This window comes from Manis pentadactyla, chromosome 3 (genome assembly GCF_030020395.1).
Source record: "Manis pentadactyla isolate mManPen7 chromosome 3, mManPen7.hap1, whole genome shotgun sequence".
In the NCBI taxonomy this organism is placed as follows: Eukaryota; Metazoa; Chordata; class Mammalia; order Pholidota; family Manidae; genus Manis; species Manis pentadactyla.
In genome coordinates, this window is record NC_080021.1 from 209,054,936 (window position 1) to 209,196,841 (window position 141,906).

At 46.5% G+C, this 141,906-nt stretch overlaps 5 protein-coding genes and 1 long non-coding RNA gene across 18 annotated transcripts in view; 3 read left to right on the plus strand and 3 right to left on the minus strand.

Annotated features, from left to right (window-relative positions):
• Positions 1 to 8,090: 8,090 nt before the first annotated feature.
• On the plus strand, positions 8,091 to 22,092 carry LOC130683035 (uncharacterized). Its single transcript, XR_008996626.1, has 3 exons — positions 8,091 to 8,275; positions 8,815 to 8,916; positions 21,980 to 22,092. It is a non-coding gene; the product is annotated as an uncharacterized LOC130683035 (long non-coding RNA).
• Positions 19,058 to 31,951, minus strand: NDUFA8 (NADH:ubiquinone oxidoreductase subunit A8). Its single transcript, XM_036915440.2, has 4 exons — positions 31,784 to 31,951; positions 26,029 to 26,192; positions 22,655 to 22,820; positions 19,058 to 19,372 (listed from the first exon to the last, which is right to left on the minus strand). Exons 1-4 carry the CDS (start codon positions 31,832 to 31,834, stop codon positions 19,235 to 19,237), a joined length of 519 nt encoding a protein of 172 aa, XP_036771335.2. The 5' UTR covers positions 31,835 to 31,951; the 3' UTR covers positions 19,058 to 19,234.
• A 121-nt stretch (positions 31,952 to 32,072) lies between these two features.
• Positions 32,073 to 59,870, plus strand: MORN5 (MORN repeat containing 5). Of its 2 annotated transcripts, XM_036915394.2 has the most exons (6): positions 32,080 to 32,175; positions 33,560 to 33,670; positions 35,320 to 35,467; positions 37,182 to 37,293; positions 40,992 to 41,123; positions 59,743 to 59,870. In XM_036915394.2, exons 1-6 carry the CDS (start codon positions 32,129 to 32,131, stop codon positions 59,820 to 59,822), a joined length of 630 nt encoding a protein of 209 aa, XP_036771289.1. In that variant the 5' UTR covers positions 32,080 to 32,128; the 3' UTR covers positions 59,823 to 59,870. The 2 variants fall into 2 exon arrangements, with proteins under 2 accessions (XP_036771291.1, XP_036771289.1); XM_036915396.2 differs by lacking the exon at positions 33,560 to 33,670 and having other exon boundaries at positions 32,073 to 32,175.
• On the minus strand, positions 59,805 to 86,883 carry LHX6 (LIM homeobox 6). Of its 8 annotated transcripts, none has more exons than XM_036915430.2 (11): positions 86,593 to 86,883; positions 85,379 to 85,450; positions 84,806 to 84,988; positions 84,338 to 84,459; positions 75,423 to 75,643; positions 72,714 to 72,814; positions 72,404 to 72,499; positions 72,016 to 72,190; positions 68,971 to 69,074; positions 64,719 to 64,771; positions 62,403 to 64,582 (listed from the first exon to the last, which is right to left on the minus strand). In XM_036915430.2, the coding sequence occupies exons 1-11, from the start codon at positions 86,674 to 86,676 to the stop codon at positions 64,327 to 64,329; spliced, it is 1,467 nt and encodes a 488-aa protein (XP_036771325.1). In that variant the 5' UTR covers positions 86,677 to 86,883; the 3' UTR covers positions 62,403 to 64,326. The 8 variants fall into 8 exon arrangements, with proteins under 8 accessions (XP_057354978.1, XP_036771325.1, XP_036771324.1 ...); XM_036915429.2 differs by having other exon boundaries at positions 85,379 to 85,531; XM_057498995.1 differs by lacking the exons at positions 62,403 to 64,582; positions 64,719 to 64,771 and adding an exon at positions 59,805 to 59,901 and having other exon boundaries at positions 85,379 to 85,531.
• A 9,038-nt stretch (positions 86,884 to 95,921) lies between these two features.
• On the minus strand, positions 95,922 to 114,339 carry RBM18 (RNA binding motif protein 18). The gene is made up of 6 exons (XM_036915428.2): positions 114,207 to 114,339; positions 112,061 to 112,189; positions 104,824 to 104,950; positions 101,581 to 101,667; positions 99,794 to 99,879; positions 95,922 to 97,942 (listed from the first exon to the last, which is right to left on the minus strand). The coding sequence occupies exons 2-6, from the start codon at positions 112,171 to 112,173 to the stop codon at positions 97,783 to 97,785; spliced, it is 573 nt and encodes a 190-aa protein (XP_036771323.1). The 5' UTR covers positions 112,174 to 112,189; positions 114,207 to 114,339; the 3' UTR covers positions 95,922 to 97,782.
• The window catches only part of MRRF (mitochondrial ribosome recycling factor), a 51,768-nt gene continuing 24,088 nt past the window's right edge, over positions 114,227 to 141,906 (plus strand). For 2 of the 5 annotated variants that reach the window (XM_036915425.2, XM_036915423.2), the window contains exons 1-5: positions 114,237 to 114,430; positions 119,011 to 119,222; positions 125,671 to 125,826; positions 129,800 to 129,918; positions 135,982 to 136,073. In XM_036915425.2, coding sequence (XP_036771320.1) covers positions 114,237 to 114,430; positions 119,011 to 119,222; positions 125,671 to 125,826; positions 129,800 to 129,918; positions 135,982 to 136,073 — 773 coding nt within the window. Of the gene's footprint in view, positions 114,431 to 115,545; positions 115,569 to 119,010; positions 119,223 to 125,670; positions 125,827 to 129,799; positions 129,919 to 135,981; positions 136,074 to 141,906 lie in introns of those variants that run through there. The other 3 variants (XM_036915422.2, XM_036915427.2, XM_036915424.2) reach the window with 3 other exon arrangements.

The following is a 141,906-nucleotide window of genomic DNA, read 5'->3' on the forward strand; positions in this document are numbered from 1 at the left end:
CTGAGAGCAGACACCTCCCTAGCACACCCCACAGGAGGGAAGCGGTCACCTTCAGAGACTGTCATTACAGACGGGCTTAACCCCCATTTGTGGGTCTTTGCTCTGCCGGCCTTGCACACGCCGGCGGGCTTGGTCAGGCTAGCATTCTGTGTTCCCACTCACATCCCCTATCTGCCGTTGACTTGACACATGTGTTTCATCAGCTGGGGGGGTGCTGTCAAGCATGTCCCCTGCCATGGGGTCAGTCTCAGCAAGGCTGGAGGTCTAGGTGGGTGATGGGAGGATACTATAGGAAGGGGATCCCTAGTGGGTTCCAAGAGATTATGATGTCCGATTGTCCCATTTTGCAGGGAAAGAAACAGACCCCGCGAGCCCAGGATCTGGAAATGCAGTCCTTAGAAGCGGAAGTGGGGCCAAGGCATGACTTGTTCTTATGCTGCCCCCTTGTGGAAGGAAGAGGGACTGCTGCCAGCAGCGAAGCTCCTCCCAAGGGCAGCGGATCCACAGATGTATTGATCTACTTTCCTCCTTCCCAGGCCAGCTCCCATCCACCCCTGCCCTGCGACACCATCCTCTCCCCATTTCCCAATCTGGAAAAGCCTCAAGGAAATGGGTACCCACATTTCCCTGCCCAAGGCTGGCCCCCTTGGGCAGGGACACCTGAAGGGTTGACGGGCTGCATGGTGCTCAGTAAGCATTTGCACCAGGGCCCACCTGGCAGCCCTGGGGCACATCTTCAGTCCTCACCCCCTTGCCCTCTCTGGCTTCCACATGACTGACCACACCCTCTTTCTGGAAATTCTCTTTCCTTGGCTCCAACGTGGACGATCTCTTGGCTCCCCCTCTACCTTCCTAACTGTCCCCTCTCAGGCTCCATGGGCTTCATTCTCCTATGGCCCCTGCCTGTTGTTTCCTGAGCCTCTGACCTTCCTACGCTCGCCTGGGTTTGCAGCTGGGTCACCTCGCAGCAGGCAGATAGGCAGAGAGCCTCAGGGCACCATAGGAACAGGAGCCCCAAGGAAAGAAGATGGGGAAAACGTCAGTTTCTATGAACCTCTCCGTTTGGTGGTAATGACATTTTATAATACACATAAGTGTTATGTTTCACTATTAAGCATCGTTCCTGCTGGCTGATGGAAATAGGGTAAGTACCACCTGTTCTGTGCTCAGGGCTTCTAAAGGCACTGCCTGGGTGGCCTCACCTATTTGTTGCTTTAACTACCTGTCAGTAACTTGCCAATTCCCACATGGATGTCACCAGACCTGATTTCAATGCCTCCTGAGTATCTCCCCCAGTTGGCTGTTCCCAGGCTCTCAGGCTCAACAGACCTAAATCGTTCTCATCATCTCTGCCCAGCCCCCCATCCAGCACTGGTGTCCCCCTAGGCAGCTTCCCCATCAGCCCACCTCCTCCAACTCACTCGCACCACAGCCAATCCCTCACCAAACCTGCCAAGTCAAGGCCCTTAACAGCTCAGGACTCCGTATCCTTCTCACAGCCCCAACTCCTGCCCCGGCACCGGTCCAGGCACCTCCCCAGATAAAGTCCAGGCACCTGAGGCTGGCCTTCAAAGCTCCAGGATATGGCCTTGCCACTCTCTGTGACCCCATCTTCCCCCAGCCAGGAGCTCACACCCATCCCCAGGTGCTGAGGAGGTCTCAAAGCTTGACAGGTAATGAATAAACTGAATGCGAGGGTGCTCAGGCTGGGTGGGAGTAGGGTAAGGCGGGACATGCCACACCAAGCTGGTGATAACTCCCAAGGTTGTCTAAACTGCCGCTAAAGGCCACCAATTTGCTGGTGTATCCAGCTCAGCTTGTATACTTCCCATGATGGGGAGCTCCCTCCCTCTTACCATGCCTGGACATGTCCCACTATTAGCAAGTTCGGCTCCTGGAATGAGGGAATAGGGGCAGGGAATTGGAACTTGAGAGACCCTCATCCCCAGGGACACTTCAATGCCTTGTCCTGTCTGGGAGTCCCAGGTTCCTGAGGCTGGGCCCCCATTATGGCTCGGGGGAGCTGTTCTAGGCCTGACAGAGAGATGACCAGAACAGCCACCAGAGGGCACTGCCGCCCCATGCAGAGCCCCTGGGACCGGCCTTTGTGTCTCCCACCCTGTGCGTACTTTTTGGGGAGAAAGTGTTTGTGGCGTGTATGGCTGTGTGAGTGTATTACTTTGGGAGTCTCTGAATGCAGGTGTTTGTCTAGGCCAGTTGGTGTATGTCATTGTCCATTTCTGTTCATATCTGGGTCCCCCACTTCCCACCCAGGAAGGAGTGTCCTGGCACTCTGGGAAGGTCAGGAGGAGCACAGCCTCTCCGAGCGCATGTGCCCCACCCACTGACAAGGTCCCATCACCATCACCATCACCAGGAGTCTCACGGCCACACCTGGCCTCCAAACCTGTCAAGTGTGGCAATGACCCCAGTGAGCAGGGGCCAACATGCTTGCTGCTGGCGGGGGCCCAGGATTCCTCTTAGAGGCACAGCCCATCCTGGCCTGTGAGGCCCGTGTGGGCTGGGAGACCCCCAGGTCTTCTCTCCCAGCCTCACATCCCCTCCTGCCTGCCGGCACCCACAGCAGGATGGTGTGAGTGTACACCCCTATCATGGCGGAGGTGTGTTAGTCTGGTCAGCCCTCAGCAGGGCACCAGGGTGACTCGGCCCCAGTCCCCGGGGCTTTCCAGGTCAGGGCCCGGGAGAAGGATGTGCATGCACCCTTGCCCACTACTATAACAGAAGGATATGCCTGGAAATGAGGGTGCTCAGAGAGGTGGGGGTTACTTCTCAGGACACCTGGGACAGTGCACGTGTGCCAGCAAGAAAACCACATGTGCAAAGGCACTGAGGTGTGAGCATAGCTTGGCTCAGCCAGGTACCAGGGCTGCAGGGTGGGTGTTGGGGATGCATGGGGGAGCCAGGAGATGCAGCAACAGGGTGGAACCTTCCCTCAGGCAGCCTGGTTTGGGAGACTGGCCGAGCCACCCCATCCTCAAAGGCAAGGCCAGGGTGAGCTCCACTTCACATCTCCAAGGCCTCCACCAAACACACAGGTCCGCATCACTGTCCCTATTGTGGCAGGAACCCAGGGGTTTTCTGCAGCTGGAGGTGGCGGGGTAGGATGCTCTGGAGAAGGGGCTGCAGAGTCCTTGCGTTTCTGTAGACCTGCGCCGCAACCGCGGAGTTAGAGACCTGGAGAGAGTCTGAGAAAGTGAGTCAGACACTTGGGGAAAGGAGGGAGAAGAGGGACAGAGACACCGAAGAGCAACAGAGACGGGAGAGAGGCTAGGAGAGCGTCAGAGACGGGGAGACAGGGCGGCGGGGAGAGGACGGAGAGAAGGGGCGCGAGGGGAGGGAGGCGAACTCCGGCCTCCCTCCTGCGCCCTCCGGGCGGGCGCGCGCGGCCAGCAATCAGGGCCGGCGGGAGGCAGGTGGTCCGGGGCAGACAATGGCGCGGAGGAGTGCGGAACCTGGGACTAAATTTGGCGTTGCCTTTGGAGGGCGCGGGGCCGCCCGTTCATCTCGATGCAAAGGAAAGACGAAATGAATATGCAGCGCGGGCTGTAATTGGGCCGCCGCGGCCGCCGCCGCCGCCGCCGCACTATAATTTTCCAAACAGGATCTTGCAATCAGGGCCTTATTCATTAGCGCATAAACAATTTTGTTTCTCGGCACTCGAGCCTGTCAATCAAGCCGAGAGGGAACATCTTGGCCGGAGGCGCGGGCCCCCGCGCGCGCTCCCACGCGCACCCCCTCGAGCGCCGCCAAGTGGCTTTGTGCCCAGAGGCTCCTGGATGCTGGGGGTGGAGGGGTACGGGAGCACGCCGCGCAGTCCCCAGCCCGTCGAGTGGGAGTGGGCGGTTTGGGGGGCCCGGCCCCCGGGTTCGAATCCCGCCTCTGGCAGCTCCCGGCTGTGTCCTCGGGCCATCCCCTCGGCTCCACCTCAGCCTCTGAAATGCGCTGACTGCGCTTAACCCCGCAGGACTATGGGGGCATCTCTGAGAGGAAGGACGGACGCCTAGTACTTCGGCTGCTGAGGCTGGGGGCTTGCAAGGGGAGGGGTCCATCTAGCTCCTTTTATAAACGTGGGGATCAGAAGGCTCCTCATTGCCCCAGGCCCCACCTGGAGCAGGCTCCTGTGACACTCTGTGTGTCTATGAGGATGCAAGGTGGTTCTCTAGAGTTGGGCACAGCTCTGGGCTCACCCGCAAAGGGGTGTGCACGTGTGAGCTTGCATGCTTGCTGGCTGCAACTTGGTGCGTCCCAGGGCAACTAGGATTCTGCAAGTCAGCCTGTGCCTGTTTCGAACGTGCCTGTGTGGTTGTGTCTGTGTGTCTCCCCTGACTCTGTGTGTGTATGTCCAAGTCCGTCGTGGGGTGGGCCATGAGCGTGTGTGTGGTTGCTCGGCTCCCTGGGAGACCATGGAGCTGAGTGTGGCTGCCCAGCTGTACAGCTAGGTGACAGGGACTGAGTGTGAGGGAAGGCCATGTGTGTAGGGCTATGTGATTCTGTGTGTGTATGATTCTGTGTCTGTCTGTGGAGAAGGGGCCTTTGCAGCCCGGTGACCTGGAAGCACTGTTATGTGGGTGGCCCGAGCACTGGGGGGCTGTTTCAGGATGAGAGCTTCTGTTCTCCCTGCTTCCTGCGTGGCCACCCCTCTATCAGCCCCGCTTCCCATGCACAGTCAGCCAGGGTGCCCAGGCTGGGAAGAGGAGCAGCTGTATCGTACTGGCAGGCCCTGCAGGATTGGGGGGTTCACCTCCGCAGCCCCCTCAGTGCTACCTCAGACAGGTCTGAGACTCTGCCTCTGCTGTTTTCTCCATCAGGGGAGCACAAGGCCTCTAGAATTTCAGGCCCAAATGCTCTAATCAATTCAACTTTACACAGCTGACAGCATGTGAGCTGGACAGACCCATTGCATTGATGAGGAAACAGAGGCCCAGGACAGGACGGGAGAAAGAACCTACCTGAGGTCCCCCAGCAAGTGGGGAACAGAGCCAGGATTTGAATTCCTGTCTGTCTGGATTCAAAGCAGGGACAGGGGCCTGATTTCCCCAGACACAGAAACACAAATGCACACACACGTGCCGGCAAATACAGGCACACGCGCAGAGCCCAGACCAAGCCTAAGAGCTAGCCAAGAGCAGGGGCAGCAGGGCTCACTCCACCCTGCTCACCATCCCCACAGCTCCCTCTGCAGCGCCTCTCCCCCACCCCCCTACACAGTCCCTGCTCTGCAGAGACAAAGAATTTGAGGATGTGCCGGCAGCCAGCTGACAGGCCATCAGTCTCTGCCCAGACACCCTCTTCACAGCTCTAGACCCAGCCCGGATGCCACCCCACCCACTGGTCACCCCCAGCACCGGGCCAGGAAGGGAGGCGGCCGGGGAAGGGGCTGCGGGGGAAGGCACGGAGTCCGGAAGCCCTGAGGAACAGTCTTCAACCTGTGAATCCGGCCGCGCCCAGCCCCACAGCCCCCCTGCTCCCGCATGTCTCGCTACATGGCTGACTCCAGCCCTCAGGGGACCCAGGCTATCTGTGAGGCAGCAGCTGTGAGTGAGTCCTGGGGGACAGCCTGCTGGCACCTCAGCGTGCTGGGCTCAGGCCAGAGGCAATGGCTTTGGACAAGGAGACCAAAGTTTGAAGCCCAGATCTGCCACTTCCTGGCTGGGCTACCGCAGGCAACTCACCAAATTTTCTGTGTGCCTCAGTTTCCTCATCTGTACAGAAGAGCTATTTAACTTACTTGGCATCCCCTTGACACTTGGTGTTTAGGAAAGGACAGGAAGGAGATCTCAAAGGAGGAGACTCCTTGGACCAGATTTATCCCCAGAGCCCAGACCCTAGACATGGTTCAGAGCTTTCTCTCATGAGGGACCCCTGCCAGGCCCCCAGCCGCTGGAGGCAATCAGGTCAGGGTTTCTAAGCAAAACTCACCTGAGTCTGTCTTTCTTGAAAAACCTTCCCAGCCCCGGGTGACCCTTCTTATGGGGAGCGTGCCTTCAGGGCCATCACATGGCCCCACCCTGGAGAGTTAGGCTACTCTACTCTTCTATGAAGGTAGATCCCAAAGACTTGAGGGTCAAAATCCCTTCCCCAAGGTCACCAACTGGTAAAACGGGAGTCAGGACTTGAATCCATGCCTTGGAGCTCTAAGATTGGTTCTTCCCCCACCCTGTCACCACTCCTCTGCTGCCTTGGTGAGAGAGGGGCCCTCAGGTTGGGGAGATCCAGGCTGGAGCTGCCAGGCGACCGGTAGTTACCAATCACTGTCCCTTCTGCAGGGTTGCTGGGCTGCGTGTGAGCCAGGAAGCAGGCCTACACGCAGGTTCATCAGGACGTACAGGTCCCAAGGCCCTGGGCATCAAAGCTCAGCTGGCTGGGGGAGGGGGAAAGCATGTCACCAGGGAGCTGTGCGGCTTCAAAACATGGGCTTCCTGGGGGAAGTCCTTCTGTAGATCCCACATGTACCCCATCCTGCTCCTTCCCAGGGCCTTTGCATCTCGGAGACCCATGCATCATGGGATGGGGGACAGACTTACCAGCTAGTTGTGTGGCCTCCAGAAAGGCACTCAAGTTCTCTGAGCATCAAGGAGATGGGAATAATGATATAATAAGAATGACTGCTCCTTCCCAACTCACTCTAGCCCAATGCCTAGCACAGTGTCTTACCATAGTAACTGCTCAATAAACGACCGTCAAGTGAGGGAGGCAGTGAGAATGGCTGAACCAAAGGAGGCAGCAGAGAATGCTGGGCACTAACCCTGTGGTTCCCTTCCCTCTTCCCAGACCCCATCAGCTGGTGTCCCCAAGGCACCACTGCAGACTCAGCCCCACCCGGGGCCTCATCACCGGTGGGTGGGCTCCAGGGCCTAGAGCAGTGCCGTCCTCTGCAGTAGCCACTGGCCCCACATGGCTGTTGACCACCTGACGTGTGGCTAGTCCAAACTGAGGTGTGCTATAAGTGTGGAATACACACCAGTTTTCAAAGACTTTGTATCCAAAAAGAATGTCTCATTAATTGTGTTTTATACTGATAACCTGTTGAAATGATAATATTGTGGAAATATTGGAATAAGTAAAATATGCTGTTTAACTTCACTGCCTCCCTTTAATGTCACATTACTAGAACATTTAAGATGGCATGCGTGGCTCACATTTGTGGCCTGTGTTATGTTTCTGTTGCAAAGTAGTGATCTAGAAGATGCTGCGGATCCCAGCCCCAAAGGATCAGAGGAAGGCCCTGCACATTCAGTCGCAGGGACCCTAAGGCTCCCTCCCCACCCACTCAGGCTCAGGACATCTAGCCCTCCAGTCCTTTGTGGTCCCAGCACCCTGCATCTCACCCACATCACCCACAGCCCTATTCCTGAGCTATAATAGCATCTGTGCAGGCCCCACGCTCCAGTGCAGAACCTTGGGTACACGTCCACCAGCTGAGCCACTCAACCTTAATCTAGCCAAGCATTTTACCTTTTCCATCTCTCTCAGTCCTTCCACTTCTGTCCTGCCCTTCTGCTGCTCCTCTTGTCCAGGATTCATTCATTCATTCATTCATTTGGCAAGCATTTATTGAGCACCTATGTACCAGGCACTTTTCTTGGTGCTGGACATGTATCAGTGAAGGAAACAGACAAACTCTTCTGCTCCTGTGAGCTGACATCCCAGTGGGGAAGGCAACACACAACAAATGTTATAAGTGAGTAAACGGCATGTGTTAGAAAGTATAAATGCTAATTTTGAAAAATAGAGCCAGGTAAGGAGGGTCAGCTTCCACACTGGTCTCCCTGCCTTCATTCTTGCCCCTGCAATTTGTCCTCCTTGGGCTGCTGGAAGGATCTCTGGACCAACCATGCTACCTCCCTGCTTCAAAGCCCTCTCTGGCTCCCCAGTGCCTCCAGGTGAAGGTCCAAGCTCCTCAGCGCAGCAGGCAAAACGCCACCCAATCTGGCCTTGCCAGCTGCATGGTCCTGCCCAGCCATTCCCTGTTGTGCCCTCTAGCGCCTCCCCATTGTTCCTTCTGCCAAGAAAACCTTCCCAGATTCCTCTGCTCATGCTTGTTCCCTTCCGTAGAGGATCCGCTCACTGTCAGGAAGGTTTGCACCCAGCCCTGCCTGGCTCTCGGTACTCCAGGCCCCTGTGTGTGCTCCAGCTACACGCCTGCGGCTGCCATAGCTCACGCACCTGTGTGCAGATTCTGTGTGAGCAGGCATGCATGGTCCCACGCATGCTCCCCCTCAGAAAGGCCCAGCCGGGCACGGGGGCTGCTCAGGTATGTCTTGACTTCCCAAAGCCTCTGCAGGAACAGGCGCTGTGATTCAGGAAGTCGTCATGGCAACCGCCGGCCCTCTGTGCCATCTCCTGCAATCAACGCTGGGACCCGGCCACCCGCTGGGCTTCCTGGAGATTTGTTCCCTATGATAGGAGGCTGGGGGTGGGAAGGGGGCTCTAACTCTCCCCCTCCTCTCTTCGGCTGCCCTCCCCTCCCCCGCCCTCAGCATGGCAAGACTGCCAGGCTGGGACAGCCTAGTGTTTGAGAGAGGGTTCCCCTGGATAGGAAGCAGAGAATGGAGTTCTGGTTTGGAGTAAGTCTCAGGCACCTTATGTGGCCTTGGATAGATTCTTTCTTTCTCTGCACCTCTGTTTCCTTATCCGTGAAATGGCTCCCTTGCAGGGTCACTGTGGGGTCTGGGGCAATGATGTGGCAAGTATTAGATGCTCAACTAAGACTATTACCAAAATTAAAGGTCTAAAACCACCCCTCACTGTTATACGGTTTCATTGTGTTTTCTGTCTTCTGGTTCACACCAGGCTCTGAGGAGGATTTTTACCATCAGTTTGACAGAAGAGGAGCCTGAGGTCAGAGAGGTGGACAGAAGAGCCAAAGCCACAAGCTCTGGCTGGATGGGACAGGTCAGAACCACTGGAGGCCCCTGGAAAAGCTCCCTGGGACGGATGGGCTTGGGACCACAGGTGCCCCTGCCTGCTGAGAGTCTGGATCTCATTTCCCGGGCTGGAGCTGGTGAGTGGAGGGGCGCCGCTCAGATTCCAGGGCCCTCCTCCATGGAAAGAGCCTTGGACTGGGAGGCACGAGGCCTGGTTCCAGTCCCAGCTGGCCCTGTGACCTCAGGAGAGGGAGTCATTTGCCATCTCTGGGCTGCACTTAACTGGTGATCTAGATTAGAGGATGGGCCAGACGGCTCCCAAGGGCATGTCCACCTTGTACAGGCTGTGATTTCTATTCTACATCAAGACAAGCTCCCAGGACACTGCAACCCTAGGCAACAGTGACCTGTGAGGTCGCCAAGTGCCAGGCACAGATCTCTCCCAGCAACTAATGGGTCCTGCTTCACACACACTCCTGGAGAGTCAGGAACAGAGCAGCATCTTCCTTCTCCCAGCCCTACCAGAGCGCTGAGTTTCTTTATTAGGATGCTGCAGTGTCTGTTTCTCTATCTCACAGTGCCTGCCAGAAAAGTCACCAAAGGGAGGGAAAAGGCACCACATGCTTCATGACCCTTTTATGCCCACAGTCCTGCTTAATTCCCACTCTGCAAAGTAACTCTTAATGCATGCATTTCATAAGTGAGGAAACAAAGGCTCAGAGAGGTGGAGTGACTTGCTCAAGGTCACACAGCCAGTAAGTGGCAGAACTGATATTTGAACCCAGGCTTATCTGATTCCAGAGCTCAGTAGAAAGACCATCCTTGATTTCTGGTTTACCCAGTTGCCTTGTCCCACCCTCACTGACAGCTCTGCTTCCCAGAACTCCTCTGCCTTCTCTTTCTGGGGCCCCAGGTGCTGCCAATGGCACCCCTTCCTCCACACCCAGGCTGGAAAGACAGAGGATTCCAGAGCATCAGAGGTGAAAGAGCCCTTTGAGTTGACCCAGACCAGCCCTACCTGCCCAGTTCTGCCTCCGTACAGATGGGGAAACTGAGGCCCAGTGTGGCAGAACCAGGTCTGGACCCAGAATTAAAGGTGCAGCCTCCTGTCCCATCCAACAGGATGAGGGGCCACAGGCCCTCAGCCAGGGAGGCATCGGAGGACATCTGGGTCTCCTCCTAGGACAGGCTGGTCTGCTGCCCAGGGCTTGCACGGCTTGGGTTTGGACTGGCAAGAGGAGAGGGAGACGGTCGGGCATGATGGTGGGGGCTGGGCAGCCTGGCTGAGAGGAGGGGTCAGGCAGCCTTGGCCTGGCTCCCATCTCTAAGACCCAGGGCAAGCGCGTGAGGTGGGGCTGAAACATTCAAGCAGCTTCCTCTCCTTTGTTGGGAGTGATGTCGCCCATTTCCTGGATGTCCAAGAACCGGCTTCAAACAATAGTGCTGTCAGGAAGCCAGGAAGGGGCAGCTGCCTGGTGCCTGGTCCTGCCCCATCCCTCCCCACCTCCTGAGACCTGGCCAGGCTGTCCTTTAGGTTTATCTCTTTGAGTCTGATGCCTCACTCTGTCACCAGCCGGTTGTGTTTTCTGTAGACAGGCCACCTAATTTCTCTCAATCTCAGCTCCCCATCTCAAATTTGGAGAACAAATCCTTACCTAGTAGAAGTGGCAGGTCGATCAAAGGAGGTAATAACAATAGCAGTAGTAGCAGTTCTAGCTCATAGGCCAAACGTAGATAATATGCAAGGACATCTTTGGCACTTGGTAGGCATTTGGAAAATGTGGCTTTGACTGAATCATGGACATTGTCAACTCATATTTTTCAAGCTTACTAAGGCCAAGTGTTTCCATGTGCATTATCCATGGATGGTGTGGAAGGACTGGGTAAGACTTCCAGCTTTGGAATCAGACCAGATTGTGTTTAAACCCAGTTCTGCCATTTACAAGCTGTGTCATTTACAATGAAGGGCCCTCTCTGAGCTTCTCTAAAATTAAACAAAATAGGAATAACAGGAATACCTATTTTGTGGCATCATTAAAAGGAATAAATAGGTCAGTCAATGTAAAACATTTGGTGTAGTGTCTGGCAAAGAGAAGGCAGCCAATAAATGTTAGCTGTGGTAATTGCAGTTTCCACAATGGGCCTCCACAGTCCGGCTTTCCTATCTCCGTTGTCACTGTTCCCTGTCTACGAGCCCCTCCCGCCCCCACTCTACTGCCCAGGCGTCCAACTTTATACAACTTCTAAAATATCTAGTTGCAGCCCCACAAGTAGTCCAGGGTAGGGAAGTCAGAAGTCTAGGCTCAGTCCTGATTTTGCTGCTATCTGAGCCCTTCCCACCTGTGGGCCTCAGTTCCCCTATACATAAATTAAAGAGAAGGTATTGGTCTCTAAGTTTCTGCCCAGTTAGGCTGCTCCATGAACTAGTCCAGGCCCCAGTTAGGAGCCTGGCACTGGACATGCCAGTGAGTCGGCGCCGAGACCAGGCGCGAGAGGGCGTCTGCAGCCCCAGTTCCCCAGCAGGCTGGACTCCTCCCCCAAAGAGAGAGCCGCACAACTGGTTCAAGTTGTCTCCAGGCTCGGGAGCTGGGTGGCTGCTTTTGTCGAGGAACATGGCCTTTTCATTACTGCCATTGTCCACCAATTAACCCAGAGCTCACTCACAGGGAACACCGTGCTGGGGGCCGTTTCAGCAGGCGTTGTGTTCCACCAGCCCTCCTCCTACTTCTCTGGAAAACAGCAGCTCTGCTGCCTGTCCAGCTTGTCTCACGACCCCACTGCTGGTTGCACCTGTCACCCAGAGAGGGTCACACTCATCGCAACCTATGTGGGGCTGGGTGATGTACAGTCATCTTGTTACTGAATCAATAAAACCAAGCCAGAAGGGAAGCCCTGCTGTGACCCCCATTTCTCAGAGGGGGAAACTAAACCCTGGGGAAGTGAAGTGTGTTGCTCCAGTCCTGCAGGAGCGAACCATCTCCGCCACCGCACAGAGCAGCCATTGGCGTAAACCGTATGTAATCATAGAACCGTGTGGCCTTGAGTCACTCCACTGTCTGTCCCTCCTCATGCCTCCATTTCTAGTCATCCAATTCACCAACACTGAACCGACAACTCTGGGTGGAGCAGAGCAGTGATCCCTGGTTTTGCAGCCAGTCAGGCCTGGGTTTCAATTCTGCTTCTGCCAGAAATACAATACGCATACTTACTGTCTTTGAGAAGCTCAAGTCACAGAAGGGAGGTAGACCAGTAGACAAATAATCACCACGTAATGTGACAGGCAAGGGAGCCATATCTCGTAGGAATCTTCCCGTGTCAGTAAAAGCACATCGGTCTTTTTGCTGGCTGCCCAGGTGTGCATTGTATGGCTCTATTGCAACTCATTCAACTGCTCTGCTACTGCTGATGGATAGTTAGGTCCTTTATCTCTCTCTTTTTTTAACCAATTCCATAATGAATACATCCTTGTACACATCTTAAAAAACATCTGAATCGGCACTTCCACAGTATAAATTTTTACAGGTGTGGAACAGTACACACGCTTTGTATTTTGATAGCTGCAGCAAAGTGTCCCTTCAACATAATGTACTAGTGTATCCATTTATACTCCTACCAGCAGGGTGAGAGAATACCCATTTCCCCACATCTGGGTCGATACTTGATATTATCAACCTTTTATGGTTTTGCTGAACTAATCAAATGGCATCTCCCAGTGGCTGTAACTTGCATTGTTCTGACTATAGTGAGGTTAGACATCTCTTCATATGTTCCTTGGCCTTTCTGATTTCCTCTTCTGCAAACTGCCCTTTCCCAGCTTGTGACCACTCCCTGACTCGGTTCTGCCTCAGTTCATCCTGCTCTTGCTCTTTGGACTTCTGGTGCTCAGTCCCCATCATATTCACCTGCTTCCGCCCAGTCCCACCAATGAACCATCTTCCTGCTGCAGCTCTGCACGCAGCCCCACCTTGGGGGGCGGCCAGCCTGCGCCCACCAGGGGAGAGGGCTTCAGACTGGATGTGGCCTAACCAGGAGACAGTTCAAGTAGGGGATGATCTCCAAAGTGTTTCTCCTTTAACTATAAAGATCAATGCCTTCATAATAACCCTCTGAAAACACTCAGCCTCAAAAAACAAGAACATTACAGCAAACAATTTCCAAATGGATGACCAAATCCCTGAATCTCTTCCACATCATGTCCTTCAAATGTCAGTGGGTGTGGTTTATTTAAAACAAAGTCCCAAAATGCTCTTCTCACTTGAATGAAATTTCCAGAATGAACTTCCCAGGTGATTTGCACTACCTCAAGAAAATCATCAGAACTCCACCATCTCCCCCAACAAGTGGTCTGGCAGAAAAACTGTGGCCTGTAACTCTTGGCATGGAAAAGAGCCTAGATACCACCTTAGTCCTGTATGCCGTTTTACAGCTAAAGAAACTGGCTCAGGGAGGGAAAGTGTTTTGCCAACGTTGCACAGCAAGGTCCGAGATGGAGCAGGGAACAGGACCCCAGCCACCATCTCCAACTGCGCCTGCTGCCCATCACACTGATAAGGAAGAAGAGATGCCAAAGGACTTTCTTGAAAGTTCTTGGGTTTGATTCACCACTGCGGATCCTCAGATCCTTGGAACCCAGCCACGCAAAGGTGCTGCATGCTCAACAGATAATCAGAATAAATAAGTAAATAAAGTCTGCACATCCAGCTGCTGTCACACCATGTAATAACTTAGTTTCAGATGGCAAGTCAGAGACACATTATCATCATCCTTTTTAGCTCCAACTCTTCCACCAGAGCAGCAGAGTTGATTAAAACAAGGCTTGCAGAAAGGGCATGCCTGCATAATTTGCATTCATCCCTCAATTAAGGGAATACCGGCATGCAATTCTATTTCTTATTACCATAGCCTAATCTGACCCTTTATGCATCCTCCCTTCAGTTCACAGACAGCATTTCTACTAAGACTATGACAAGGATTTCTGGGCTCTTTGTGAAAAAAATAACCACAAAAAAAACCCCTGAAGGTTCCCTTCTTTCTCCAGGGTGCTAATCATCACAGTAGAAAGCTGAGCCTCTCTTTGAATAGAAAACACCCTGGTGTTTATTCTGCATAGAGGGGCACACATTAAATGATAAGCTGGTCTACTCCCTTTCGGAAAGACCAGTGGCTGTGTAACTTCCATTCAACAAATAGTTATCAAGCACTATCTACCAGCCACTGTCATGTGGAGTAGATGTAACGGGAAAGGAGATGTGGTTCTTGCTCCCAACAGGACAATGGCTGTAATGGACAAAATGCTCTTGAACAAGGAAAAGGTGTGATTCACTTTGGGTGGAACTGAAGGATGCTTCTCCATAAAGGAGACAATTCGAGCTACATCTTGAGGGCTCACCAAGAAGAGGTGGGAGGACTGCTGGGGCAGAGGACACAGCAGGCGGAAAGATGCCCTTGTCTGAAATGGCTCAGAGAAGAGCTCAGTGTGGACCAAGTGGTGGGGGACAGTGGTGGCAGATGGACCCAGAGGGTGTCAGACTCTGGAAGAGGGTCTCTCTGGGGAGGTTGGCCTTTATCCAGCAGACTGTGGAGACACCTATACCAGGAGACGTCCCCAGCCAGTGAAGGCAGAGGGGGAAACTGCGACTGCATTGGGCTCCCACCCACAAAACCACACTCCAGCCAGACTGTTCCTGAAGCACAGCCAGCCCTGTCCGGCCACAGGGGGTTGCTTCTGCAGTTCCCTCAGCCCGGGACCCTCTTTCCTCAGCTAACTGGCTGGCTCCTCCTCATCCTTGAGGAGGAAGCTCAAACACCACTTCCTCTGAGAGACCTCCACAGCCTCTCTCCTTAACATATTCTCACTACCTATTCGCTTCCACAGCCACCCCGTTTGACTCCTTCACAGAGCTTATCACAACTTGAAATCATCTTGTTTCCGTACGTACCTGTTTCCATACCGTTTTCATACTGCCTCCCCTGCTGGAATGCAAGTACCATGAGGGCAGAGCTCCTAGCTGGCTGGCTCATCCCCACGCCTAGAACGGCAACGAGCACATAGCAGGCTGTGAAATATTTGCTGAATTAATTAATGGATTAATTAAGGTATTTCCAGGGTTCTAGCTGCAACTCTACCCCTTTCTCTCCCGCCGAAGAAAGTATATTTGAGTATAAATGAGCAAGCGTAATATTATTTATCACAAAGCCTGTAAGTGCGGGCCACACTGAAGACCAATTAAACCAGAATATCTGGGGGTGAGACCCAAACCTCAGTATTTCAAGTTTCTGAGTGATTTCAGTGTATATCCAAGAATGAGATTCAGTGACTTGGAAGAACAAACTGTGGCCATTGAAACCAGACAGTGTCCCTTTGTTTCCTAGATCTGCCACTCAGATATGAAGCTTGGGGCTTCTTACTTAACCTCTCCTCAATCTCTTGAACTGGTTCTGATTTATTTTTTTTAATTAAATACATTTGTGAATTCCAGTATCTTATTAAAACAAATTACTAGTGGCACATGTTAAAAATGATCAAGACACACAAAGATGTCACAACCCCAAACTAAGACTTCCTACATGGCAGAAGCAACAGGTACATCTTAAAGCCCATCACGATCCATTCCACGGCGTAAGACGACATCTCTTATTATACACAAAGCATTTCAGCTAGGATTTGATACCTGCAAAGATGGCAATTTAACCTCAAAGATTCACTCCTACTCTACATAATTAAAAGGTGTTTGCTGTTTGGCCCAGGAGGGGGTTTGAATGTTCTTGGGAAAGATAAACGTGGTATACAGTTCATCATTTCCTGGATGTCTGTCATGTGTTGGGCACTAGAATATAACAGAAATATAAATAAGATCAAGTCCAAATCTTATATACCAAATTGAGGGTAGATAAACAAGGAGTTACTCAAATGGAGTGCTACAGAAATTTCAATCATATCAACACGGTACTAAGCATTTTGTCTGTATAACTCATTAAATCCTCAGAGCCATCCCCAGAAGTAGGTACTATTATTGTCCACCCCCATTTTACAGATGACGAAAATAAAGCACCAAAAGGTTAAGTAATTTGCTTAGGGTCACACAGCCACTAAATGACAGAGCCTGGATTCAGATCCAGACAACACGACTCCAGAGCCCTTGTGCTCAACCCTCATGTTATACTGTGTCAAGGGAACAAAGGGGCAGGAAAGACCTCTTGCGGCTGTAGGAAGGGGATGCTTCCTGGGGAAGATAGCATTAGTGTTTGCCTTGAAAACTGGGTAGATGTCCAAGAGGCAGAGATGGGGGAAGGATTGCTTCCCAGCAAGTGGACAGCAGCGTTTGTGCAGATCTGGAAAGCAGAAAACACTCTGGAGGAATGGCAGTGGGGAGCCTGCAGGGCCCGTGATAAGTAGTGGTGGGGAAAACGCCACCAAGCTAAGGCCAGATTACGGACTGTCAGAGTGCCAGGAAGGATTTGGGCTTTAGTTAATAGCCACTGGGGTGCCACTGAAGGTTTCTGAGCAGCAGAGGCATATCCAGTGTGTTAGAGGATGAACTGGAGGGCAAGATGGCAGTAGGAGCCCAGTTCGGAAATGTTAATAATCCAGGCGAGGCGAACAAAAACAGGCCAGGACAGTGACAGTGAGATAAAAGAGGAAGTAACCAATGTTAAGAGATTACAGAAGCAACTCGGCAGGACTTGGTGTCACGCTGGAGTAGGGGGAGGAGTGGCAGTCAAAGGTGCGCCTCGGGTTTTGACACTGGCAGGATGGAGACACCACTAACTCAGATAGGGAAGACAGGGACAGGCTTGGCAGAGGAACAGGGACAGATACATTTCCTTTGGGAATGTAAGGAATTAGTCTCATTATTCTCAAGCTAAACCAGCAGGATGATTTTCTGTTATCTGCAGGCCTGTTCAGAGATCCTTGGTACTAACTGCTCTCAAATTGTTCTATGACCTTTCACCTGCAGAAATTAAGAGATGCATTTGTTGTGAGAGATTTTAGGAATTCTTAGATACTTCAGTCTTAGAAGGCTATGATGTGGTGTGATTCCATCAAGAATACAGGAAAGCCAAAATTTAATTTCTTTGTTCAAGGAATTCTAAAGCAAGGTGGGGAGGGGGAAGACAAGAACTTTTGTCCAACTTAGGCCAAAGTTAAAACATCCTAGAATTGAATTTGAAGCCATTAACAGTTCAGGACTTGTTGCTCTGCTTCTAAAGAGGTGAATTAACATTCAGCGGGGGCCTGGAGCTAGACAGTGTGGCGGGACAGATTAATCAGACATAAATCCTGCACTCAGAAAGAATGTGTGGTCCAGCAACATTAGCACAAGAATTATACTAGAAATCTGAGGTCCTACTCCAGACCAATTGAATCCGTATCTTCATTTTGGTAAGATCTCTGGTGATCTAAATGCAGTGGTATGCATTAAGAGTACAGGCTTTGGAATCAGATGTATCTAGGTTTAAATCTCAACTTGGTCACTTACTATGTACTAGCACTGAACGTCCTAGACCTGCTTCATGTATACAATCAACTAGTGGCCCTATACCTTGGTCTCCTTAGAATAACCTGGGAAGCTTTCATACACTCCATGCCCTGGTCATACTACATACCAATTAAATCAGAATCTCTGAGGGTGGGGTCCAGAAATCGGTATTTAAAGATCTCCAGGTGATTCCAAGTTGCATTCAAGACTGAGAACCCCTGATGACTTTGAAGGACAAGAGTGTGGCCTTTGGGACCAGATAATCTGCATTTGTATCCCATAGGTACCACTTCTATGAGGACTGGGGCTTCTTAACCTCTCCCTAGGCTTTAGTGCCTTCATCTGTGAAATGGGCGTGACATAAACTAGAACCTTTCAAAGGGCTCTGAGCACTGGAGTTGGACACATGGTACAAGGCACAGTGCCCAGTGAGTATTTGTCATTATTTAGGCAAGTCCCAGCTCCCTTGGCAGAAGAGAACCCAAGAGGCAAAACATGGCTTCAGGCAGCATGTATGTGCCGATCTGTGACCACGCTCCTATTTTCCCTACCAAGAGGTTAATGGATGTTACCTTAGCTATCTAAAAATTTTAAGAACCTATTCTTTTTCTTCATTATATTGGAGAATGGGGCAAAGGGCAGCTAGCAAGAAACTTTTGCACAACAGGTAAGAGTAAGATTCATCCAAAGTGCTCCCAACTGTGGGGCTGGAATGGGGTGGGGATAGGGCCAGTCAGCTCACACAGTGCTATCTTGTACTAACCCTTTGGACAACCGACCCTGCACCCCTCTAATGCCTCTCCGTAATCTCCCCATTTACAGTATTTAGAATGGGAATTGGAAAGCCTTCAGACACACTTATATTATGACTTTGCTTTTTAGAGTTCTGCAAATGGGAAACCGAGGCCCAGGGAGTTAAGGTGACTTACAAGGGGTCATTGCAATTTAAGGCCACAACCAGAAGGTGTAGCGCAATCCAGTCAGATATAGAGGAAATAGCCTAGCAGTGAAAAAGGAATGAAAGGGAAAATAAAGACCTGAGAGTGCTTTGAACCAAAGAGCTTTAGAAATACTTGTGGCTTTAACCTGCCCAGGAGGTAGATAAGCACGTTCTCTTTAGTTTGTCCTCAAATTCAACCTCTCACAAGAGGTTAAGGAACACACCCAAGGTTGGAATTGACACTCAGACCTCCCGACTTCCTGGCTTTGGAACCGGGAGCCCAGCCTCCACCTCCCTTGTCTATCAGGAAAAACATCTGGGTTATAACGCTGGAGGATGGGATATCAAGGGGAAGTGGTGGAAGTTTGGTTCTTGAAGAAGCTTTAAGACCCAGCCAGGAGGCCCCTCCCATGGCCTGAGTCACAAGGCTCAAACATTTCTTCACTTCTATCCTGGACACTTCCCCTGTACAAGCTTAAGGGTATCTATTTCTCTGAAATGCTGGATGGGAGAACAGTTGAGACTTCAAAGTGTGTGAACACAGACACACCCCAAGAAGCTGTCTCAGGTAACAAAGCCCTTCCTTTACACAGTCCTTTCTCCGTGATCTCCTTGGCTCCCCTGCCCCACTGCTGAATGCCTACCTAAAGCAGAGAGAGAGGGACGGCCACGACCAAGGAGAAGAAAAAGTGAAGGGAAGTCATCTGCAAAGGCCAAAAGGTTATATAAAACATAATAAAATACAACTGTTTCCTTTAAAATTTTTAATGGCCAGGAAATGGTATAGAATAACTGCCAAGTGACATAAATTAACTTCTTGTTAATGTTTGTGATCCCGGAAAGAGCCCCCTATCAGCCGATGCAAACCGCATGAGTTTCCATCAGTTGTCTGGGCGCATGACTGAGTGTGGGCTGTGGACCTATCTTCACACGGTCCAGAAAAAAATGCGGCTGCCATGTCTGGCAGGCTTCAGATCTCCTTCTACCTCAGGATTGGGCTCTGGTCTTGCTCTTGAGTGATAGGGATTCTCTGGTGAAGGTCGATCTGTCCTCACTTTGGTGACCTGTGAGGAGTGAAAAGGAAGCAGCAAAGCTGAAAATTAGGTGGAGCAGCTGGTGACCATGAACACACCTCCCAGTGTCCCCTCTCTGCCCCTGCTGTCCCAGACACTCTTCTTTAAAGCCCTGGCAAATCACAGCCTCATTTAGACCTTGAATGAACATTCAAGAAAATCTACTATGTAACTCCACATAGTAGAAGAACAGAAGTTAGGGATACAGAAGGGAACAAGATACACACTGTCCTCAAGGGGTTCACAGTCTCGTGAGGGAGCCAGGCAAGAAAATCAAGACTTCCAACCAAATCACCGTAACTGAGACAGGAGCTGTGTGCTAGGGAAGCAAGGACTCTGGGCGCCCAACTCATCCTGAAGATGACGCTTGTTCGCAACGAGGTTGAGCACATAATTTTATTCTCACATTCCTACAAGGTCATTTTGAGGGGGTTCACCGGGGCCACCTAGCTATAATGGAAGAACTAGTACTCAAAGTCAGATCTGTCCACTCCAACTCCTGTGCTTCTAAATAACCCACTACACCGGCAGGCAGGAGCCAGACGATGAAGCGTACTGAATGATAAGCAAAGGGGTATGAATTTCAACCTGATGGTAACAGGTGCCACTGAAGTGGGTTAGTACCTCAATCACATGTACAGGCTGGAAGGTGGAGAAGCTCAATGAGAGAGGGGCAAGCCCAGAACTGGAGAGCCGAGCCAGTGGGCCAGACAAGATGGTGGGCAGTGGGCCATGGTAACAGGGGGAGACGGGGCGTGTTACACCCACATTGCCCCAATGGCCCCAAAGATCTCTACTGGAAACCCCGCAGAAACTGTTCTCATTTTGAAGATGAGGAAACAGGCCCAGAGAAGTGGAAAGACACAAGGCCATATCAAGAATCTTGTTATCTAGTAGTCTGAATGCTAAGCCACTCCACATAATGTAACCAAATTAGTCTTCCATAGGTACAAATTCAAAAACCTTTTATTGTGAACAGAGCTTTAATGTACACAATTGCATAATTATGACTATAATCACTCTTTGAGGCATAATTATCTCCAGTTCACAGATGCAGTCCAGGGAGGCTGACCTGCCTAAGATAAAGATACATGGCAAACAGCAGGGCTGGAGCTGGAACCCACTTCTGACTCCAAGTCCACTTTTGACTTCTGACTTTGGAACCCAAGTCCAGAATAGCTTCTTGTTTGTTTTTAAAAAGGTGTTATCAACTCTCTGCTACACATCAGTAATAGTTCTATTACTGCTTATAGAGTAATTCCAAATGCTTCCAGCTGGCATACAAAGCTCCTTTAAGGAACTCAAGAGATCTATGAAATCAATCTAGAAAAATGTGTCTTAAAGTAATAAAAGGAGCCTTTTAAAAAGGACAAAATTATTCTGGAAAGAACAATAAAACAACTTCCTCTTCTGAATCCCACCCAAAAGAGAAAAGGAGCAGAAGCATGTGGTCAGACTAATTGGTAAGTAACTATGACCTTGGGCAGCCTACTTAACCTTCAACTTCCCATCTCTAAAATGGGGTTATTAGCTCACAGGATTATTAGGATAATACAGATAAAGTACCTGATGTGTAACAGGTGCTCCATAAGTTACTCTCACTGTTAATATTATCAGGATGTTGGAATTCTGGTGAGAGAGAGCAATTCTGCCTCGGAAAGTCAGGAACTTCAAAGAAGGACATGGCATCTGAGCTAAACCAGAGGAGGGAGCAAGAACTCACCAGGGAAACCTGAGAGGGAAGGGCGATCCAGGGGAAGCAGAACGCGAAAGTAAATGGAGCTAAAATTCAGGCTTTCTCCCACCTATCTAGCAAGAGACCGGATGCTCATTTTAAGTATAACTAAAGCTGATAATCCTTCGAAAGAAATACACTTTTGACAAGTGTTAAGACAACACTTTTTTGATCTTATAGGTTTTAAAAAATGTTAATACAAAGATTCAGGAATACGTTCTTTCTTAACAGCATGCTGTTAATTCTCCTCTCATGAGAGAAATAAGGAAAGGAAATAAAGCGTTCTTTCCAACTCAGAATTATCAACTATTTAATTTATTCTGTAGCAAAAGAACATACCTGAAGATAATCAAGCCAGATGTATTTTTAAAAAAACTGCTAAGCCATTCATCTACTTACAACACCAAGCTTAAGACCCAACATCCATAGATACTACACATGAAGGAAAAGGAACCAATATTAATTGTGGACATGTGTGCCAGGCACTAGGCTGGAGATTCACACAAGTTCTCTAGCTTAATCCCTACAGGAAACTAGGGATTAACACTGGTCCCACTTTGTAGATGTGGTAAGATAGGAAATATTAAGCAATTTTCTCAGGATCCCATAGCAATTAAGTAGTGAAACCAAGACTCAAATCTACTACCTGTCTCCATTCAAAACCTGTTTTCAGTCCAGGCTTTGCTTGCTACCTATGCTGTCTGAGAGAGAATGAGGGTGATAAAGCTCAAGAAGCACGATGGGGCAGATCATGAAGGGCCTTGCATGCCAGGGCATGTAGAGGATGCATTATCTTGCAAGCAATAGGGACCCCTGAAAAGTTTCTAAAAGAAAAGTGATAATTTGATTTGTTTTCTGCACAGATCATGCCTACAGAGAAGATGTATTTATATCCTAAATTCTTCAATTTCAGAGGATGCCCTGCCTTCTAAAGTCCAAACTGATCTATCCCGCCTCCCAGAAATTTACATAGCCCAGGTTAAGAACTCCTGTCTAAGAAGTGGGGCAAAGGCAAGGATTCAGAAAACATTCCAGGAGAAGCTGATCTACAGGAATTGATGACGGCATAAAGGAAGTAATAGTGGAAGTGAAGAAAAAAAGACATTCCAGTTAATAGCTCTGATGTTTCAACAGATGGTGGTGTCACAGCTGAGAGAGGAAATGCAAGACAAAAAGTACAAAAATATACTTTTACAATGACAGGCATATACTTTTTGTATCTTAGGTATGTTCCTGAAAAATCTGGCATAACCCTGATAATAAATAAAAGATTTTGTTTATCTTTATTTGCTCCCTTCTGTTCTTTAATTAGCTAATTAACCAAAACAAATCTGCACATGCTGGAAGAGCTATTTAAAGGAATATTTCTATTAAATAAACTACCTTCTGGATTGTGCATAATCACTCCCTAATTAACTTGTTTGGTGAATTTGGATTTCTCACATCGTATCTGTACTCCCAGGGGACCCTTTCCTAACCACCTCCTGTCTTTACTCACCCTTAGTGAGAGAGTCAGTCACTGGAAGAAACCTTCTTACCTTTGACAGCTCTCCCAGGTCAGGTCGCACCCAGCCCAGTTTGTCCAGCACACACTCGTCAAATTTGGCCTGCTGTCTGCGACAGCGACGAAACAACTGCAGGCCGGAATAATCAATGCAGGTCCAATATTCTGTAAAAGGCTCTGCACAGTGAACCTTTATCTGCCTGGGAAAGAACGCTGGGTTAGGGTTAGCTCTTTGCAAAACGATGGAAAACAGAAAACGTAGGGAAAAAATAGGCAGAGAGCTCAAATATGTAGTCTTATTTTTTGAAAGATAAGAGTGAATATTCTTACCTCACAAGACAACTAAGACAATTTGGAGGTCCTCAGGTTAACAATCCATAAACAAAAAAATATTTCTGAGGCATAAGACCTAATTTCTTTATGTAGCAAAAATAAATGAAAACAAATACCAAAAAAAGATTGTAGTCTAAGGCATACAGATCTCACTCAGAGGCTAACTCCTCACTTGGGGCCTATCTATCCTTTTCGTTAGATCCCGTTCTAAAGATTATCAGCTTAACAACATTAGGAGAGAAGGAGGCATGCTGTTGGAAGTCAGAGGTGACAGAGAATGGCAGAGGAGGGGGTAGAATCATAAAAAGCAAATATGCAAACAAGCAGAATCCTGGGGTCATTTGGTATAAGGGACAAACTGCCCGACACTCCTCAAAGGCTCAAGATCCTCTTTCTATTAATGCATTAAACAAAAACAGAGATTAATCCTTGCCACTAAGAAAGTGAAATTATATTTGGTGTTCTCTGATAAGAAGCAAGGTAGCCTATAACTCACCTTGTGGCCACCAAAAATAGTTGAAGGAAACTTTGTGTATAACAGGGATAAGCCTCAATTATTTTGCAAAACCCCCCTTCTCTTACCATTCAATCTTGCTAGTAGTCAAATAAATGCAAATTCAAGAAAAAATAAAATCCCTTATTTTATATAAAAGCCATAGTTGAGGCAGCAGAAATACAGAGTACCTCCTTCCACCAAACTGAATAATAATTATGAAGTGCTTGCTTGTCATACTCCAAGAATCTAGCTACACCAAATTGGGAATCTTATTTAACATGGATCAGAAAGAACCTCAGAGATGGTGAAAGAAACCCAGTGAAGAATCGACTTCCCACTGCTGCTGGATTTCCTTCATGGGGGGCAACCCATGTTCCTGGTCCCTTATGTATCCTTCCAGATAATCTAATATCACTTTGGGGGTGCAAGCAGGCAACAGGAAGGATGGAGGAACAGCAAAGTCCTCTTTGGGGAGCATTTCTGAATACCTCAAGCCTCACTTACCTAGATTTCCACAGTACACGAAATTGGACCCACCTAGCCTCTACTTGAGAACGGTCCTGGTAGGGACCTCCTGTTTCCAATGGAAGCTTTGTATTCCTCCAAAATGTGTGGCAGAAGACAGCCTGCAAACCACTACTCTAGTACTCAGTCTCTGTTCTGGACCTTGTTGCCCCGGCACCCACACTCAACAGACAATTATCTACTAATGGCTACAACAGTGAGGAATTCCTCTCACAGAGGCAGTGAGATACCTCCATGGCTTTTGCAATCCAAACATACTCCACTTAAATGTACTACCTCTGAACCAACGGAGAAATGCTTTGCTGAAGTTCTCTTAGAAAATAAGACTTTTAGAAAGGAACATATATTCAATCTTGTTAGCAATCAAATCAATGCAAATTCAAGTAAGGATAAAATCATTTTGTACCTATCAAATATTTCAATAGTAGGCAAAGTTAGTGAGGTATACCAACATACAACACTGAAGACAGCATAAACTGACCCAGATTTAAAAATATGGTGACTATAGTGCAGGAACCATAAATAATGTCCAAAGCCTTGCGGAGAATAATCTCAACTAGGAAATTTACACCAAGAAATTAATTAAAAAATGAAAAAGATCTACACACAAAGGTAATCACTGTAGATTTATCCAAAACAATCAAAACCTGGAATCAACAAAGATGTTTAATAGCAGGAATCGGTCAGGTACATTATGGTTAATTCATCTATGAATGGAATATTATACAGTCATTAAAAATGATGGTCATGAAGACAATACAGCAACTTGAGAGTTCCCAGTAGTTTCAAGTGAAAAATGAATTTTAAAATTTACACACGTAATGACTTTAACCACAAAAATATCTTTGCCTGTGGACAAAGACAACAAAAGGAAGCAAAAAAATAAATAATTTGCACTGGAATTACACTAAGTTTAGTTATATATTAAATTTACAGGGAATGGGCACTCTTACAATACTGGTTCTCTGCTCAAACTTCATCTCCTGAGCTATTATGGGAAGAAATTTGATTTTTCCTCTAACACCACTGTAGTGGACATCTGTGGATCTGCCCAGCCAGCAGTATTCCCATTCTTCTGTAACATCCTTCTAATTTTCCTTTGGGGGAACAACCCCTCCCTACCTTATAGCAGTGTGGTTTAGATGAATCTAAGTCTACTGCCCACTTCAGGCCTGACCAATGATAGCACTTTATTCCTGAAACACAGCTGATTCAGGGGTGCCTATGAAGTTAACCAGCCTGGCCAATCACTCTCAGTCAGGGACCTCTGCTCGTACTAGCAGAGGATCGGCACTCTTTGTCCAGGTGTGCCAGGCAAATAGCACAGCAGTGTGAAGCAGCTGGTGGCATTTTTGCTACAGCAAGGAAAGCGTCTTTTTGAAAATGAGTTTGACAGAGAAAAGCAGAACTAAGAGACTGGGGGAAGATGAGAAGCAGCAAAAAGTATTTGTGAAATTATTTAAGCCCTCAAATCCAGCTCTGTCTGGTGCCAGTCCTACTTCTGGCCTTTACAGTTACATGAGCCAATTCCCTTTGAGTTGAGTTTCTATCCCTTTCGACAGAGTTCTGACTAACATCAGCTATTAAAACAGTTTTCTACAATTACAATTTGGATTTTTTTTACTTACAGTATTGAGCACAGTGGCCTACCTAAAAACCTGAGTCACAGCACATTTTTCTTCCCATGATAGTTGCCTGTTCTGTAGTAACAATAGTGATAACAATCTAGCCAATATCTGCTAACAAGTAGTGTGAGTTGATTTATGTGCCTCTTTAACTTTTCACAACAGTCTGGTGTAAGACAGGTATTCTCCAATTTGGGAATTGAGATTCATGGAGGTTATAAAGAATACTTGCCAAGCAATAAAAACAAGTAACAAAAATAGCTATCATTTATTGTGTGCTTACTTTGGCCTCTCTGATTTCAAAGCCATGTATATTCTGCTAATATGAGTCCCTAAAATTATCCTTTCACTTAATTAGCTGGATGTTCACTAAGATACAGATTCCTTGAGGTTTCACCCAAATAGGCACTAATGTGAAAGGATTTGTACCTAAAGAAGTCCAGGGCACACTTGTTGACAAGCCTGCCTTCCTCTAAACACCGCCTCGGGTCTTTCTCCTCCCAGCGGCACAGCATGAACTCCTTGTTGGGCTTATCGCACTGAGCTCCATAGTGATGGGCAGCCGCCTTGAGCACCGAAGAGCTGACTTTCACCTGGGAAAGGGAACACCGGGAGAGAGACCACAGTGAGTGACCAGGACATCGCTTCCTCAACCGCACCTCACAGCGGGCGAGAGAGAGGGGAACGAGGGGGTGCTGCTGACTCTGCGGCAACACTGAAAGACAGGACAGCCACAGTTACCCTCTACGGCTACAGGGCTTCAGCAGTCACAGAGCTCTTCCACACAAACGATTTTCTAGACCTTGATGATCATCATCTTATTAGGCTGGTATCACATCACTATCCCCATTTCAGACCTAAGGGAATGGCAGCCCTGACAGCCCTGACTAAGAACCCTTAGATCCTCAGGACAGAGAAAGGGGAGTTCCAGAGGAAGATGGTAGCTTCTGTGACGTAAGGGCAGGAACCAGCTCTGGGGAGCTTGGATGAGTCTCCTTTCCAGGAATAAAGTCACAGTGGTAGGATATATAAAATTCCTGGAAGACGACAGTCACAGATGAGAAACTGGAAGGGATCAGTAAGAGCATCTAGTCCAGTAAGTTACTACTAATAATGAAGTACTACAATCTGTGGATTTTTTTAAATCATGGGGTACATCCCAGGTAGTCATCCCTGGAGCGGCTGCCTCCCTCACCTGCTTTCCACTACATCTTCCCGATGAACAGTGCAGTTACAGCTAGCTCCCAGAGCCCAGAGCCTAAGAGCTGCTGCCACAGCCCCACGCCTCTTGCCCATGCCACCCTTTCGTGGGCCCACACCACTATGTTTTAATTACAGAACACTTCTGTAATGTAACAGAACACTTTGTTGTCCAGGAGAACCATCCTCTTCATTATTCCTTTTCAAAATCATTTTGGCCATTCATTCTTCCACATGACCACGAATAAATAATTTGCACTGGAATTACACTAAGTTCAGTTATATATTAAATTAGCAGGGAATGGGCACTCTTACAATACTGGTTCTCTGCTCAAACTTCATCTCCTGAGAGTGTCTCTCCACAGGCATCTTACACAAGCTGGCATCATGCGTGACCACTAGAGAGTGAGCTCCAAGAGGGTAGGGATTTTGTTTCCAACAGGGATCTGAGACTGCAAAGATGTCAATTCTCCCAAAACTAAGCCATAATTAAATGTAATGTTTACTAGGGTTCACCATGCACCCAAGACGGTGTCTAGCAGGAGCAGCTGTTGAGCAGGCACTCTGTGCCAGGTACTGGGGACACATAGTTACAAAAGAAAGAATACATGAATTATGCCTTCTCTTCCAGAATACAGTATGTCCCTCCGTTTAGTCAAGTCATTCTGATGTCCTTTGGTTACAATTAGTTTCCCTCATGCATATAGGAACCTTATACATCTCATTTATTCCTTGGTATTTTTAACATTTTTGATACTATCTATAGGATATTTTTTCCACTAATTTTCAAATCAGTTACTGTGTGCTTGTCCACCCTATCTTCTCTCTAGCCACCTTACTGAACTCTCGTCAATTCTGATACAAGAGGACTAACAGATATCCATTCACAAACACAAACTGCCTCCCTTCCTTTCTTTGTATATTCTTTTTCCTCTTCTTCTCTTCCCCCATCTTACCGCTCTGACCCAAACCCCTGGCATAGTACAGATGAGCAGCAATGGCAGTAGGAATCCTTGCCTTTTCTAAACTTCTGGTATGATACTAGCTGTTGGTGTCTGGGATACAGCAGCTTGGATATGTCTCATTAAGCCAAGTTTCTTTCTACTTCTAATTGGTTTTGTTTTACTGTGGTTTTCACCAGGAAAGACTGAAATTTTCAGGTTTCTTTTTCATTAATCTATAAATGTAATGTAGAGCATTAACAGATTTTCCAAAACTGACCTATTGTATCTAGAATAAAATCTAGGCTGCCATAATGTCTTAGGCTTTAAAATACCACCGGATGTGATTCGCACGTATTTTATTAGGAATTTTTCAGTGAGAATAATTTTGTAATCTTTTTATAATAATAAAAATGTTATGATTTTATTTTTTATGAATTTCACAAACTTTATGTTAAATTAATAAGATAAAGGGCAAGGAAAGATGAAGAGTAATTCATTTACACTAGAGGAAAGGAAAATAAAGTTTCAACTCTATATATTAACATTATAACTTATAATTATCAAAGCAAAGGTGAACTTGTAAGTGAAATTTGCCATGACAATTCTAATAAATTTGTTTTAAAAAAAAACCTGTAAAATTTTGTACTGTAGTTTTTGGTAATAAGAGTTTATTTAGGTTAATAGAATGGTATATACTTGCTATATTACCTATGAAGGGCTGGGAGGGTAAAAATCAAGACTCAAAACATTTTTTTAAAGCTTGATATATTTTAAAAATTAAGTTAGCCATATTTACTTCCTTGTCAAATGCCTTAAAATATCTTTAAATGGCTGATCTAATCACTCAAATGCCTTTACAGCTATCACGCCCAAAAAAGCCCACGTCATTCTTTGCTTTACTTTGCTACAAAGGTAGAGGTCTTATCAAAACCTAGGTGTACCCATGCTGTTGAGCGAGTAAAAGATGCTCTGTCACAATCTATTTCCTAAGGAAAAAGAGGGAGGTGCTCAAGATGATACAGCAGGTCAAGGGCAAACAGAACTGTAACCCAGAGACTGTGACCTCCACTCAGGCCTCTTCCTGTTACATCACCATCACTGAGGCAGCAAAGAACTTCAGTGGTCACCATCTCCCTCACCTGCTTCTTCACTAAGGACTGATGAATTCCGAAAGAAACAACACCCTTTTGCAGCTGCTTAACGTGAATACACTCTCCGGTTCACTCAGCTCCTCTGAAAGAACACAGAACCTCAATGTCCTTCCTCATTTACCCTCACAGCACCTTCGCTGCACAGCAGGTTTACACGGTCTGCAGGTGTGAAAATGGAGGCAGAAAACAGCTTACAATCCACATCCTGTCTTCCAGTCCCGTTTTCTCTCCCTTAAACTATGTCTGCACCTCTTTATAGTACTCAATTTATACTATGCCTTACAATTTACTTAATTTATGTGAAATGGGGAATAATGGCACTTATTTGATAGAACTGTTAGTCAGTATTAAATGAGTCAATACATATAAAAATATTAAGAACAGTGCCTCGTACATAGAAAACACATCATAAATATATCACATTGGCTATTATTTTAATTCAAATTTGTCAGTGTGTACAAGCTTCTAACCACTTTTTCCACAGGGATGTGTTACAACCCGAAGTCAATGAGATCAAAATGCATTTAACTTGCCTCTCAAACCTGCTCCTTCCGGCTTCCCCAATCCTGTTGTCAACCTGTGCTGTCTCTGGAATCTAAGTTGTGGCTACATCTGCTCAATTCTAGATAAATCTGTTCTTTCCTCTCTGTAAGCAGTCACCAATTACACTGGGGTCATTAATGGCTTCCTCAATTATTTCAACAGCCACCAAGACTAGTGCCTCTGCTTTTCTTTCCCTCTCTTCAATCCATTCTTCAGAGCTGCTGATCTTCCTAAAAAAACAACTCTTTTTTTACTCTGCTATTAAAACAAATCACCAACAAAACCCTGTAAGGATTCAGGCTTAACAGCAGAATAAAGCCTAGACTTCTTACAGGGTACTCAAAGCCTTGTGGATCCAAGTATCTTTCCAGCTTTCTCAACCACGACACTTCGAAAAGGACTGCTGTTCTCTCAGAACACTGAATTCACTGTGCCCAGAAATCACCACTGGCCCCTGCATTTTCCCATCTCCGTACCTTTGCTCAGATCCTACCCTTGCTTAGAAAGTTCTTCTCTCCAGCTCTGCCTATAATGGCCATTCTTCAAATGCCAATTAGCCAAGTCTTACATTACGCCCAAGAAGGGCTTTCTCTGTTTCCTTTAAAGCCTCAGAGAATTATACAGCTGGAATCACTTCATCTTACAAATAAAGTAACTGTGCCGGCAAATACTAAACGTGACTAATCAAGGTAACTGAGCAGTTAGGCCTAGAATCAAAATCCAACTTCAAATCCTACTGTCTTTTCTTAAACCAAGTCCACTCCTCTTCCAGAGCACTTTATCAAACTTTGGCTTGTATTTCAGTTATTTATGTAATTATCTGTTTCTCAGTTCAACTGTGTGAAAACTCTAAAGGCAAATTTATTCGAGATAAATAGAATTGCAGGAAATAATCCCTCAGATGTTTGTTGAACCAAATTAAAGTTCCAATGAAAAATACAGCAACTTAAGGCTAACCCAGCGTCTTAGGTTCATGGTGGGACAAGAAACAAAACAGACTGTTGGCAGCAACCTTCCCTTCAGTATAAAATCTCTGAACACAGCTAACAATTTCTTTATTTGAGGAAAATAATAGTTGTCATTCTTACAAGCATCTAAGATTAAGTGAAATAAAGCAGACAAAGCACTTAACACAGTGCCTGGGATAATTTCTGATGAATGATTTTTAGTTTTGTCCTCCCCCTACTATGCAGCCTTATTTTTCTACCATCCAGTCCTGCCATGACACTCCTCTAACTTAAAACCTTCACCTCTCCCCACCACCTTGCTTACAGGATAAAGTCTTCATTTACAGGTTTAGTCTGGCCAAATAGAAGTTGCTTCCCAGGCCTGCCTCAGCCCAAGGTTTTGGCTGAGCACCTGCTGCTTCCCGCAAACACGAGTCATCAAACAGCACTTGTTTCCCTAAAAACATAAGGTTCTGCTAAGCCTGCACCCTCTTGAGGTTTTGCCCATAATACTGTAGTTTAAAGACATGTGTTTTAATTCAAACCGGGGTTCACATTCCACCTCTACCATTTACTAGCTATGTGACCTTGGGCAAATTTCTACTCAGAGCCTGTTTCCTTATCTACACTATTATATCCTACTTCAATGTTGTTGCGAGGATTCTATGAATTCATGTATGCAGAGTAATTAGCATTTACTGCCTGACATCTAGAAAAGGCTTGATCATGTTTGCTGCAGTTAGTTATATTGTTTTCACTTCTCACAGCACGAAGTACACTGAACCGTAATTTTCTCTTTAGATGTCTGTCTCCCTATTAGATTATAAGCCCTATGAGGGCAGCGCTCTCTTATTTACCAGTGCATACGGCAATTATTCAAATGTTATTTTTTTAATTAAAAAATGCTTTAAATGTCCTATTACAAAACACCTTCCCAGGGCTTAGCAACTTCACTTTCCAGTATCACCTTTTCCCGTGGCTTTCCAGCTCCACTCAATGCACTCTGCACCGACGGTGCTGCTTTAAGGTGACTCTCTCTCTCCCTTGACTGTGAGCAGCCGGGGTTGTGTACTCATTTCGCAGGGAGGTTTGAATATTAAATGACAAAATAAAGTGGCCCTGGTTGGTGCTTAGTAAAAAGTACTACCAGGAAAAGCAGGACGCTGTGGGGGTGAGGGGAAGAGGGAGAACAGTTCTAGAGCCACTGCAGGACGGGGTCGGGGGTGGGGCGATTCTAGGAGCTACGAGGGGGCGTCCAGGGGTGGGCCTGTGTATGTGTTTGGGGACATGGGGGAGGGGATGCAGGGCCCAGGGTCCGCGAATTGGAAGCAGAGCTGGGGCTAGGCCCGGGAAGTTGCAGCCCTATGTCCCGCTTGCCTGTTCTCCGAACGAGCCTCACCTCCTGCACTTTCAGATCCTCCAGAGTGGGCAGCTCCACTATCCCAGGCATGGCGGCGGTAGCCCCGGCCCCGACCCGGCGCCCACAGCCGCGTCGCCCCCGTCTCCTTGAACTCCCCTTTGGACCGCCGAGTGCCACCTAGCACCTGCGCGTGCGCAGCGGGCAGCGCGCAAGCGCACTGCTCTGCTCAACCTCGAGCCACGGAGCGCGCGCAGCCGCATGAAGGTCTGTGGCTCTGGGGAGCAGGGCTTCGCGTAGGCCCCACCCATCCCCCCGGTTGTCATAGTGAGGCGGGATCCACAGAGACGCCGGGTTCCCAAAGACTAGAAGCTACCGGCTGGCGCCATGGAGTACACAGGGAGCCAATATATTGGGGAATATATAGATGGGAGGTAAGGGCCTCATTTGATTCACTGTCTTGAACGTCTGTGACTGGGAAAAGACGGCTGTCCTTTTGCCTTTGCGAAGGATCTTGTACCAGACACTTTCACAAATTTGATCCCTTTTAACATTCAGGACAACGCTTGCAGGTAGAATTATTTATTGCTATTTTAGAGTTCAGGAAATTGAGACTCTGAGAAGTAAAGTAACTTGCTCAAGGAAGGACACTTGTCCAATAAGTGGCAGAGCTGAGATGCATTCACTCCATATATACTTGTATGTTTGTGTGCTTGCTAGCTGCCAGGATTAGATATGGGGATGAGAATATAAAAGATGTCATGATCCTTGCTCTCATGGTGTTTACAGTCTAGTTGGTGCAGTGCCAGTAAACAAATGAGATAATTTCAGGTGGTGGCTTTACCTGAATACTCTCCTCCTCACAGAAACCCTCTGAGGTAGCTGTCATCATCCACATTTTACAGATGGGAAAAGTGAGGCTCAGAGTATTTCATAACTAATTACCTAACTTGCCCAAAGTCACCTAACTGGCTTTTGGCAGAGCAGGGATCAGAATCCAGGTCTGTTTTCAAAGCCCACGTGCACCCAGTTGGTCCTTGAAGGCTTTGTGAAGGAGAAAATATTTGAAATGGGCTCTGAAGGTTGGGTAAGATTTAGATGAGTGGATATACAAGATGAAGAATGTTGCCAGGCAGAGGGAACAGCATGAACGATAGCTCAGCGGGCCTGTAAGGGGAAGAGCAGGCACTTCAGTTTGGCTGGAGTGTAGGATGTGCCTAGAGGAGAGTGGGAACAGAAGCAGAAAGGAGGGTCTGTGCTCTGGCATAGAAAGATTTGAATACTGTGCACTATTCTGTGGGTGGGAAGATGATAGATCCACTGATAGATCCTTTTTAGGGCCAAACATTGGGAAATCTAAATTATTTCATCTCTGTAAGCCTCCTCATAATGCATATGTCTGGTAGGTACTCAGTAAATGTTGGCTGAATGAATTAATAAGAGAATGAATGAATGACATTTGAGATATGGTAATCGTATCCTTAATATGGATTGAAATCTTCATTATAAAGTAGCTCTCTTTGTTCTTTTTAACTTACTCTGCATTTAGAATGAAGGCTTTTTGCCTTAAATGAATGAAAGAAACTAGAAGGAAAAGAGAGAGAGTAGAAGGGAAAGAATGAAAGGGAGACAGAGTGTAAATGGGGAGATCACATCAGAGCCCACTGCACTTGTCCTAGTAAAAGGCAGTAGGTCCCTGAAACAAGGCAGAGGCAGCAGGGCTGCAGGAATTAGAAAAATGTAGGAGAAGTTTGGGGATTTTATTGCTAGGACTTGGCATCTTATTGGCTCCCAGCCCCACTCAGAAACTGCTTGCAGTCCCAGCACAGTGCCCAGCTCCAAGCTTTGGACCCAGAGGATTCTGATACCATTTGTGGAAATGGAGAACTCCAAAGAGGGACTGCTTTGGAGTAGGATAGTATACATTTGGTAAGCTGGAGATGTCTGCAGAAGGTCTGAACAATGATGTCTAGTTTGCAGTTTAAAAGGGGCAGGGTGGGGGCAGGGTCTAATCTCAGGGAAGGATTTGGATAGAGACTGAAATGATAGCTGTGATCTCAAACAAAGAGATAAAGGAAAGAAGAAAGGAGTTCTTTCCCCTCTCATGTCTTGTAGCAGAGTAAAAGCAAAATCGTTTTTGAGCTCTTATGTGCTGGGCATTCTGCCATTGTTTCACTGCCATTATTTCATTCAGTTATCTCAAGAACTTAGTGGGGGTGGGGAGGTTGTCATCATCCCATTTTACAGATGAGAAATTCAGGCTCGAGGAACTTGTCCAAGGTCACACAGGCACAGAGAGATGGAGCCAGGTGTGGCTCCAGGCCTGCATGGCTCAGAAGCTGTGCCTACTCTCCTGCTTGGTGCCCGTGCCCCCGTGGGGCACTGTCATCCATTCCATCAGGTCACTGGCCCTTCTGCTTCCTTCGTTCCTTACTCAGTAGATGTTTGCAGAGCACCTGTTTAAGAAGAAACATGATTCTAAAAGCTGAGGATACCAAGGTCTTCCTCTCAAGAAGCTTTGGTTAACTAGGGGAAATGAATGATACAATTACGATTCAAAGCAGAAAGTACTAAGCATCCGACAGAGGTACAAACAAAAGCCTAAAGAAGATCAGATTTGGGAGCGGTGACATCCAGCAAGTGGAGAAGAATGGAGAAGGAATGAAGGAAAGCATATTTCTTTAACAATCACTATATGTCAGGCCTTCTAGTAGGAAAACTGTTATACTGTTATATCTGTGTTAATCTTGGGCATTAAGCTTAGACATTTCACACATGAAGTAAGTGGTCAGGTGGTCACCTGGTCAAGCTGGGTATCCCTGCCCTGTGCTCCTTTGGGGGCGTGGCACTTCACACATACTATGTAATTGCTTTTGTGCCCCCCTAGGCTGCTAGCCCCCTCTAGGGCAGAGAGTACATCTGTCTTGACGACTGCTGTGTCTGTGTTGTGTCCAGCAGTCTAGATTCAGCACATATAATAGGTGCTAATAGATAGTAGTTGCTCTGTAAATATTAGTTGGAAAAAAGGAATGAAGGAAGGAAAACAGAAGTTTAAGAAATACTCCAAGATGATACTTCTAGGAAATGGTGAAGCAAGATTCAATCCCATGTCTCTTGTCTGAATTTCATACTTTTCCAAATTCCTCCTTGAGATATAAAGGGCAAGGGTGGGCTAGTTGTGGGGGACAGGGAAGACAGAGAACCAGCTGCCAGGTAACCTAGCCCTAGTCCCTGCTTCACAGGGCTTACTGTGTGGCTTTGGGCACATCATTCCCCTCTCTGGACCTACCAAAGGTGTTTCTGGGACAGTGTGGTTTCCAGAATAGCCAGCCTCCTAGGTAAGGGGGAAGACCAACAGACCAGCACCCCCTTGCACCCTCACACCTTCAACAACACAGACCTTTTGTTTTTGAGCTATTAAGGGAAACAAAACGAAAACTGTGGCTTTTAACAGAATATTGCTGGGACAATAATGTCTCAGGACTCTAAGGTGAGGTTCCTGCTCATGCTCTCATGCCTGCCAGCTCTGATCCTCTGGCTGCCACGCAAGGCTCAATGATTTCCCTTTGTCCTTACAGGATGGAGGGCAAAGCTGAATACATCCTCCCTAATAAAACAAAGTACATTGGGGAAATGAAGGACGGCACGTTTCATGGCCCAGGAACCCTGTACTTCCCCAGCGGGAGCCGATATGATGCCGTTTGGAAAAATGGTTTGGTTGTAAAGGTAATCAGCTGGAGGGGTGCGGGGATCTGCAGAGGGGAGTCTCAGACAGGAAGAGCCCCCATCCACAGCCAAGGTACCCTGCCCTCCTCTTTCCATTCCCCTTCTCCCCTCCTCTTGATCTCCCAGGGCTCTGAAATCCTCTCTCTCTCTCTGGATCCAGAAGGACCCCTGGAGAGGCCCTTGATGAGTTTGAATTCTATTATGCCGCTAACTAGTGTTGTCACCTTGGGCCCATGACTTCCCCTTCCTAGACTTCCATTTATTGTCTATAAGCTGGGGACAATAATTGTATCACTTTCATATTGCTGCTATAACAAATTACTGTAAACTAAGTGCCTTAAAACAACCTAGTATCTTACAGTTCTGGAATTCAGAAGTCTAAAATAGGTCAGCAGTCCTGCATTCCTTCTGGAGGCTCCATGGAAGAATCCATTTCCTTGGCTTTTCCAGCTTCTAGAAGCTTCCTGCATTCCTTGGCATGTGGGCATGCATCACCCTGACCTCCACTTCCATCATCACATCTTCCTTCTCTCTGCTCTTGTCATCATTTCATCTTCTAGCACTCCAGCCCTTCCTTCCCTCTTATAAGGACCCATGTGATTACATGGGCTCACCCAGATAATGCAGGATAATCTCCCCATTTCAAAATCCTAACTTAATCACATCTGCAAAGTTCCTTTCAGCACATAAGGTTACCATATTTACCGGTTGTCATGATTAGACGTGTCCCTCTTTGGGGGACCACTATGCAGCCAGCCACAACTGCACGAGGTGCCTCCTAAGATGGTTGTGAGAGTAAATGATGTAATAGGTGCAGGCACTGTGCTCAGTACCTGGCACACAGTAGGCACTAAGTGTTAGCTGTTACTATCGCTGCCACCACCACCATGACCATCATGGTAAGTCATCTGACCTGAGGATTCTTAACCTGGGATTTGTGGGTCACAAATAGATGTTAGGGAGTCCATGAAACCTCCTGATTTATATACAAGAGTTTCCATGTAGGTGACTATCTTTTCTTCTGGGGAAAGATCAGTAGTTCTCGTAAGTTTCACTAAAGGTGTGCATGGGGCTGGCTTATACACACCTGAAAAAGGTTAAGAAACAGTACTTCCTCTAACAGCTTTGGAGAATCTAAGCCCCAGGAAGGGGACATGACTTATGCAAGGTCACACAGTGAATTAAGAGTCTTGGAATTTCCACCCATGTTTCCTGATGCCCAGGCCAATTTGATGTCTACATCCTGGGGTTTCCTTTAGCTCTCAGGCAGTAGAAGCAGACCATCCATGTCTGTAACTGATGGCTCTGACCTTTTTAGTTATGGTAATAATACAAGCATAATAGTAATTTAACATCTGTGGAATGCTTATTGTATGCCAGGCACTGTGCTAAAGGCATTATGTGTACTATCTCACAGGATCCCCTTGCATCGACCCCATTAAATACTTGCCATTATCCAATTTTACAAATGAGGGAACCAAAGGCTAAAGAGGACAGGGCCATGCCCAAGGTCACACAGGGAGTTGCCATGTTTTGAGTACCAGTCACAGAACTCAGCACTTTATATCCATTTCTTCTACTTGGAACAGCCATCATTGTGGTAGTTACCGTTTCTTTCCTGCGCCAATGAGCAAGCCACCTCTTCCCTTGACATATGTCCTACTTGACTAAAGAAGGGATTCCTCAGACCTAAGTGGGCGCTCCTGTCTTCCAGGGCACCTACACCTTCTCAGATGGGCTGCAGTACAAGGAGAAGAACTGGCATTACTGCGACAGCTACGATCGGAGGTTTTACACAGAGATCTGCTACGGCTTGAAGCCTGCAGGTACCCAGGCCCCCTCCATTTCCCTCACCCCCACACTGAGAGGGAAATAAAAGACAGTGTAAATAAGTGGGCCGTTTGAAGTAACCCCAAAGAGGAGGAATTGAGCAAAGGCTACAGCACACAAAAGAGCTAGGTTTTGGCGTCAGAAAGGCCAGTCCTTAATAATCTCAGCTCACAGTGCTATCTGGGGGCCGGGGACAGGGCATTCTCCTCTCTGTGCCTCAGTTTCTTGCCTGCACAATGGGACAGTAGCATCATCTACCTCGTAAGTCTCTTGTAAATAAGATGATGTGTGTAAAGGGTTTACAACAGTGTCATGTACACACATTAGGTGCACGGCACATCTCAGCTGTGGTTATGTGTAATACCGCCTGTAACACTGAATCCAGCAGCAGTGAAGGAGCACGTGCTTTGCGTATAGGGTGCTAGATGGGGCTCTGTAATCCCCATCTCATAGAATCTCCAGAGGATCCTGCTGTGTCTGCCTCCTAGTCCCGTGCCATAGACGAGGAAGCTGCCGTCACGGAGTCCAGACGTGTCTCCCTGCAGCACAGCTCTCCTCGGAGCCTGAGTCTTCCTGTCTGTGATCCCCTGTATCATGTTACCTCCCTGCAAAACTCATGTTCTGTCACCCAGGGTTACTTTTGAGCCTAGAGTCTGGATTCAGAGAGCGGGAGCTTAAGGAGCTCATTCACTCGAATTCGGAGATTCATGTGAGCTCAACTGAATGCCCAGAGTATAGTTCTTGGCACAGATGAGACTATATATGTCAAATGATGGAGGGAAAATGACTTTGCAAAGTACCTTATGAGATAACATGGTGTAGCTGACAGAGCACGGAGCCGGGAGATCTGGGTTTGAGTCCTAGCATTCCCTCTCAGCAGCTGGATGAGCCTGGGCAAGACACTTCCATGAGGACAGAAACCTCTAGAAAGCACCCAGGATTGGAGTCAGGCAGCAGAGCTCAAACCCTGGCTTTGGGACCTTGGATCAATTAATTGACCAAGTGAGTCTTCTCCTCTCCCTTTGTCTCCTTTGCCATTTCCTCCTCCCCCCAGTTATTAATTCTGGGGTTCCCCAGGGCTCTCTGGCCATAGGCCCTCTGCTGTCACCTGTCTGTACCCTCTCCCTAAACAAGTTGATGCACTTCTAAGTCTTCTTTTGCCATCCAAACTGAAATCAGAGCTCCCACACCTCAGATGCCTGCACCCACCTTCCCCAAACCTGTATTTTCACATCCCTCAACTTGCTGCGCTGGATTCATTACCTTCCCCACCAGCCCACTCACCCCCAGTGATTGCTCCCTTAGAGACTGTCACCCCCGTCTACCTAGATGAGCCTAACCCGGCCTTCTCCTTTCCCCCACGTGCAAGCAATCACCCACGCCTATGGAGTCTGCCTCTTGAGTATATTCATTCATTTGTTTTTACTGAGCACCTCCATGCACCAGGCCAGGTTTCTTTCATCCTCTCTCGTCCTGCCTTATCCAGACCTCCGTCCTCCCCACCCCAACATATTGCCTGGTTGTCTGAGATCCACTTTTGACCCCCTCTGGCCATTCTCCTCTCTGCAGTCACTTTCATCTTTGAAAAATGTGAATCCGATTGCCACTCTCCCAACTCTCTCTCTGTCTCTGTCTCTCCTCTCTCTCCAGAACCTCCTTACTACCCTAAAGATAAGGTTCCAAATTCTTAAGTGACTTGCATTTTCTGGCTCCTGCTCATGTCCCCAGCCTTATCCTGTGCTACCTGCCCTTCTCAGATTTTCTTTTCTTCCCTTGCATCCTTGCTTTCTCTCTCTTACTCAAAGAGACCAGCCTCTTTCCTGCCATTTCCTCTGCCTGCAATGCCCTAACCCTCTCTTCACCCAGAGAGCTCCTTTCCATCCTTCAGGTCTCAGCTTATGTCCTTCTTTCTGGGACCCCCCCTTCCCTGAATTTCCAGAGGAGCAGGATTCCCCTCCAGAGCTCCATCACAAGCACTCCATCTCCCCGAGTCCACCGTGAGCCCGTGATGGCAGGAGCTCTGCCTTATTCACTGCTGTGTCCCCAGTGGCTAGCGCATGCCTGGCACTTTGTCGGCACTCAGTAAAGTGTTACCAAACAGGGAGGCTAATACTGACATCACAGCAGGGGTGAGAGGTTGCATGAGTGAAGGCAACATTAACAAGCCTGAGCACCTGCTCTGTGTCAGACATTGGCTGGACCCGAGGGAGGTGAGAGGACACTGTCTGTGCCTCCAATCAGCAGCCAGTCTAGATGCCACTTGAGAGCCTTGTAAATGGCTCCTCCTGAGTCAGGTATAATGGAGCCTGGATTTAGTCATGGGCTCCTCACTCCAACTGAGGCCAGTAGGCAGTAAGGCCACCAGCCTCAGGCCCTCGGCTCTCACAGAGTGGCTAGTTTTGTCCAAGCTGGTCCCTACCTGTCTTGAAGGCAGCACAGTGACCTTCCCTGCACCTTTCCTGTCTCCTCCAGTGACTCCTGGCAGAGCAGCTTTATCCTAAGGACTCCCATCCTTCCTAAGCCACTAGGCACTTTGCAGACCTCTGCACAGCCACTGCTCAGCCCTAGGGGCAGCAGTCGTAGGGCAGGGTGAGGGTTAAAGCCACCCCTTCTCCTCTCTGGGAATTTGTGAGATGGGCCCTGGTATGAGGCTTCAGGGAGAGAATGGCCATAACATGCCTGCCATGGCGTAAGTGCTCAGTAATTGTTAACTACCAGTGTACCCAGTTGTTAACCAATGCAAGAGCACCTCCTGTGTGCAGGACCCTGTGCTGTGAGCCTGGTGCTGTGTTCAGTGGGCATTCAGCCCTCAGTCCAGAGGACAGGGCATCAGAGGAACCACAAATTCAAAGGAACCCAAAAAGTTATTTATTTCAACCTTGTGCCCATTTCTTAAGTCTCATCATCCCAAGATGCACAATGCACAGGGCGGCATGACTGAAAGGTGAGCTCACTCCTCTTTCTCTCCCAGTGGTCCCAGTTTCCCCAGTCCTGGGTGTGGTACCCAGGCCCTCTCCTCCCTTGATGTCAGCACCTGATCAAATATGTTACACAGCTGAGTATCCTCGCTGGATAATCTTGGGCACATTACTTGACCTCTACAGGGTTACTTTGAGAATCAAGTAAGACACTAGGAGTCAAGCACCTAACAGTGCTTGGCACATAATAAACACTCTGTAAGTGGCAACTATTATGGTAATTTTGAAGAGAGCCAAGGTTCTCCATTACCTGATCCTTGGCCACCCGACCCATTTCTTCCTATTCTCCTTTTACATGCCCCCCTCCACAGTTTCCTGAGTGAGGCATGATGGCTCCTGCCTCTGGCCTTAGCCTGCACCCTGACTGCCATCGCGCTCCTAGACATGCCCTTCCATCCGCACGGCAGATCGACGCATCCTCAGGGTTTCTCTATCTCCAGAAATGCGCCCTTGTCATGGTGTTCCTAGAAATGGAGGGTGGGGTCCAGGGAAAAAGACATGATCTAGTCCCCAAAACCTTGCTCACAGAGCTATTTTCGGGAAGCTCCTCGGCGCACAGCTGCTGCTGCTTCGGCTCCATGCCCTGACCAGGGAGGGTTCAGGCCAGCAGCGGAGCCGGAGAGGCACATGAGCAACCAGCATAAGTGAGCTGCAGTGCAGACTGGGTTTAGGTTTGGCTTTGGTGGCAAGTTAATTATCCATTATATCCTTTCAAGGTATCTCTCAGCTCACCAATATAGACCCACCGAGAAAAGTCCCTAAAAGCCATTATGATTGTGGAGACGGCTTCTATAACCCACTCACGAGGGTAATCACGGACTACAGGAATCGCTTTCTGAGAAATGCAGGTAAGTTTATTCTGACACCCTGTGGCACGTTTTCTCTTCTCTCATTCACACAGAGGTTTGTGCACAGGTGTGCACACTCACGTATGTGTTTGATGAGAAAGAAGCTTTTGTAGACAAGGGACAAAAATTTATTATCTTAATGTTTCACAATTTGGCATTCTCATGGCTGACAAGTCTATACATAATCATGGCGTGAGGTAAGGGACGCTAGTGGTCTAACTGTAACAGTACAGAAGTGTAGCACTAAAAGGATTCAAGTCCTTATTTTTGTGTGCTTCCCTTCAATTAGTATTTAATGCACACCTACTGTGTGCTAGACACCATGCTTGGTGCGGGCACCAAAGCAGGACAAAGCTACACATAAACCCTCATCCTCTTGGAGCTTGTTTTGATAGGTAGCAGATAGGTAGTATAAACAGTTCATGACATCATGGAATAAGCACAATGGAAGGGAAAAACATGGTCTTAGATTGAGGGTCGGGTGGGGTAAAAGTGGGGACCCAGAGGGGTGGGAGTGATACTGTGGGAGCACAAAGAAGGGGTGCCTAATCCAGAATTGGAAATTCAGAGTGGGTTTCAAGAAGGAAATGACAGCTAAGCTGAGACCCGAAGGATACCTGGGAGTTGACCACAAGGCATGGGGAAAGGTTTTCCAGAGAGAAAATAGCACAGGCAAAGGCCTAGAAGGTGAGTGACACCATGTAGTCCAGGAAAGCTGGCTGGCTCCTCAGGAGAGTACCTTGGAAGACCCAGAACCTCAGTTTGGTAAGAGAATGCAAGCTGATCAGAGACAGACTACCTTGCAGTGACCAAACTCACAGGAGGCCAATGTACACGTAAGAATAAGAACATTCTCCTTTAACATAGTGATTCCTAACTTTTATTGTTTCTAGAGTCACAGTCCCACTAGGAATAACAAAAGCTATGGACCCTTTTCCTAGAAAAGGGTTTCTAGGTTTCCCACACATGTATGCACACAAATATACATGTGTTTATTCACATGGTCCTAGTCCCAGCATCGCAGAGCCAAGCATAAACAAACAAGTTTGGAGCTGAGAGTCAGTATTGTTGTCACTGGCTCATTCAACTCTTTGTGTTCCTCACCATCCATGCAGACTCCTCCATACTACAAAGGTCCATTCTCAGGCAATATGGAGGACAGACAACTAATGATTGTTTAGTCAAGTATTTATTGATTAGTTGCTATGGGTCTGGATTTGCATTACACAATATAGCAGCATCATAGACCCTTCTCTCAGATTGCAGGAGAAACTGATGCTAAAATGGGCCATAACAATTCAGAGTGGTTGTAAGAGGACCTAGAAGGTATACCTAACCTTGGAGGTCAGCCGACCAGGGAAGTTTCCTGGAAAAACAAGATCTAATGTGAAACCTAAGACAAGCAGCAAGAGCAGCAGGTTTGGGAAGAGTGTTAAAAGCAGAGGGAACAGCAGGTGCAAAGGATTAGAGATGGGAGAAAACACTGCACACCTAGGGGGCTACAAGTAGTTCAGGAGCATGAGATAATAGTATGTCAGGAGAAGAAGAGTAAGTCAGGAAGCCCAAGAGATGGGAAGGGCGAGGGCAGTAGGAAGATCATGGGCATCTTTCACCTGAGGGTAATGGGGCAAGGGAAGTTTCCGGACAGTAGAGTAGTAACTGATTCATCCTTTAGAAAGATTTCTCTAGTTACATATAAAGAAGGGGCCAAAGGCAGTAAGATTAGATAGGAGATCCTTCTGGCAAGACGGTAAGAGAGGGGCATCTGAAGGACCACAGGCCCCAGGGCGATGGGATAGAAACCTGGGTTCCAAGCCCTGACCTTAGACTACCTGCTGGCTGACCCTAGGCCAGTGCCTTCCATCTCTGTGCCTCTTTCTCTTCATCTATAAAATGAGGGAGTTGAGCTGGATAATTCCTAGGGTGCTTCCAACTTTAAGAGTCTATGATGGAGGAGAAAGGTAGCCAGGGGTATTTCAGTCCTGGCAGGATAGGACAGATCAAGTTTGGAGCGTTCAGAAAACTACCAAAATGGAGTGTGTGTTTGTGGCCACCGAGTCATTACCTTGGACTCACCTCGTTCTGCTGGTGCTTGATTCGGGCTTCTGCCCACCCCCCAGTTTCTCGAGGGCCCTTCTCCCCTGCATTCCAGTCTGCCCCCATCAACAGTGCTGCCCACTGGCATCCTGAAGGCTCAGGGCTGGTGGCCATGCAGGCTGGAGGTGGGTGCCTGTGGCCCCCAAAGTCAACACAGAAGCACAGTGACCTGAGTCCCTGCTATTATGAAGCATATGCCACCTGTGTGGGTCAGAGCCAGGGACGCTCATTTTGTAGGAGTCACAGGCTGGGCACCAGCAGAAGAGTTGCCTCTGGCTCACCTTTGGGCCTCTGAGCTGCCTTTGCTCCTCCCCATCTTTGTGGCTACTTTCCCCAGGCAGAGAAACTGGCTTTGGCCTAAGTAGAAAAAGCTCTGGATTGCTGAGCTACAAGGCTAAACTGCAGACAGGCTTGACCAGTCCAGGTTTGCTAGACCTGGGTTTTGGAGAATTTCTTGGCTGGGGAGGATGGTACTGCTTGCTGGATTGCTGTGAGAATTGAAATCCAGCCTTCCACTCATCAAACAGTCTTTGAGTGCCTGCAGTGTATACCAGGCTTTGGGGATCCAGACAGGCGAGAATTTTCTCAGACTGGCTCTCAAACTTTTGGACCCTAGCTTTGAAGTAAGGAACAATTTACACCATGAGCCAGTACATACAAAAACAGACATGTGTGTTCTTTGTACATGCGATTTACTAGGATATTTTTGCTCTGTTTAATTTTTTTAAATGCTCGTTGCTCCGCACTAAACTGACTTCACAACCATCTTAAGGGTCGGGATCAGCCATTGGTAGACCATTGTTCTAGGCAGCCTCCTTTGACCAACCTCTCCCCGCTCCCTCTCTCCACTGCACTGTCTGGTTTAGGTGTCCCTCCTTTGAACCCCAACAAGCCTCCCTAATAGCACATAGCTTGTGACAGTAGGAGTATCTTTATTTATGTAGCTTTCCTAATAGACTAGGAGCTTCTTGAGGGCAGACACTAGGTGACCAGGTCTGATTCATCACTTGGTGCCCTGCACCTCCACATAGGCCCTGCAAGTTGGAGGTGATTCAATGTTCATGAAAGAAAAGCAGGCAGGCAGGCAGGGGACCTGCCTACAAGTCCCTCATATTCTTCAACAAATTATACAAAATTCAGTCCCTGATACATAAAAGACAACTTACTATTTTGAATAATAAAAAACAATTCATCATATTTCTCTGTGCCTCTAAGTTTTCAAAGTTGTGTAAGCTTTGAAAAGCTTAGAAGCTTAAGCATCAGAGGTCTTGAACTAGCAGCTCTCAGACCAATCTGGTGGGCAGAGTGTTTGTTTGGTTGGGCCCATGCTTGAAATTGCCTGGGTTTGGGCACCTGTGTGGGGGACATACTGCCCAGGTCCCCGCCATTCCCTGCTGTCTGACCCCCTGTGGCGTCAGTCATTTCTGGTGCTCACCTTAAAGCTTTGGTGGTCGTCAGCACTGCCTCTCATGTGAACTTCCCATGCATCCAGTGAGCGGGGAATGGGCCTGTTCCTGAGACCAGGAAACGAGGTTTCAGAGTAAAGAATGACAGATGGGAACTGGTGAAGCCAGAATTCAAACCCACTCCCATCTTCCTACAAGTCCAGTGGTCTTTCCACCTTACTCTGCTGCTGCCTCTGTTGGGAACAGAAAAACATAAAAGGTAGCAACGTGATGCAGGTAGTATTCTAATCAATACAGCAGACACAAAGCAAAACAGAGACTGAGTTAGGCCCTCCTTCCAACAGGAGGCTTGAGAGCTGGGACAGGTGTGGGAGACAGCATGGTGGTGGTTGAAAGGCCAGGATCTGCAGTCCACTCTCTGGCTGGCCTCTGGTCCTCACTCAGCCCTTGGCCAGCTGTGTGGCCATGGGTAGCTAACTCCTTGTCTCCTCTTGGAGCCTTAGTTTCCTCATTGTAAAATGGGCATTATGGTAGTACTTAATCTGGAGGAACTGTGGTTAGAAAAAATGAGATTAAGCATGCAAAGTACGTTGTAGCACAGCACCTGGCACAAGGTGAGTGCCCCGTGATTGGTAGGTGCGGCTGTTATCATTATGATCACTGACTCAGAGTCAAGAGAGACGTAGGCCCTGGGACTTGCTAAGATCTCTTGAGGAGTTCAAGAGAAAAGAGGCTCTGGGGAGCTATGTGCTTGGTTATGCCGGGTCTGCCTGCCTTCTCCAGGATTTTGCTTGGGAAATGAAATGATGCTGGAACTTTGGTGTCTGAAGGCTCTTGTTAGGGTGCACAGAGCCCCGGTCCACCTTCCACCCTCCTGTCTCTCCCAGCCAATGTTCCAGCCCAACCAGACCAGCTGCCTTGCATTGATGAGCACACCTCTCTTCTCACCTCATCTGTCCTCCAGCCCAGAAGGCCCTTCCTCTTCTCCACCTGCCACAGTCTTCCTCCTCTTTCCATGTTTAGCTTCCATGGAGCCTTCACCTGTAACTCTGGAAGAATGGCTTGTGGCTTCCCCTGCGCATCCATCCTCAGCTCAGGGAAGGGAAGCAGGGAGACGTGATCATTACGGAGGGTCCTTGCCGGGCCCTTGCAAAGCGCCTTACCGACGTATCTCCTCTGCTCCTTCCCAAGTGGGTAATTTTCAGGAATCAGAGCTTGCAATGAGGACACCTGGTCTCAGATTAGTGAATAACTTGCACCCAGCCACACAGCTGGTAACAGAGTAGAACCAACTCTGCCCAAGCTCTGCTCTTCCATTCTTCTGGCCAGCTGGGTGGCCAAGTTTATTATTTACTCAGCTCTTTCCCTCCCTAGACAGGGCTGCGTCTTGTGCCTAGCTGTTTTGCCACCTAGCCCAGCTCCTGGCACCCGGGGGAGCTCAGGGATATTCCTAAATGAATGAAAAGTTTCATCTTAGAGTCTTAAGACCAAAACACCACAGTCCCCAAAATGAGATGCCACCTATTTGATAAAGGGTCCTTTACACACTATGGGCCAATAAGGAAGCTTTAGAAAGTATTTGGGATAATTGCCTTTAATATTGTGGGAAATTGGGAGATTAACTGTTACCCTCCTACCCGTCCCTTTCGTTCCTCTCAGGAAGGCTGAGCCAGAGCCATGTTAGTAGTTTGGATGTGTGTCTCTTCATGTAGCCGCTGCTTGCTCAACATTACTCGTAGGAATCATTTGCAAGATAGCTGCGCCACTAATCCTTACTCCCGCCCCGCAATTAATGACACCCCATGCGAGTGTCTCAGATGAAAGGCACATTATTAATATTCAAAGGAAAAAAACCCTCGTAACCATTTTAACATATACAACTAACAATGAACTAAATTTGCTTTGTGGAAGACAGAGAGTGAGCATCCCAAATTAGTTTATGTAAAAGCTGAAATTCTTCCCCGAAAGGTCTCAGTACCATCCTCAAAGAATATCCTGATCATCAGAAATGCCGTCAAGATTCCCGCCAACATTATCCCCTTTGTTGTCTAAAATGTCGAATCAAGCACATCTGGCAAATGTCCTGGAGCTCACACATCTTTCAAACGGCACATGATTCCCAACGGTTAAAGAGAGAACGCCGCCGCTAATCGTGCGCTCTTCAAAATAGCACCAACTTCCCTTCAATCAGAAACAATGGCTCTGGTTTCTTAAAAATATCACATACCAGTGATTATTTGCAAAGAGGGCCCCTTTGCGTTTGAACCTGTGAGTTCCAGACAGAATTTAAAATCAAGATCGCAAGCCTCATTTGAATGTACGCTCAGTTAAATGGACCTTGGGGAGAAGGAGTGTGAATCCGGGTCCAAAAAGTGACCGGGCCTGTGTGATTCAGTCTTTGGGAGGTGAAAGCTGGCTTCTGCAGAATGAGAAAGAAGAGGATGAAGAGGATGTGGTGAAAGCTGGCATTGATTGAGCATTTACCCTGCACCACTCAACTGAGGTGGGGGAAAGGGGTATTCCTATGATCCCTGTTTGGCAAACCGCAAAACTGAGCCTCAGCCAGGTTACAGAATTTCCCCCAAGGAATTTGGCAGAAACTGGGATTCACCCTCTGGCTCATCCGCCTCCGGAGGGTCTCCTCTTTCCATTTTGCCAGGCCAGCTCCAAGATCATCTGTCCAAAGATGCATGGGGTACGGAACTCTCAGACATTGGTGTTTATCTGCTTCCCATTCAATTTAGAAAAGCTTTGTAGGGAACACCTAGAAATGAAAAACTATTTTGGTATTCTGAAGTTTCTCTGCCATAAAAGTGGAAACACCCCAAATGTTCAACAGGAGGAAACTGATTAAATAGTACATGGCATATTCTAACAAAAAATACAGAGGGGCCATTAAAATAGCAGTGAAGAAATGGATCTACACAAAGGTACCCTGTTTTATTCCAGGGGAGAAAGCAGGCTAATAATGACGACCAACATTTACTGAGCACTTACCATGTCCCAGGCACTGGCTTGAGCACTTCTCACGTTGTATTTTATTTTCATCTAAATCTCAGTCGCCCTATGAAACAGCTGTCTTTATGATACCCACTTTACAGATGATTAAACTGAGGCGAGGTGAAATGCTTTGCCCAAAGCAACACAGGTAATAAGTGGCAAATTTGGACTAGCTGACTCAGAGCTAAAGATGACATTAGACCTGGTTCTGAACGAGCAACTGGAGTTTATTAGCAAGAGAAAGAAAGAAAACCGAGGGCCTTCCTTGCAGCTCAGAGATATAAAAAGTCCACACCCAAAGAGTGGGAGATAGCAGTGGTGGCTCTTTGTCCCTAGATGGTTCTCTGCCCACCTTTTGTGCAAAAACTGACCAAAGGACAAGAAAGATTCTTTCGATGCCACTGAGGGACCAGGACTCCTTTAATTTTGTAGCCACTGCCTGCACCTGACAGGTGAGAAACTGAGACCTAGAAAGAACAATTCACATGCCTGAGCCCACACAGCCTGTCCGTGATCGAGTTGGGGCTGGACCCGGGTTTCCCACCACCAGCCAGGCCTCCCTCCACAAACCCAGGCTGCCTCTACACGATGCTTCCCCTCGTGGTTTCCACAAAATGGCTGAGCAAAGCTCCTGCTCAGCCCCCTCCTGCCGTCATCTCTCCATGAGACAAAAGGCAATTTACCCAAATATTATAATCACCTGGAGGCTGGCACACGGGGGCATCCCTGCCTTATCTGTGGTATTGTTAGCAGCGCCATAATGAAGGCTTTGTGGAGGGATAATATCATACTTGTAGCTGCCAAATGAAATGCCTGCACAGTCACACATCCCTGCCAGCAGACTTGGGCATCTGCTCTAAGCAAAAGGGGTAGAAAGGGAAATAGGAGTATTGAATGCCTCCTCTGTGCCAGGGACTTAGCACATCCCGATCCTTTGAGGAATATGTCATTTCTCTATTTGACCAATGGGGAAACCAAGGCTCAGAGAGTAAATAATTTTCTGATGGATGCGGCTAGTAAAAGGAGGAATCAGGATTTGAACCCAGGTCTCTCTGACACCAGAGGCTGTACTCTGAACCAACGAGATATGCTGTGGTATCTTCTGAGTCATGAACCTCTCTGAGGATTGAGGCAAAACTATGGACCTTCTCCCCAGAGAAATACCCTTGAACCCACCAACAGAATTTTGCCTAGAGAGGGGACTTTGGCCCCTGGCACTGTCTTTACCCTAGAATAACAGCCTGAACCAGCTGGCTGGCCCTCCCTGACCTGCAGGAATTGCCCAGTGCCCTCTTCTCTCCCCACCCCAATTCCTAAGGCCCTGGAAATTCCCTTCCAGCCATTGTGCCCATCCTTTTCTGGTAACAATACATCCCCACCCCCATGGCAGCCTCCCGGAGGCGTCCAAAAGACACAGTTTCCACAGCTTCCCTTTCCGTGGCTGGAGTCGACCCTGGCCAGCACCATAATGGTTTGTTTTGTCTCCTTTAATAGAAGTGAATGCAAGGCCAGAGCCCAGGGGGCAGGAGCCTCAGCTCCCTTCCTCAGTCCGAGCTCTGGAGCTCAGGGCAGTTGGCAGGAGGCCCTGCTCAGCCTCGGGTCCAGGCGAGGCAGGCAGGGCCTTAGAGTCAGCCAGATCCGCCATTGGAGCCCAGCTCTGCCACCTGCCCCCTGGGTGACCCTGAGCTAGTCTGAACTTCTCTGAGCTTCAGTTTTCAAAAATGGGGGTAGAAATAGGACCTGCCTTCCAGGGCTGTGGTGAGGATCACTGAGATGATGTGGGCACACAGTCAGAGCAGCACCTGGCCCGGGACGAGCTTAGCGAACACCAGCAATCACTACTATGCTTGTTTTACACCACGGGGGTGGGGGGCAGTTAGAGGCACCGGCCTCCTTAACTCCACGGCCCAAAGGCGGGAGCCAGGGTCACCTTGGCCACTACCCTTTGGCTGCTCTCATCTGTTTTTCACGCAGTTTTCAAGACTGGCCTGGAGGCCTCTCTCCCCAGTCCTCGGTGGTGTTCTGGATACGTTGTTCCTCGTTATCCTCATCATTCCTTATCCACCTACAGCCTAAGGCCCCACTAAGACACCCCCAACACAGGCCTTCCCTGAGCCCACAGACACCAGGGTCTCACTTGGAGGCCAGACCTTGTGTTTGCCCCTCTGAACCAGTGCAGGGGGCTGGGGGAGGTGGAGCAGATGCAGAAACAGTCATAGGAGCTGGGATGGGCACCTTTTGGACAGCTCCCAGGGCCCTTAGGCAGCCTCCGTGCTCAAAGACTAGTGAAGCCCCCACCCTTCAAAATATAGTTCAGAAATAAAAAACTATAAAAACAAGTATATGGAAGCAAGTGCAGCATAATTCTGTCTTTCCTATCATGTTTATGTTAATGTTGAATTAAAATATCAGATAAAAGATCTTTTCTCCAAAAAACTGGTGTGCCCCTGCCTTGGGGTACCAGGAGCCAGAATCATAGTTGGCTGGGGAAGAACAGAGAAGAGCATATGTATGTCCCAAGTGTAGTTGGGGTTGGAAAAGATGATGTTTGGCTAGGCTTTAAAGAATGGGAGGTGGGCTCTGCTGCATGGAAGGCAAGGAACAGAGAGATTCAGGGACACAGGATACTCAAGGTGGAGGGCCTGAGACCAGTGCATGTGCTGGGGGACAGAGGAAGAGTCAAGGGAGCTCTCCCTTGGGCAGTGATGGATAGACTGGGTTTTGACAGGGGTGTAGGGCTGCATCTGAGCTGGGCATTCAAGGCAGGCAACCCAGGGCTGGGGGCAGCCTTGAATGCCAGGTTAGGGAGCTTAGTTAGTGTCCATCCTTCAGGCAGTGAGGCGTAAAGACCTGGCAGTTGCAGAAAGGTTTTTCAGGGAAGCATGCAGTAGCAGAGAACTGCAGCTCCAGAGGTAGACTCGTGTGGGACCCTGTACCCACTCACTAGCTGAGCGAGCATGAGCAGAGGTTGTCACCTGTCTGGGCCTCTGTGCTCCGCTGTGAAGTAGGTGGGATAACACTGACTTGGCAAGATCCCTGTGAGGATGAAATGAGTTCTTCAGATCTTTAGCACCTTCCCATCCCTCCTGGCTGTCCCCACTGCCCAGCCAATTCCAGGACAGAGGTCCCAAGTGCCAGGCCTGTCCCCTTCAGCCCATTGTCTACACGCAGCTGGAGCGCAGAGGCAAAAAGAAGCAGAGGTCAGAGCAAAGGTGACGGCGGGGTTAGGCCAACTGAGTGACCTCGGCCTTGGCACATGGCTTCCCTGAGCTGCCTGTGTACAAGGCATCATGAAGGTGCTTAGTGAATACAAATTCAATGATAAGTGCTTGAAAAAAGTGGGCATCGGGGAAGCAAGAGGAAGAGCAATGGAAGTGGCATTGGTGGTTCGGCAGCCTCCCTCCCCTCAGCTCCTACTCTGGATGAGGAGGCGGGAGTCAGTGGGTTTCCATCCCTGAGTGCCTGTTGTGTGAGCACCTCACCACACAGGATGATTCTAGTATTTGCAGATACTTTTTTTTTTTAACCAGCGTGACCCACAAACACAAGCTGGTTGTTCATCTCGACCTCGGCAGCAGAAATGACTCTATGTTCCAACAATATGGGACCCGTGGCTGTGTGGCGCTTACTGACATGTGTTCCAGCATGGGGCCTTCTTAAGAGGTTCCCAGGGCCATTATGACTCTGGGTGCTTTTCCCTTTACCTGGCAACTGGAGCACCTAAAACCCTCCCGAGAAAACACCAGCTGCACAAACGACAGGGGTGATGGCAAGGATGGCATGAGGTCAGGGGTGCATAGGGCAGGCCGTGGCGCCTGGCACATGGGCGCCACCTGACACCAGGTAGCCTCTGCCTTGCCACTCACCCCTCCCCAGCCACAGACCTCCAGTCTGAGGCCTGCCTTCGGAGGCCTCACCCAAGTTGTTTCAACATATTATAACAAACTATATGCATCCACATAATATATATATTTTTTTGCTATTAAAACTTCGGGAGGATTTTTACAACTTTGCTTGGTTAATTGTTTGACTACCAGCCTTTAACAATTTGCTGTGATTTCTTGAGAGCCACGTGCAGACTGGAGAATTCCTGCAAAATGAGGAAACCAAGCCCGCAAATTGATTTCAAGTGTAATAAAACTGTTTTGACTTCTAAATTTAATAATTAAGCCTGAATGCATTAATTATAACATTTATTTATTTCAGTTATTTCTCTTTTTATATTTTAGAGTCAGTCATTTTTTTCCAAGCCTCTGACACTTGAATAGGCCTTGAAAAGCTTGTGAGTGCTGAGCCCTGCGTCTCTAGTTCCCAGTGGGTAAAGCAGCCTGGCCTGACCCACCTCAGGCCCTGATCCTTCCCCCCTCAGCCCAGAAGATGCTCCTTTACAGGGGACACAACGGTGGCTCTGCTGCCCTGTGGCGGGCTTTGCCTGGGCAACAACCCTCAGTCAATACTGGCTGTGCCACAGCCTTGGCCTCTGGCCACCACCTGCAAAGTTCAAAGCTTCTTTCTTGACAGGAGGCCTGGGCGTTGCTGTGCCCACCGCGGGCACTGGCTCTGCTCTGGGCTTCAGTCCTGCCCCACCCACTCACGCAGCCCTGCGTTTGCACAGAGGGTTCGGATGGGCTTTGGGATGGCACCTGCCCACAGGCTGGGGCGTTGGGTTTGCCTTACACTTCCCATCCCAGCTTGGAGCCACAGCTCACACAGGAGCCGTCTGAGTGGGCCCTGACCACAGGAAAAGAGGGCAGCCCTCGTGACAGAGCGTCCTGCTTCAGCTGGATCTTTGGAATGGGCACCAGGCTGTCACTGTTGGGTGTTTGTGCCTCGTTCCTCAGCACCTGATCACACACACACTCAGACTTCAGGTCCTCACGCTGCCCTCACCCCGCCACACAACACGTGTCACGTGCACACTGAGCATTCCCACGCACACATCCTGAGCCTCAGACTCGGCTGCTCGCACACTCACAGCATATACCTGTTCACACTTGCACACACATTCACACTCGTACTTAGGTAGGTTTTCACACACGTTCACCCAACTGGATGGAAACACGCCTGTTTGTGCCTGTGCATAAGCAGCCTCTCTGAGCAAGTCTCTCATGTCAGCACACTGAGCCCATCTGCTCCGCCCTGCTGGAATCCCGTGGGCCACACGGTCTCCTCTCTAAGCCCGGGCTCTTCTTTAATGGGAACAACCACATCTCACGCACCCAAGAGAGGGCGGACGTGACCCTCTTCCCGCAGAGCCAGGCACCGCCTCTGCGCCCCGCCTGCGTCAGCTTCTTGCCCTGTCCTGAGGCGAGATGCCTTGTCTCATCTTGCTGTCCTCCTCCTCCAGCCCCCACCTGAACCCCCACACAGGGCGGGGGCCGCCTAGCAGTGGTGACTGACTGCAGGTGTGCCTGGCCCAAAGGCGTGTGAAGAGGTAGCACAATCCAGCTTGTGGGTTGCCCCGTAACCCGGACCCACCCGATTGCCCTCTCCGGGCTCGCCTGCCCCAGCCTGCCCGCTTTACTTTGAACAAAAATCATTAGCTGATCAAGGTTCTTGATCCTTATGATACTGATCCTTGTGTAAAGATGACACAAGGATCATCCTCTGTCCACCCCCACGGGGATCCAGACACCCAGGGGTGCTCTGAGTGTGTCTCTGAAGAACGTTCCCTTGATGGCATCCAATTTGGGAATTAAAGACCCATCAAAATGATGACCACAGCTCCTTCTTCCTGGGTGCCCACCCTTCATCCTGGCTCTGCAGAAGGTCTGGGTGAACTCACAGTGCGGATGAGGGGCCTGGCTCAGAGCGCCCAAGGTCACTGGGTGAGGTGGCAGCAGGGTTCTTCCCATCTGTCACATGTGCCTGAACCTCCCCTGGCAAGGACTCTTTCTGGCTTTCCTTTGGTTTTTGGCATTTCTCACACACCAAGCACTTGCTAAGCACTTTTCAGCAGTGATCTCACTCGATCTTCACAGGAAACCTAGGCAGGCACCTTTGTAGACAAGGAAATAAGACCCAGAGAGGTGCAAGGCCACTTGCCCAGGGTCTCTGAGATGTGTTCTTAACCATCATACCACCCTGCCTCCGTGCTGACTGTCTGGGGAGCAATGCTGTGCATCTGTTAGATGTTCAGGGCCTCTTCCCCCAGCCCTGCACGCCACACAACCTTGGTGACCCGGGCACCAGTGGCCTGTGCAGACCTGCCCCTCCCCACCCTCACTGGTAGGCAGGCCCCAGGCCAGGGCTTTGAGCTTTCTGAGCGTGCTTGGCGCCAGGCGCTGGGGCTGCTCTATCTGCGGCCTCCAGACAAAAAAGGGAACAGCAGCCGGTGGCCCTGGCCCTGCCCTTGGCATATGCTCTGACCTCTCAAGAGCTGTTTGCAGAAGGTGGGGGAAAATGTGTCCCTTTTGTCCAAATCCCTCAGGGTAAACCTATTACTTTCATGTCCCCCAATTTACATTTCTTTCTTCATTCATTCACCATATATGTATTAAATTTATTTTTTCAAGTGCCAGATCAGCACTGGGCTCTGAAGACCAGAGCTGTCCCAGGCCGTGAGTACCCCAGGCTGGTGGGGTTGATGATGACGAACACCAGACCAACACTATGACCTTGGCCTGGATGTGGGACGGTGACATCCAGGCAGGGTCCATGGGGTCAGAGGACAGCCAGGAGAGCACTGGGCCCCAGCCACACACATTCATGAGGGCCCTTCAGTTTGGACTGTAACGGGACTGAGAGAAACTGCGTCAGACAGCTCTAGATTCACACCCCCTTCCCTGACCACTGCCTGTAGTGCACTGTGGATTAATACTTCTCTGAAAGAAATCCTGGAATAGCACATTGATATCACATTTAGTTATTTGTGTTAAAAGCATTTATTTGTCAATTACACATGTTTAAAATATCCACCATTGTTAGACTCTTGTTTAGGTCTTTCTTCACTTTCATACATACACCAAGGCCCGGAAATGGAAGTGCTCTGAGAGGCCCGGCACCTGAACCAGGTCCTGAAAGGAACCCCCCAACAAAATACACAAACAGCAGGTGCAAAGGCACAGAGACACCAGTGAGCATGCGCACACACGGGCAACTGCAGTAGGTCAGGTGGCTGCGTCTCACAGTGCTACGCCAGCCTGAGGGAGGCAAGCTGGAAAGCAAGGTCTGGAGGGCCTTGAAGTGCATCTGAGGGAGTGGAGAGCCTTGCAGGGAAGTCTGCTCCACAGGAGAGCCCATGGTCAGATTTGGGGTCTCTCTGGCAGCAAGTCCTTTCTCTTCTCTGTAAGACATCCAGTTCTAATGATTGATGGGATTAGTTGGGGGTGTGGGTGGGAGGTGGGTATACAAGTGGCAGCAAGGTCACTTCCAAAGGTTCAGAACCAGAATAAATCTTTCTGCCCCAAAGGCAGACAGACCTAACCCTGAAGAGCACCTGGGTCAAGCCTTCTTTGGACAAGGCTTCCTGCTGGGTCTCAGCCCCCACTCTGTCCCCAGTACTGGGCACAAGGCTGGCCATAGGACTGGGCTTGTTGACTCCATTCATTCATTCATTCATCAGATAGGGACTAAGCACTTCCTATGTGCCAGACACTTGTCTAAGCTCTGGCAATAATCACAATGAATAAGCAGACAAGGCTCCTGATTTCACTGAAGCCTGCAGTTTGGGTGACAGAGACAGACAGCATATAAATAAAGAAGAAAACCCCAGAGACAGTTATGTACTATGAAGAAGATAACATGAAGACAGGAGCTAGTGACTGCAAGTGAAGGCAGTTAGATTAGGGATCACTGAGGAAGTGGCATTTGAGCTGAGACCTGGATGCCAAGAAATAGGCGTGCAGGGAAAATTTGTTGATGGTGATTAAGGCAAGTCACAACACAACAGGCTTATTCCAGACTTCATCTGGCAAAGCATTTGTTGGTCACTTCGTGTATGCTGGGTCCAGTGCTCCACAAGCAGGCATGATCCCTGCATTGCTAGCTTACAACCTATTGGCAGAGAAAAACATTGTGATATTTGGGGCCAGAGAGAGAAAAGGGTATGGGAGTCTTTCTTTTGGATGGTTATGTGTATGAAAAGGTTTCCACTCCTCTTGGAGAACATGATGATCTTGCCTTTTAGGGAGCATGCTGGATCTTCACACATTTTTAAGTGAATGTTTTGTATTAGAACAATTTCAGATTTACAGAATTATTGTGAAGATAGTACAGAGAGTTCCCAGTACACCTCACATCCAGTTCCCCTATTATTAACATCTTCCACTGTGTGGTGCATCTGTCACAATGGATGAACTAATATTGGTACATTATTATTAACTAAATCCCACCCGTCATTCAGATTTTCTCAGTCTTTCCCTGATGTCCTTTTCCTGTTCTAGGATCCCACCCAGGATCCCACCTTACATTAAGTCGTCATGTCCCTGTGAGGCCCCTCCTGGCTGTGACAGTTTCTCAGATTTCCCTCTTTTCTCATGATTAGACTGGGGTTGTGAGGGGTGTGTGGGGAGACCACCGAGGCAAAGGGCCATTTTCATCACTTCCCATCAAGGCTACACACTGTCCACATGCCTTATCACTTCTGATGTTGACCTTTATCCCCTGGATGAGGTGTTTCTCCATGGCAAAGCTACATTTAAAAAATAAACTTTTTCTATATTGTCCTTTTTGGGAGGAAGTTGCTATGCAGCCCACATCTAAGGAGTGGGGAGTTATGTTCCATCTCCTTGAGGGCAGAGTTTCCACATTAATTATATGGAATTCTTCTACACAGGAGATTTGTCTATTCTCCAGTTTTTTATGCATTTTTTTACACTGGGTCTTTTTTCCTTTTAGAAGTTCAAGAACACTACTAGTGTTTCTAGGAGCCTAGAAATATTCTATTTCAATTACCAAAATGCATGAAATCACATGGAGGGGAGGAATAAAGCCAATAATTATTCTTATTTTTTCTATGTTGAGACACATTAATAAAAGATTAGGGAAGTGCCCAAAACAGAAGAATTGACCATTATTTGCACTCAATTTATTCTTTATTTTTCTTCTGTCCAGTTTTTACACAGGTCATACTATGTAATTTTGCCTCTTGCCTTTTCCCACTTTTTACAAACATCGTATCAAAACCATTTCTCCTGTGTTGCCACACACACTTCATACCCATGGTTTTCAACAGCCTTCATGTGGCTCGCAGTGTCCTCACAACGTGCCGTCAAATTTAGCGCCATGCCTGGCACCCAGTGTTTAGAAATTATTTGTTAAATGAATGAGTATATGGCAAAGTAATCATCCTTTTGTTTTTTAAAATGTTGATTATTTCTGTTTTCTTGATTCTAAATAGTACTGAGATAAATAGATTATTTCCTTAGGATAATGTCCCAGAGTGGAATTACTGGGCCATTGGGACCAAAACTTTTCAAGATGCATGCACCAAGGCAGCCTCTCCCCCCTCTGCCCCTCTGAACCACTGGCAATTGTGCCAGGGTAATAATTTACAATTGATTAAAGAGTTTGTGGGGTGTTTTTTCCCCATCTTTTCCCCCTCCTCTCTCCCTCCCCTCCTGCCAAAAACGGGGGAAATTATCTGAGAAGGTGAAGATGTTCTTAGACAATCATATTAACATATTCCAACAATTGCAATTTGCAAAATAGTAATCACAACTCCCAGGATCGGGGAGGCATTAATCAAAGCTGCAGGTTTAATTCCAGTTTAAATATTGATGAAATGTGCTTCGGCAGCCTCACCCCGGCGGCGTGGCAGGGCCAGGGAAGCCAGAGAGGCGCAGGGGAGGTGGAGGGAGGGTTGGTGAGCAGCTGCCGGAGGGGAGGCATCTGTGATTCAAATTGGTGGCTGTGCAGCCAGGTAGAGAGTGAAAGGGGTAGTGAAGAGGGCTGTTAAGTCCATTGCTGTCAATTTGTAACGATCAGGGAGGGGCCCGAGGACTGGTTCAGCACAATAAACCCAGTTTGTCTGGTTTCAGGGGTTACCACTGAAGAGGTTGCAGCTGCACTGATTCGAATAGCCTGGAGACTTCAGAACTGTAATTATCAACCAGGCTGCTCGCTCGCGGTGTGGCAAAAGTGGGCTTCACCAGCGCTTAACTCCTTGTGTGCCGCCACTCTCCCCGCCCCCGGGCGTGGCAGCTCCTTGCGCATTCCCAGGCAGCCTCCCCAGGGGAAACCGAGGCCCCAGTGGCTGCTTAGGGCAGTCCTCAAAGGCCAGAGCGTGCCAGGCAGCAAGGTTTTTTCCTTAGGTCACATACAAAAAAATAGTGGGGATGGGGGCCGGAGGAGGCTAGTTCTCTGCTGACAGATCACCTTCTGGCACCGTAGCCTCTGCCCTGGGGTGGGAAGTCAGGCTTCTGAGTCCGATGACTCACTGGCTGTGGATGTGGGGCAAGGCTCACGCCCTCTGTAAATGGGGGTAATCGTCCCTACCCTACTGAGCTGTCACAAAGACTACCTGAAATCCCGTTTGTAAAGCACAGAGCGCATAGTAGGCTGTCAGTAAGCCTCCTTCATTCTGATCAGGGACCTGTTGCTGTCAGAGGAAGACGGGGGGATGGGTGGGGGTGGGGGAGGAGGGTGGCGGGGGTGGGGAGGTCTGTTTCCCAGCAGGGGCACCTGAGGGCAGGACTTCCATGGGCACACCCCCCATTTCAGCTCTCAGGGAGTCGCTTCATTCTCCAGCCACTGCCGTATGTCACCCAAGGGACAACCATCCTCCCATCCCTTAGGCAGGAGGCACTGGGTAAGGAGAAGAGGCAGAGCTCCTCCAGTGCCCTGAGGAGGCCGCTGAGGGAGGGGGTTGGGCTAGTTCTCGGGGACCCAGGGAGGGCCAGCCAGGAGGGGCGTCCCGAGGAGAAGGCTTAGCTGAGAGTCCTGGGGAATGGCGTGTGTGTACAACTCAGGGACCCTCCTCCTGGAAGACAACCCCAGAGAACTTCTCCCACGTGTCCATGAGGGGATGTGCTCCAGACCGTTCCTCCCAGCGTCACCACTGGTCACTGGAAGCGGACCAGGAGGATGGCTGGTGAGAGGTGGCAGAAGCCCACCCCGGAATATTAGCAGCAGTAAGAAGCAAGGAGCTAGATGTGCACGCAGCAACAGGAATAGGTCTTGAACACGTAGTGTTGAGTGAAAAAAGTAAGACACAGTGGAACTCAGCACAATGCCCTTTCTGTAAATTAAAACCACATTTGCACACAAAACAGAACATATTTTATAGAGCTACACGCATTTGAGGGGTGAATATCCACCGTTAGAGTGGGTCTTTGTCATGGTTGGGGGAGGGCTGGGTGTGGGTTTCGGGGATAAAGGGGAAAAATAAAAATAAAGTCCGACCGCAGAGAGGCCTGGCGCAGGGAAGGACAGGGGTGTGCTGTTGCCTGAAGGGTGAGTTTCACTCAACTCCATCTGAGGCTTGCAAAACAGCACGGGCTTCGCAGTCAGACAACCCTAGGCTCAAATTCCAGGCCTCTGGTGTACTACTCCTGTGGCTGTGGACAAGGCTCTCTAGGCCTGTTCATCTGTAGAGTGGAGGGCTTGCTGCGGTCACGAGGACTGAATTAAGGGAGGTAAATGCAGGTAGGGCCTATAAGAGCATCAGCTCCTCCTGAACGCAGCTCCTGGAAGGACCTAAGTATGCAGAGGGTGTCAGCTCCCTGAGGCCCTGAAGGGTCCAGACTGGAAAGCCCAGAAAGGGAACTCAGACCTGAACCCTCTGGCTTCTAGCACATCTGGCAAGCCTGGACCGGCTGCCCTGGGGTGCCAGGTGTGGATGTCAGACTAGGCAAGTGCGCGGGCAAGCTGCCCGTTGAGGGCCTGGCACAGCTGCCCACCTCTGAGTGGCCAAACAACCTCATGCCCATCTCCATCAGTGACATCCACCACCTGTAAACCCTTTTGCACTCAGTTCCCCAAGAGCAGGTATTCACAGGCAACTGAAGGATTTGGTTTTAGGGAAACAGCTGTTCCTTCCCAACATAGGACTAAAGAGACTGACCACAAAGGCCATCCCCCTGTGCTGAAATGCACCTGTCGGGAGACCTTGCCTGGAGGTCTCCCAGGGCAGGGATGGCCCAGTGAGCATGACCAGCAAATCCTCTTCCTTGCAGACGACGATGAGCATGAGTGGATCATCCGGACGTGTCGGAAAGGCTGGGATGAGATTGTAGGTCACAGACCCAAGCTGTGAACCCTGGAGTTGCATCCACCAGAGGTATCCTGCATCACTGGCACTCACTGGCCCAGGGCACAGGCTGTAGTTCCAGGACCTGAGTTTGGAATCAGGAATAAAGGCTTTCTGCAATCAGTGGTCCCAAGTGCACTTTCCTTAGGCTATTTCTTGGAGTGGGGCTTCTCATTCCACCTGCATCTAAATCACCTGGGCAAAATTGTGAATTAAATACTCCTGGACACACTCCTTAGACATGCTAATCAGAGTCTCAAGAGAATGGGGTCTAGAGATTTGCATTCCCAGGTATTTGTTATGCAAATGGAGCTTGAGAACCATCAAGCTTGTAATAATAGATGTCTAACTGAGCAACTAATGTGTGCAGACAAGTGCGTGTATTATCTCTGCACTCACAGCAGCCTTGTAAGAGTGGGCTCAACATCACCTTTTACAGATGGGAAACCAGATTCAGAGAGACTGAGTGACTTATCTAGGTCACACAGCATTTGAATCGAAGTCCCTCTGAGGACAATGTCCAGCTGTTTAGTTTTATTTTTTTACTATATGGAGTTGCCTTCCTTGCTGGTCTTTGTCTCACAGGCAGTAGGGTGGGATGTGCCTGGACGTACAGCTAGTATCTTCCTATAGGACCAGGAGTGATTAGTCAGGACTGCCTATCCCTCCTGGCAGTTCTCCCGTTTGAGCCTCATACCCTAAGCACAGAATCAGTGTGGTGCCATAGAAAGAGCATGACTTTGCATCACTGTGGATAAAATGAGAGTTCCTATGGCCAGAATTCTCACCTGGTCCTGGTTGGCTAGCTCACTGCACACCTGTGGGCAATACATGGCTGTTGACTCTATATAAAGAGCTCTGCCCAGTGCTCTGGGCACAACACGGTGGCATGGCTGCAAGGCTGCAGGAGAGCAGAGCAGAGGCTGGAGTGGTGGCAGCGCCAAGAAAAGAGGCCCAGAGGACAGCTGTGTGGGACGACTGTGCAGAAAGGTGCCCAGAGGCAGAGACAGGCTTGCTGCGTGCAGACTCACTCTGAGTGAACAGGATTTTAGTGACTGACCTGCCACCTGGAAGTAAAGTTGGCTATAACCCTTTCACCCCAAGAACGTTTTGCTGTCAATTTCTCCGGTCACATTGAATCCATAGTGAACTTGCCTGGGCTAAAACCCATTGGCAAGACAATCACACACACCTGGGTTCAAATCCCATCTCAACCACTGGTGGGATGTAACCTTGGGCAAGTTGCTTCACTTCTCTGAGCCTCAGATTCCTTATCTGTAAAATGGGTTTAATGGTGTTTAAAACAATAGGGTAGCTGTATGGATCAAATGACATAGTAGCAATACAGGAGCTGCACTTGGCAGGTACTCAGTATGTGCTTGCTTTAAGGAATACTTTGTTAGCTGTGCCTACAGAGTAATCATTCCCCAAAGTCACCCCCCAAGATTACATGTGTCAGCTGACAACCAGAAAAGGAAGCAGTGACATGTTCCAGGGCTACACTGGAGCCACAAGCATCCTGGATTTTTGCATAATTGTCCCTCCTTAGAGGCTGCTGAATGCTTAACCCTCTTATTTATCTCTGGCTCACAAAGCTGTCCAGGAGAAGTCAGGCCTGGGAGGGCTTTGCCAAGGTTGGCAGGGGCACGACACCAGCCCTCAAACTAGGGACCCAGAGTTGGCAAGCTGAGGCAAACGGGGAGTCAGAGGGAGGTCTGGGCCCATTCAGCTGCACCACAGAGAGGTCCCGGGGGCCACCTCCCCACCCCTTATCCCAAGGCAGCAGTCGCCTCGGTAGAATGATAGGGTTGAGCCAAACCAGGGGTTACCAAACTGTTTTGGAAACAGAAGGTACAGCTATGTAAAGAAACACACAGGCAAAATTAAAACTGTTTTTCAAAGCTATACATATATCTATATCAACATTTGATCAATGGAATGGGAGAGTAGAGGGGGAAGGGGCGGAGATGGGGGATGAAACAACTGAAAGAGAGGAGCCCTGCACACCCTGCGTGGAGGTTCACAGTAACTGCCAGGCCATGGGTGGGGGTGGCCTGCTGGGGACGCCTCTGCACCGCACAGGGCCACTTCACTCTTTTCCTTACCAGCTTTGGCTTGAACAAACAGTTCGGCAGCTAAAAGAAAATTTGGCAACCAGCAGAAAGGTGCTCTCTCTCACTCTCCTTGATTATATGGCGGCTCTGGAACCTCCAAGGCCAGTATGAAACCCAGCCTCGAGCAGAAGCTGGAGTCTTCTCCCTGCCACCCACTCCATGTTCCCTTCAATCCCCACAGCACGCTGGATGGATCCATCTGCTGCAGCATTTGCCAGGCTGAGAGCTCCTGGAGTGCAGAGTCATCAGCTGGGCCCTTCCCTGAGCCTGCAGAGCCAGACAGGGCCCCGCAGACAGCAGAGGACAGCAGCCTGCCTGATTCCCTGGGAAGCAGTACCAATTTTCCAGGAAGGGACATGGCACTGTCTAGCAGCTTGGATGCTCTGGGAGCCATTGGCCTGACCCCTTAACCAGACAGCAGGAAAGAAATGGAATCCCATCGAGTTCTGGATTTAAGTGCCAGCACTTCCACTTGCATTAACTTTATTTATTACACAAATAGGACATTTACAAAGCACAACATGAAAGGTATGTAACAAAACAGACATTGGTTTTACAAAAAAGTGCTTACAATTTTTTTTCCATGTGTGTTTTCCCCTTTTGTATTTAAATAAATAGTCATGATGGCCTGTGCTTTCCCAGGCTGCTCTAACAGACTAGTGGAGACATGTCTGAACTGCAACATGCTACGACCACATGATCCACGCAAGGAACAGACCCCAGGCAGGGGAGACTCAAGGCAGAGTGGGTACTGGGTGGCCCTGGGTAGAGTTCAGCTGGCCATTTACCACATGGTTGTGCTTGGGGCTCCAATCAACAGGAGCAAAAATGAAAGAAAATATTAGAGCTCCCAATCACCAGGGATCAGGCCCAAGTTGCTTCTTCAACATCAGCACCGGAAGAGGGCCGGTGCACCTTATTCACTGGATGAGTTCTGAACCGAGCTGCACTCACCACATTCGGAGTGGTGCCTTCTCTTTGCCCTGAGTCAGCTGGAACCATCTTTGGAAGGGACAGTAAGCAGTTTCCTTTCTTGCACTGCTCCCATGCCTAGCCCTCCTCCAGGTCCCAGAACAAGAATGGCAGATAGATTTTCATTTTAAGTGCCACCTTCAAGCATTGCGATTCTGAAACCTTATCCAGACTCAGTGAGATAGAGAGTGCTACAATTGACTAGTGATGCCTACCATGGGTATAAGAAGGGGCAGCAGATACATATGTACCATGAACTTGCTTCCCAGGCCTAGAGTCTCCTTCCAAAAGCAACGTATCAGGTTAACAGAAGCTGGAAGGAGGACTTGGGCTAAAACATGCCAACGAGCAGCCTCTAGTGGGAAATTCATCAGGACACCAAGTAATTCTAAAATTACAGGATAAGCTTGGGACAAATGGGCGTCCCCTGAAACATAAATCATGGTCTTGTATAGCCCGAGCCCTTTTGTTTGGGGTGAAGAGTTGCAGCAGGATAGGGTGGATGTGAGCACAGCTGTGTCTGGCCCTCATTCTCAGGAGTGGGTGGGGCTGGCTCTGGGCAGGGCTGGTGGGGAAGCCCAGAAGTCCCAGCTGGAATCCTGGGCATGGCACACTCACCTAGGCAGTGGACAGTCTCTCTATGCAGAGATGGGTCCTGAATGAAAAATCTGACTGCCACTTCCCTGGGCTTGGTTCCCCGGCTGCCCATACGTGGTCCACACCAAAGAGGACAGGGCCCAAGTACCCCATCAGGAGTCAATAAGCAGAAAATTGAGATCTCCCAATTCCACGTGCCCAAACATTCAGAAATGTCATCACACAGATCAAACTCCATCTCTGCTATGTCTCCTGTATATGTGCTGGATAGGTAGGCATAGGGAGTCCCTCAACATACCAAGTTTTCTCTTTCCTCTCCTTAAAATGGCAAATGCCTCTCCCAACTCAAAGTGCCACATTCTTCTCTTTGATCTCCAAACCAATGGGGGTCTTTGTCCTCCCCCACAACCCCTGCCCATCCCCCTACCTCTTGGTCTGGGCAGGCCTCCATCTCTGCCCTATTGGGCCTCTCAGAGTTGGTCAGCGTCTCTTCTCTCTCTGAATTAACATGACATAGCCAGACAGATGGAAATGATAAAATTAGAACATAGCTTTCCTTTGGGGACATCCCACAAACACTGTAGAGTTTTCCAGACAAAAGCAACAGAGTGGATAACATTGGGGGTTGTCGGCTATTCAGAATTCAGAGATGGTTCAGGAAGTAGTAAATAAAGGCCAATATGGGAGGACAGAAAACCTGTAAATTAGAAGGCTGTTGGCATCGCACCAATTCAATTTGGCCTTTTGCTATTGTAATTGGCTTAAGTTGAAGATGACTCCTGTTTAAACGGAAAAACGGGCTGTTGTTTTCGCCCTGATTCCAAATTTTAGGGAGCTCTGCCTTCTAAGAGGAGGACTACACGGTGCTCCTGGTGGGTTCTGGTTCTCTGCAGGAGGGGGGGCAGCCAGGCCCAGGGACCCAGCTGGTGGTGGCAGGTAGAATGGCAGACGAGGGGCAGATGCAGAGCAGGTGGGTCCCTGGCAACAGCTCGGACACTGGATGTCAGCGGCTGAGGGGCAGCTGGGGGGTGCCCATGGACAGATGCGGAAGTGATGGCAGCGTTAATACTGGAAAAGGATGACCTGCAAGAGGAGAGCGGGGAGGTGGCTGAGTGGGGGCCTGCCCCACCCGGCAGCCCCCCAGAGGTCCTCAAAGGCATGGAGAATGAGGGTGGCTCAGGGCCCAGATCTGGGTTCAAATCCTGGCTCTGTCACTTACTTGCTGTGAGACCTGGGGCAACTCACTTCACCTCTCTGAGCCTGTTTCCTCATCTGTAAAATGGGGATGACAAAACCTCTCTCTCAGAATGGGGAAGATTCAGTGAGAGCCCACATGCACGATTTCATGGAAGCCTCACCTCAACCCCACAAGGGCCCGCCATCATCTCCACCTCACAGGGTTGGGCTCACAGAGGAAAATCAGTGGCTGAAATCACGCAGCCAGGAAGAGGTGCCCCCAGCACGTGGGCCTGGCCCCTGGGCAAACTCTCCTCATTGTTAACACACCGCCTCTGCCTCTCCAAGGCCACTGTGACGGTAGTCCTCTATGCTTACTACACACCAGGTAATGGGCACTTACGCCTCACAAAACCCGGAGGCACGCGGCCGGACAGACCAGGAGCCTGCGCACAGTGGGTGAGCCGAAAGAGACGACACGCCCCTCTCCCCGGCCCTCTCCCGCCTGAAGCACCTGGCTGGCTGCTCGCGGCTACCGGCGCAGCTACTTCCCTGAAGCTCAGGTCAGGGGTCACCATGGCTGGGCAACGGGATGTGACTGCACAGCAAATGTCAGGAGATGTCAAGTGGCCCAGGGACATCAACTGGCCATGGCCATAGGAGCGGCCCATTTTATGATCAGGAATGTTAGTTGCCCAGATTGGGTCCCATGAGGAGGAGATGGAGGAGCCAGTGGTGGTGAGGTCCGCAGGAGTAATCATAACCATAACCAACATCTGCGGGGCGCTTCCTGTGTCCCCGGCACTGTGCTAGGCTGTTGACATACATTATCACTTGCACTCCCAGCAACGACCTTAGGTGGTGGAGCTATTATTGTCCCCACTTTGTGGGTGCAGGAATCGAGGCCCAGAGAAGCTCACTGTTTTCCCAGGTCTCAGAGTGAGAAGGGGACAGGGTAGGGATGCGGAGTCTGCCTCACCCCAGTTCACGCTGCGCAGCCTCGGCCACCCTCGGGCAATGCTCCTGGCCCCCGCGATGTCTGGTTTGGGGCTCTTACCAAGAGAAACTCTCTCAAGAGGGATGACTCTGGTAAGACCCTTCCCCTCCGTGGGCCTCAGTGACAGCTTGGCCCTGATTTCTCAGAAGACTTCCAAGCTCTGAAATTGTGGAGTCAGGGGATGTGACCAGTGAGAAACGTGGTTCTGGAAACTTCCAGGCCTGTGTGGCCAAGTGATCATGTGGCAGAGGCAGAGGGCGCTAGCCACGAATGCTGAGAGCGCTGGTCTTGATGGGTGGGTTCAGGGGCCTGCCCCAGGCGGCACTGAGCCTCTGCGGAGCTGGGCTGGCCCGAGCCGGGACGAGCTTGGCAGAAAGCCCATACAGTCTTGCACCGACCACACCCAGCCCACTAGGCCTGATGGCTTTGGCAAGACGTGGACAGAGAAGGTCCCCAGGAAGGAGCTGGCAGGAAGGCCTGGCAGTAAGAAGGCAGAAGGCCGTGAAGGAGTGAGGAGACATGTCTCTCTGCAAAGCTGCTGGATGTGAAACTGGGGACGTGGCCCAGCAAGAAAAAACTCTGGCTCAGAAGCCAAACCCAGGAAACCTACAGCCAAAGCTGCCAGACCCCAGACTGGCTCACCCTTCAGACTGAAGCAGACATAACCACAAGTTTAGCTGAACACCCAAGAGACAAGGGCTTGTCTCCAGGCGCTGAGCCCAGCCCTATGCACTTCCAAGCACTACCCCCTCCACCACCCTCCATGTGATTCCCAAGCCCCTGGCTCAAAGGTCCAGGCCTTTCATTACACGACCACTGTCAGCGTCCCTCACCTCCCTTGGGCCTCACCCATGGTCCTTCACACCCAAGCTCCTCCATGCCTCTGTGCTCTTCCCTCCACAAGGAATGCCCTCCTTCTCATCCCTCTTCTCTGTGAGAGCTCGTACTCTCTCTTCTGGGTCCCCGAAGGCCACATTCATTCCTCACCTCAACTTCCCCGTCACCCTGTGGTGGAGCCTCCCGCTCTAAGCTCCATGCCCCTGCAGGACAGGGACCATACCAAGCTCGCCTCTGCAGTCCCTGTGCAGGGTCTGACAGGACAAATGCTCTCCCCCCAGAGAGTGCAGCTCCAGGGCAGGAAGCCCTAGGATCGAGGCCAGCTGTCTGCACGCTCACTCTGTGAGCCCAGGTCAGGGACTGCTTACCTGAGCCCCAATTTCCGCAGGTACGAAATAGATCAATCATAATCCCCCTCCCAGGGAGGATGTGAGGGGTGAGGTCAGAGAGAGCACCATGTAAACTGTGAAGTGCTGCACAAAAGGCTGTGATCACAGACCTGTCTGGACATCAGAGCCTGACAGCCATGCAGCATCCTGGACAAGCGTGACCCCTCTCTGAGCCTCGGCTTCCTTATCTTTACCATGAGAATGGCCACTACCACACCTACAAAGTGGCTGGAAGGCATCAATCAGACAAGGAGGGTAAAGTGCCTGCTGTGAACAGTGGAGTTGCTCAGACAACAGCAGCTTTTACTGTGAGAATGACAATCTCAGAAGGGGACTTTCTGGGCCATGCTCACCCGCCATTGGGATTGGTGGGATTTTTCATTGAGTGCTACCATTTACTTAAACATGTACCTGTCCAATGGGGCTGTCCACACTATATACCTTCCCCCATGGTGCCCAGCACAGAGCCTGGCACACAGTAGGTGCTCAATCAAGAGGCAGAATAAGAAGGGCTTTCCTAGAGGAGTGGCCCCACCCGAGTGCCCATGAGAATCACATGGCTGGGAAGTACACTCCCAGGTCTCCACAACACACCTCCCCGGCAGACTCTAGGGGCGAGGCTGGGGAATCAGCATCTCTACAAGTTTCCCAGGTGCTTCTGGGACACATTAATACTGAATTCTGCTGGATTAGAGGGGCCCTTCCAGCTGGAAGGCCCTGGCCCCCGTTCCCTGGCCCAGCACACCTGCTGACTTCTGGGGCTCCCTGCATCTCTGAGGACCGCAACAGTGGTATTTCTAAAAGAGGCCTCCATTCAATAGAACTGGAAAATATAAAATAAAAGAGGTCTCCAGGCCCCCCACCACCCCAAGGCAAAGTCCACACTCCTCCTCCTGGCAGCCCCAAGGCCTCACCCCTACCCTGCTGCCCTGCCACACCCTGCACGGTTCTTCCCAAGCCTCCAAGCCTGTGTGCCAGCAACACTGAATTGTTCAGGGTTCCCTGAGAGCTGCGGTGGCTCCTGCCTTCCTCATAGGTGCTGATTCAGCATTCAGGCCTGTGCTCAGACGATGCCTTCCTCCAGGAAGTCTCCTTGTACTTCTCCTGAGCTGCTGCACCCCCCACTCCCAGTTCCCTTGGCTGCCCATCACAGTTTGATCACACTGTGTTGTAACTGTTCGGGTGTGTCTCCCCCTCCAGATAGTGGCCTCCTCAGGCCAAGAACCATGCTTTCCTTATCTCTGTGCTCCTGGCAACTGACTCAGGGTCAAGGAACACAGTCAGGACACAGCAAATGTCAGCTGAGTAAGTGAATGAACAAATGCACAGGTTCTCTCCAAGCTCACTCTGTGCTCCTGGCAACCGACTCCCCTTTAGAAGCTCCCCTTCTAAAATGAGGTGTTGACCTCGGGTTGTGGCTTTCAAGGCTAACTGAGAGATGTCAAGGAGCTGAAAGGGAGGTGGGGGCCCTAGTCCTTCTGCAGTTTCCCCAAGAGCAGCTCCATCGTCATTCATCTGCATTATGGGTTATGGAAAAAAATAGAGAAAGGGTTCCAGTGCTTAAAAACAAAGCTTTCAAGTGCTGTGCTGGGTGAAGTCAAAGCATGTTCAGTTCTAATGATTGAGGGTTCCACAAAGGAGGCCCTGCCAGTTGGCCAAGGTCACCTGCTGACCTGCTATCCTAGAGCCCCACCAGCTCAGCATATTCACTCTCAACAGCCAGGAATAAAAGGAGGATGTGGGAGGAACCAGTGAGACAGCAGAAGGCAGGGTGTGTGATATAAGCCTTCCCTGGAATGGCACAGTTTGAGCAAAGTGACTAAACTCACAAATTTGAAAAAGAGAAGGCCAGTCGTTGGTAGGGGGCTGCAAAGAGGTCTTTGGAGTGGCCAGGCACATAGAATGCACTGGCTCAAGTGACTCCTTGGGGGCACAATGAGGGCCTGTGTATGCTGAACAGAGAGGGTCTGCCACACAGGGACATGGGACCCACTCAGTGACAAGGAATGCTGCCAGGACCCCATCCCTGGCAGATGGTTCTGACCCGCCACACCCGATCTGCCTCCATTTACCTTCTCACCCCGGTTGGAGAGTGGCCCATCCATATCGGCTTTGAGGTGGACGGGGGGCGCGGTGTAAGGCAGCCGGCAGTGCACCTGCCCGCACTGTACCTGACCTGTGGACAAGAGTTTGCCTTGGAGCCCATCCCCCAGCCTGCATGCAGGATCCCACAGGCCCCATGCTCCATAGGCTGGAGCCCCGGGACCACTTTCACATCTGCCACCTAAAGGCCGAGTGGCTCTGATCAAATTTCAATAGGGTTGGTTGCAATGCTTTGTGCAAAAGTCCTTATAGTCTATAAGGTGTCATATGGTAACTGTCCAGATTACTGATAAATAAATGCTCATAAATGAATATGTACTGACCATCTCCTACATGCAAGGCTGTACCCCATCTATCAGGATCCTCCCTCAGTGCCTTGTACCTTCTGAGCTCCCAGGTATCACCAAGGCATTACCCAGTACCTCCCAGAGGATCTGCACTCATGTCACCTTCTTCACAGTGCTCTCCCCGACCACTCTATTTCAAATTGCAGCCAACACCAGAACTCTACCCCGACCCTCCCTGTCCTCCTTCCCAGTTTTATTTTTCCTCCTGAGCACTTACCATCATCTGACTTACTGTATACTTTCTTTTATTTGATATTATCTGTCTCTGCCAACTAGAATGCAAGCTCCAATTTGGGCAGGAATTTTTGTCTGTTTTCTAGATTCTAATCTTTGTGGATTTCCAGTACCTGGAACAAGGCATGGCATCTCGTAGGTACTCTTTAAATATTTGTTGAATAGATCTCTGTACCCTATTCCAAAAATGTGGGGAAAGTCCATTCTTATGTCTGACCCAACTCTCTCATGCTTTATCCTCTTACCACTCCTGTGGAGAACTCCTCTCTCTCCCCTATATATCATCCTCTTTAGTCACGGGGGAAAAAGCCCTGTACAAAGACTTACCATTAATATGCAACTTGGGACAAGTCATTGTCTTTCTGAGCTACAGTTCCCTCATCTGTAGAATAAAGTGGTTAAGGTTGGGAATTCTTCACCTGGGATGTTCTAGGAGTCCACGGATAGCCTGAGATTACATGGCAAACCATGTGTGTCTGTGCATTTTTCTGGAGTCTGGTTTCAAGCTCTAAAGATTCAGGAAATTCAAGGGTCCTGTGACTTTAGTCAACTGCAAAACAAACTGCTGAGCTGGCCTTCAGTTAGTTGTGCAGCAAAAGGCAGCAAGTCCAGATAACCTTAACACCTCTTGCCCCAAGCTGGGTTCCACTCAAGGGGAAGAGGAAAAGGCACCTCAACTCTTTCTAGGCAACAAAGACAGATCAGGCTTGGTCAACAGAGTAGGTGGGAGGAGTCCTGGCAGGGCTCTGGGGGCCATGGCCCCAGTCCCAAGGGGGTCACCTAGAGCCCTTAGCAACTCCACAGCAAGAGCCCACTGGTAGCTCAGACTCCTCGTGCCTAGAGTACCTTCATCCTTGGTGCCTTTAACATGAACTAGCTGTTCCACAGGCTCTGTGCAGCCTGAACATAAGTCATTGTTTAGAAAAGAAAGAGAGAAAAAGTCCCTCCTACTGAGCAGATGGTTCAGAAACAGAACAGTACAAAGAGACAGTTTCCCACTGGCAGCCTGGGATGGTGGGCATGACTCCTTGCTGTGCTGACCAGAACCACCAGCATAAGAGTGGCTAATACTACCCAGCACTTACTAATGCTGGAGACTTCAAGTCCACAACCTCATCTGGTGCTCATGACACTGCTTTGAGATAAGATTTTCTTACTGTCCTCATTTTTACAGATGAGGAGACTGGTAGTCAGGGAAGCTAAGAGGCTTGCCCAATGTCACACAGCTAGTAAGTGGCAGGAACGGGATCTGAAGCCCAACAGTGTGACACCAAAGCCCACACTCATTTGTTAAGGAAAACTGGCTCCCACTAACATACTGTGGACTCTTGGTTTCCTCACCTGTACAATGGGATCTTGATCTCTGAGGTTTAGAAACATGGTTAGTAAAGTGTCTGGCACGTGGCAGGGACTCAGAAAAACAGCAGTGCTCTCCCTGACCTCCCTTCTCTTTCTCTTTCACTTGGAGCCAGAGAAGGAAAGATTTGTGTTTGTGGGTATGTTATGACCACTTCTATTTTTCTGGTCACACCCAGCTTTAGGAAACAATCAATGGAAACAATCTCAAAGGGAAAGAAAATCTGTGATAATCATCTATTCAGTGGCAGATTCGCTGAATGCTCATCCCCCAGAAATCTACAAGGCTCTGCCTTCTCTCCTCCAGGTTCCTGCTCAAAGGTCACTCCACCAAGACCCCACGGGCGTACTTCCCTTCCTCCTTTAGTAGTTTATCGTCTCTCCACCCACGTCCCACACTGGAATGTGAGCCCCAGGAGCACAAAGCCTTTGGTCTATTGTGTTCTCCATTTGTATCCAAGTGCTGAAGACACACAGGAGGCACTCAAAAATTATTTACTGAATACATGAGTGTATTCTCACAACCCTGTGAGGTAGGTATTATTAAGGTCCCAGACAGGGGAGGAAACTGAGATTCAAGGAAGTTAGTTGATTTGTCCTTGGCCTCACAGCCCTGGGGACACCTGCCATATCTGCCATCTTCTGCAACCCCAACGCACCCATGCCACAATACTTTCTGGGCTTAAGGCCTGCCTACATTCAGTTCGTCTGCTGCTGCGCACTTGTCTCCCCACTCCTTGTGTCTCCTATCCGTCCTCCCAGACTCAGCTTGCTGGGAGAGGACATCTCCAGGCACTCCCACAGGGCACCTTCCTTAAAGCATCGCAATTAAAACCACATGCTCATTTATCTGATTGTTGTTCCAAGTTGTGCCTCCCACCAGAATGCTGGCTCCACCAGGGCAAGAACTTTAGCCACCTTGTTCTTTCATAGTCGCCGGGCCCTGGTACAGAGTGGGTGCTTGGAAAATATTTTTTGAATAGCTGAATGGCTTGAGTCTAAGAGTCCCGCCCCTGCTGAGGTAGAGACGGGGAACTTAACCCCTCTCCCCAGCCCTAAGCCCGAAGGACCACTTACTCTCAATGTAGCCGTGCAGAGTGACCATACGCGCCCGCTCGGGGCTGCTGAACGGGGAGTAGTGGATGTCGTCGGACAGGGCAGAAGGGAGGCGGGACGGCGGCGCCCCGGAGGGCGGCACAGGATGTTGCGGTGTGTGCTTTTTATGTCGCGCCCGGCAGTTTTGAAACCACACCTGGAACGACAGCCTCAGCAGCTTCAGCCTCGCGCAGAAGATCGGACGCGCCGCCGGGGTACCCCAAGCGAGACTGCCTCGTAGCCGCCGGGAGAAGGGAGGCCACGTGCTCCCGGACCAGCAGCTCTGCAGCCGGCTGCTCAGTCTAGGGCCCGCCCCCAGACCCCCGGGCCCCGCCCCAGACCAGAAGGCCCCGCCCTCCCGCGGCCCCACCTGGATGACCCTCCGGCTGAGGCCCGTCATGTCCGCAAGCTTCTGCAGCGTCTGCGCGTCGGGGTTGTTGTCCTGCGCGAACTGCGCCTGCATAACCTGCCGGGCGCCGCAGGGCGGTGAAGCAGGGGCGCGCGGGTCTCCGAGGCCCCGGCCCAATCAGAGGCTCCAGTCCGGAAGCCACGCCCCAAGCGGCTACAGCCCAGCCCGGCCCCCAGCGGGTCCGGGCGAGGGGCAGGGCCAAAAGGCCCTCTAGGCCACGCCCACTCAGAGGCCCCGCCCAATCCCGGCCTTTCGCGGCCTGCCCGGGTACCTGCAACTGCTCTGCGGTGAAGGACGTCCGCGCGCGCTTGGCCGGCTTGGGCTGACTGTCCTGTTCGGAGGGCACTGCACCCTCCAGCGTGAGGCCGTTCCCTGGGGGCGACAGAAGTGGCTGACCACGCATCCCCATCTCTTCTAGTGGCATCCTGGAAAGGTCGGGGGTAGGGGGAGCTGGTCCCTGTAAGGGTCAGGAACGGAGCTGGCTGGGAGCAGGGATCCCACGGTCCTAGTCCCTGAGCTGGGTCTTTGGGGAAGGGGCTTTCACTTTTGAGCATCTGCTTGTACCAGACGCTCCTCTTTCGGTATGGCCTTAATGTCTCACAGCCCAAAGAACATGCCACATTATCCTCGTTTTACAGGAGGAAACTGAGGCTCAGAGAGAAGCCCCTGCCCTTAGTAGTCTGACAGCTGGCTGACTAGCGCCCCAAACTGAGCTCCCTCCTGGCTAAACTGGGGGAAATCAAAGGCTGGTGGGCATAGGGTGCAAGCAGGTGATTACGGAAGTTATCCTCATTTTGTCAAAACGATGGAAACAAAGGTTAGGAGGATGTTACACCAAGGTGTTAGCAGTGGTTACTTCCAAGGAATGTGATTATGGGGACTCTACTTTCAATATTTCTGTAACTTTTGAGGCTTTTACAACAATCACATGTCACCTTATTTCTCCAAAGTTTAATTTTGTTAGCTGGAGTATATGTTAGCTACTCTCTTTCCACTTATATTACTTTTACAATTACACTAAATATGTTCCCATTTTATTTATTAATATCTTGTTTATCTAAATACAAAAGTAATACATGCTCCTTATCAAAAACTCAGAATATTCAGATAAGCACAAAGAAGAAACTAAATCACCCATAATTCCACCGCTATTCACAATATGTTGATTTTTCTTTAATTAGAAAATAAAGTTGAGGGGAAAAAAAACACTCCAAACTACAGAAAAAATCTGGTAAGATATATACACTAAAATATGAGAGGTGGTGGCCTTTAGGGTCATCTTTATTTTCTTCTTTTTGCTTAACCATCTTTGCTTAATTTTCATAAGGGATGTGTGTTTTTAAGTTTAGAAAGTAAAACAGTAGTCAAAACTTAGGGCTGGTCAGTAAAGGAGATATGAAGCCCCAAGCCTTCAAGGTTCCCTGCATGATAGGAGTTTGGGATCAGGCCTGGCTCTGAGAGCTAGAGTGTAAATGTCAAGGCTGTGGCTGGGGGTGTTCTGGTTAGTCCTGGTGCAGAAGGAGCCTGGGGTCACTGATGAGCCATGGGTAAAGGGAAGCTCTGATTCCTGGGATTCCATCCCAGCTCCACTGCTGGCTCGCCCACCACTACAGTTAACTAACTAGCACCCTAGCTTCACTTGCTCCCCACCTAGGCCCGCTTAGCCCCCACCCTAGCAGGAAAAAGTGATGGCCTTGGTATGGCCATGGCCAGGAACACCGTGGAGATTCCTGACTAGTCTCCAGGCTGGAAATGAGGCACGGTGGTTCATACATCCTGTCCAGAACGAGACAGACACCTTGTATATTAATGTCCCCTGGGAGAGCTGGCAGGACAAGGATTTGTGCCTGTTTTTTTCAATGGGAAATGAAACTCTCATATAGGCAGGCAGCCACGTCCAAGCAGCCTCCCCTGCTTAGTGAGGTCTGATTAAGAGGCCCTGGAGCTAGGGAATGGGGTGGTATGGTATGGTGGTTAAGGGCCTGGGTTTTGGAGTCAGACAGACCTACTAGTATGTAACCTTTGGCAAGTCACATACTACAGATAACTCTGCCTGCTTCCTAACCTGTGAAATGGAGATACACCAGCTACTTCCTAGGGCTCTTCTAAGGATTACATAAAACAATCTACCCTATGGAGAAGTTAGCTTCCACAGACCCAAAAAGGGGAATTCCAGAACGGATCCCTGCGGCTTCCCACATTCCAGCCTCCACACCCCCTTCCAGCCCCCAACCCACCTGTGACTTGGCCCTCACAATCCCTGGAAGACCTGGACCCTGTCCCTGGGCCTCTGTCTTGGGGAATCACAGTATCAGAGCCAGAAGAGATTTAGGGACCATTTTAGTCCACCATCCGTCTTGCACAGATAGGGAGAGTGAGGCCCAAGGAAGAAAGGAAACTTCCTATGTCCCCACACATGCCGGAAGGAAAATTGGAGCTCAGGTCTCCAGACTCAAATGCCTTTCTCCCTGCAGGCCAGGATGAAACCCCCAACCCCAAGCCTTTGGCTTGGAGCTGTTATGATGGGAGTTGGGAGAATAGGGTCCTGTCATCTCTTCAGGATTGGCCCATGCTTGGTTCCAGGCAGCTACAGCGGATGGGCCCTCAGGCCAACCAGAGCAGTCTGAAGGTGGGGCGGGCTACCCCAGTATGAGAAGCATCTCTAGAGCTCACTGAGTGCGTCCTGGCCTTATAACACATGGATTCATCTATCTTTGAGAAGGTGTCCTATTACAGCCCCATCTTACAGGTATAGCTGCAGAGAGGGGCAGTGACTTCTGACTCCCAAGCCACTGGTGGAGCCAGAAGTGCGTGCTCTGTGCACAGCCCCCACTACTCTGCGTCCAGATGATAAAGGCAACACCTGTCCCTTCCTGGAGTGCTGGGTTTGCGGTGGCAGGGGGTGGGGGTCTGGTGGGTGGACGTGGGAGAGGGCTGGGGGCAGAGGTATGGCAAGTTGCTGGGTGGGGCGGTTGGGTACCGTTCTCGGCGGCCCGCTTGAGGTTCTCAATCATGGTGTCGTAGTGGATGCGGCAAAGCACCTTCTCTTCCACCAGGCCAAACTCCTCACCCGTGGACAGCTGGCGTTTACATGAAAAGCAGGCGAAACAGGCCAGATGGTAGGCGTTGCCGCGTGCCCGCCGCACCCAGTCACTGGCGTAGATCTGCCGGCCACACCGCGCACACTTGGTCCCAAATCGGCTGCAGGACATCACGACAAAAAGGGGGTGGCGAGGTTCAGACAGGCCACTCCTCCCCTCCAAATCCCAGTGGCCAGCCAGTGCCCAGGCTCCTGGCCTCAGGACTCTTCCTAGCCCACGAATTTCCCATTGCCTGGATCCACCCTACTCTCACCTCCCTGCAGACAAGTCCCACCTAGAAGGTGAGCTGGTGGGTGGTTTTTATTTTATTCTGGGTGCTTTTCTGAGTTTTTCTAATTTTCTACAATGATCACTTACATTTGTAAATAACATTAATCTGCTCATTAAAATATATTGTGTTAGGGAAAATACAACAATACTAGGTGAATTTTTTAGCACTTAACCACGTGCCCAGCTAGATTCTAAATGTTTTATATTTATTCATTTTGGAGATGTGGAAAATGGGGACCAAAGAAGTAAAGAAATTTGCACAAGGTCACACAGCTTGCAAGGATAGAAACCCGGGATGAATGAACTGTACCCCAGCTGTAGAGAAGCTGCAAGTTTCTTGGAAGTAAAGACAGATATGAACTCACTGGCTTTGTGACCCTGAGCAAACTGTTTAGCCCCTCTGAGTTCTCAGTTTCCTCACCCTGAGCTGAACGAGATGACAACAGGAATGACCACTCTTATTTGCTTAAATAAGTATCCACTAGTCTCAGACTCGGGGGGAGCTCTGTGAAATTCTAAAAGTCAATCTAAAAAAGATTTTTTAAAAGCCCCCTCTCTGTAAACCGTCCTAGATTCTGCTGCGTCCCCCTCTCCCTCCCACATTATAGTCCAGCCCTTTGCATGTGGCTGCCTTCTCCACCAGCCTGGGAGCCCGTCCCGGAAGCTGTAGAGTCTCGTATGCCTGTCCCAGACTTCAGCCCAAGGCCTTACCCCTGAGCACCAAGGAAGGTTTGTTCTTTAAGTGGATGTTCTTTAAGAGACTCACCCAGTGACCCTGTCCCAACCCTCTGAGCCTCAGTTTCCTCTGGTGCACAGTCTGTTTCAGAGAACGGTGCGACCACTCATCTAGGCCCCCAGACTGAGAAACCTAAAGCTACACCCCTCACTCTCCTCAACCCTGCGTCCAGCCAACCATCAGGTGCTGTTGGCTCCTAAATAGCTCTGGGACCCCGTGTGCCCCTCACCATTGCCACTGCTGCCCGCCTTGTCCAGGCTCCCCTCCTGCACCCCTCACTGCCAGTCTCTGACCTGGCCTCTCTCTTTCCAGTGCCACCCCTGCCAACCGATTCTCCATATAGTGACTGCAGCGCGGCTTCCCACATGCATGATGAATCCTGTCCTGCTCTGCTGAGAATCCTTTGGTGTCTCCAATTTACCCTCAGGATCTGGTTCAAATCCTTAGAGTTTACACAGCCCAGCAGACCGTATCATCTCAGACTCATCTGCCCCTAATCGTCCTCAAGATCCCCCACCACACATCCACACGTAAGTCCCAGTTAGCCACAAAGGTCCATCCCAGGTCTTTATGGCCCCCTTGGAAGCACTTTCCAGTCCCGGCCTTTGCACAGGCTATTCACTCCTCCTACACGCCCTCCCTCTCTGCAGCAATCACACCGGTGTGTAAATGCCAGATCCCCTGCTCTCCCTTCCAGCCCTGGCACTCCTGGGAGAGGGCCCAGGAGATTCGCCTCTGTATCCCTAGGGCCTGCACACTTCCACCCAAAAGAACATTCAGAAATGCCTGTGTGTTGAGGAACCAACCCAGCAAATTCTCTCTGATCACAGCCTCGCCTGCCTTGGCAAATGCAACTGTCAGTTGAATAAACGGTCTTGGGTTGAACTGAGTGCGGGAGCGCTGAGCCCAGGCCAGGGCTCCCACAAGTCACTGTCTCGGACCAGGGGCTCAAGGGGACACAGTCGCTGGCGGCGAGGTTGGCCCAGGCCAGGTTATGCACCTTTGCCGGGTCAACCGCCCGACCTCGGAAACTCGGTTTCTCCGAGGGACAGTCTGGTACAGCCCGTGGTCTCTGTTCCCAATCCTTCTATAAATGGGAGAAGAAACCTTTGCCTATCCCAGACTACTCCTTTTGTGGGGCCAACCCCGGGTTCCGCTGATCCGCTGGAAGTAGCGGGATTGGGAGCACTTTCTAGCCTCCGAGAGGAGGGAGCGCCCAGCCGCGTGGAGTCAGGCCTGAGGTCTCAGGTCTCTGGGTGCAACACCTTCATTGCACCCCCTCAGTTTCTCCGAAACTGCGTGAGGTGGACACTCTGTCACCCATTTTGCACACGTGGAATCAGAGGTTCAGAACGGGCAAGTGACTTGCCCAAGACCACAAAGAACGTGGAGCCGGGGATGAGGTCCGCTACGGAATGCAAAAAGGACCTAGAGAACCTGCGGAAGCAGCCAGACCGGAGATGAGAAGAGCTGGATCCTGTCTACGAATAGGAGGGACCTGGTCTGACCCCGTCGCGTCCCCACCCCAAGCCGCGTGTCCTGGCAACTCGCGTGCGTAGGACCTGGGTCCCGCGGATTTGGGCAGGCGGGGAGTGCGTTCCCGGAGAGCGGGAAGAGCCCGCCAAGGGAAGGTCCCGGCAGCAGAGGCCAGGCAAGAGACGCTGCGTCTCCCGCCCTTGGTCTCCGTGCGCCGCCGGCGCTGCGCTGTGCCCGAGGGTAGGATCCCGGGTCCTCCAGCTTGGCTGTGCGGGATTCCTTGTTCTCCGCCATTTACGCGTGCACGACACCTTGCGCACCCCTTATCTTCCCGCTCCCTGATTCCGCTATCCCCGGGTGCGCTCTGCGCCTACAATGGCTGCTCGCAGGGCGCCATCCTCTTTGCTCCGCGGCTAGCGCCGCCAAGGCTCTCTCAGCAGCTTCCTCCCTCTCCGCATGTCACCCCAAATGCCAAGAACTGTCCCCAACCCTAGGATCTTCCCGTGCTCTCCGAGGCTACGCCCAGTCCACGAAATCATCCACGAGCTGGATTCCTGGGTGGGAGTGGGGAGTCTTTATGCAGTTTAGAAGGCGTTGCAGGCCGTCCTGAAGCGTGTCCGCCACCCAGGGCAGGGATCGGTGGCACAAACAAGGGGCACAGGGAGGCTCACAGTTGAAAGCTCGGACAAACCGACAAACTCCTTCCCAGGCGGGCTGCGAGGCCCTAACTACCGGATTCCGGAAGCAGCGAAATCGACCGCGGAGACAACGAAACTTCAAGAAAGGAGTATTTGCCAGTTGCGAAGGGAGTGTCACAGGGATCGGGGGGGCGCGGCTACTGACCCTGCCACCCCCAGCACAGGCTCGCGGGTCCCTGGGCCCCGCGCACATCGTGGGGCAAGGGCGCAAAGGACAGAGGGGTGTTGGGGATGGAGAGGTGTCCGACACATACTGCGCTTCCTGGCAACTGCTGAAAGGAGTAGGGTGGGTAGCTTGCACCTCCTTGCCCTCTATCCCCTGCGCAGGAAGCAGAGATATCTGGGTACTCGCGGTTGTGGGAAAGGAGCTTGTGCGCCTTTGACCAAGTCAGTTTCCCCTAGGGACCGATAGGCACTCGGTAATTCGTTCTTGAATAAATGAGCCTCAACGAAAGAGCCCATCCGAATTTCACTGTGATCCGTTCTCCCATTATTAGGCTACCCGTGTTTTGCATGAAAGAACCGAAGCTCAGAGTGGGAAGGTCAATGTCGGCTGCGAAGCTAATGAACCACGGCGCTGAAACCAGACCAGAGTTCACTCGTTTTACGTTCAGGACGCTCACTTGATGGCCTTAGAGGGATTCTTTGAGACAAACAAGGGAGTCGGTGGTGGAGCCCTTCCTATCCCTTCTGCTGCCGTCCCTTCTAGGCAAACCCTTAGGAGAAGCCAGAGAAAAACAGAACCAGCAATTAAGAGGTTAAAACGCCCCGCGCCTCGGAGGTCTTGGCCCGAGGCCCCTCCTCCGATCTCCTCTCTCCGCTCCCGCAACATCTGTCCCCCAACAGCTGGCAGCCGCTGGGCTGCTCCGTGCCGCGGTGGGGGGCCGCTTCCCAGCTCTGAGCCTCCCTGGGGACCCTCGCTCTGGGGGAGGGGTGGGGTTCTCCCGCTGGAGCCCGTGGTCGGAGTTTGGGCTCTAGGAACAAGGCTGGAGAAGGCTGGGGGGCTTGCCTGAAGTGACGTTGCCCACACTGGGGGCTGGAACTTCAGCTGGCAGCCCTGTGGCCCAGCCCAGGGCACTCTCTGAACCCCACCTCCATAAAGGCCAGGAGCACTAGTTAACACTTTACTCCCCTTGGCCATGGTCAAGAGGAAGAGGGCCAGGGACTACAGTGACCTGATCAGGGCAAAGTTGATTGAGTCAAGGCATCTGAGGAGGTCACTCCTGCCCTACTGATCCCAGGGCCCACCCAAGGAGAGTCACACAGCAGAGCACACACTCAAACTGGGCAGGAATCTTCGTGCTAGCAGAGAGGGGTCTTTGCTGCTTCACAGGCCCCCTTCTTGAGAGAAGGGCTGTTGACATATCTCACCTACAGAAGAAGAGTATTGAATGTTTAGACAGAGGGATAGCAGAGTCGGGTAGCCATGGGGCTTATCCAGTTTCTACCACTATTAGCCGTGTGACCTCACCTCTCAGGGCCCCAGTTTCCCACTCCTATCATGTGGGGATTGTGAGAGTATCATAATCATAGGGTGGACCTGAGGATTCAATGAGATAAAGCAAGGAAAGGGTTAACACAGTTCCTGGCTTATAGTCTGATGACCAGTGTCCTCACCCCTGCCCAGCCCCTCTTCCATTCTCTTCTCTCTGGCTGTGACCTGAGTTGGTCTCTTTCCATTATCCCAGGACACCAGTCTCCCCAGTAATACAATGAGCATGATGCTCCAGGAGGCCGAGGGAGCCAGAGGGCTGCTGCAGATGGGTCCATGCCCTGACTGGGGGCGGCAGCTGCAGGCTGGTGGGCGGAAGGAAGCTGTCTGAGGTTGTGGTTGCTGCGGACAGTGAAGATATGAATGCCCCACAAAGGGACACTATTTTGTTCCCCAGGATTTTTCTTCACTTCTTAGAAGAAAATATAAAGAAGAATGGTCTTAACAAAAAAAGGTGAAGATACTAAAGCAATATATTTCTGGTGGTAATTTTTTCCAGCTAGGTCAGGGAGTGAGGTAAGGTGGAATCTGGCTAAACCCACAGGGCTGATGAGGTCCCTGTTTGGAGGGAGAGTTGGAGAGACTGAGGCAGAGACGTCCAGCCAGCAACCTTACCCAGGGCACAGAACCAGTGGAAAAGCCATCCCTCCCAACCACCCAAATGAGCTAGGGGCAGCACGGGACCTGGGACTCCCCCCATGCTCTGCAGCCTCCCTCTCTGGTGAGCTTCGAGAGCCTTCCTAACCTCTAACTTCTGGAGCCACCAAGCCAGTTCTACCAAGGGGGACAGAAGGAGGGTCTATAGGATGGTGTCAAGGAGGGGCGAGATGGAGGATGGAAACAAGGGAAACCCATCCCTGAGCTATAAGACCAGAGGCCAGAGGGCTGTGGGAGCCCCCAAGCCCCCTCCTTCATGGGGTCTTTGTCCCGCCTTCCCTCAGTGTTGTGAGAGCTTGGCCTCTCTGTGGGCAGAGTGCTCCAGTACATGTCCCACCAGACCCTTGACCCTGGAATTCAGGAAACAGAGGGCCAGAAAATCTCAGCACATGGCCCTTTCTGAGCCCCAGCTCTTGAGAGGGAAACACCGCCTCCCACGCCACTCACTACTCATGCTTTCTCCAGGAACGTCGCCCTTACAGCAGCCACCCAGAGCTCTGGCCTGCTGCTCAGAACACACAATAGTCCCCGCCTGGCGCTCCACTGGCTTGTTCTTTCCCTTTTTGTGGGTTTTATTATTTTTGTTACAGGTGGGGCTACCAAGGATGGGCTGTGCCTGCAGGGTGACCTGACTCCAGGAGGAGTGATCAGAGGAGCCACAGTTCTTCCCGCCACCTGGGGAAAGGGAACTTTTATTCCCTCCATTTTCTTAAATGAAAATCTGTTTTAGTTTTGCTGTTGGGACTCTTCTCACTGGGGAAGGATTGGTGCTCAGGATCTGCAGCCCAGAAATGGCCCAGCCCCTTGCCTCCAGGCAGGCCCTGCTCCTCAAACTGCCTGAGAAAAAGCCACCAGAGGATTGTACCCAGCAACCCCATGCCAATGGTGACAATGGTGATAACGAGGCACATGCAGGACCTGCAAATTAGGGAGCCTCTACTGAGCCTTCCTCCGTTCACGGGCCTCCTGGGCAGCTCAGAGAGACAACCCTGGAAGTAGGGCACTGAGGGCAGAGGAACACATTGGTTTGTTCAGGGTCACACAGTGATTCAATGTTGACCTGACAGAGCCCAGTTTCTGCCTCTCCCCAACAAGAGCTGCGTCTCCACCCCACTGCAATGAGGAGAGGTCTGTGGGTGCAGTGCAGACTCTGAACAGTGAGGACAAGATCTGAGTGTTGACTGACCCTTGCAGGTCTGGTAAAACAGCCTTCAAGGAGGCTCAGTCCAACCTGGGCATGATCTGGGGCTGGAGAAGCAGTGAGGAATTTTGGGCAAATGGCTCATGGGGCTGCCAGGTCTGTGGTCACGAGGAGGGCTGGGAGTGGGGTGCAGCCCTGTCTTACTCTGCAGGAGGAGGCTGAGATATCCTGCTGGGTTCCCCAGACTGGAGCCTGTCCCTAGCCAGCTGCTGCGGTGAGCCCAAGAAGCCCAGAAACAACAGCTGGCAAGGTTTTCTTCTTTCCTTCCTTCTTTTTTTTTTTTTTTTTTTAACCAACTGGAGTCAGGCCTAGAACAGGGAGGTTGGTAGACAAGGTCTCTAACCTCCATTTCCTGCCCTGGCCAGCCAATCAGCAGGTGGGACAGTGAGAGCAGATACCACACTCTGGCTACACACCACACAATGACAAACCCCTCTGACATACACACATGCAGCAGTCCACATCCACAAATCCACAAATGCACTCACATCACACCCTTGAACTCCTCAGTGTCTGAGGGAAGGCCTTAAGCAGAAATACACCCTGAGGTGGTTGTCGGGGGAGGTGAGGAAAATGTCAGGATTTCAGAATCCTTACTCTCTTACCTCTAGATCCCTCCTGGATGTAATTTTGTCCTGACCACCTTGCACACACACACACAGTCCCAACATCCACATGTAGACACACTCGATGCTCACACATAAACTAAAAGACAAATGCTTGTCATACAGGAGCACACACACTGTCACATACCCCAGACCCTGCTTGGTGATGTGTTCCTCCAGAGCCACTGCACAGATCTAGGCAAGACACACACACACACACACACACACACACACGCCTCGCACCTAAGTCCTAGGCCACCTGGCAGAGCCCCCTCTTCCCATGTACACCCCAGCTGCACACTCTCACACCCATACACAAAAGAAGACTTGAACCATGCTTCCTATGACTTCTCCAAAGTAACCTGGTCCCAAATGCTGCGTGCTTCCCCCTAGGCTCACGGTTCTTTCTTCCCAAGTCCCTGGAGACTCAATGTCCAGGTAGGAGGAAGGGCATTGCCTTCCACCGCATTCCATGACCCTCAGGCCATCTTTCTGGGGCAGGGATCTTTCTAGGGAAACTGAAGTCATGACCTCAATGGAGGCAAGGATGGGAAGGAGGTCTGAGGCTTGCTACGGGAGTAGGTGTCTCCACTTCCTGAGAAAGCCCCTGGGAATAGGCATCCCTCCCAGGAACCAATCCCACTCTGCCCTTCAGACTCCGTAAGCCGGTGGCCTGGCCTCAGGCCTGGTCCACGCTTCCCGCCAAGATCAGGAGGGCAGCGGTTGCACCCCTGACCTCGCAGTGACCTCGACCCCATTACCGTGTCATGCCTGAGCCCCATTTAGGGAGTGAGGCGCTCCAGGAGCCCTGGCGCGGCGGGAGGATAATTCGCATCAGCCAAGAGGCTGCCCTGTGGCTCGGAGAGCGCAGCCCAGGGTGATCTTACCAGGGTTCTGGCGGTGACACCCTACTCTACTCACTCCTGTCCCTGCAGCCCAAAGCCAGAGCCTAGAACCAGGAGATGCTGAAGCCGAGCACCTAAACTACGAGGGAACTGGGGCTGGAACAGGCGCGTGGGACCCCCGTAGGACCCCAGACTGGAAATGCGACACTTGAGCGACAAATGAGGTGAAGCCAGAAACAGAAGCTGGGGCGTAGAAGGAGGTACTTGGATATGGGATCAGCTAGTACTTGGGGCCAGACCAGACTAACCCAGAGCAGAGCCAGGGTGAGAGCCAGGGCAAAGGTCTGGTGCCCAGTTCAGCGTCTGGCCCGGGAAAGAGGCCGGCACGGCTGGAGTCGGAGTAGGGCTGGAACCCAGAGCCCGAGCGCACTGGAGACGTGGCCAGATTGTGGCTGGGATCCGAGCGGGTCGGGGCCACAGCCGAGGATGTCAGAGCTCCATCGAGACTCTTGAGATCGGAACTGGAGTCTGAGACTCAGGCAGCACCCAGGAGACAGCCAGAGACGCGACCAACACAGAGCGGGCCGCAGGAACCGGAGGCGGATTGCAGGCCGGGACCTGTGCCGGCACAGGCGCGCAGCCTGGAGCTCCTAGTTTGTGGCGCTGAGAGCCGGCGGGCTGGTCCCACGCGGCGTGCCAGGAGTGCACCCGGAATGGGGCCTCCGGAGCTGGCGACCACGCGCCGCAAAGGCGGCTTCCGCGAGCGCTGCGGCCTGCCTGCGGCGACACTGCCTGCCCAGCGGCCGCAGCCTACCTGAAGTAGTCCATCTTGCAGAAGATTTCCTTGTTCTTGATGTAGCAGCTGTTCTGCTGCCTCAGCGACGTGCGACACACGGAGCACTCGAGGCACCGCACGTGCCAGATGAGGTTGTTGACCTGGGGAGGGGGCGGAGGTGGGGGGCGGCTCAGCGCGGGCCTCTTTTCACGCCGGGCACCGGCCTCCTGGGCCCCATTCGCAGAGAGTTGGAGCTCTGATGGTACATGTGACTTCCCCACTTTTCTTCCGTACCACTGAGGCTCAAGGAAGTAGAAATAAACTCTTCCCATTTTTCAGTTACGGGAACCCCGGGGAGCAGAGATTTTTCCGAAGCAGTGCAGTCAGGCAGCGGCTGAGCCAGGATTCAGAATTTAGTGGCCCTGCGCCGGCGTTGCTTCCCTGCAGTCGTCTGGGCCGCACCCCACTTCCCACCAATACACAAGCAACGACCCGCCCCTGTCTTACCTTGAGCAGATACCGGTCCAGGATCTCGAGGCCGCAGCTGGAGCAGATGTTCTTGCCGGCGGACGGCACGGAGGAGGCGGCAGAGGGTGGTGAGCAGACAGATGGCGTGCTGGGCGTACAGGGGGAGGCCCGACCCTCGTCCTTGTCCAGAGCGCCTGCCAGGGCCTCGGCGTCCGACTGAGCCTGCAGTGGGTGAGAGAGGAAGAGCCGCGCGCTGAGCAGAGCGCTGAGCTGGTACCCAGCGTGACCGCTGCCTGAGAGACAAATTCGGGGCCCCAGCGCACCAACTGACAACGAAATTTCCCCGGGACGCCGCTCCGTGGACTACAGGACAGGAAGAGAAGGGACTACAGGAGAGGAAGGAACGGCCCCAACTTTTAACACGCTCATCTGGGTGCCCGGAGCAGTCAAAGCCCATATTCCCGGACAGAAGACCGAGGCTCAGATAGGGGCGGCGACGTCACGGAGTACCTCGAAGGATTGGCAGCGGTTCCGGGCCGGAAAGCCGGTCCAGGTCCCCAAAGCTGGGCCGTCATGGGGCCTGGGACCGAAGGCAAGGTCGAACGAACTCACCATGGCGGGCGGCGCGGTCCCTTCAAGGCAGCGGGTGGTCCCTTTGCAGCCGGACCCGGGCTGGGCCATCACCTGGGGGAGGGGGGAGGGAACGCAGGCGGCGGCGGCTGCAGAACTGGCTCCGCGCAGCCTGAGCTCAGCGCCTCCCCGTGCCTGTTATATAAACCGGCGCGGAACAATGAGTCTTAACTTTGTAGTGGGCATTTAAAGCCCTTCCCCACAAAAGCGGTGTCTCTCTAATGAAGCAATTTGAATTTGGATTGGATTTTTTTTTTCCCCTCTCTCTCCCCCTCTCCCTGCACTTAACCCGTGGCTCTTGAAGTAATCGCTTAGTTCCCTTGCAATCCCAGCCTCTGAGGGGGAAAAAAAACACGCGCACACACACAAACTACCTGCAATTAGAAATTGTCGTGAATGCCCAAGATAAGAGGTAGCCAGAGTGTCAATTCCAACTGTCAATCAGTGAGATCCATCAGGCCGCCCAAAGAATTGCAAATTTGATTTTTTAATGGTAGTAATTAAAAATCGAATTTTTTCTCCCTCCACCCACCCCCCTTCCTCTCTCCCTTCTCCTCCTCTCGACACAAAATGCAAAAAGGAGAAAAGAGAGAAAGAAAGAAAATAAAAAGGAGATGGAGGGGGGTGGCGTTTGAGGAAAATAAATCCCGGAGCGCACGGAGCATCCGCCCGGCCCAGCGCGCTCGGCGAAATTGATGCGGCGATATTGACACGAATTCAGGCGCCTTTCGAGGGCCAGTCGAAAGGAAACCCGAGCAAAATGGGGGCTAGGTAGGGGGGCAGGCCAAAAAGAGAAAACAGAGGCGTCCACGAGGAGGCAAACACAGCCTCCAGCCGCTCGGCGCGCCCGGGACCGGCCCCGCGTCGGGATTCTCAGCGCTGTGGCGCACAGCCCCCGGCGCCTCGGCGCTATCAGCGCCTATTCAGACGGACAATACCCGCCTCGCCTCCTCTTGATTCGCCTGTGTCTTTGCTAAATCGCTTTTTGAGAAATTCCTCCAACATTTGCATAATGTGTTCCCGCTTTCTGCGACCCCCCCCCCTCGCGCTCGCGCGCGCTCAGACACTCACCCACACTCCCGGGCGCACCCCCGCACCCCTCCTCCCTGCGGCCGCCCAGCCCGGCCCGGCTGCGGCCCGGCCCCTGTCCGACCGTGGCCCGGCCCGCTCCCCGGCTCGCTCGCCCGCTCTCTCACCTGGTCGGCGGCGGGGCCGCCCTCGGCCGGCAGCCGGCAGCCCTCGGGCAGCGCCGGGGCGGCGCTCTCATGCTTCCAGTACATGGGCCGGGGAGCGGCGGGCTCAGCGGGCGCGCAGCGCGGGGAGCCGCGCCGAGGGGCGCCACGGCCGCAGCGCGAGCACAGGCTGAAGCCGGAGCTGGAGGAGAGCGGAGGCGCCGGCCCCGCCGCCCCGGGCCCGGCCCCGGCCCCGGCCCCCGCCCCCGGCCCGCGCGCAGCCCCGGCCTCCCTGGCTGCCGCTGCGGCTGCCTCGGAAGAAGGTCCCGACAAACTTGGGAAGGCCCCCGCCCCCTCCGCCGCCGCCGCCTCCCCCTCCTCCTGGTCCTCCTCCCCCTCCAGCTGCGGCGGCGGCCGCCCTGCCGCTGGAGCCCCGCTCAGTTCAAGATGAGTCATGCGTGACCAATCCCCTCCCCGCCGAGGGAAGGCGAGACACACACAGCGCGGCGGCGACCCAGAGACGCACACGCACAGACGTATAGACACACAGAACTCAGAGCTGCTGACAGACTCGGAGACACGCTGACATACAAAGGCACTGGCGGCGCGAGTACACACAGCTCTCACTACCCGCCCTCCCCTCATGGGCACCACGGCCCGCAGGCACAGCCGGGCCGCAGGTACGAGAGGGACCCACCGTCACACCCTGGGCCGACATGGATTCCATTTAAAGCCCCACGTTGTACTCTGCTGATGCAATCCCACGTCTGCTACATTTGTGTACATACAGACTGATGCAAACGATTTACCTGTTCACCTCATTTACACGAGCACATGGCATCCACACATACTCTCAGAGCACCTGCACGGATACCTCTGCTCCCTAACAACCCGAGAGTGCCCCGGCTCCTAAGGAATGAATCGCACAGGGCTGGCTGAGGAAAGGGAGTTACTTGGGGTCAGCATTGTTCCCCTGAATTCTCCTGGGAGGGATTTGCTTGGAACAGCCCCCTTCCCCTCAGGATTTGCTGAGCCATCCTCCTCTGAAGCCCATCTCACCTTCTCTAGGGTTCTACCTTAGTGAGAGAGAGAGTTAGGGAGGCCCAAGCATGTAGCCAGGAGACACAGCCCCCAAACACACAGACACAAAGCCCTCAAACTCAAAGACTGCACCTTAAACACACTAACACCCTACAACATACTCACATTACTAGACACCCACAGCCTCAGCCTAGGTCTCCACACAGAAATCAAGACTAGAGAGACACATGTAAACATACATCATCTTCAAAAAACAAATATGCACACTCAGATCCAGCCCTACAGACACCACGACACCCCGCCTCCACGCCATCACACAAACCGTCACCTCCCTAATTGCTGTCATCTACACGGGTAAACATGCAAGTGTTCTTACTCTTGTACACTCATCCATACTCAAGAGAGCATAGACTCCCATAGAGCTCCAAACCCCTGTAAAACCTCATGTCCTCTACCCAGATACCCACAGACATGCACACACATCCCTACAGATGGCGAAAGAACCATTTCCAGGCAGAAATAACCTTCAAACTGCTGCAGACACAGTATTCCTAATAGTCACAGCCTCAGTCATGCACACACATGGACTCATCCTAATGCGCACAGCACACGGGGGTATCTGCACACCAATGTAATACTTAAGACCCACACCTGTACCCCTGAAAGATATGAATATCTGTTCCTTTGCAGACACTATGGTACACAGAAATGGTCCCAGCCACAGCCAATGGCATCTCCACCCCTTACATTCCATCTCAGACATAGAAATTCAGTGAAAAGTTTCTCTCTGAACTCTAATCATTTCTACAAAGAATGCAACTGGTGAGATGTGTGCATATGCATACACATGTGCACACACACACACACATGAACCCTTAAACATCCACACGACCACAGACAAATGGCCTCCTTCCCTTCAAAAACCTCTTGTGCACATAATAAACCCAGTACTCCTGGGTACTTTAATCCATGACAGGCTTAGCGTTTTACAATCATTACTTCATTTTCCTTTCACAATAACCCTATGAGGTAATGCCTCTTACCCATTTTACTGATGAAGAAACTGAGGTTTAGAGAGACCATGTGACATGCCCCAAATGGTGCCACATGGCTAATAATTGCCAGAGCCAAGAACTCACCGCCAGATTCATCTGACACCAGAGCTCATACTCTTGATTTCTAGGCTACACAAATGACCATGTCCACTCTCTGTACACACACACTCTTTCCATATTATCTGTCAAAAGACCTGGATGTGACTCCTGGCCTCACCACTATGACCTAACTTTGTTTTCTCATCTACAAAATGGAAATAACAAGTGGATGACCTTCATCTCCTTCTTTTCCCCTTCTGGATGGCTGGGGGAGAGGGAGGTCATAAGACATTACACAGTGCTGCACACGTCAGATGCATGAGTACAGAAGGACTCCAGGAAAGGAGCTTGCAATGACGGCACTGGTTTTACAAAAGTACTCAGGTAAGACGTGTAGAGGAGGCTTGAGCTGAAACTATAGAGCAGGTGAAATTTGGATGGATGCGGGGGAGAGAAGAAAGCATTCCAGGTAGAGAGATGAGTCCAAAGATCCAGAGGCTGGACAGACCACTGCAGTCCCATGAGAAGGAATGTGAAGCATGTGCTCCTGGGTAAAACAGCAATAATATAAATACCGTTTATTGAGCATTTATGTGCCAAGCACTGTTTTACATACTGTATCCTCTTTAACCCTTGCAGCAACCCTACGAGGAGGTTATATTATAATACTTATTTTGTAGTTAAGGGAACAAGCTACCAGGAGCTCCTTTTCAAGCTCTAGCACTCAGACTCCAGAACCCAAACTCTGACCGAGTATGCAGTTCTGCTCCTGAATTCTGATTAGTTGCTCAGGAAGTCCAAACTGGAATAAGAGGCTTTATTCTCAGCAGGGAAGCATGAAGTCTGTGGAGCCAGACTGCCAATGTGCTAATCTTGGCCCTGCCCCTTATTGCCTGGGTAACCTGGGACAAGCTATTCAAGCTTGTTCAGCCTCAGTTTCCTCATCTGCAACCAAGGGGTGACAACAGAGTCCATTTCCTATGCTTGCAGAAATTAAGCAAATGATCCATGTAAAAGGGCTCAGAAACTTGCCCGTGTGCCAGACGGCAACCAGAAAGTATTTGCCATCATGACAAGATGGACTGGCTGCTTTTCTAGTTGTTATTCTACCAGGTGCCACATCTTTTTTTTTTTTTTAAATAGAGGAAGGCAGGGCATAAATCAACCAAGAAAATCTAAGGAAGCTGCAGAACCATTTTTCCAACTCAGGGCTTGCCCGACTTCAAAGATGACAAAAGTGAAATTACTTTGGCGAAGAAATGTCTCTTCCAACATCCCCTGACTCCAGCAGGAAAGGAAGACCAAATAGGAGAGACCTTGGCAAAATTGGGATTAACAAATACACCGCCTTCCATCACGACATCCCATTTCTTCTCATGGGAGACTGAAGGGCAAGTCATTTAGCTTCCTTGAGTCTCAGTTTCCTTGTTTGCAGAGTGGGGATAACAATACTTCTCAGTATTAAAACTAATATTTTTAAAGGCTTACCTCTATTCCTGGCACCAGATAAGCACTTTACATGTATAGTATCAAAAGGAGTCTACACATACAATGTCATCAGCACCTGATGTGTATAATGTCATCTAGTCCTCCTGGTCACTAAACAGGATGAGGTCATTGCATCCTCCGAGGTGAATTTTGCCATCCTCCTCCATCCGAGTCTAGGTCTGCGTTTAAAAAGAGGCTTCATGAGTAACTGGATCATTCTGTGGGAGCACCCCAGCAGCGGTTCTGCCCCCCTGGGGAGTAATTCTAGGAAGGTAATGTGAGCTGGGGGAAGCTGGAAACCCAGCTTCACATTTATTTACTCTGACAGTTAAATTGGTGAGCGAGGGGGGAAATCAGATGAAAGCCATTTCAGGGTAAATACTGAATACAAGATTTCAACATTCAAGTTGTGACAAATAGGGAGTGGACAATGGGAAGAGACATGGGCAGCACACCCCCTCCCTGGCTTGGGACCTGTCCTCCTCACCTTGTCACCTTCCTGGGCATTTCCTGCTTGAGCAAGAGCACAGAAGGGGATGCAGACTGCATGACCCCTAGACAAGCAATTTACCTCGCCTGGCCTTAGTGCCCTCATGGGGAAAATGTGTGTGTGTGTGTGTGTATGCATGTGTGTGTGCTTGAATTGGATCATTGGGGGAGTGATGGAGAGATCACTGTCCTTGGAGTTAGACAGACCTGAAGTCAAATCTCAGCCTAGCCACTTCTTGGCTGAGTGAACCTGGAAAAGTCACTTCACTCATCTGAACCTTGGCTTTCTCAGCTATGGGGATAATATCAATCTCAGAGGAGTAAGTGAGATAATCCATGTGAGAGGGCTTTTTAAACCTGCATGGATATTTCAAATGTGAACAACTACAGTGACCCAAAGTCCTTTTCCAGTTCTGACATCACTGTGTAAATTCAGGTCAGCAGGCATTTATCAAGCCAGGCTCCATGCTAAGGCTCCAGAAACACAGAGCGATCCATCCTAGTCCCTGCTCCTGAGGAGCCCAGTCCTTTGGAAGTGAAGAGAGCCAGAATTTGCAGCGCAGCATGGCAGGTGCTACACAAGGGGTGGCGCAGGAGGAGGGGCATGTTACGGGGTTGGTGTCAGGCTACAGGCTTACAGAGTAGGTATCAGGAAAGGTGTCCTAGAGGAAGTGACCTGTCAGTGATGAAAGGGTGAGTGACTGTGAGGCAGGCCAGGCCAGAGGGGACTTGGATCAGAATGGAGAATGGGTGCCCAGTTAGTGGTTTGCTAGGGCAATGTAGGGAGATGAGGCTGGGGAGGTAGATAGGAGCCAGGTGGTGAGGGCTGAGGGCTGAGCTGAGGAATTTGGATTTATCTTGAACATGATTTGTCTATAAGCCAAGTTCTGCAGGAAGCAGCAACCTGTGTCTGCAGAGGCAGCATCAGGGATTCTGGGAATTAGGTAGCCCGACTTGGTACCTGACTATTACATACTGGTTGTACCTAAGGCAAATGACAAACTCGATGAGATTTAGTTTATTTAACCATAAAATAGGCATTAACACCCATTTACAAGGACTGTGATGATTTCAGGAAACCAAGCTACATCTCCAAGAGTCTGGCACTGGTCTGGCATCCGGCAAGCACTGAGACACCCAGTGCCACTGTCATTGCTAAGAAGAGGGTGTCATGGGGACACAGAAAGCACTTGCTAAGTGGAGAGTCCTCAAGGGGCTAGATGTCCCCTCCTCAGAGAATTCTGCCCATGCTGCTGGAAGTAAATTTCTCTGATACTTTTTTCCCAGCAGAAGATAGATAAGGCTTAAAAATAGATTCTAAGTCTTATACAGCATGCTAAGGAATTTCAACTTCAAAACATAAATACATAAAATAATCTTTACATATTAAAACTACATATGATGTTATATAGAGCATATTATATATAATGCATAACACTAATTTATAATACATATATATATATGTAACTTAATATGTAAACTTGATTATTTAGGAGACTGGATGTGGACAGTGGGGAACAGAAGATGTCAAAGATAATGCTCAGGTTTCTAATTATTTATTATTCTTCTGTATGTTGTTCCCAAAGACATGAGACATAGGAGTGACTGGGGAGGGGCAATGTGGAGCACTGGGCTCAGTTTGGGTTCAGTGGACCAGGGGAATATGCAGGTGCCCAGGAATGAACTGCATATCTGGGTCTATAGCTCAGAAGACAAGCTGGAACTGGAGAAAGAAATCTCAGAGAGATCAGGGCAGGGGTGGCAGTTGAGATTTTTACAGGATCCAAGATTAACTCCACATATAGAAGAGAGTTGACTTGTTTACTTTCCCACTTTAGGGGGAAGCAACTTGTCCTTGAAGCTAATCTTATTTTTATATTTAAATTAGAAAGTGTGTGTGTGTATAAATATAATATATATAAACAGTGATATAAGTATATCATGTATATACATATAATGCATATATAAAAACAGTGATATATGTATATCATACATCTATGTATAAAGTATGTGTGTGTGTATATCTGTCTATCTATCTATCTATCTATCTGTCTATCTATGTGTGTATATATATAATAAAGATAAACCAAAACAGAGTCTGGCATTTAAAAAGCAGAAAGGCAATTAACTGCCTTGGGGGGAATGAAGATGGGGAGGAAGAGGTCTGTTAGGCAAATGGGTGGGGGTGTGTGTGCAGAAGGGACCTTCCAAATAGAAGGAACATCTTATCTTGTACAGGGACATGGGGACCTCGTGGATCACATCAAATTTGGGGTGTGCAGTTTAATTTGGTAAGGGGGAGAACATATTGGGGCAGATTGGAGAAGGCCTCATACACCTGGCTTATCCTACAGATACAGGTACTCAAGCTTCTTAACTCCTATGATTAGCTCTCTCACGTCAAATGGCTTTGTTCTTCCTCCAACACTTTTCCTAAATCTTTTTCCTGGCTTGTGTTTAAACATCCTTCAGCACTCAGTTCAGGTGCTGCGTCCTCTGGGAAATCACCCATGCCTTCACCTCCACTTCCATCGTCTGCACTCAGCAGCTCCTGAGACTTCCCTTCATCACGGCATGGGACGGTGCCCGGGGACCATGCCGTACAAGCCTCACACCCTCCGTGCCTGGCACACAGCAGACAGCGTATGTTTGAGAAATGAAAACTTTCCTTTTGATGAGGTCTCCCACAGGAAAGCTCCTCAAAGCGGAGAAGTTTTCAGAAGAGGAAAACAGTTTATTTTTAAGGCTGAGTTTTTAATTCTATTTTGAGCTTAGAAAGGTCACAGGGCATATCGAAAATAAAATGTCATTCTGTGTAATTAGTAATCCTAGCCAAGTAAGACTGAATTCAGGGGAAGGAGGATACCGTCTCATGTCCTGGGATACGTTCTGACAGATCTGGTTTTTAACCTGGGATTCGAGTCTCTCTCCGGAGATCGCTAAGAAGAGCCTGCCCGGGAATGAAACCAACCCAGGGGAAAACACAATCAAGAGAGAGATTCCTGACCATATCATTTGAACACCTGGGCTTTTCAGTTACATGAGCCAATAAATTTCCTGCCATAAGGTAGTTTAGGGTTTCTGTTTCTTGAACTGAGTCCCGACACCTAGATTGTATGGCAGGGGTTATAAGTCTAACTCAGGCATACAGGTCAAAACTCTCCAGGTCTTGGTTTACTCACACATACAGCGAGGGGATTTAGCCTGATCTTGTGTAGTTTTTTCCAATAGTTGTGCTACAGGCTCAGACGGACAGTTCTCTAACCTAAAAGACATCTAAGGGTCAGAGATAAGGGGCTGACAATACTCATTGCACACTATTCCACTGTTTTGGTGGTGTTTTTATTCTCTGTTGCTAATTCTAGAACTTTTGACACCACCAAGGTTTAGAAAGATATTTCCACTAATGGAATATAGAGCAGGGGTTGGCAAACTTCTTCTGTAAGGGGCCAGATGGTAAATATTTGAGTCTTTGTGAGCCAGTCTTTGTTGCACTACTCAACTCTTGTTATTGTGTTGTGAAAATAGCCAGACAGTATGTAAATGAATGGACAAGGCAGTGTTCCAATAAACATGTATTTATGGACACTGAAATCTGAAATTCATATAATTTTCATGTGTCACAAAATAGCATTCTTCTTTTGACTTTTCCCTCAACCACTTAAACATGGAAAAACCCACCTTAGCTTTGTGGGCTGCACAGGCCCTTGTTGACTTGGTGAACACTGGAGTAAGTGTTTGCAGGCCTGGGTTCTACCTAATGCCCTCCCATTAACTCTGAATCTGGCCACGTCCCTTTGTCTGAGGTGCTGTTTTTTCCATCCGGACAATGAGGGGGCTGTGTGGGATACAGCCTCTCAAGGCCCAACAGCCCTCAAGTACCACAATGCTGATTTCTCATCAAAGATTTATTCAGCATCTATTACATACCAAGCATCACTTCAAATGCTGGGGATATAGCAGCAAGTTCCTGCTCACATGGAGCTTACATTCGAATGAAAAGATAAAATATATGTTGGGTAGTGCTAAATGCTATTTAGAAAATGAAGAGGAAAGGGGTTGGGGAATGACAGGGCTGTAGTTTTAGAAAGGGAGGCCTGGTGGCCCCTTGATCATTGACATTGATATTGACATGAACAAAGGAGGGAGCGGGCTGTGTGGAACAGCCAACGTGAAGACCTTGTGGTGGGAGCTCCCTTGCTTCAAGGAATAGCAGGGAGGCCAGTGTGACCCGAACACAGTGAACAAAGGCAGTAACAGTAGGCTATAGGTCAGTCCGGGACAGGGCACTGAGGGCCTTGCAGGCCTTTGGATTTTACTCTAGGTGTGATACAAAGCCATTCAAAAGGAGATGATGTGCTCTGACTTTAATTAAGAGGATTGCTTTGGCTACTGTGTAGAAAACTGACTCAAAGGAGGCACTAGTGAAGGCAGGGAGATAATCTGGAAGGTACTGCAACATTCCAAGCAAGAGATGGTAATGGCTTCAGCAGAAATGACGATATTGGAGGTGGTAAGGTGGTTGGATTCAAGATGTATTTTGTAGGTGGAGTTGACAGGATTTGTCAAAGGACTGGATAACAAGGGACAGGGCTCTACAATGTTTTGTTTTTAAAAATGTTTTGTTGTCGAAAAATCTTTCCTCCCCATTATGAGGTGCCAATTCCAGAACATCAACTGGTTAGGGTTACACTTTGCATTTGATAAAATAGGAGCTGGATTAAGAAGATAGTTCATACCTTTCTCTTGAATATATCCCCTTCAGTCCTTCCCTCTTACATAAATCAAAATTGTAAGTGACATAATTTTGGCAAAATGGCAAACCAAAAATAAAATTTAAACTACAGATAATCTCATAACAAAGAGTCGACCAAGTTTACACTTTAATCTCACAAATGTTTCATCAGACTGCTTTCAGTGTTTATGACACATACATTTATTCTTTTGAAACCTCTGAGATAGGGGCTAAACACGGTATACTTTCAGGAACTTCCATTAACAACTTTTCAAATAGATTTGCAGTGAGAATAGTTAGGAGCAATAGGCAGGCATAAAGGGTGGAGAATTGCCTCTGAGGTTGCCTCTAGCGAAAGAGGCTCTGCTTCTGCAGAGCAGGCACTCAGAGAGAGCACTGCACCTGGACATGCCAGCCCAAGTTCGGGGAACAAGCCGGCAGAGAACTCACGGCAGCCTTTATCACCACTATTCCAGGGAATGGATGAGAGAACACACAACCACACGGACACTGTCTTGCTTTTATTCACACTGAGGAATAAGAATTGGTACAAATAATAAACGTTGCTTTAAATACAAATAAATAGCTCTGATCTCTAAAGGAAACAACTCTAGATCATTCAAATTTTTTTCTAAGTTCCTATTAAAAATAGGAGATTATTTCGCATTAACTAAATCCTACTCTACCACAACCCTTTGAGGACTTAAGGATAAAATGGTGAATTCTATACTCTAAGTTAAAGTTACCAGAAAAATGGGAGATAATGCTCCCACTTCCCTGAATTATCCCTCAAATGGAAGGAGTTGCTTGCATCATAGACAGAGCCAGTAAATGCAGAAAGTATTTAATATCTAAAAAGACTTACCTTAAGAAAGGTGCTAAGAATTTCTCTGAACCAGTTCTGTGAATTCTGAAACCTCACTATGCTGAAGTTTTGGTTCAAATATCTTAATTCATTTATTCTCACAGGAAGACTTAAGTCCTATAATGAAAGCTTCCTCTTGCTAGGAACGATAATGGAAAACAGTCTGTAATCACCAAGAATGACACCTAGGGTACCAAGACGATTTATCTGGTAAAGAGGCAACAGTGCTGCCCAACAAGACAGTCTGTCAACCTGGCACCAAAAGACCAAAACTACTGACAGAAACACCCCCCACCCCGGCCAATCTGCTGATTTCTTCCTCTCTATTGTTATACTTAGAAGGTTCAAAGTGGCAGAAATGTCCGGGGAGACGTATGTTCTGCAAATGAAAAATCACTTTAAAGTCATGCGGTCTTTCAAGCCTTTGGCAACTACGTACAACACGATGTCATTGCAGTCCTGCTGCCAGACAGGTGCCTGCTCCACTGGCTTTGTTGTGGCCATTGCTTGTCCTCTTCTCACCCGACACAAGACAATTCAATTTCTTCTACTCAGACCCCTACACAATTATTAATAAATGTTTGATAGATATCAATATAGCAATGTTTAGGTTTTCAAGGAAATTTTGCTTTTCTATTTAGACTGACCATGATACAATTCCAAATAGAACATTCTCATGCTATAAAAACAATCTCATGCAATAAATGCAATTTTAAAAGTCCCACATTAATAACAACATTTGGCATTATAGGAGGCAGGATTATTCAGATTGAAAAAAAATGACCACGATAAGAATAAAAGCTGGAATTCCAAACAGAACTTCCATTGTGGTACAAAATGCTAAATTTGATTCTACAGTTTTGTTGATGCAAACAATTTTAAGATATACACCATGTTTTCTTAATTGGGACTTTGAAACAATAAGCATAACTCTAAAAACATATTATCACACATTTGAAAGAATCAGCTCCCTTTTGCCAAGAACTTTTCTTTTTAGTCCAGTTGGAGGGATTTCTGTAGTAAATTCTGGAACAAGAGTTCTGAACATGATTCAAAATCTCCCACTTCCCTCCCAGTCTCTTACTTTTTCTTTATGTTGTAATGACACTTGAGCAATGACAAATGTTCTTTTTTTTTTCTTTCAGATAGACGTTGATAAATTTCTTTTCCTGATTTAAATAATAACATTTTTTATGTTTGCCTTTCTCTCTGGCACACAACATGTTTCCGGAGTTATAAATCCAAACAAACCAGCCAGCTAGAGCATCCCAGTGTTCAAATCACAATTTTGGATACAATCCTATTTGTTCTGGATGATGCTCAATTCCACACATACTTCAGGGAAGAAACATCCATAAGAACATCCAAAAACGTTATGTTAGCAAAACTCTAACGTGATTGTGCTCTGCTGGATAGTACCATTCACATATACAAAGGACAAAGGCAGAGGATTTCAGGTGTGGAGACCAATTTGTTTTTGCTGCTACGGTAATTCATAACCATCATCTTCGAGATTTCCAAGCTGTTCTAGAATAAGGAGTAGTCCTTTTTTTATCTGGTGGCTTAAAGTAGGAGTAAACAGGAGCTGCTGGATACTCTGCATCAGGATTTTCTGCCATCATTTTCAGCTTTGCTTCAATGGCTTTTATCTTGGCAGTGACACTGGGAAAAGAATAACAGAGGATCAGAAAACACTTGGGTATGTCATCTTCTTTATGCCTCTTATGCATGTCAAAGAAGTGATAAGATACTCTTTATTTTTCCATTCTTGATGCTGTCGATGGTATTAAAGTCAAGGAGAGAAAGGTGGAAGGGAGTGTACACATCTGCGGTACATACTCAGAACCTTACACAGACAATGTAAAATTTTAAATTTACGATAGAAGAGAAAGAACACCAAGGTATTATCAAGATGCATTCCAGCACCTCTGCCATTAATGGGACAGTCTGCTGTTCCTTCTGTGTGAGTCACAGGGAAAACAACCTTCTCTAGTTAGCTGCAGATGTTAGTAGAAGATGTAAGCGAGGTTCTCTGGATTAAAACACAAATGGAAAGCACTAGGTTATCTAGTAAAAAATGCCAACAATGAAAATAAGAAACTGAAGACATGTGTGCTGTAGCATGGAGATCACCAGCACAAATTCAGTCAACTCTTCCTGGCAGGAGTTAGATTTAGGAAAACCTCTGTGGAAACCAATCTGTGATCACAGAGGTTCAGAACCTTATGCAGAAAATAGCACAGTGGATAGGAGTTTTCAGTGCATCTATAGAAGTCATTATAATCATAAAATGTTTTTGGAGTACAAAACAATAAAGCAGCACAAAATTAAGAAGTATCAGTGGTATTAAACTTAGAATAATATAAATTTTGACTTACCACTTTTATCACTCCTGAAAACATTTCAGGATGACCTTCCCCTGCAGTTTAATGAGATGCTTATACATGTTTTGTTTGGTGTACATAATACATGAGAAAAGGCTGTTTGTTTTCTCCTTGGCCCTCCATCCAAATGGGCACCACCTCCCTGACTTTATGATTGTCTGCTGATTTCCAATTCTTACAAACCTCTGAGGCTCCTTTACGAATCCTCTTCCCTGCCCCTGCAACAGGCTTTAGAACTGGATTCCTGCATTCACAGCATGGAGTTTCCTTGAAGTATTGACTGAAAGTTGAATTTTGAAGTCCAGCAGGCCTGGCTTTGCATACGGACCTGCTATTTTCTCAGTTGCGTGATCTTGGTATTTTATTTACCTCGCTGAGCTTCAGTTTCCTCAAATGTAAAATGAGTGTAACAGCACTTTTACCAGCATTTTAAAGATAATTAAATGATATATGGCATGTGAAGTGTTTAGCACAGTGCCTGCTTCAGAGTAAGCTGAATCAATCCTGGCTGTAGTTATTGTTAAAATTTCTCCCTGGGCTACAATGCAAAAAAAAATAAAAAAGAAGATACTCTACTTCTGCTCAACCATCCACTTAATTTCCCCTCCCTCCATGAAACCCTTCATTCCTTCTGTTTTGAATTAACTCCAAAGAAGTAACTGACAATTTGTACATACTAGAACCAAAACTGTCACAGTTGCTGAAATCGTACACAGAATTAAAGCACTATAAACTAAAATTTTGTATAAAGGAACCATAGATGGAAAGAAATTAGTGTACTATGACAAATGCCACAAGACTGACAAGACTCAGGGCCTTATTAAAGCGTTTGTTTCTAGGGCAAGGGTTGTGTCTGATTTACCTCGGTATCCCAGTGGCAAACATGATGGCTAGTATGTGCTAAGTGCACCCAGGCTTTTTTAGCAACTGGATTCTAAAAATGGGTCGTACACCATCTTGGGATGTGGGAAGAGAGGAAATGTATACATTCTGGAAATTAACTGAACACATCTCTCAACCTGTTAGATTCTAGTCCAAATTAAGTGTGCACAGATTTACCAGAGTATGAATGAAGGCTTGGGATGAAGAAATGAACACTGTTTCTGAGTCCTTCAATAGACCACCTTACCTTAGGTTAGACTGAGTGGGCTCAGTGCTTGAGGATGGCTCAAGGCTGATTGGAAGGATCTTATCATTCTTGTTATGATCATATCTCTGGAAGGAAGAAAAAGGGAAATTATTTCACCTAAGCAAACCCCAGCCCTATACTGTAGTGTCTGGCTTCTGAAATTCCAAACCCCACAATGTATCATCAGCGTATTTCCAGGCAACTTTAGGACTGCTTTACATTTAGAATTAATGCAAAACTCTACATAGCTTTGGCCTAAAAGCTATACATTTAGAAAAAGAAGTTGAGAAGAAGCTTCCCATCTAGTCATTAGTCCTCCTTATTGGATAGGGAAAGAATTTCAACTTTCAAATTCATAAACGGTACAATCACACAGCAGGACTGCCCTCTTACATTCTTATTTTAACTGTCACATACCACCTCTCACAATACTTACTTCACTGTATCCAAAATACTTTAAAATTTTGTTAGATTTTTGCAAAGTATCAAGCATAATAGTCGACTCTTAACAGGCCTGAGTAGAGAAGAAAGGTAGTGACAGACTTTCAGCCACTGATACAGAAGACATCTGCAGTAAGAGAGTAGTTTAATTTGCTGTCAGGTAATTACACACTTCTTGTAAAAAGTAAATATAATATTAAAAAGCAATCAGGAGCCTCTGGCTAAAAAGATTAAAAGGGGAAGAGAACCACGAGGCATAGAGACTCACAAATGGAAGGCAGGACTGAAGAACAACTTCTCTTCCCTATCTTTGTGATGAGATGCAGAACAAGAAAATGAAAGCCAGTTTGGCAAATTAGACTTGATTTTGAGTAAAAAAGCATTTGGTAATTCCCCTTTTTGTTTCTGTTTTTAAGGCAATGCATCCTAGAAATTGAGAAGGCTACGTCACTACCTGAGATACCCATTAGGATCCAATGTGTCTGAACCGTTTTTTCAGCTGGGACACTGAATTCAAATGTCTAATTTCTGTGACTCTCTACCAGGAAGATTGTTGGGTAGAGAGTCTCTGGTCAAAAGCCATGCTCCAACAGCTAAAGATTGGAGTTCCAATTTAACTGTCACAAATCTTTTTGCAGGCAGATCTGTTAAGACCCCATGGCAGAAGGAAGAGAATCATCTCTTTGGACTGTTCCAGTCCACATACTTTACCACTTCTGTGCTGGCTATAACAGGATGCCATTCTTTTTTTTTTTTAAATGGTCTTAGCTTTTCCAGTGCATTCTACCAAGAGACAAACTAAGAGATGAACAAGGCACTTTGCCACTTCTCAGGCCTTGGAGACAATACAGACATTGCAAAGTCCCACAAATAACTCTCAAAGTCTCTGGAGTAATGAGAAACCAGTGCTGTGAGCACTCCTACAAACTACCCATTTCTCAAGCTTTAAGAATAAACGTGTTCAAACTCACCATAGAACTGAGAGGCTGAGGAGTCTAATAATGCCTAAAGCAACTAATTAAAAAAATAAATACATTTTTCCTCCAAAGAACAACCCCCACCAAAAAAATGATAGAGGTCTGAGTATACACATCAGCCACATGGAAAAATCAATCAAAAACAGAATGTGTGGGTATGTGGAAAGAAACAATGAAGGAACTTAATCCCTCCTGAGATGTTTCTCAAAAGAAAAGCTGGCAACACACATGGTAAATACAAGTAGGAGACCAAAGTATGGCTGTTTCAGATGTGAGGAGGCTGGGACGCAAGTGGGTAAGTGGGCAAAGTCTTTCAGGCGCCTCACTTAGGGTGAGCTCAGTGCTGTGTCTCCAGCCCATGACACTTACCTTTACTTGAGCATGTGCCCATCGTACCACCAGCTTTTTAGACAGAGCAAGCTTGCCGTTGAGACACTGGATGGCTCGTTCTGCTTCCTGTCCAGGAAAGGGACTAACGTTAGTCAAACATTCAAATGCCTAACTAGTTACATGTACTCTCGTAGGGCTTCACTAGCTTTGATGGCTGCATTTATAATCAAACTGCTTCTGATAAATAATTGGCAAAGCGTTTACAAAAACAAAAAAGGCAGAACAACAAACAGAGTATGCGTTTTGTAAAGTCGGTCAAACAACAACTCAAATCATGGCTCTGTCACTTACTGGCAGCGGAATGTTTGGCAGGTCACTTAATCCCTCTGAATAGTAGCTTTTTCACCTGTAAAATATGGATTAAAACTACCTGTTCCTCGTTGGTTGTTCAGAGGAGTCAAAGAGGCCATGTAAGGTGTGGAGCGCTTGGTAAGCACTCGGCCAACATCAGCTAACTGTTCACAGGTGGTGCCTTTCTACACGCCTCTGTTGGTTAGGAGAGTCCCTGCTAGCCGAGAAACTCCCTGTGCTCCCCCTATGCCAAGAAACAGCCCTGGAGCTGTATCCTGGTCTAGGGCTCATATTCTCTGGATCCAAAGTGAGAAACAGTCATGGCCTCAAAGGATATGGGAGTGAAGGAAACTAGGCTGGAAAACGCTGGCAGGAGTCAAAGAGACTGTGAGCAAGGTATTTGTGTGAGCCGATCTATGCACCTGGTTTTCAGAGCCAAAAGTTCCCTGACTCTTTCCCCATCAGATATAGGAGCAACAAGGTTGAAAGGAATTCCTGAAGCTTGATAATAGTCACTCTAGGACATTCCCAGGAAGCCTGGCCGTACTTTTCCATCCTGCCAAACCTTCTCTGCTCCATTTGTATCCGTGAGGCACTCAGCCAAGTGTAACCCACGTTTACTGGGGTTGAAGAAGCCCTAAGAAACAGGAAAAGGAACAAGGAGAGTCTATCTGAGACTGCAGCGTAATACCAGCAGGCATTCCAGGGTGGTTTTACTGGTGAGTCTCTCATTCCTCTGGAGCTTGCCAGCAGACATTCAACAATGTACCCACGGGGTGTTAGGCATTAGATAGTCATTGACATCCTTGCCTCACTATTGTGCACCAGGAAGGATAGATAAGCAACACTTTATTCTCTTTTTAAGTGTCATTTAGTGAACTGGCATTTGCATGGCACTCTGTTGGTTCTGTAGCGTCAGCAGTAATAAGATGCCAGCAGGAGATAAATGTTTTAAAATATAATTTCCTATCCCTGTACATTGTTTCAAAGTTCACGTATTCAACAATATTAAATGCCAGCTGTGTTTGCATCCATACCCTCATCTGTTCTCTCAACTTCCTGTAAGTTAGGGAGGGTATTTTTAGTCCCCATTTTTAGATGACAACTGAGGCCATAAGAAGTTAAGAGACTTGCTTAAAGTAAATACATACAAGAACCAGAAAGTAAAGCAAGACTTAGTGACTTTTAGCCTGGTATTTTTAAACCAACATCTATCATCAACATGATCATTGATTTTAACTGTCTATAAGAATCCTTATCACACCCTATCATTAAGGAAGAGTAAAGCTTTCAAAAATGCTAACTATATAGGACATTCTTTCAGTTCCCTCAAAAAAACTTGACCAATCAGAACAGCAATGTATCACTTTTTGCCTATCACATTTGCAAAAGAGGAAAAAAAAAAGTCCCAGCATTAGTAAGGACAAATAACACTCTAACACTGGCTCAGAACATACTGATAACATCATTTCTTGAAGGCAATTTAGGAGTTGTATTATTTAAAGAAAACTTTGGGGGCAGGGGAGGGCTGGGTAAAACAGGTGAAGGGGAAAAAAAAGTGAGAATGTTTGATATTATTTTTCTAGACAGTGGTTACATGACCACACATACATGTTAAATGCATTGAGCTGTACACTAAGATTTGCACACTGTACTGTACATACCTCAATGAAAAAAACAAAACAAAAAATATGCATGACCTTTGATGACACCACTCCATTTCCATAAATGTAGTAAATATGCACAGAGTTAGAACTAGATATTCACAGTGCACTGTTCACACTTGTGAATAACTGGGGACAACCTAAATAGCTAATGATTGGGGATTAGTCAAACAACCTACCTGTTTAGATCATGGAATATTGTGTGGTCATCAAAAATGATGTTGATTAGTTTTTAAACTGAGAGCTAAGTTACATATAATAAAATGGGTAAGTATGAAATACATAAATTAATAGTTTTACATGTTTATATATCTACACAGGTGAAACCACAATATCATGATATAGAATGTTATCTTCATGTGTATTTGATGACAGAAAAATTTTAATATACTTCGAGTGGTAAACAGGTTAGTAAGATCTTAATCATCTGTTGTAAGCTGTACATGTGTTTGTGTGTGTATGTGTGCAGGAATGTGAAGAAAGAAGAGATGGGACAGATATACAACTAAATATTAATAGTGATTATTTCTGGGGACTAGGCTGATAAGTGAAGTCACTTATTTACATTTTCATCTATAATTAACATGTAACTTCTGTAATAAGAAAAAACATTCATATTATTATAAGTGAAACAAAAACCAGGCAATGTTCTCACATGTGACTAATAAAGCTATAGAGTACTAAGCGGCATCTCTATATTTAATAACAATCAAATGCAATTTCTTTATAAAGGCATGTCCACTCCAAGGACTAATTTTAATACAAGAAGATACATGTATATATCACCATTTAAGCTAACCATTCTCTTCCTCCATATATGTTGAAATTTGTATGCATTTATTCTGAGACATTGAGAACGGTACATTTTCAAGAAGTCAAAATAAAAGAGAGTTTGTGGGTGGCCCACCACAGACAGGGAGGGCTTCTGCACCACGGGTAAAGCTACTGAAAGAAAAGGAGGCTTTGTTGGCCAGGCTCTGAGGGAACAACAAAATGGAACAGGGAGGAGAATGTCCACAAGCTTCATGTGGGCACCAAAGCAGCTGATCAGAAAACTAGGTGAGCTGCCTTAGACCATAAGCCGAGGGAGGGTAGATTTTGAAAGCTGTTCGTGAATTCATTTGTTTACTGAGGCCCTCCTTTAGGCACACAGAGATGAATCAGACATGGTTCCTGCCCACAAGGACCTGCCGTTCTAGTAGTGGAGAGAGATGCAAATAATTCGGAGAGTGTGGTAAGCACCATGGAAGGGGAGACACTTGATTACCTGCTTAGTCTCAAAGTTAACAAAACAGTACCCTCGAGGTTGTCCCTCCAAAGCACCTGACTTGTGGAAGAGGAAGTCAAACTGCTTTACTGTGCCAAACTTCTGGAGGAGCTTGAGGAGGTGGTATCTGTAGAGAAAGAACAGCCCATGAGCATGCCCTGGGAATTCTGTTGGCCACTCGGCCTCAAGTGTGAGATAAAAGCAGGAGATAATTTACCCCAGCGATAAAGTCTTATGCCCCTGCCCCCTGCCTTCCTCCAAATTGCTGCATTCGTTTATTTGGCAAACAGAGTTGTTTGCATCTATTTGGAACGGGAACTAGAATTGTCATGGCTATGCATCTGTCCAGCACAAAAACACCAAACAAAAAAACCACACCTAACAAACAGCTGTCTGGCCCACAAGCACCATTTGTTTTTTCTTTGGAGAAAAGCTCAAAAATAGTGTCGATTTGCTTATTTTTAATTTCCTGGCAATGAAATAGTATTTGTGAATAACTACAACTCCGTCAGCAACACAGACCCACGCTCCAAAAGCCAAAGCCCACCCCCTCTCAAAAATAAAAGTAACAGAGACATACATAGTCGCACAAATAAAACACAACCCTGGCAGATTTCAGAGTTAATTCATTAGCCCCAAATTGCACTTGTGAGAAACTCTGCCCAAAACCAAACAGACCACAGCTCGTGGCACTTCCACAGATGCTTGAGACTTCCAGTCCCTGACGGGACTGAACATGAGGACCGCGATGTGATGGAGGCTGGTCTCAGGCAGGGCAGGGGGATGTAGCAGGTCTTATAAGTCATCCAGTTGTGGGTAACGAACCAACCTCAGTGGCTTTATCACAGTTTGTACTCTGGAGCATGGCTGAATAAAGAATATAGGTGGCCAAGGAAGAAATGTATTCCTGGCAGGAGGTTCCTCCCAAGCTCTTGCTTGCCACTCTGCCTCTTATCCTCTTCACAGATTCCTTTCTCTATAACTTATTTGGTTTCTGTAGAGCTTTTAAGTCATTCAAACAGATGTGGCTTGAACAGGTTGCTGTGACCAATCTCAGTTCCGACTTCCTGTCATCTGATGTAAGGGTGAGACAAACCAACAACTCTCCCGCTTCCTTTTCCTCTGGCCTTCCTCCTGGCATCCTCTGCACTATTCAAATGGAGTCAAGGCTTTCTCTAAACAATGCTGTCCCTGTGATACTAAAAAGGTATCAGCTCACATGCTAAATCTGTTATTACTCGGAATTCTACCCCACTGGGAGTCAGTAAAGCTGTCGTTATAGCCACATTTATATTCACATTGTTTTCTAGCAGAAACTCATCAAGATTTTATTCTTGAGTAAGAACCTCCTTTGGGAGGCAGAAAGATATGAAATGGATCATAAGCGACATACATTAAATTTGATACTAATGCACACCAACAAGCAAGCCCATTACCCTGGATCAGGTGCCTGACAGAGTGGAGCGAGGAAGACATAACGCAGGGCTGTACTGGGGCAGGATGCAAGGCTCCCGAGGCTTACTGTGGATGTTAATCTGGTCTTCAGACCTGTTCTGAAAGGGAACAACAACAAGCCCTGGTTTCCAAATTCTCAACTACCATCAGGAGACCCTGACTGCTGGTGAGAAAGCAGGAGGTGATTCTTCAGGGGAGAGGGAGACACCTCAAGTGAAAATTCCTGGTTTTATTTGATATTTTACTTAGGCTTACAGCAAGGGTGAGTCTCTCAAATGCACAGACAGATGGGCTAGAAGTCTCCCCAGGGTCTTTAATTCACAGATGCATCTTCCACTTACTATACCCATTCAAACCTTAATATTGTGCCAGTTGCCATGAATGGTGGGTCAAATCGATTTTTTAAAAAACAATCTAAGTGCTACTTTGGGCTGGTCATCTTTTCATTAGCTCCATTCTGCTTAATAGCAGGAAGGTAAGGCGATTGGCATTTCCTAGGAAATGAATTTTAATTTACTCAGGAAAAAAAATTGCCAACAGATTATTCTTTGAAAAGCTAACAAAGACATTGTGCCCGAGAAGTGTGACCTTAAGATTCCAGGAACATCTGCTTAGGTCTGTGTCTTTCAACTTCTCCAGGATTTCTTTTCTTGTTTGATACTTTCTTGAAATTATGGGAACACCGCAACAAAAGGAATGAAATGTTTACTATTTTGCTTCCTGGAGATGGGGACTGTAAGCTCTGATAGTGAAAGCCGCCTGAAGAACCTTGCTTTCACATCTGCAAGCACTTTCATCTGCTGCTGAAGTAGGAGAGTGCTCACTACTCATCAGAGCCTTGCTTCACTTAATGAAATGTGGGCCCCACAAGCCTTCAGGAGCTAGAGAATAAGCACCCCCATCCCATACATATTTCTGCAACTTAATCACTGTTTTCTGCAATGGGTCTTTAAAATGTCCTTCCTGCCTAATGGCACAGGCAGAATTAATCCATACAAATGTTAAAGAAACCCCTAGAAGGTGTCAAGAACTATAGTAGGCCCTTGGACTTTCCAGATGAATACAACTAGGTCCTGCCTTCAAGGACCTCACATTCTGCTTACAGAAGATATGTAATCAATACATTACAAAACACTATACCTGTGCAAAGAGGTATGTACACGAGTACCCAGACGAAGAGGCCAACTGTGCAGGTAGGTGGTGCTTAATAAACACTAGGTGAAGAGTTTGACCCACTGGAAGTGAGTGGGGGTGGGCAGCAGAGCTGAGGATGAGGGCTTAGGTTGTGAAGGATGTTGCCGTGTTTAGTAAGGGGACTGTGCTTTGATGCTGTAGATAATGGGAAGCCTAAGAAATGACTTTAAAGATTGTTTACGGTGCACAATTTGTTTTAGAGAAAAGTTTCTTTATAAGACTATAAAATTTATTATGTGGTGAGCCCTTATGTTCTGTTTTGTATGTTATTAAATGGCCTTACTGTGTTTCTAATTTAACAGCTAAGCTAACAGTCAAGGCTGTTTCATGCAAACCGAGGCCTTAAAAGAAAGAAGCATGGGCCACAAAGGAAAAATAAGGAATCGGCTGAGAGAGAAACAGGGGTCTCACCAGGGGTGCACATTGTTCTCACATGCTCATGCATTTCATTGCCCTTGAATTCTAATTTATCCCTGAAAGTCTGCATCAGGACATTTCCACCCAGACAGTTCTCCACTGCTTTTAACTTTACTTAATATAAACTGACCACCTCCCCTCCATAAACTGCTGCCCCCCTTCCAGCTGGCCCACCAGTTGGCACGGACATGATCGTTTTACGTTTCTTAGGGCAAGGAATGTTAGGATCATCTTCAGCTCTCCACTCCTTGTCAGGCACTTTCTCCATCTCTCAGACTCACCTACTAGTTTCCAAGTTCATGGCCTCTGTCTAGGTGATATGAACGGCAGGTCTGGTTCATGGCAGTCTCTGGTAGCTAATGTTCACCTTCCACCTGTGCCCTTCCAATTCACCCTACGTACTGGTGTCTAATTTCCCCACTGAAACACCACCGTCATGATGTCAGTCTCCTGTGAAACACCACACTAAGTCTCTTCTACAAGAAATTCAAACCTCTTGCCTGAGTAAGTTTTAAAGACCCTGTATTAATCTGATAGAATTCTCTCTATCCAACTACTGTTTTCATTATTACTTAGTATTCAACTCCTCTTTCAGTCAAAAAGGTCTTCCTGATATTCTTCTGTTCTCATGTTAACAATTTTATCTACTTATATATACTTTACCTGTGAGTCACCCTCCACTTAGAACGCTCCTTCTTTTAGAATTTTCACTGGTTTTGTTTCCTCTCATACTTCTCCCTAAGCATAATGCGTTGGCTATTAGTTTAGCTTTCTAAACAGCACATTTAATATTTGAAAAGGAAAGCCAGTATTAACCCTTTTAGAGGAAACTACAGTGTGGAAAATAGATAACGTCTAAGGACATTAATTTTTTCAGTTTCTCTGTTAGATGCACTATTGATGCTATTTAGAGGTATCCTTTTTACCCTGTCAGTTGGATTGGGTCCCAAAATAATGTAAAAGAAGTCCTAACATCTTACAGTTTAGAATAAGATACTTTAATTTACGATTGCTCAATTATGTGAACTCTTAGAATATTTGTGCAAAGAGCACTAAATTAGGTGGTGAGAAATTAGTCTTATCATTAACTACTTCAGTAAAGGGAGTGAACTCACTTAATTCTTTTCCTATAAAACAGGGGAAGTATTATCTGTTTCACTTGCCTCACAGGTTATTATGAGTTTAAATAAAACGAACTAATGCAACAGAGCTAGAAGAAACATTCAGATCACTCAGATGAACATTCTTACTTGAGAGGTAAGAAATATGAGGTACAACATACTTGGGAGAAATCAGACTATAGTAGAAAGAGCATGGGTTTGGAATCTGCTACCTCTGTAAATAAGAGTATGCCATCACTCCCTTATCTCCATGACCTCATATTTGGTGGTATAGATATTCCTGGCACCTAGTAAAGCCACAAAATGGTCATTATTGTAGCCACAAAGTGAACATAAATAAACAAGAAACAGAATATCAGCACGCTAGACAGTCAGTTAGCAATACATACTCTGTGCAGAGGAGGCTGATAAAAGGACTTCCTCCTATAACTTGAGGACTAAGGCTAGTAACTAAAAAGGATACAACATGGAATGACTAGAATTAATTACAAAATAAACTCTGAAAAATTGAGTGGAAAAGTACTGCTGTTTTACATACCTTTGTAATCATTCATAACAGTAAATACCTACTATAAACTGTCTTTTAACAAGAGGTGAGAGAGCATTTGCATACAAGAGGCATTCAAATCAGTTTATGAGACACATCAGGAAGGGGGGTGGTAAAAAGTAGGGAAATGTACTGGAGAGATAAGAAGGGTGCATTAAAGGGGGAAACAGTAGGAACCAGCAGCAATATGTGGGTGGGGCGTCAGCTTAATTACGAAAGCTGGAGAGTGCTCTGCAGACTTTTGTCAAGAGTCACTAGAAGTTGAGAGATTCGGATTTAAAGGATGCTTTCTGAGATTGGACTACAAGCTGGGTACCACATGTTCACGTAAGTAACAACATGTAATCCTACAATGTTTGGAAATGAAATGAATGTATTTTAATCATTAGTCTAGGCCCATTGTTACCTACCTTGAAGGGAAAAGGATCCAGATGTTTATGTACTGGAAAAACTTGGAAGGAAATCACTTATTTCCACAAGATAAGACCTACCTTACTGAAATGTTAGGTGTCTTTGCTGTAATTAAGTAAATGAAAGGCAATACGAGGCATTTAATGCTAACTATAAGCTATGATCAGCAACTGTATCTTTAAAAAATTTATTATTTAATAGATCAGGTTGTTTGGTGGAGAAAATGTTTTAAGATAAGGAATCCACAGAAGAAAAAACAGTGAAAATGATCTCTAGTTATACAGTGGTAGGGAGGCCACAGGTAGAGCCAGCAAGGTCCTGATTGGCTGGTTAGTACTTGATGTCCGCCTCTGGCCTGATGTAAAAAGAGCATATACACCAGTGGGAAAATTTTGATTCAATGTTCCTATTAATGCTCTAACTGAAGAAAACATTCAGACGCTCCCACTTATGACATAAGCTGAGGTGGCAGAAGCCCACTGGAACCTTCTGTCAAGCAGTAGGACACAATTAAAACAAGGGTTTCATTACAGTGAAGTGCAGCCAAAACAATGATCAACAGACATTAGTGAAAGGTTGGGCAGACTCTCACATTTAACCCCAAACCCGTGAGTAAAGACAGCTAAAACAAAGGCACAGCCTATATTCCAGGGCCCCCATGACCAAGGTGACTGAATATAGGGGCAACACTTCTTAAATACCACCATCCTATCTAGAGGAACCCAAAGGTATCTATATTTACATGATCTGAGCTTGAGCAGGTTAAGGAACTGAACTTTCTGTCACGATGGGGATCCATTAGTTTACATCTCTTTCCTCTCTTCTAATCCCAGCCCTTATACACATCTCCTCTCATCCCAGACTCAAACAAGTGGCTTCCCTTGCCTCCTCTCCCTTTACCTTTAACACTATTCCAAAGAGAGTTAACTTCTAGGACTGATGATATACTCCACGCTTGTCAAGCACTGATCTGTATAGCCCACTCTGCTCACGCTTTACTATCCTGCCACAAATACCCACCCTGCTCCTAATGAACACCTGGGAAAAGGAAAACCTCTCAATTCACTGCTAAAAAACTGCTTTCCACTATAGTGGCCATAATAGAGAAAGTGGAGAGTCAGGACAATTCAATTAGTCAGATTTTGTGACCACGAGCAAGCTAATTTCTGACTCTTTGGCCTCAGTTTCCTCTACTGTAGGATAAGAGAGCTGGATCATGTAAGTTTTCATGTGCGAAGCCCTGTAATTGATTGCCAAAAGGCTCTGGGTGCCCCATGAACCACTTTAAATAGAGCACTTCTGAGTTTTTATTTTATGTATAGGTTTTGATGATCTTATGACAAGGTTCCTCAGATTTAAAAAGTTTGAACAGTGCTTAGCATGACACTTGGTAGACAGTGGGCACTCTAATCATTTAATGAATGAATGAAAACTACAGGGACTGTGGTGATCAATCTCTAAGATCCCTTCCAGCTCTGACCTACAGTTCCACGGTGGCTTAACATGAATTATTGTCAAGTGGTAACCTGTTTTTTACTTTTATTATTATTATTGTTTTTTTTTATATTGAGGTACATACAATACACAAATTTTAGCATACAGCTTGATGAATTCTGACATGTGTATACACTCATGTTAACCATTGCCCATATTGGATAACAAACATTCTCACTAATTCTTTCCCCCTTCACCTATTTTACCCGTCCCCCTACTGTTTGTGAAGGTACTGAATCTTCTGCTTGTTCCTTCTTTTATAGGACCACAGTATGCCCAAGGCTGATTATAGAAAATAATTTCCTACAGTCTCTGGTACAAGGTTTCAAATAGTTGAAAACAGGAGAACATCTTTGGCAAGTGGAAAAGAGAAGTATATGAGTTTAAAGGATACCCATGTCTGTGGCCTTGCAGAAGAGTCCAAACTTAAGAAAAATGTCAAGGTAACAATTTAATAACATCATATACCCTTCAAACACAATTAAAACATAATAAAAGGGACAAAATATATCCTACATCTTTTAAAAAAACTCTTGTGAACACATCACTGGAAACATCTCAATTCTGTAGGTAATGAATTAAGACGGTTTAGACTTACTCTGTGATCTTGGGGTCCAGGTTGCCAATCCATAACCGGTGCCCTTCTTGTAGGGAACCCTCTGAAAGGATGGACGCGTTCTCCAGGGGAAGAGTTTTCGTTTCTCCTTCCATCAATCTTTATGAACTACTACAGGAAATGTGAACATTCAGGCAGGAGAGGAGCAATACTGTGTGAACATGAAACTTTACATTCAACTCAACATTTATTCAAGGCATGACCTGGGAAGTCCTTCATAGCCTGAGTTACTCCACACCCAGGGCCCCAGCACCAGTTCCCTGGGGACAGCACCTCTGGCAGTGCGCGTAAAAGCTTCCATTTAAGGTGAAAGGGGTATGGGTCTGTGTGTAGAAACTAGAAGTTTTCGTCTTCTGAAGCCAGAGGCTGACTGGGCAGGAGGCCCAAGTCTCTATTATTACATGATACCCCAGTTCAAAAACTGTCACCCAAAATAAGTCTTAGAAATCACCAGAAAAGAGAGTCTTAATAGCAGCAGTACATCCCTTCCTCATGAAAAAGTACAGGAAATTTAAGGCCACCATCTCAACACAACCTATAGTCTGGCACATGGTAGATCCTAGCTAATTGTTTGGTGAACATGTTTATATCCCCCTGCACACAACCGTATTCGTCTTCCTTTCCAACTTGAGTGTTCAATCTGTCCAGCAATGGATGACAAGCAACTAATAACTGCCAAACTAGGGACTACATGCTGAAAACAGAGAAATGAATAAGCCATAGTTCTTGCTCTTACCTCCTGAGAAAGAGGTGAAACAGACATAAACAGAGGAAACAGAGGAGGAGAAACACTGAGTCTTCTCCCTTCTTTCCTTTCCTCCTCCTTTTCTACAGATTAATCGTTCATTCAAACAACAACAAAAATTACTAGAGTTTCTATTTTCTAGGAATCGTCTAGGTACTGGGGACAGAAAAGTGAACAAGCAAGGTCTCTACCTTCAGGATGCTTATATTTGGAAGTGGAAGAAGGGGGGGTCAAAACAAAAGCAAAATAAACAAACAAGATGTAATCAGTGACAAGTGCTACAAACACAATTGGGCAAGGTGTTTTGGCCTGGAGACTGGGGTTGTACTACTTTAGAATTAGTGGAAAGGGAAGGCCTCTCTAAAGGAGATGGCATTTGAAACAGACTTGAATGATGGGAACTCCTGATTTTCTCATATCTAAAGACAGCAGTAATATCAATAGCTACTTAATATCACAGGAGGGTACCATGTTTCAGTGGCAAGAGTGTGGGATATGGGGACAAAAGATCTCTATTCAAATCCTAGCTTTTGCATGCAGTTACTGTGTAGCTTAAGCAAGTCATGATCCCCCCTCTTAACAGTCCTCTCCTCCGGAAAGCTTTATTTCATAGAGCAGAACTCTTTGCTGGTCTCTACCACAGCCACCTTTTCTTTCCATACAATGTTAATTCAATGTTATTTAGTATCTTATCTTACTGTTTCCCTCATTAGAATGTAAGCTCCTAGAGGGCAGGGCCTTGACTACCTTGATCAGGATTCTATCTCCAGCACTCAGTACACTGCCTGGCTTATGGCTGGTGCTCAGTGTTTACTGAATGAATGAATGAATGAAGCAAGGCACTTCTCCACTTGGAGCTTCAGTTTCTTCTTCCTTCCTAGAATGGGCACAATTATTCCTGTCTCATGCATCGCTGTGAGGCTTAAATGAGACAGTATCTGTGACAGCTCAAAACAGGGCTTTTTGAGGAACGGTATGTTTAAGGATCAATATGGCACGAGACTATCAAAATCCTTTGGGTTTGCAATGGCGACAACCCCTCAGATTAAGAGTTTACAAAACGCTTTCTACGTCTATCCTCCCAGCTGATCTGCAGCCACCTTGGAAGCCATGAATAGTCGTTTGGGAAAACTAATATCCAGAGACGCAAAGGCACTTTGTTCTTTAAAGCTAACGGTAACGGCAGGGTCAAGCCTGGACCCCCGGCTTCCCGATTCCGGGCCGCGAATTCCCAGATGCGAGGGGGTCATTCCTGGATTGCTATTTCCGGGCTAGCGGCGGGACAATCCGGGGCGGGGCCGGGACACAGTCGAGCTAGGGCAGCATTCTCTATCAGCCCCTCGTGGGGCGCCGACGTGCAAGGCACGTCGCGGCCGGACTCACCTCGTGGGCTCGGCGGCGTCCCCTCGGCTCATGCCCCCAAAGCAGGTCGCAACTCCCCGGCCCCACGGCGCTGCAGACGCCACCACCCCAGCACCTCCTGCTCCCAGGCCGCCGGTGACGCGCTACCCGTGCGCCGCAGCACCGCCCCGTAACGTCATGACGCCTGCGCCGCCGCCGTCGACGCGGTTACATGAATCTTTTCCCAGTAACCTGGGCGTTAACTGGTGAGTGGCCTCGGCGTGTCCTGGAGGCGCGCGTGGGCTCCGGGTGCCAGAGACCTCTACTCGAGGACCTCTGGGGAACCTTGGGGAGTCTGACCACTGTCCTCCGACCCGTTCCATTTGAGTCCGGCTTGACCTTTAAGGCCGGGGGTGAGACCAGTCGCATCTGGGAAGGTCTCAACAAGGTTATAAGGGCCTCGCTCATCAGCTAGGAATTTAGGGGAGGGCGTGGGGCTTACTGAATAGTAGGCGCTATTTATTAGCCCAGTACCTGGCAGGAATATTTACTTTTCAGAACAGTTCAATTCTGGAGTAGGTGTTATTTTACCCCATGATGAAGAAATGGAAGCTCAGGGAAATTGCTACCATGGTCACGCGGCTAGTAAGGTGATGGAACTTAAATTCCAAAGCTTCAGCTCCGACCATTACTTTGTGCCGCCCAGTGGCGAACAGTTGCCATTTCATTAGTTCTCTGTTTACCAGAACCTTCTTTATTTCTGCAGACCTTATCTCGTTAGGTCATCCTGGTAGCCCTGACATTTTACAGGTGAGATTGAGGTCCAGAGAGTTTGACCTGTCCAAGGTCGCATATCTGGGAAGTGCTGGAACCAGGACTTACCCATCTCTAAGTCTGGTGCCTTTTTCCTTTCATCACACTCTATTGCATTTCCCAGAATCTTGGGGAGCTTTATAGTTGGAAAGAATGAAAACCTGGTCTGACCCTTCATTTTATAGTTGAGGTACACAACCTAGGTAGGAGAAATGACTTGATAACAAGTCACAAGTCAGTGGCAGAGCTGCCACAAATGCCTTTTGAATACAGAGTGGTTGCAAATCTAAAGAGGGTGAAGGTAGGGAATGATGTGATAGGATATTGGAATCCAGACCTGGCTCTCAGGTGAAAACTACACCTGTTAAAGTGTCTCATCCTCTGGCTATTCCAGGGACATGATTGTGTGTAGTCAGATACTGTAAACACCTTTACATGGCACTGAATTAAGAGAAGAACATGCTCTACTATCTATATATAAGTGAAAATCTGGCAAGCCAAGGGATTATGGAAGCAGTGTTGGGCAATAGAGCCCAGGGCCTTCTGTCTGAGGCTTAGATTCCAATTCTGGTGCCAGCATTGTGACCTTGGGTAAGGATTTAATCATTTTGGACTTTCATTCATGTGTTCATCACCTTTATTTGGTGTGTTCTGTGTTCAGTGCTGGGCACTACAGTGAACCAGACAACAACAGGCCAGTCCTTGTACTGCTTACAGTCTTATGAAGGGAACTGAACAATGATTGAATAGCTACACACATATTAACTGATATTGTTAAAGTAACTGCTATGAAAAGGTATAGGGTGTTATGAAAGTGGACTACAGGCCATTTGACCTAGTTGGGGCTAGAAGAGATGGCCAAGGTAACCATCCCCTGAGGAAGTGATGCTTAAGCTGAAATCTGACAGAAAAACGGGAGACAGTTCACTAAGAAGATGGGGGAAGGTCATTCCAAGTAGATTCAACAGTATTTTTGAAGACCCTGGAGCAGGAGTACCCAAGGAAATGAAAGATCAGTTTGCTTATTTGTAAAATGTGGGTGCTAATTCCAGCTTTTATTGTGAGAATCAGATAAATGTGCTCAAGTATTTTATATCCAAGGGCCTGTGTGTGTGTACACCCACATTTATGAAAATGTATATATTATAAGCTAATATGCAGCTGGATTGGGAGGGATTGCTGGGACAATAGATAAGCTAGGACTTTGTGTTCCTCATCTAGTTTTTTCCAAAATTAAAATGCACCTTCTATGAAAAGCAGAGAAATACAAGTTTTGAGAAACTACTTTGGAAAAAGAATGTGTGCTTCAAGTAGTTAAAAAAAAAACAATTCTAATAATAATGCAGGTAATTGTACTGTGTTTTATGTGCACAGTACAGTTAGTATAGTACTAAGAGCACAGACTTTGGAGCTAGACTGCCTAAAATCAAATCTTGGGCAAATTATTTGCATTTTTGTTTCTTCATCTGTAAAACGGATATAATGATGGTACTTTGTCTCACAGTGGTATCACGAGGCTCAAATAACTTAATGTATGCAGTATAGCTCTTAGAATTATTTTTGGCACATCGTTATTTCTATAAGTGTTAGTAATTGTTTCATTATTATTTTTATAATTATCTTTTTAAAGGCTCATTAATAACACCATGATAAAGATGTGGTGGAAACTAGCTCAGAGAGGCTAAGTGATCTACCCAAGGTTACACAGCTAGTGTGGGAATTGAGATTCCAGTTCAAGTCTGCGTCCAAAGCTCAGATACTTCCTGACACGTTTTTGTTTTGAGTACAGATTAATTTTGCTGGATAATACTTGGGCTTCCATCACAGTTCCTTTTCTTGACTTCTGTGCTGAACTGAGTATTAATATGCATGTCCTTAAGGTAAAGGGTCCAAGCAACTGCTTTTATTGAAATTCCACTTTGCAATTTCCTGACTTACTTGCAATTAAAATCTACGCTTTAAACATTTCAGCAATGTGGTTTATTTATAGAGTTGTCTTCCTGTTCACGTGTACTGGGTCTGCTTTTGGGTGCTGCGTTTTCTGTCAAAGGTTGTTTATTTCTAACCCATTTTGATTTCCTGTTGCTTTGTGGATTGGTATTATGAACTGCAACAGGAACACCAGGAAACCTGTCTTGAATGGAGCAGCCAGATTGAGGCCCTGTAGATGAAAAAAAAACTAAACCACACATTATTCTACAGCCATATTTGGACTGAAGTGTGGGTTAAGCATTAGCTATATTAGAAAAACCTAGATATAGAAACCTCACTTAGAGCCAAACTTTCATGAACAGTTTTGCTGAAACAGGGCAGAGCTATTAACTCCATGGCCTTGGACAGTGACAGCCTCATTGAGCCTCAGTTTCTGTATCTGTAAAATAGAGATTATTGTATTTTCTTTGTGACATTATTGATAAGATTAAATAAAGTAATATGGATAAAGCAAGCAGTCCCAGGCTTGATCTCAATTAATAATAGCTATTGATGATAATTTAAAAAGAGGAAAAACTATTACTTCATTTTTTAAAAATCCAGATCTGTTTTTACTGACTTGAGACACTGATTTCTGGCATCTAGCATCACTTCCTATTAAAAATTCCATCAAGAGAAATTTGCTTTTCTTTCAAGAAATAATGATAGTGATAGCCAGCAGTGTGAAGCAGGTACTGTATTCCTGGACCTGTGCTAGTTGTTTTATATGCATTCACTATCTCATTTTATGTTAAGATGAGGATTTTCTCATTTTGCAGATAAGGAAAGTGATGCCCAGAAAGGTGGAGTGAATTTAATTGCTCAAAATTGATGTGACTGACTCTAGGCTATCTTGTACATCAGTAATGACATGCAAGAGTTCTTTACTGTGTCTGATCCTGGCACTTTCCTGAAAGTCTTTAGAAGGAAGGGCAATAGCTGTAAGTGGAGCCCCATTTGGAGGCTCCAGCTGTCTGCTAGATGTTATGCCAAGTATTTTACCTGCATAAACTCACTGATTTTCCCAACCCTAGGAAATACAAGTATCCCCATTTTACAGTTGAGGAAATCAAGGTACAGAGATACTCAGTGGCATTTAGTTAGTGAAGGAGCTGGGATTGGATTCCAAGTCTTCCTGACTGGAAAGCCCATGCTCTTAGTCAGCCTATTATACTGCATCAACATTTTAGGATGATATTTTTTTAAAAATGAGGTATGGGGTTGATTTTCAAAGGTAGTAACTTCCAGGTATTTGATGCTAGTTGTTCTTAATTTCAACTAAGTGATAGCCAGATTTCTGGCAGAAGCTGTTAATGCTGCATCTGTCAGTAAGCTAGGACTGCATTCTATCCCAGAGGTAACTTTAGGTTCTAGTAGCATCTTTCCATGGTCAAAGATTTCAGAAGTATAGTGTGTAAACTATTAACACAGAGGAGGGTGGCATTTTCCAGAGCTTTAGTTCTATAACATGGAAGATCTCAAACCTCAACCATGCTTCAAACTCACATTAAAGTGCATTCTAATTGGTAATCAGTGTATGAGGAACCAAAGAAAATTTTAATTAAATGCTGTCTTGTGAATTTTCCAGTCATTTTATGCCTGTTGAAATGGTTTTCTTACTTGGTTGAAATGGTTTCAAGTCCTCTTCCATTGCTCTGCCCTCCTTCTTTATAGTATAACTTTATCAAGTTTTTATGCCTTTTCTCATATAAGGTTTTAATTAGCATTGTTAAAGATTTTGGCTGTTGCATATTTACTTAACTCTGTGTTCCCTGTGTACCAAAGGCGTTTGGTGCAGTGGAAAGAGCATGGCAATTTGGAGTCCTACAGACTGTGGGCAAGTTACTTAAATCTCTGTGAGCCCCAGTTTCTTCATCCTGTAAAATGAGGCTAATCACATTTCTTTGTACTGCTTTTGAAGGAGGATTAGAAATAATGTATTTAAATTGTCTAGCACATAGGTCAGTTTGTAGAAATTACTTGTTAATTGGTACAAATTATGTTCTGAAGTTGTAATAGAGTCTGTCTTACGTAGATCTCCTTTTTGTCTTATTCTCTTTAGTGGATGTTCACAAGGATTGTCTTCAGTCATGGCCTTGGGTTTAAGGTGCTTCCGCTTGGTCCACCCTGCCTTTTGTAACTCCCTTGCTGCCTTGACCAGACCTATTTCAGAAGTTACGCTGAGGGCAGAGAGTGGGAGACAGAATGGCCATGGGCAGTACATGGCCTGTCCAGCTGTACCAGTCCGTCATTTTGCTACCAAGAAAGCCAAAGGTAAAGACATGACCTTCTCACTTCTTTCTTCACTTTAGCCCTTGAGTCATAGCTGGAAGAGAACTCAGAGAGGTACTGAATTTCTTCCCTTGCCACATGAGGAAATGGTGTTTCAGATTGTTCACTTGATTAGCTTAAAAGATCACAGTGACAGAGGTGATTTTAAAACCTGGAGTGTGTTTTTCTCATTACCATGCTGTCTCATGTGTTACTGTGGCTCAGAAAATGCTTAATTTCCTTCTTTTAGATTTAGAATTAGAGCTGTAAGTGCCAAGCAAACCAGAATACTTGTGGCAGGAATCAACGTATTTTCTCCTCATAGATCCAGCAAGATCTATGTTGGAAGTAAAATTGAAACCAGGTTGTTGGATGAGGAGGTATTAGAGCCATGGAGTTAGATGGATGATCTTAATGGTTTGTGTCATCCAAGAATGAGACTTTGATATACCGCAGGTCTCAGCTTAAATGTTGCTTCCTCAGGGAGGCCTTCTCTGACCTCTTAGACTGGTCAGGTCCCTTGTTACATGCACTCCTGTGCACTGTTATTTTACCTTTGACGTACTTAGCACAGCACTCATTAATTAATTAACTGTAGGATTTATTGTTATATGACTTCCATGAGGATAGGGTCTGTGTCTTTCTTGTTTAGCACCTAACAGGCCTAACACATAGTATGTATCAAAAAATTTTGTTGAGTGACTGAATGAGTAACAGAAAATTTTGTTGAGTGACTGAATGAGTTAAACAGACCTGCTATTTGTGGTGGTGAGGCAGGGAGTCCATTCCTAAGGATGGTGCTAGAAATATGCTGCTAAATATTTTTTCTACTGACTTTCTTTTTATGGTTTCATGCAGAACATCCCTTTTCTATTAAAAGAAAAATTAGCAAGCTGCTGGAAGAGCATTAATACTAAGAAGATTTATATTCTGTTAATAGTGATAATAGTAATAACTGTAGATCTATATGTTGCATTACATTTTTCAAAAAATTCACATTCACTTCATAATTTGATCCCTATAGTTATCTCTTGAAGGAATTATAATTATCCAGTGAAGAAATTCTTAGTTACCTTGTGAAACACAGATCTCACCATTTTGCAAGTAAGGAAACTGAGGTTTGCTCATGGTCATACCTGGTTAGTAAACAGAACTGGAAATGGGGGCTCCTAATGCCCACAGCATTGCAGTCTTCTAGTACACTAGCCATTAGCTACAGCGTGTAAGCAGCATCTTCTCATATTTAATTGGCTGTTCAGTTTTTGTCTTCTTTGATTACCTCTAAAAAAGTCAGTTGACTTTTTCTTTTAGATTTATTGGATTCTTTCTATACTAGGAATGCTAATCCTTTGTTGATTGTGTTACAGGTATCTGCTTCCTACTTAACGGTATCTTTGGTTGAACATAAGTTTTAACGTAGTCATATTTTTCAGTCCTTTCCTTTATCATTTGTGCTCTTTTGTGTCTTATATGGGAAATCCTTACCTATCCCTAGGTCATAAAGCTTTTCTTCTGAATTTTCTTCTAAATCTTTTAAAGGTTTTTACTTTTCATATTTGCTTTTTTAATCCATTTGGAATTTATTTCTGAATATGATGTGAGGTAGGGAATCTAATTTTAAGTTTCTTTTTTTATATGGGTAATAAGCTGTGTGAACACCACTTATTAATTAGCTCATTCTTTAATCCCAGATTTGTTCTGTCTCCTCTGTCATATGTCAAGTTTCTTTGTATGTGTGATTTTGCTTCTGAGCTCTTGATTTTGTTGAAGTGTTTATCTCTCCCTGCAGTAAATTCCCTTCTGCCTGAATCACTGTCATAAAGTCTTGAATCTAGGGGTGCAAATATTTCTCCTTACGCACACACACTTTTGCTTCTTGCCTTTTGCTCTTCTGTATGAAATTTATAATCATATTACCAGGTTTTTGCCATAAAGATCTTGCACAGTTCTTTAGTCAGGTTTATTTCTGGTGTGTCATCATTTTTGTCACTTTTCATATATTTTTTTAAAGTAAAGTAAATTTTTGAGTTATAACATACATAAAGAAAAGTACCTAGATAAATTCTAAGTGTACAGTTCAGTGAATTTTCACAAACTGAACATAACCACATAACATGTGACCATCACCCAGATCAAGATACAGAACACGAATTGTGTTCCAGAAGCTTCCCTCTTGTCCCTTTCAGTTATCACTCTTCAAAGGTAACCATTATATTGACTTTAACACCAAAGATTAGTTTTGCAATTTTTGAACTAGTACAGCTTCTTTTGTACCTGACTTCTTTTGATAACAATCTATTTGTGAGATTTGTTCATGCTGTTGCATGTAGTAGTTGTTTGTGCATTTTTATTTTCTGTTTATACCACATACTCATGAACACTTGGTATACTCAATCTTTTTTTTTTGTTGAAATATAGTTGATACACAATCTTATGTTGGTTTCAGATGTACAACACAGTAGTCCCAAAAGTTACCCACATCATCAAATCCTCACCTCCTCTACTGTGGTTACTACCTATCAATGTAGAAAGATGTAATAAAATCACTATATAGTCAGTCTTTTTAATTTTAGCCATTCTGATGGGTATGCAGTAATACCTCTTTGTGGTTTCAGTTTATATTTCCTTGATGAATAATGATGGTCAGTACTTCTTCATTTATTTGCTATTTAGATATCTTCTTGCCCATTAAAAAAATTGCTTTGTAGGAGTTTTAATATATTCTATAGACAGGACTTCTGTCTTATATATGAATTGTTAATATGCTTGCCTTTTCATTCTTTAATGAGTGTTTTTTGATGAACAGAAGTTCTTAATTTTAATGTAATCCAATTTATCAGTCATATCCTTTAGTCAGTCATATCCTGTAGTCCAATTTATTAATCATATCCTTTATGGAAGTCCTGATTTTTTTTCTTATTTAAGAAATTTTTCCCCACCTTAAGGTTATGAATATATTTTACTGTATTTTTAGAAGGTTTGTTGTTTTAAGTTTATACCTTTTTAAAAAGTGTGTATTCTTTGTGGTTGCTGGTGAACAGGAACATTTTTTATTATTATACATTGATTTTGTATCTTGGACCCTTGCTGAATTCTTTTTTTAGATCTATTGTTTGTATATTCTTTTGGATTTTCTAGGTAGATAATTATAACACCTGTAAATAATGATAGCATTGTTTTTCCCTTTCCAATCTGTATACCTTTTTTCCTTCTTCCCTCCTTCTCCCCTCCTTCCTTCCTTCCTTCCTTCTTGGCTAGGAACTCTCATATAAGTTGAATAAGTGTGATTGATGATAGTAGGTATCCTTGTTATGCTTCTGACTTTGTGGGGAACACTTCTCATATTTCTTGATGAACTATGTCTGCTTTATTTTTCAGTAGTTTTCTCTTTTAAGCAAATATCTTCTTTTTTTTTTAAGATAATTTAAAAAAATTTTGGTATCATTAATCTACAGTTACATGAAGAACATTATGTTTACTAGGCTCCCCCCTTCACCAAGTCCCCCCCACATACCCCTTCACAGTCACTGTCCATCTGCATAGTAAGATAAGCAAATATCTTATATCCCTATTGTGCTGAGAGGTTTTGTTTTGAATGGATGTTAAATTTTAATCAAATGTTGTTACTGCATCTATTGAAATAATCATTTTTTAATTTTAATCTGTTAACGTGACCACTCAACATCAGTAGTTTTTTCTGATAAACCACTTTTGCATTCTTGGTATAAGCCCTATCTGCTCTTGATATATCTGTATATACATTGCTTAATACATAATAAATATATACATTGCTGGATCTGGTTTGTTAATATTAATTTAGGATTTTTTAGTATGTATTTGTATGTGAGATTAACCTTAATGTAACTCTCTGATATTGAAAGACATAATGTAGTATTATCCTTGTCTGGTTTTGATATCAAGCCTAGTAGTCTCATAAAGTTAAGTTAAGGAGTTCATCTCTCTTGCGTGCTCTCTTAATGGGTGGTGTTTATAAGATCAGGATTATCAACTCCTTGCATGATTGGTAGAATTTGCTTATAAAGTCATCCGGACCGGATATTTGTGTGTGTGCATTGTATGTGGGTAGAATTCAAATCATAGGTTCAATTCTTTAGTGATTATAAGGCTGCTTAAATTTCCTCTTTCTTCTAAGTTAGTTTAAGTTAGTTGTTTTTAGGAAATTTTTCATTTTTTTCAAAGCTTTCAATGTTGTTGGCATAAAGTTGTCTATAAGAGTCTTTTAAGATTATTAAAATCTACTGTTTTAATAACTGTTTCCCTTTTTTCTTTCTTACTATTTGTCTACTTTCTTTTTTCTCAGTTATTCTTGATAGTTCGTCAGTTTTATAAGCCTTTTAAAAATGAGCTTTTAAATTTGATCTCCACTTTTTTGATTTTATTGATTTCTGCTCTTTATTTTATACTTTCTCCTATGTTTTTATTCTTTTTCTATCCTTTGAGTTGGACAATTAGTTCATTACTTTTCAACCATGTCCTTTTCTTAAAAGCATTTAAGGCTGTAAATTTCTGTCCAAATACAACTTCAGGTACCTTCTGCAAGTTTTTGATATATAGTATTTCTATCATCATTTGAAATTTCCATTACATGTTTTTTCTTCATACATATCTTTTTTGGAAAGTTAGCTTAATCCCACTGTGATCCGAGAAGGTGTTCTATGTGATATAGATTCCTTAATATTTACTGAGATTTGCTTTATGGGATAGAATGTGGTCATTATGTATAAAGGTCCAAGTGTGCTTGAGAAGAAAGTATATTCTTTTCTAGGGTGCATGATGCTTATATAATCATTAGGTCAAGTCGGCTAATTGTGTTGATCAAATTTTCTATTTTTCTTTTATTTGTGCAATTTATCAATTACCAAATAAGGTATATTAAAATGTCCTACCTAATATGCCTGTATAGTCATCAGTTTCTCCTTTTAATTCTGTTAATTCTGAGGTCATGCTACTGGGTATATTTAAGTTCAGAATTGTAATCTCTTTTTGGTAAATTGTTTTTATTTTCATTATGAAGTGGTCCTCATTATTTCTAATAATGCTTTCTGCCTTAAACTCTTATTTTGTTTGATATTAATAAAACTACACTAGCTTTTTGGTTAATACTTGCCAGGGTTATAATATTTCTATTCTTATACATTAAACTTGCTCTGGTGTTGTGTTTTTGTAAAGCCTCTTGGATATATTGTTTATGACTAGATTTTTAAATATCTTACTGAGAATCGCTCCCTTTGGCTGATCCTTTGGTCAGTTTATATTTATTGTGATTATTGAGTATTTGTACCTCTAAAGTTTTAATTTTTACTTTATCATAGTTTTCTTTGTTTCTTTTTCTTCTTTCATCCTTTCTATTGGATTAATCAAGTTTCTTTATTCTTTTTTCATGTCTGCTGCTTTGAAAGTTACATATTTATTCTATTTCTTACTGTTTTGGTGTTTACCCTTAATTTATTTTTTACCTTTTTATAGAAATAAAAAAGCACCTTTGAAACATAAAGCTATAAGCAGAAAATGCTTGATAATTTTAAAAAGTGAGAACATGTAATCAGCACCCTGATAAACAACTAGAACATTTTCAACACATCAAAAGTTCCCCTTTATTCTTCCTTTTATTAACTTAACCACCTTTTACTTCTTGTACATAACTATTACTCTGACTTCTAATGGCTTGGCTTAGTTTTTTCTGTCATACTGTTTAGTATATATTCTTGTATCTAGCTTTTGTACTGTACAGTCTGTTTGCTTGTGCCTAGCCTCTTCTCTACATTGTGTTTGTCAGAGTCATTTAAATTCTGTGTAATTATAGATCTTTCTGTCTCATGGCTGTATACTGTTTCATTTAAAACAAATTAATACATTTCCTACGTTTCCAATTAGATTTTATGAAGACAATCTAATGGAAAGTTCATGGGTTTAAAATTAAGCAGATTTGGTACCAAATCTTGGCTGTACTGTTTTATGACCTTGTGACATGAGGCAAGTCACTTTACCTTTCTTGTCTTCTGTTTATTTTTCTGAAATATAAAGAATTCATTCACTTATGGACTGCCTGCCATACAGTGCTCTTTTAGGTATTTGAATTACTTATATCCCTGTAGCAAACCAGATATCCCTGTTTTATAGGTAAAGAACCTGATACTCAGAGAAGTAGAGTAGCTTGCCCAAGGCCATACCCCTGGTATACATCGCAGCCAGGATTTTCACCTAAGGCGCCTCATTGTAAATGCCTTCGCTAGTGTCTGTGGAGGTTTCCAATGTTGGGCACCTAGTTGACACTCAGTAAACTTAGGCTCTTTTTTAGGACAGTGATGATATTCTATAATTTTCTGACAGTTGACATTTTGCCCTGTACGCAGTAGGTACTTCTTCACTAATTATTTATTGTCTCTGTTTATGCTGCTGTTCTTTTATTCATTTAATGTTGATGTTCTAGCCAAAGGGAAAGCACAGTCACAAACCAGAGTGAATCTTAACACTGCCTTGGTTGAAGACATAATCAGCTTGGAAGAGGTAGATGAAGAAATGAAGTCTGTGATGGAAGCACTAAAGGATAATTTCAATAAGACTGTCAATATAAGGACCTCACCAGGTTAGTGACTGAACTGGTGTTTTGGAGAAGGTGTAGTGCAAATAGCATGGCTTGGCAGAGCTAGGTTTTAGGCCCAGCTTTGCCACTTTACAACTGATAACCATGGGTAGTTACTTTTCTGGACCTCAGTTTCCTTGTCTAATTCCTATCTTATAGCTTTGGGGTGAGTATTAAAATAAATGAGGTAACATATGTAATGGTTCTGGCACATAGTTGACACTGTATTTATTTATGCATTCAGCAAATATTTGTCTACTGTGAACTATGCATTGTGCTAGTATACAGTGATGAGCAAAAATAGACATGGTCTTTACTCTCATGGAATCACACTCTCAAAAACTGGGAGTTTTATTATGACTCTACTGTAAGCATATCTAGGTATTTAGTTTTATAGTAACTGACGTCTTTATTCTGATATTTCCACTTTGTCCTCTTTGGCCATTCTTATCCCTTACTGGGAACCAAGTGGCTGCAAACCTACCCACCTGAGGCATTTCTGTACCCCTGAGGTTGACCAGGAAGATTCCATTTGGGTTAATAACTTCCTGAAAATGGCTTTTCTAAGTGGGAAATGTCAGAACTGTCGAGGAGAACTGTTTGCAGATGTGATGGAAGAAGTGAGTTGTCAGCTAATGGTGCAGGCAAGCAGGAAAAATCCAATTGCTGTTAAATTGGCCTTGTGGAAGTTGTCATCATCCCAGAGTCAAACCTGGGACCTCCTCTAAAGGTGTCTGTGGGAGCTTGAGCTGTTCCCACTCACATTTTTATTAGGATAGTTCTCAAGAAACTAGAAAATATTTCATGAACTTAATTCATAAGAAAACCAAGTGAAAAATAGACAGCTCCATTTATAAACACCAGCAGAAACATACTGAGTTCAGAGATGAGATCCAGTGTGAAACCAGAGGACTGTTCCGTTATTTGTCAACCTTTGGACTAGGCCATTTCTGCCTTTGCTGACAGTAGAGCGTGCCATTCAATCTCTCCCAACTGTTTGTTTTAAACTTGCTTATTATTTTAGATATGAAACTGATAAAGTGCTTTGTCTCCCCTGTGCTTTCTGGCCTGTTAACATTCTGCAGCCGAAACCAGAGAGCAGTTTGAGAGGAGCTCAGGGAGAAATGTGATACTTAAAATTAGCCAGCAAGCTCCACTCTTGTTGAACTTAAAAGATGATGGGCCTGGAAGGAGGTTGGGAGTGTAATTTGTTAAATGTTAACCTTGAGAAAATGAGGGGCAGGCAGGAGACTGAGGGAGATTCTCGCTGGGGACAGATTGAGGGGAAAGGATTTGATGCATTATGTCGATACGGATTTAGGGAACGGGAACCACCACAGTTGCGTACTGAAAAGCCCATATTGGGACTTCTGCACCAAAGGATCTTAATGGCAGATGAGGAAGGCTGAGTTAAGAGCCATTTTCAGAAGGCCTCCCATTGGTATTTCCTGTTTACCTCTTTCTCCTCAAGGTTATGTTTGTGTACTGTTCTGTGTAGAACTTGGGGTGAAGAAGAGACTGGGTGAAACAGGCTGAGCTTAGCCAGCCTTTTGTTTTTGCACCAGATTCTTCTACATCATCTTCGTTACTATCTGAATCAGCAGCCACTTTTCCTCTTGCACCTTCTTCTGTCTACCCACATTTTCTATCTCCAAGATAGTTGGTTGCTTTTAGTAGTTGTGTAATTTGGGTTTATTCATTTGTTTGTTTTTGCTCTCCCATTCATCCATCCATATGTACAGTACTTTATTCATCAAAACATTATTGAGCACTTATTCTTTGCTGATGAATAGGTGTTGTAGATAACAGAGAGAAAAGACCTTGTCCCTGCCTTCCAAGAGCCTAGAGCTTAATTCATGTGAAGGGACAGCCAAGTAAACCAACGTGTGTAGAATCATACAGCATAACTGAGTGCTGAAGACGATGGCTTTAGAATTGGTCAGACCTGGGTTTTATTTCAGGATCTATTAAGAGCTGTTGTGACTTTGGGCAAGTTCCTTTCTGTGCCTCAGTTTCTTCAGCTGAAAATAGTGGAACTATCTCAGAGAGTTCCTGTGATAATGAAAGCAAATGAACTACAGGATGCATTAACACAGTTTCTTGCTTGTGAAAGTGTTCAGCAAATGTTGGTTATCATTATCATTATTATGGAAGTGTGCGTAGGATTCTCAGGAGCTCAAAAGGGGGTTTGTAATGCAGCCGAGGAGGTCAGAGCACATTTCTGAGACAAGATGCTGTTGTAGCTGAGTGTTAAAGAATGAGCAGGAGGTAGCTGAGCAGACAAGGGGATTCTCAGAAGGAAAAATACGTGCTAAAATTCCTGAGGCAAGAACAGACTGTATTAGAGAAATTTTAAGTAGGTTAGTTTGGTTAAAACAAAAAAATCAAGAATTAATAAGTTAACATTTATTGGGCACTGGTATATGCCAGGACTCAGTTATAAGGGCTCTTCATAAATTCTGATTTAATACTCATAACAACCCTATGAGATAAGTACAATTTTTATACCCCATTTAGAGATCAGGAAACAGTCACCCAAAAGGTTGAAGGAGTCTGCCCAGGGTCACACAATCAGGAGGTGGCAGAGTTGGTGTTTGAACCCAGGTCAAATCCTTCAGAATCATGGAGGCTACTTTTATTGTTATACCTCCAGGCTTTTTCAGATGGAAGCCAGTGGTGTCAACAATCTTCTATCTTGTGATGACATTGAATTTGGTTGAATACTGCACATCAGATCTTTGGGCCACAGTATGGTACTGCATTGTTCTAGCAACAGTTTGCTGGGATAACTCCCAATTTCTTTAAACTACCTTCCTCCTCCCACTTTCTCTTTGTGTCTCAGAATGAGCCATCCATGAGTGGTTCCTACTGTGAACGATAAGATTTTTCTTCTACTTCTTATTTGTATGCGCAGCCAGGAAGTTTGAATAGTGCCCCTTTTCCATCTGTAACTATGGCTTTATTTGCTTGCCTTCTTGGGTTTCTGAAAATTTTGTCTAGAGTTTTCCAGAATTTAGATATGGATGAACTTCGGATCCCAGATGGCAATTAAATGTTATAGTTGTTGTGTCTTCGTTTTTTTTCCTAAAGGGGAGCCGAATTCTAAACTCAAGGTGGGATAAGGCAGTGGTTCCAAACCTGGCTGCGTATCAGAATCGTGTGGTGATCTTAAAAAAAACTACAGGCTCCTCTAAAATCACAGCTCCCTTGAACCCCTACTGAATGGAGATCTCTTGGGATGGAGCCCAGGAATCAAAACTGAATGCTCCCTAGTGATTATGATGCACAGCTAAATTTGAGTTTCACTGGTATAAGGGAAAGACCCTTGATTGGAATCAGAAGTAAGCACACCTGAATTTGGGGCTTGGTTCTTGATTGTTTTCCCTTTTGTTAGCTCTGTGATCTTGGCATCTTCAACCTCCCCAACTCCTTTTCTCATATGTAAAGTGAAGATAGTAATACAGTGTGACAGAGTAGTTGTAATAACTAAAAGCATTAATAAGAGGTACTTTTTTATGCTTATTTTGTTGGTGCTTATTATATATTTGGTTTATATTTAGCTATAATCATCACTTTAATCCTGTAAGCTAGTTATTTTTTGACTGAGTTGGAAACCAAGACAGAGAAAGAAAAGTAACATGGTTGATGTTTTCAAGTAAATGGCCAAGTTGCTGGAGGGGTGACCAGTTCTTTCCAGTTTCAGCTCTAAAAACCCTAGGTCACAGAAACCTCTCAGGCCCAGACAAACCAGGATGGCTGGCCACCCTGGTTGCTGGTAAGGAATTCCAACCTAGTTCTGTCAACATTTCAAAGCTTTTTCCATCACATGATCCTGCTGCTCCTAGAAAGCCCCTTCAACGGTCTTCCACATTGATAAGGGATCCCTAAATGTTGGTTGGATCTGAATCAGATAGGAACTTAGTTATGGGGCTACTAAAGTCCTTCCAAATTCTAAGACCCATTATTTTTCTTTTAGGCTCATTTGATCGTATCACTGTGGTAACTGCTGATGGGAAGCTTGCTTTAAACCAGATTGGCCAGATCTCCATGAAGTCACCACAGCTGATACTGGTGAATATGGCCAGCTTCCCAGAGGTAAGGTGGCCTTGCCAGAGGGTCCTTCCCCATGGTTTCTTTTGGAATGGAGGCTAGACCAAGTCAGGGGGAAGTATTTTCTCTATCTCTGGATGAAACAAGAGCGAAGGCATAATAAAGGAAACTTAAGGATAAGGAAAGCACTCTTCCTGTTTCTAAATTCCTTTTCAGTTACTTTAAACACAGTAGAGGCCAGGCAAGTAATTGAATACTGAAACGGGCCCTGTCTAAGAAAAACATAAGAAAAACAATAGTGTCGCTGCAGGGATTGGCACTGAGCCAGCGTGGAGGGGGCTGTGGGAAACTGGAGAGATTGTGCCCTCTGAAGGGAGCAGGTTGTTGCCAGGCAGAAATGTAGGCCTGGTAGTCCACGTTACTAGATAGGAAGATGTTTATTTCCGAAAGAAGCCAGTAACCAAAATTTTTATGAAAGATCTTTGTTAAATATTGGCGACTAATACACTTTTTTTTAAAGACTATGAGACAAAATATATTAATGGGTCATATTTGGCCTGTGGGCCACCAGTGTGATCTGCTTTAGTATTTGGAGCAGACCTTCCAGAAATTCGCCTTCCATTCAAACTGGACTGACCACTGCAGAATATCGCACAAAGCACCAAGGCTGGAAGGTGGGTTGCATTAAATCATTGCAACCTTGGGGCTATGATTTTAAGTCTAGTTGAGGAAGATAAATGGGTTTTTCCTGGTTTGTCCAGTAAGAATTGACCTGAATTGAGAGTCCTAGAGGGCCTGGAATCTGGTCCTATCTCTACTGCCAGTTGGCTGATCTGTTGCTGTGAGGTAAAGGAATCTGAAGTTTCCCCCTTTTCTGATTGTCTTTTTTGGTAGTTATATCCCAAAGACATAGACCAAAGTTGAACCTGGATTTAACAAACTGGGTTAGAGCTATGAGTAAGGGAAAGCCCTTGCTATGAACAAACTTTCAAATCAGAGGGCTCTTGTAGCTGATGTGCCAGGCACACTTGGGGAGGCTATTACCACTCCCTAATTCCACTCTCCATACTGGAGTTAGAATGAACTTTAAAAATATATAGGGGATTACAGAATTTTATTGTTGTTAACAACCATTTGATCAATAAATATGAGAGATGCCCTCTCAAAAAAAAAAAAAGTTCTCTTTTTCGGGGGGGGCATTATTATTAGCAGACAATGGGGGGGCATGGGGAGGGCTGTACAACACAGAGAAGACAAGTAGTGATTCTACAGCATCTTACTACGCTGATGGACAGTGACTGTAATGGGGTAGTAGGTGGGGAGGACTTGGTGATGGGGGAGTCTAGTAAACATAATGTTCCTCATGTAACTGTAGATTAATGATACCAAAATTAAAAATTAAAAAAATAATAAATAAATAAAAAGTTAAAAATATATATATAGGGGATTATGTTATGCACATGCTTTAAGCACATGCTTCAAGTAACCTTTAAGAAAAAGATTGTTGTGGCCTAAAAGGCTTTGCATGGTCTGGCCATGCCTGTCTCCTAGTCTCTCCAGTCCTGTGCATTGCCATCCTTGCACACTGCTCTTTCAGTTCCTCAGACACACTTACCCTTTGCCTTCTCAGGGTCTTTGCATATGCTCTTCCCTTTGCTTGGGACACCCTTGCTTGGCTAATTGCTACTTATATTTTAGATCACAACTTAAATGGCTCTTTTCAGGGAAGCCTCCCCTAACTACTCAATCTAAATTATTCCTCCACATTAACCTCTCTTGTACACACGATTCTTTTTCTTCATTCCACTTATCATTAATAGTTCACATTTATTTACATATTCTATTTTCCATTTCACTTTCACTAGATCGTAAGCTTGGAATGTAGAAATCATATCTAACCTATTCATTGTGTCCTGCATCTAACACAGTGCTTGGTGTCTGGGAGCACTCAGTAGATTTTCTTCAAATGGATGCATACTTGTCATTATGTTGATGGAAGGAAGGCACTCATTCTTGGTGTTACTGAGGAGCAGAGAAATGGGCAAAAGGGATCTGTCTCATCTTCTCTTTCTGGCTCGCTCTGAACTGCTGAGGCTTCTCCACCTTGTTTATCTGATCCCATAGGCACTGCGGGCCAATTGGGGAATAGCCTCCTAATTACACAGCTTGAAGACCTACCTCATCAGGCAGATTTCTTTTTAGAGCCAACCACTTCTGTTATTAAATAGCAAATGGCATTCACAGAAGAAGCACCTAATTGGCCACCAGAGCATCTTATGAGGCAGAAGAAGGTAGTAACTGCTTAATTTTTTCTTGGGAAGTTGGAGTGTATCTTCATTTTTCAACCAGTGCATCTTGGCCATTTCTACAAGTTGAAATTCTGTGGGTTTTGGAAAAAAACCTTTACAGTCATCTCAGTAGAGAGGTTCTTTACAAGGACAGAGTGAGGAAGTGTGAGTTACATTGTCTTTTGAATTCCTTTATCTCATCTGGTATATATACTAAACAAATCACTCTAACTAAACATTTCCTTCCTCCAGTTTAGAAGCTGTCCATAGAGTACCCAGGTTCATAGCTTCAAAATGCTGAGCTAATCCTCTCTGTGTTTATGTAATTCCTTTCTGTTTCACATGCGGTTGGCTTTCTTTACAAACCTGAGCATTTCTGTGTCATGCTGTAGTGACACAATGCAGATTTACATGCATAATCTTTTCAAATGCATTGAAGACAGAAAACTGTTGCATTTGTTTAACATGTGTCCTGCTTGATAAATGATACATGCAGTTACTGCCTTTCATAAACTTGCCTGCAGCTAGAGTTAATGATGGGAAAGAAAAGAAGCAAGTGAAAAAGCACAGATTATTTGAACAAGGCAAATGAAAAAAAAATTCTGCAGGCTCCATTACTGCTCTTGTAGAAGGAAGAAAGCTAATGTGAATTGAGTGTCTACTGTGTTACTGGACACTACGTTCTCAAGTTTTGTTTCAGGTGGTCAACACAGGTACTGTCTAAAAGCATTATTTATTCCAGTATATAGATGAGGACACTGAGACTCAAGGAAGTAAACTATCTTCCCCATGTTCATACTGTTGTGATAGAGCCAAGATTTGAACATAGGGCTGTTTGACACTAAAGCCTGTGCTCCTTTCACCATTTACTCATTAATTCAACAAGTATTTTTTGAGTCCCTGCAAGTTACTAGGTTCTGTCTGAGGTACTGAGAATTCATGATGATAAAGACAGACAAGTTCTGTGCTTTCACAGACCTGATATTCTAGGGGCCCATTGGGATATAAAGCAAGCAGAAGGCCAGTAATTGATATGGCACCAATAAAGTTGACTTGAACCCAAATTGGCAAGGTCTTGTTCATCTATCTACAAAAGTTTATCATCTTTTGTTCTTTAGCATAGATTAGTTTAAGAATAGTTAAGAGAGCAGTTAATTGACCACAGCATTCTTGCCTGCCTGACCCGACGTGAAGTCTGTCTTTCTCAACATAGTATGCCAAGCAGCCATAACCAGTCAGTCATTTTTGCCATTTGAGAACAGTTTGTTTGCCTTGGGGTACTGGTGAGCATCTCTTCAGTGAGGGGGTAAGGCCTAAGAGATGGAAATGTGATAGAAATATATGCCTTTTTGTCTGAACCACAAATAGTTCAGAAATCATGTTGGGAAAATGACTGTAATTCCCTAAGTGTCTCTTCCTACCATATCAAACTGAAATATGCATATTTCAAATACTAAAGAACTGTCTCTTTTAGTAGGTTTCTTTGCAAGTGAAACCTCTCTTGATTCATGGTTTTTCTGCATATGCAAGACACAGAACCAGTAAAGTATAAAATAAGGGGATTTAAATTAAAATTTTGTGGGAATTATATTCATGAAGTCAAAGGAAGGAGATGAGTTTTTCCTAACAGATCTGAGCCAATTCATTACTATATTCATTCAATAAACTTTTACTGAGCACTTACCATGTACCTGGTACAAGGCTTGTGCTGGGAAGATGCAGATATTGAGACATAGTTCTTGTCGAGCCGAGGAGCAGCAGCGGGTGCTCTGGTGCCTACAGGGGAAGGTTGTGTGGAAACATTTGGGTCAGGTGGTGAAAAGGAGGTGGTGGTGGTAATATGTTAACAGCTGACTTGTCAGTAGTTCAGTGAGCAGCTTTAGAAGAGGAGGATTGGGAGATTGAGACCAGGCCACTCCTTCAGAGTGAAGATTCTGCCTATATCGTCAACTTGAGAAGTCTGGGTTTCATTTTCTCAAGATGGTAGCTGTCTTGCAGGGGAAACCTTAATTTCTGTACCTGGAGGTTTCATTTACCTTGGCCATCCCCTTTATGCAGTAGACCTAATTCCAAATTATTTTTACTCTATTTAAAAAAAAAATCAGGTTCCCTGTGCCACAGCTACTACATACATTGAGGTAGGGGATCTGGAAGAAATACCAAGTAACATCATTGTATGGAGAGTGGAGGAGTCCAGAAGCTCCTCCTCTCTTGGCCAGTAACCAGAGGCATGATGGGTACAGTCCTCACTTTATCGCTCTTGGCTCTCAAGGAAGACTGTATCTGTGCCTAGGGATGTGACCTTATCCAACAGGTCCCTGCATACATAAGCAAGGGACAGTACTTGGTTATGTCAGAGATGCTTTCCAGCTCCATACTCTGTGGTCATAGTCAGTGCTACCATTTTAAGAAGTTACTATTTTAAGCAATGGCCACACTGTTGTTTTCTGTGTACAGCTTCCAAAAGGGATGATTCATCTACATGTGGAATTCTGGTTTGTTTTTTTGACCTTATGGTAACACCTCACATCTCTGTAGAATGAAAGTTATTTCAAAATGAAATGGATGAGCTTTTTCAGCACTCCCATCAAAAAAAAAAAAGCAAACCTGGAAAAGTAAACTAGGTGTACCAGTAACCCCATTCATTTAAGCCAGAAAGTCTAGGGAGGAACTCAAGGCTGAGAATTGGCCCTGTGAATTCAAGTGTTGTGGTTCTGGTCAAACCTAAAGTTCTTTTGAAAATGTCAGAGGCCCTATTTTCAAGAATTCCACATTGTTGTGCCCGTGCGGTATCTCTGTCCCACATGGCTTTCTTTTATCTTTTAGAGTTGCATGCTGGGTGTACTTATGTTACAGTTGTAGTATAATGTAGTTAGAATGGGGTGAGGCGAGGCCCTCTGGGAAAAGAGTGTATCACTGTGTCACCTGGCACTTTTGAGAGCAAGATGTGTCAGAGAAGACCCTGGAGGAGGTCAGGCAGGACAATAGTGCATCAGCTAAGTGATGACATCTACTCAGTCTTATTTGGGGGTTTTGTGCATTCTTACCTTCATACAATAAGGGTATATAATAATGCCCCTTATCTGGGTGTTACTGTGTGCCAGGCATGGTGCAAGATTCATTGCTCGTGTTGTCTCATTTAATCCTCTCTGAAGTATAGTTACCACATGGTCTCAGATTAGGACCCGGAGCCTCAAGTTTGTGGCCCAGGGTCACACAGTTAGCAGAGCTGGGATTTGAACGGAGCTCTTTCTGACTCCAAAACCCGTGCTTTTCACTAGTATACCAATCTGCCTTTGCTGGAGCACACACCAGTGGAGATTAGTTGCTCATTCTGAAACATGAGAAGGTTGGTGTGAGTGTAGATGTGAATGAGTTAAATTTATTTACTCATTCTAAATCGGCACTGGTATATTTTGAGTGTAAAATGTCAACTGGAATTTTTAAGTATAAAATCTTTCATCTGTCTTTACACCAGTTTTCGCACAGACCAGCCCCACTCCCTTGAGGATTTGTTGTGGTTTTGATCTGCGTTGCCTCAAACCATTGAAATCTTTTCAAAGAAGCAGAGCTGTTTTCTTTTTATTTTTTCCTTCTCTTTGCTTTTTTCCCTCCTGCAGTACACTGGTATGAGGAGTGGACATAGTTTGCTATTCAGCTTGATCAAAGCACTCTACACCAATGTAACTTCCTGATCTTACTGGTAACAGAACTAAATGTTTCCATGTTCTGCCAAGATGGGTTGCCAGTTATCGACAGAAGACTTGCATCTGGTAATAATTATTTACTAATTCTGTTTACCTTTTGATCTGGTTTTCAGTGTACAGCTGCAGCTATCAAGGCTATAAGAGAAAGTGGAATGAATCTGAACCCAGAAGTGGAAGGGACACTAATTCGGGTACCCATTCCCAAGTAAGTTTGGCTGAAATCCACATATTTTGATGCAGTGGGGCAGTTGTCTTTGGAATGAAACCAACCCCACCATGATACTGCTGGGCTGATACCATATTTTACCTGCACCTCATATCCTGGCAATCTCCATTATCTTTTGAGACACAGTTTACTGATTCAGAAATATTTGAGTGCCTACTCGGAGTGAGGGGCGCAGCAGTAAACCTGACAAAGTCCTTGCCCTCGTGTAGTTTACATATTGGTGGGGAAGATAGACCCTTCAATAGAGAAAGTCATCCCAGATAGTAAAATGATACAAGGAAAGAAAAAGCAATGGAGATCCATTAGAGAGTGACTTGATAAGGGTGGTGGTGGCAGGGACAGCTTTAGCCCAGGAGGACTCTTTAAGGAGGTAAAACAGTTTTGCTGAGTTGAAGGAGGAAGAGCCAGCCTAGGGGAAGAGCTTTCAAGGCAGAGTGAACAGCCAGCACAAAGGCCCTGAGTTAGAAAAGACCTCAGCAGTTGTAATCTCTAACCCATGTTCCTTGAAGAGTTATTTTTTGCATTTTTCCTTGCTTGTTGAAGTTTTAGGCATAAAAATGGAGTATTATTAATTATATAAATACATAAAACTTAGAGTTTTAAATGAATAAAAATGAATGTTTATTTTTAAATTAGAAAAGAAAAGAAATGACAAGACCTTGGCATGTTTGAGAAAGAGAAAGCTGTTATGTCCAAACCTCAGGGAGGGACAGAGAAAGAGTGGTGGGGGCGGGTTGGACTGGTGGGTGGAAGGTGGCGGTTTAGGCTCTATAGGCCATGGTGAGGAGTTTGGGCTTTATTCTAATAATAAAGGGAAGTCATTAGAGGGATTTAAGCAAAGGAGTGATCTGATCCGCTGTTGACTTTGTGGGGTACTGATTAACAAATGGAATGTAGGGGGACAGAGTAGACACAAGGAGAATAGTTGGGAGGCAGCTGCAGTAGTCTGGGAGAGAAACTAAATCTTTGCAGATTCCATGCAGAATTAGTTTCTCCTTCCATAATCTCATCTCTAATTATCTTTAAGTCCATATGCCTATAGTGTCTCACATATAGCAAGTCTCAAGTAAGTGCTCAATTAATTCACTCAGTCATGCAACAAATATTTATGAAGCCCTGACTATGTGTCAGGCACCTTTCTAAGCTGTTGAGATACAGCAGTAATCAAAACAAGCAACAAAAAGCCCCTGTCCTCCTGGGTTTACACCGTAGTTAAGTAGGCACAGTAAACAGAAAACAGATAAATACATGATGTAATGTCAAGTGATGATAAGGACTATGAAGAACAATAAGCAGGATAAGGGGGTTTTCTTGTAGATAGGAAGGTTCAGGAAGGAAATGACATTTGAGCAGAGACCTCAGTGAAATGACTGAGTAAAGCTTCCAAGTAACTATAAGGGAAATGAAGTGTAACACCAGTTGACAGTCTTTTTGTGCCACACGTGTATATTCCCATATATTCCTTTACATATATTGTCTCATTTGTCATATAATCCCTGTGATGTAGATTTTTTCCATGTATAGAAATTTAGGCTCAGAGAGGTAAAGTAATGTATCTGTGGTCACACAACTTATGCTGAAGCTGGGACCTAAAGCCAGTTTTAGTTGATTCCAGAGCCTAATGTGTAGTCATGCAAGCAACAAGAATAAGTCCAGGAACTTTCCTCACTGAACTTTTTTTCTGCTTTATAGCCAGAAAATGGCCATCTTATTCTATTGTTGCTCTTTAAGCCAGAATTAGCACTGCTTTAAAAGCACATGAATTGGGAGCAATATAATAACCTAGGCCAGTTATAGTTTGCTTGGTTATAGGAAGTTTGCTTGGTTCAAGGCCAGTACTAGTTTGCTTGGTTAGTTCATTGATAAACTCAACAAATTTTCTATAAATGTATCATGTGCCAGGCTCTGTGCTGACGGCTGGGGATGTGTGGACCTGATGTTTGCCTTCATGGAGCTCACAGGCTGTGCCACTCCCCTTGATTATGTTATCTGCATCTTACTTGTGGAATTTACTATTGCCCACAGTTTATAAGTGAAAAAAAATGAAGTTCAGAGAAATTAAGGGACTTGCCCAAGTTCACGTGTCTAATAAGAGGCAGTCAGGATTTGAATCCTGAGTTTTTTTATTACCAGAGTACAGGCTCCTTCTCTACTGTCCGTGTAGATGGTAATTCTGGAAAGTACTATGTGTACTTACAGACATTAGAGGCAAGACTTGTAACTGGAATGCATAGTAGTCAGTAGGTTTATTTTTTAGTTCCTGCTCTCCCAGCTGTCTGTGCAATGTTGGAAAGGCCCCTTAACCTGCCCGAGCCTCAGTTTCTCATGTACCAGGTGAGGGAGTTGTTCTCAGTGGCCTGCCGCATCCCTTCTAGAGCTCCAGAATTCTGTGATGCTATCAATTTATGCTGCTAAATGCTCATTGTTAACTTGGATTCTTCTTGGAGTGGCCTGAATATGTATCATATTTTTCTTTCAAAGGCTTAGTTGACATAATGTGCACAGCCCTACAGGAGTTAATGATTGCCCTTGTGCATTGTATATAAGTTTGAAGGATCAGTGAGTTTAACTTAAATTTCCAAAGACTTGGGGATCTGTTTCATTATATTTTAAATTATTTTATGTTGGTTAATGGGCATAATCCAAGAGAAAGTTGACAGACCAAAACCGTCTGCTCCTACAAACCTAATTTTTTATGTACTTTCTTCCTTTTGACAAGGTGGGAAGGTCATGAGGCCCCTTACTGAATTGTGCGTTTGGTAGTTTTCCAGATAAAAAATGAATGATCTGTTACTCATTATGGAGGCTGTGTCATGTGAAAGGATAAAGGTGGATTTAGATGTGAAGAGGACCAAGGTTTTTATTTGGTTATGGCACATGACTCTGGACACATCACCCAAGCAGCTTGCTGCCTTCTAGTTCCTTATTTGTAAAATAAGTGAAATACTTTATAATAATAGGTAGAGATTTGGTAGGATTAGTAGAGAAAATAGGTTAAGTTGTGATCTCCTTAGAGGAAAGAAGCTGTATAAATATAAAGTACTAATATTTTTTCAGTACTTTTTATTTTTTTGATATATGTAATTTTACTTAAGGAGAAAAGGAAGGAGTAAGGAATGGAACTAATATGTTGAGTACCTACTATGTGCCAGGAACAGTTAGATGCTTGACATATACAGGGAAAATGAAGTATGATCTTAAATGTGTGCCTTGGTATCACAAAGGCATGAAATTGAGTTCTAGCTCTTCACTTTTTTTGCTGTGTGATAATGGCAACTGCCTCCACCTTTCTGAATCTCAAAGAACTCACCTGTAAAATATTTACAGGACTTGCCTTGTGTGGTTATTGGGCATTTTCAGTGAGCTAATATACACAAAGCATTTGATGTTTAGCGAGCACCTCGTCAGTGCTGCCACATGTCCTTCATTCCCTGTCATTAATAGGTAGGAGCATCATTCCCTTCTGATGAGGAAGCAGATTCAGACAGGTGAGGCATTGGTTCTGGGTCACACGGCTGGTGATTGGCAAAGCTGTGGGAAGGGAAGTAACAAACTAAAGCTTATGTTAGAAGTTTGGGAGGTGGGAGGGTATCAGAAGCATAAATTCCTAGGAACAGTTTCTGATTATAAAATCTTAAGTTTAGTTCTAGGAAAATTTACCTCTGATTGATTATGATTCTTCCTCTGCAAGTCTGCTTTCTTGCCTTAACTCTGGATGCCCAGAGCTAAGTTTTATTTTCAGTGGCGGCAGATCTGAGCGAGGACCTCAGCCTCATTACACTCCTCTGATTCTTACAGTCTTACTTAAATGAGTCTGCTGAGTATGTGACTCTTACTATATCTGCCTCTGATCCTTTTGGGAAGCACATGGGAGATAAATCCTACCTCAGTGACAGGTCAGACTCGGAACCCACGTGGTCCTTGTTGCCTCTCCTCACAGCCTCGGAGAAACCAGCTGTGTGGCCGTGCTGTGTGCGGGGCTGCCTCAGGACTGTCAGTGAAACGCCGTCCTGCCTCAGCGGCTCTGCGTCATGTCCATCCCCACTGACAGTGTGTATAGCTTTTGTTTTCCTCTCTGGCCAGTGTTTTTTCATTTCGAGAAGTCAGTCAGCTGGATGGACTCTGAATATTTCTGTTAATCAAGATTTGCTGAAATAGTTCCTTCTCCTTTTCTTTCCTATTTATATAATCAAATTTTGGGTACTGTTTATTAACCATCAGTGCTACAGGGATAGTGCCAAGAGGTGCTGTGCTGAATGCTGTATAGTTTCTCACAACATGAGGTCAGGAGACTGTCCTGATGCCCATTTGACTGAGTGGACACCTGAAGCTCAGGGAGGTTCCTGGCCAGTGTCATACGGCTGTTAAGTGGCAGGAGCAGAGTTAGAGCGCAGGGCTTTTTCACCGGCTTTGTCCCTGTTCTTGTCTCCTGATAGCGTGTCTCACTGGAATAGCAGTCTTTCACTTCTAGGTCAAGGACCTTGGACATTTTGAGCCGGAGTTGCTCTTGATCAGGCCATGTTTCTGCCCCACCACTCACATCTTCATATGTTGGCCCCCAAGCCAACCAACCAACCAACGAATGAACACTCCCCCACTCATCGTTTACCAAATACTGATGAGATGGCCACACAGAGCAGAATGAGGCTGCTTTGGTTTGAGAACCCTGAGTTCATGTCTGGCTTTAAGTAAATGTAAGGAATGAATTCACCGAAGAGCTGAAAGCATGTATGATTGACTCATTCCCCACTGAGGCTGCAGCATTCCTTGATCATCCTCCTCTTTCATTATTTTTCATCAATGTCTGCATGGGTTTTATTTCTAGTAGAACTAAATAAGAAATTAAAATACCTCCATCCCATTCTCTGTAGGGAGCCACTTTTAGCACCTTGATTTTTCATATTTTTTTCTCTGCAAATACAAGCATGTGTACATTTCCTCATCCATTTTTCTTGTTGTGATATGGGATTATATTATACATGCCATTCTGTACTTTTTAAAAAACTTAATAATGTGTCATTGCTCTTCCTGATGAGAATTCTTTTTTTTTTTCTTAATTTTTTATTAAGGTATGATTGATGTACACTCTTATGAAGGTTTCTCATGAAAAAACAATGTAGTTACTACATTTTCCCATATTATCAAGTCCCCACCCATACCCCGATGCAGTCACTGTCCATCAGTGCAGCAAGATGCCACAGATCCACTGTGTCCCTTCTCTGTGATACACTGTTCTCCCCGTGATCCCCCACATCATGTATACTAAACATAATACCCCTCAGTCCCCTTCTCCCTCCCTCCCCACCAGCCCTCCCTCACCCTTCCCCTTTGATAACTGCTAGTCCCTTCCTGGAGTTTGTGAGTCTGCTGCTGTTTTGTTCCTTCAGTTTTGCTTCGTTGTTATACTCCACAAATGAGTGAAATCATTTGGTACTTGTCTTTCTCTGCTTGGCTTATTTCACTGAGCATAATAACCTCCAGCTCCACCCATGTTGTTGCAAATGGTAGGATTTATTTTCTTCTTATGGCTGAATAGTATCCCATTGTGTCTATGTACCACATCTTCTTTATCCATCATCTACAGATGGACACTTAGATTGCTTCCATATCTTGGCTATTGTAAAAAGTGCTGTGATGAACATAGGGGTGCATATGTCTTTTTGAATCTGAGAAGTTGTATTCTTTGGGGAGAATTCTTTTTAAAGAAATTACAGTGCTTGCATTTTATATATAGCATTAACTAGTTCCCAATTCTTGAATATATTGGTTATTTACAAATTTTCCCTTTTGCTAACAGTGTAATAGTGATCTC

Excerpts from the sequence above, each read along its gene's own strand:
- RBM18 (XM_036915428.2), bottom strand. The coding sequence starts at position 112,173 with ATGGAAGGAGAAACGAAAACTCTTCCCCTGGAGAACGCGTCCATCCTT. Across the intron at positions 104,951-112,060 it reads CTGGACCCCAAGATCACAGA|ATACCACCTCCTCAAGCTCC; the intron begins GTAAGTCTAAAC and ends CTTTCTCTACAG. Across the intron at positions 97,943-99,793 it reads CCCACTCAGTCTAACCTAAG|TGTCACTGCCAAGATAAAAG; the intron begins GTAAGGTGGTCT and ends TTCTTTTCCCAG.
- LHX6 (XM_036915429.2), bottom strand. The coding sequence starts at position 86,676 with ATGTACTGGAAGCATGAGAGCGCCGCCCCGGCGCTGCCCGAGGGCTGC. Across the intron at positions 84,989-85,378 it reads GGACCGCGCCGCCCGCCATG|GCTCAGTCGGACGCCGAGGC; the intron begins GTGAGTTCGTTC and ends CACCCACTGCAG. Across the intron at positions 84,460-84,805 it reads TGGACCGGTATCTGCTCAAG|GTCAACAACCTCATCTGGCA; the intron begins GTAAGACAGGGG and ends CCCCCTCCCCAG.
- MORN5 (XM_036915394.2), top strand. The coding sequence starts at position 32,129 with ATGGAGTACACAGGGAGCCAATATATTGGGGAATATATAGATGGGAG. Across the intron at positions 32,176-33,559 it reads GGGGAATATATAGATGGGAG|TCCCAGCACAGTGCCCAGCT; the intron begins GTAAGGGCCTCA and ends AACTGCTTGCAG. Across the intron at positions 35,468-37,181 it reads AAAATGGTTTGGTTGTAAAG|GGCACCTACACCTTCTCAGA; the intron begins GTAATCAGCTGG and ends CCTGTCTTCCAG.
- NDUFA8 (XM_036915440.2), bottom strand. The coding sequence starts at position 31,834 with ATGCCTGGGATAGTGGAGCTGCCCACTCTGGAGGATCTGAAAGTGCAG. Across the intron at positions 22,821-26,028 it reads TGTGCCCTGGACTTCTTTAG|GCAGATAAAGGTTCACTGTG; the intron begins GTACAAATCCTT and ends GTTCTTTCCCAG. Across the intron at positions 19,373-22,654 it reads ACCTGGGAGAGCTGTCAAAG|GTCACCAAAGTGAGGACAGA; the intron begins GTAAGAAGGTTT and ends CACTCCTCACAG.